At 41.7% G+C, this 144,179-nt stretch overlaps 5 protein-coding genes across 5 annotated transcripts in view; 3 read left to right on the top strand and 2 right to left on the bottom strand.

The window, feature by feature from the left end:
- The window catches only part of u2af1 (U2 small nuclear RNA auxiliary factor 1), a 41,681-nt gene extending 28,900 nt beyond the window's left edge, over window positions 1-12,781 (top strand). Inside the window, exons 6-8 of the mRNA XM_060898755.1 lie at window positions 10,022-10,155; window positions 12,020-12,112; window positions 12,257-12,781. Coding sequence (XP_060754738.1) covers window positions 10,022-10,155; window positions 12,020-12,112; window positions 12,257-12,368 — 339 coding nt within the window. The 3' untranslated portion in view covers window positions 12,369-12,781. The remainder of the gene's footprint in view (window positions 1-10,021; window positions 10,156-12,019; window positions 12,113-12,256) is intronic.
- A 13,289-nt stretch (window positions 12,782-26,070) lies between these two features.
- On the top strand, window positions 26,071-70,194 carry cbsa (cystathionine beta-synthase a). The gene is made up of 15 exons (XM_060898754.1): window positions 26,071-26,194; window positions 39,982-40,217; window positions 42,151-42,257; window positions 42,354-42,488; window positions 42,595-42,674; window positions 42,756-42,960; window positions 43,091-43,182; window positions 44,682-44,807; window positions 48,413-48,497; window positions 48,634-48,739; window positions 61,688-61,765; window positions 63,877-64,011; window positions 64,481-64,589; window positions 64,680-64,764; window positions 69,622-70,194. The coding sequence occupies exons 2-15, from the start codon at window positions 39,988-39,990 to the stop codon at window positions 69,750-69,752; spliced, it is 1,704 nt and encodes a 567-aa protein (XP_060754737.1). The 5' UTR covers window positions 26,071-26,194; window positions 39,982-39,987; the 3' UTR covers window positions 69,753-70,194.
- Window positions 70,195-76,483: 6,289 nt separating this feature from the next.
- Window positions 76,484-82,369, top strand: cryaa (crystallin, alpha A). Its single transcript, XM_060899506.1, has 3 exons — window positions 76,484-76,796; window positions 77,427-77,549; window positions 81,785-82,369. Exons 1-3 carry the CDS (start codon window positions 76,605-76,607, stop codon window positions 81,989-81,991), a joined length of 522 nt encoding a protein of 173 aa, XP_060755489.1. The 5' UTR covers window positions 76,484-76,604; the 3' UTR covers window positions 81,992-82,369.
- Window positions 82,370-83,621: 1,252 nt separating this feature from the next.
- LOC132866725 (serine/threonine-protein kinase SIK2-like) lies at window positions 83,622-108,035 on the bottom strand. Its single transcript, XM_060899505.1, has 12 exons — window positions 107,827-108,035; window positions 101,018-101,179; window positions 100,770-100,886; window positions 100,241-100,304; window positions 98,330-98,491; window positions 96,457-96,581; window positions 93,918-94,041; window positions 93,588-93,811; window positions 92,969-93,311; window positions 89,101-89,364; window positions 87,410-87,593; window positions 83,622-85,316 (listed from the first exon to the last, which is right to left on the bottom strand). The coding sequence occupies exons 2-12, from the start codon at window positions 101,162-101,164 to the stop codon at window positions 84,974-84,976; spliced, it is 2,097 nt and encodes a 698-aa protein (XP_060755488.1). The 5' UTR covers window positions 101,165-101,179; window positions 107,827-108,035; the 3' UTR covers window positions 83,622-84,973.
- Window positions 108,036-112,867: 4,832 nt separating this feature from the next.
- hsf2bp (heat shock transcription factor 2 binding protein) lies at window positions 112,868-143,516 on the bottom strand. Its single transcript, XM_060898753.1, has 8 exons — window positions 143,455-143,516; window positions 140,931-141,078; window positions 135,141-135,244; window positions 131,252-131,401; window positions 119,821-119,965; window positions 119,631-119,748; window positions 117,050-117,153; window positions 112,868-113,446 (listed from the first exon to the last, which is right to left on the bottom strand). Exons 1-8 carry the CDS (start codon window positions 143,500-143,502, stop codon window positions 113,214-113,216), a joined length of 1,050 nt encoding a protein of 349 aa, XP_060754736.1. The 5' UTR covers window positions 143,503-143,516; the 3' UTR covers window positions 112,868-113,213.
- Between the last annotated feature and the right edge of the window lie 663 nt (window positions 143,517-144,179).

Below are 144,179 nucleotides of genomic sequence, written 5' to 3'. Positions count from 1 at the left end.
CAAGAAGCAAAATGCTCTTTCAAAATGACAGTTTACCAGGATGCTATTTGAAATCCCTGGGGAGAGACACTGCTCTTTACTTGCTTGTTTCAGGGTTATTTGTTGAAGTCAGGATTCATAATAAGCATCCTGTTCCTTCGACTGCTTGCTTTCTGATATAAGCGAGAGCGAGGGGATACATAAGTGAGCAGTAATCTGGTTTTAAACACAGGAAGAGAAGGAGCTGTTCTGACATTTAAAGGGAGGTCCTTCCAGAACCCAGGAGCGACTACACTAAAAGCCTGATCCCCCTCCATCTTTTCTGCACAACTAAGAGAACGTAGGGGATGAGCAGTTCTGACAAGTAACTAGGTGCTTGATCATAAAAGGATTTAAAAACCAAAAATAAGACCTTAAAATTTAATTGCCAGCCAGTCACGATGCGAGTACTGGAGTAATAGCCTTGTACTTGTGAGTACCTGGAATAGGGATGTTAACCGATGACCGTTTGACCGGTGGTTGACCGAATCAACGTCAACCGGTTAATTTTTTTTTTTGGTTGTCGGTTAAAAAAAAAAAATCAATCATTTTGAAGCTGCCGATTTTGGAGCGGAGGACTTGGAATTCTGTGTTGTAAACGCTTGGGGCGTGCCATGCGGTGTAAGGACGACAGCTGACGAATCAGAAACACCCATTTAGTCATGTCCTGCCCTCCTGCCCCAGTTAAAGACAGCTGACAAATCAGAAACACCCATTCAGTCATGTCCCGCCCCAGTTGAACACAGCTGCCACTCGGCGAAAGAAAAAAAGTGTAGACACAGGCTTTTTAGCTTACAAATTACTATTGTTTTTTTTTTTATTATTATTATTAAAAGGCACATGGAGTTTAGTCCTGCCTTGGCCAGTGCATTCTGAAAGTATGTTTCGGTCTGTAGCCAACAATGCATGTTATTGCAGATCATATCTCTCCACACAAACTAAAGGCGCAGATGCCGACTTTTTCACGGCTGAATTGTGCAGATCCGATTGCTTTCCTTTGAGCATACAGAATTTACTCTGATGAAATTATTCAGACACTCCAACGCCCCCCCCCCCCCCCCCCCCCCCCCAAAAATCGGATTTTGCACGATTCAGCCGTGAAAAAGGTGGCATCCGCTAAAAGGCGCGCCGTTTGCATCCCTGTTTAAACTCATAGGTTAACCGACTTTAACCGGCTAATGAGGCTCGGTGGTCGGTCAAGATTTTTTTTAGTTTTCACCATCCCTGACCTGGAACAAATCTGGCTGCTGTATTCTGAACAAGCTGCAACTTCAAGAAGTTGTGCTAATCCTCGCATATAAAGAGTTACGATAATCAAGTCTCAAAAAAATGAAGGCGTGTGTCACTCTACTTAAAAAGGGCTTTACTTTTGCCAAAACACTGAGTTGTTAAAAGCTTTTTTACGACCTGGCTTACTCGTTTATCAAATTTCCATCAATCGCCACTCCTAGGTCTTTTATTAGGGGTTTGCAGCGATGGATGGGTGGCACGGTGGTGTAGTGGTTCGCACTGTCGCCTCACAGCAAGAAGGTTCTGGGTTCAAGCCCAGTGGCCGTTGAGGGCCTTTCTGTGTGGAGTCTGCATGTTCTCCCCATGTTTGCGTGGGTTTCCTCCGGGTGCTCCGGTTTCCCCCACAGTCCAAAGACATGCGGTTAGGTTAATATGGGACGGCCTTGGGCTGAGGTGCCCTTGAGCGAGGCACCTAACTCCCAACTGCTCCCCGGGCGCTGTTAGCATGGCTGCCCACTGCTCTGGGTATATGTGTGTGCTCATTGCTCACGTGTGTGTTCACACTGCTACAGATGGGTTAAATGCAGAGAGGAATTTCACAAGTGTGTGATGAATAAAGTTGTACTTCCTTCCTTCCTTAACTAACCAAGTAATGCACTAGAGCTGTTAGATGAACCAGGACCAATATAAATTATCTCAGTTTTGTGCTGGTTAAAGTCTTAAACATCTTCAGGCATCCAATGTTTAACAGGGTTCCCGCGGGTCTTTAAAAAGTCTTAAATACCACTTTCTGTTTTCAAGGCCTAAAAACGTCTTAAATTGTTTGGAATGACTGGAATTTTCAAAAGGGAGGTATTAAATTTAATATTGGACCGAATGAGTGAAATGTCTCCATCCGGTTTGGGGTATTTTTTTTAACTGTAATTTTAAACGTGAGCAGCGTACCTTTTGGGGGCAGCATTGGTTCTGTGCGTTCCGTAGATCAAGAGCTAACGTTAGGAGGCTACTGGAGGCGGTGTGGTGTGGTGTGGTGCGGTGGCTGTGAAGAGTGAGAGATGCGCAGGTAGCTTACGTGGGCGCTAGAAAGCGTTGATAATTATGGGAAGATGTCTGTTTAACGATAAGTGGTTGGGGGATGATAGATACCTCCAAAATAAGGAGAAGACTCGTTTGCGATTTTAAAAAAAAGCGCTGGATCGCACAAATGTGTTTAAAGACAGTACCGCAGCGCTGGGGACACGGCGGACTGGGAAACTGGTTTTTCACCGACACGAGGCACACGTGCGTGTTAGAGGTCAAGCGCTCCGGAGTGAAACGCAGGGGGGTTCGCGCATGCACACAAAAGTCAGGTGGAAAATGGGACTTATAGGAAATACTACTACTAATAATAATAATGATTAGCATCATTTTTTTTACATAATTAACATTGTTTATTGTACTAAGTTTAATATAAATATATAAACAACCTTTATTTCAAAACTCAATGAAAAAGAACTCCAGAAAATACAATAATTCTAAATATAGTACAATATAAATAATTTGTACAAAAAGTTTGTTTTATTACTTATCGCCTACAAGTGTTTTTAATATAATAATAAGAATATTAACAACCACTAATAATAATTAGTAATAGTAATTATTGATTATTAATCATTACTACTTATGAATTAGTGATTAATATGAATTAGTGATTAATAAGTACTAGGGATTATTAAATGTTATAAAATTAAGTTATTAAATTATTGCAAATAATTATTAAAAAGTAGTAATTGGTAGAATACAAACAAATACTCATGGATTATAGATAATTTTTTTAAATAGTGAACATTGATATAAAATAACTGTACTACTACTACTACTACTACTAATAATAATAATAATAATAATAAACAAATACTACTAGTAGTACTTGTTAATGTTATTATCAGTTCAGTTATCAATGTTCACTATTAAAAACAAGTTATCTATAATCCATGAATAATTTTGTATCACTACTACTACTAATAATAATAATAATAACTACTTTTTTAATAATAATTTTAACTAATCTTATGACTCAATTTTATAGCATTTTAATAATCACTACTTATTATTTATTAGTATAATTTAGTAGTTGATGATAATTACTACTTATTACATTTTGATAATCACTGCTTATTAATTAAGTAGTAATAATACTGAATTATAATAATTGCTACGCTATTCATTATTAATATAGCTAATAAGTGCTGATTATTAAAATGTTATAAAATTGAGTTACTTTTTTTTAATTATTATTAAAAAAGTAGTTATTAGTAGCAGTAGTAGTAATACAAACAATTATTCATGGGTTATAGATAATTAATGATTATTTTTGAATAATGAACATTGATATAACAATTGCACTGATAATTAGTTTAGTTATTAGGCCAAAAAAAAGTGTGTTTCCGGTAACCCGACCGATCGAGAATTTCCGCGTTGAAATTGCCGACCGTAAAGTTTTTATTACAAATTTCCCTCGATATTTTAGTGTAAGCGGTGTTAGTTTGTCAATTTTTTGTTTCAACGCATTCAAGTTGTGAAAGAAACGATAAAAAGTAAAATGTTTCGCCACTTCTATCAGCCCTCCTGCATAAACATGGAAGCGCACTTGTATACTGAAGGAGGAAGGGAAAACTGAGCCGAGCCACCATTTTGAATCCTCGTTCAAGGCTGTAATGCAAATTGCTTCCTCTTCAGTATACAAGTGCACCACAGGTGGCTTCTCCAGTGAGGAGAGGGAGGAAGATCCTCCTTAAAAATTCTAAGAATAAAAAGTTGAAATTGTCTTGACCAATTTAATGAATTGCTGTCCTTGAATATTTCTATTTTACTGCCAAATACGACATGTACATTATATTCGTTTCTCTGGGTGAAATTACATTAGCACCCCCTATCGCTCGCTATTAGAAATTACTGCACGGAGGCTCTTCCTCCCTTCGGCTCCCATTCACTCCGATTCAAACAGTCTCCGGCACTGGCGGCTCGTGGTTAACATAGACTTCAATGAGAGAGAGGAGGAAAATCCTCCTCTAAGAGGGTGGGACTAGCTAAGAGATCTGACAAGTGCTACAAAATATCAACCAATAGGCTGCAGCCCTAGTTGCGCAATGAACCAATAAGTAGAGGCCTTAGCTGCCTGGGGGGAGGGGTTATCTTATCAAACTTAACTTCTAGATCCGGTGACTCGGGCACTTCGGCAGTCAGAGTGAGAACGGCGAGGTGGAAGTGGATTGACTATGTTATAGATATTCTACGAATAAAGTAATGGAAACGCAGGACGTGGTGAATGTTTTGCTTGCAAAACCCTTCCATGGGCTGAGCTACAGTGAAAAATTAGCCATCAAAGCAGCAGGTAGACCAACCCCTAAAATCGAAATCACAAAACCCAATGGCAAAGGCAGTACAGTGAATGCTACATGGTTTGCTAGGTACACATGGCTCACTGGTAGCGTTACCACCCATCGATTATATTGCTGGCCCTGTTTGCTAATGAACAATGCCAAATCACAAGCGTGGAGTGTTCATGGTTTCAATGATTTAAAAAATCTAGATAGGGCAACCAAACGCCATGAGAAGTGTCAAGACCACGTTGGTGCTGCTATCCGACTGTCCTTACTAGGCACCATGCCAATAGATAGGGTGGTAGACGAGGGTGTGCGGCTGCAAATCCAGCAGCACAATGCTAAAGTGAGTCGCAATAGAGAGGTATTAAAACGTCTGATAGATGCAACAGCCTACCTAGGCATGCAAGAGTTGTCACTGAGGGGACATGAAGAAGGGGGGAATTCGGACAATAAGGGCAATTACAGGGAGCTAGCGGAGGTTATTGCTCGCTATGATCGTGTTCTGGCAGAGCATCTGGAAAGTTCGACTGTCTTCACAGGCATGTCAAAAACAATCCAGAATGATCTAATATCCGCTATAGCTGGTTCAATTAATTCAGAAATCCAAAAGCAACTTAACACGGCACCCTTCTTTTCGTGGCAAATCAACGAGACCACAGACGTAAGCTGTCATTCACAGCTGTCTGTCATCTTGCGCTATGTCGATAATCAAGGTACAATTCAGGAACGCTTTCTAGGATTTTTTGATGTGTCCAGTGGTCGCAGTGCACAATCCTTGTTCAATTTCGTGCAGACTGAGTTGTCAGGTTTCAATTTCAAGGATAAACTTGTCGCTCAGACTTACGATGGTGCCGCGGTCATGGCCTCGGACTTGAATGGCCTTCAGGCTAAAGTGAGAGAATTGGCTCCCTGTGCAACATGTGTCCACTGCTATGCACATCGCTTAAACCTAGTTTTAAGTCAGGGTGTTAAGACCATTCCCCAAACAAAATACTACTTTGCTCACTTGGGTGGCTTCACGTCTTTTTTCTCCAAGTCCAGCAAGAGGGTTTCTTTACTCGAGGAGTTCAGTTGCGCCCACATTCCCCGGAGCGCTCCCACTCGCTGGAACTTTTCCTCTAGGGTCGTGAACACGGTTGCTTCAAATTATGACGAACTACTTCAGATTTTCGAGAACATTACTGAGCGCCCAATGATGGATGATGAGACAATACGTTTAGCTGATGGTTTGAGGTCGAAAATGCAAGAGTTTGAATTTGCGTTTTTACTCTTCACTTTTGAGCAGTTTTCGCACACTGACGTGGTGTTTGACATCTTGCAGCACAAATCCATGGATGTCGCCTTTTGCAAACGGCGAATAGAGAATCTCCTGCAAATATTGGATGAGCTAAAAGTACAGAGCGCCTTTGACAAAATCTACGCCAGGGCTGCCTCTCTAACAGAAGACCCTGACTTGTTTCACAGGGTCAAAAGAAGGCTGCTTAATCCCCGTCAGTCCTACAGAGCACTTTATGATTCCATCCATGACAACTTGCGCACTCAAATAACTCAGCGCTTTCAACACCTCGACCGCTTGCGCTTCATGGAGCTTTTGGATGCGGCGAAATTCGACTCGTTCAAAATATCATTTCCTACGCAGCTACTGTCAAATTTGATGGAGACATATGGCCACCTTTTTGATCAAGAAAAGCTGAGAATCGAACTGCAGCATTTTTATCACAATGCAGAAATAAATTCATCAAGAAAACTTTGCGATGCCCTTGGCTTCATGAAGTCCAGCGGTCTTGATGGGGCGATGCCACAGTTGTACAGGCTCATGTCCCTGATTGGAACAATTGGCGCAACCTCTGCAGGGGTTGAAAGGAGTTTTTCGTGCCTCAAGAGAATTAAAACGTACACACGCAACGCAATGGGGCAGGAGAGATTAAAACATCTGGCCATTATTTCAATTGAAAAAAAGATTCTCAAGACACTCCAAAAAGATCCAGCGTGGTACGATCAGGTCACAGATAGATTTGCAAATCAGACAGCACGGAGAATTGACTTGATATATAAATAGGGAGCCTCAATCAGTTGGCCTGAATCATTCCTTAACATCAATGTTTGTCTTAAACACGGCTATATCCCATGTAAATAGTTGTGAAATAATGTTATTGTTGTTCTTTTACTTGTTGACTGTTGCCAGTTGTTTGACACCGTGGAAAGGATGTTAATGAATTATTCAGGAAAAACTATTATCAACTCAACCCGTGCGTGTGACTATAGCCGGTCCAGCAGGTGCGGTCGCATTGGGGCCCGTGACCTTCAACCAAGCATTCCTTCCTCCCTCACTTTTACAAAAGCCAGCCGCCACTGAAGTGCACTTCCATGGCAGGGAAAAACACTACATTTTGCCACCTATGTAGTCCCCTATTTATACAAATAGGGGTCATTCAGGATTCAGCCATGTTTTTGCTCGGTGTTTTTGCTCTACCCAAGTTCTACAGTGGGCTGGGCTAGGCCGTCTGCTTTTAATGGAAGTAGCCTAGCCTAGGACGTTAAACCATACTTTCACGTTATTTCTTGATAAGGTGTTTTCACGTTATTACATGAAAATATCATGAAATAACGTGATAAGTTCGTATCATGAAATTGTGATGTTATGTTATTACATGATAAATATATTGTAAAAACGTGATAACTTTAACAATATCTTTTCACGTAATTACTTGATTCTAAGCCAATTTTTTGAGTGTGGCAGCAATACGCTTCCGTAGATCATAACTCGAACTCTCGCTATGTATATATATATATATATATATATATATATATATATATATATATATATATATATATATATATATATATATATACATTTTTTTTTTTTTTTATTCGTTTAAAGATTTAAAACACTTTTTTTTATGATGTGTGGTATAAAGGATTCTGTGCCAAAATACTATTTTGTAAGATGTTTACTTGTGTTAATTTTTTCGAACAAAATAAAAAAAATTAAGAAAAAAAACCTTTTTCCTACCTACCGACCTTATTTTAGTATTTCATGTTACCTGAAAAACAATTTTTTTTTTTTTTGGCCTTACAACACATTGATAATGGTTATGAAAGGTGACAGTTGTTTTTCTGTGTTTAATGTAACGCTCTGATTGTATGACTGCATAAACAGGTTTATGCTGTTACCTGCTATAATGCAGAAGATACTCGAGAACTTCCTCAGCCAGCTGTGTACTGTACGACACTCAGACTGATTTTGCTGTCGGACACAAAATCACACATAATCAAAGATAATCTTTGGGGATTGAAATAATGCCGGCTAAGGTTGTTCAGCTGGTTCTACTTGCCGTTTATTGTTTTCGTTTTTGAAATGATTCATGGTGTTTTCTCCAGTAAACACCAGTCTTCTCCTTGCTGCTACAGTAGTTCTGCAGGCCCAGAACACACGACTTTGCTTCAGCTGTTTGCATATCTAACAGTTGGTATTGATGCACCCTGTTGTTCACCAATTGTGTGCATTCTTCTTAAGGTTCGTAAAAAAACTATTGCAGAAAAGTTTTAAGTTGTCGTATTTATCATTTTCTTTGTCATGGTACAGTCTTAATTTTTCCATTTAGAGGTCTTGAAAAGGTCTTAAGTCTTTTTTAAATTTGTACTTGAAAAATGTACAGCTACCCTGTTTAAGGTCAGTAATACAATTTAATAATGCATCAACAGATTTATTGCTGACGGGTAACTAAATATGGGCGTCATTAGCATAACTATGGAAAGATGATATTCTTCCTGAAAATTTAACCTAATGGAGGCAATGAAAAAAGAGGACCCAGAATAGACCCCTGTGGGACCCCACAGTTTATGTTGGCTCTTGAAGACATCACAAGATCATTCCCAATACAAAGTCCTGTCACTAAGATAAGACTTGATCCAGTCCAATACCTTCTTTAGTCGGGACAAAAGAATTTCGTGATTAACAGCATCAAAGGCTGCAGTTAAATCAAGCAACACAAGAACTGATTGTGTGCCAAAGTCAATGATCCACAAGATGTCATTTATAACACTCACAGCACTTTGTTTTGTGATGTTAATTAAAACCAGACTGAAATACCTGCCGAATATTATTTATCTGTAGAAAGTTCTGAACCTCATCCAGAACAAACTTTACCCAGATTTTAGATAAAAATGGTAGTTACAAAAAGGGTCTAAAGTTTAAGTTCTCCGGGTCCATATTAGTTTTATCTGAAAAGAGATTGTAGTGGTTAGCACGGTCGCATGCTTCAAGTATGCATGAACAACCCTATTTAATAAGGAAGTGTTTACAAATCTCAAAGGACCAAAAGTGTCAAGTGAATCCCTGAATAAGCGGGGAGGAATAATGTCAACAGGTAAATTTTTATCTGGCCATCGCATCCATTATAGTTTGCATGGACACCGTATCAAAATGATCCAGTACTGCCCAGTAATATGGCGATTCATGTGAGTCACACCAACCAGAAATGGGCAGTACCATATTCTAATAACACTAATTTTTTCAACAAAACGTAAAAATGTATTGCACCAATTTTAAGTAACTTCAAGTGTGATGAACTGCTCAAATTTATAGAACGATCAATGATTGATTGAAAACGGAGCCTTAGAGCTATGAGCGTTCTTTACAGTCAGAGTCCTAGCTGCCAACTATTACGGTTTGCCTGTAACCATTACGGTTTTCACAGTCTCGCTACAGATTTTCATAAATTTGTTAGTTTTGTGTAATTTTATGTAGGTTTTTTTTGTTGTTGTTGTTTGGTTTTGTGTCAAAATAAAATAAACAAACCTTTTATAATATTTACTTCATTAACATTGAAGATAAAAACCTGAAAACTTTGCTGTTAAACTCAGCTACTGTTTTGACATTCTGCCATCTTACTTCCTTGTACAGTGCATACTGGTTTGCGGAATACTGGCATACTAAGAAATTTTGAGAAATTTTAATTCTTCATGTTTCCATGGAAACAATTTCAGACTTAGTCTCTCAAGTTAGTCTTAAGGATGGGTTTTGTTTCCGGAGCAGAACTTGAAAACTGAGAGTGGTATGGTCTTGAAAGTTGGTATACATGTTGATTTAAGTAATGTATATGCGCCTTTTTGATACTAAGAAATGTGAGAGATTTTAATTTTTAGCTCCCCTGGACCAAAGGTCTGGTGGGTTTATGCCCTGGGCTGCTGAGGTCAGTGTAAAGAGGTAGGGTTGATTTTCCTGCAGCAGAACTTGAAAAATGTGACTAATAATATCTTGAAACTTGGGTATATAGTTGGTATATAGGGCGGGGGATATAGATGACTGTCTGTCTCTTTTCTCGTTTATTAGTTTTTACTACATTCTCAAAACAGCTTCAGTATTTGTATTTAAAAGCTGTATTTTCACCCATGTCTTTGAGCAGTTCCGGCGTGAGGAGGATGCTGAGAAAGCTGTGATGGACCTGAATAACCGCTGGTTCAACAGCCAGCCCATCCATGCTGAACTCTCGCCCGTTACTGACTTCAGAGAAGCCTGCTGCAGGCAGTATGAAATGGGGTCAGTATAACAAGCTTGAAATAATAATATTGTACTGTTGACACTGAAAAAGGAAATCTCCGTCATTTCATACAGGATACCTGAAGTATGATGTTCATTAAGTAATTAATGTAGGTATGCTTTCTAAATAGGATTAGATTATGATGTGACGGTGATCTCCGTTCATGCTCACTGCAAGCCGCATCAGTGAAGTACAGCTGGAGGGCAGAAAGCTCTTCACACAGCGATGATCATTTCATACCATCTTCGCAGGTAGCAGGTGGACTCCTCCAGTCATTTAAGTGCTTTTGTCCACTTTACAATAGGGAGTGTGTTTAGATCAGGTATATAGTTTGTATATAAGGCAGGGGATATAGATGACTGTCTGTCTGTCTGCGCTACAGCGCTATTGAGCTGCCATTGCTAAATAGTGCTGTGTAAGTAATTATTATTATTAGATTACATCAGTCATGGAAGATGTGTCTCATTTCTCTAATAGTTTTGCTGAAACCAGAAGACAAGTTTAGTATAATAGAATGAATAAATAAACTGGTTATGTAAACACTGTGATTGTGTTCACACTGCAGAATACAAATAATTAGAGATGTCCGATATTATCGGCGGACAGATATTATCGGCCCGATATTAACATAAAAATGTAATATCTGTTAATATCGTTATCGGATTTTTTTTGCCTCAAAACCGATAAAATAATGCTTGCGTTACACCCAAATAGTGCCTATGCGCTCCTGAAGCGTTTACCGGCGCAAAGATGATGACCTCATCAAGCTGCGTCTTGAAGCGTACAAACAAGCGTCGGGACACAGGCTGCTTACACCTTAAAATGTTTCATTTTTTGTACTTCACCTCAAGCCTGAAGTATTTTTTGTAGCTCAAACAAATGTGCAGTTTTCAAAATTGTGCAGTATAGTTGCCACATTGTAATTGACTCATATTTGTGCATTCATTCAAATAAGGTGATTGAGTTTTAGTTAAAGAAACAGTTCATGAGGCATCCTACAAACGCAGGCTCATTTAACACAGAAAAAAGAGTAGCCTGTCATACACTATGCCTGTTATTTTAGTTGACTTTAGATGCTGCTATGTTGCACATAGTTGTTCAGGTACAATGTTTTATCATTTGTGAAGAAGTCAAATTTGCCCTATTTGTTGTGGGCATTGTCAAGATTATCTCAGGGAGAGTGTAATCCAAACTGTTGTTTGAGACAATTTAAAAAAAAAAATAAACATGGCACTTTTTCCCTAAATTAAGTTGAAGTATTTTTCTTATTTTGCACAGACAATGTTAACATTTGGAAAGCCTTGTTGCATTCAAGAATGCATCCAGTGGGGCATCACAATAACATTAAGCATGTTGTGTTAATTCCACAACAGGAGATATGTGATGTTACCTAAATTAGTTCTGAGGAAAAATAACCCACATATCGACATCGGTATCGGCTGATATCGGAATCGAAAATTGAGAGTTGGACAATATTGGCATATCGGATATCGGCAAAAAAGCCAATATCGGACATCCCTACAAATAATCAGATCTGAATTGTTTGTCGTTGGTGTGCACTAAATACTGTATGAAAAGGTGTATGCAATATTTGTGACTGCTGTTACCTCCGATACTACGTTCGGGTGACTTTCTTCCTCACGTGCCTTTGTGATGGTTATATATAGTTTTTCAAATAGTTTAACGAGGATTGTCCAAAAGTCTGTGCAACTACATAAATCTGTGGCTTGATTTTGATTTGATTCGATTCAAGTTCTTTTCATTCTTTTATTTGTATTGTTTGAGTGTACAATCGACTCCCGAACTATCAGGGCACAGTAGCTTTTTCAGCAATGCCTGTTGTCATGGTGTCTGTCTCTACAGGGAGTGCACTCGAGGTGGATTCTGTAACTTCATGCATCTAAAGCCGATCTCTCGCGAACTGAGGAGGGAACTATACGGGCGCCGTAGAAAAAGGTATGCAAAAAAATGGTGGCAAATTTTTGCAAATACAAACACTGCACAAGATGGAGCGTTAGTCTGTTCTTCATACTGAATGCCTTTTTGAAATTTTATTCAGTTTGTGTAAGACTTGATGTGCTGATTTGTCTAATCCTCTAGGCACCGCTCTCGTTCTCGCTCCCGTGACCGTCGCTCTCGCTCCCGGGACCGTGGCCGTCGCGACCGGGAGAGGAGGAGATCAAGGGATCGTGAACGCTCCGGAAGGTTTTGAGTCATCATGTGAATTCTTTTTGGTTTTTACCCTTCGGTGTAGTGTTCTCCCTACCCCCAAACGACCAACATTTGATTGGAACATTGGACTTTGTTCTGTACCTTCTTTTTTTTTTTTTTTTTTTTTTAAGATCTTACAAATATGAAATCTCAGTTTCTCAATAAAAGTACATTGTTATTAATTCTGTCCTTGCATTTGGTTTTGTCTGTAATCGTAGGCGTGATTATGACTGCTTTTTATAACTTGTAGGACAGCTGTGAGCAATTTAAAAAAAAAAAGGGGGCATGTTTCAGTTTGTCCTGCACAGTATCAGTGTGTGTGAGAGAGAGATATAATGTACAGAAAAGGTTACATCTTGCAGATTGTGTTTTGTGATCCCTGACCTGGAAATTAAAACTGTTTTTCAGACATAACTTTAAATGCATTTCATATGTTGGGTTTCAGGTTTGTTCATGCACTCATCTGGTCAGACAAAATATAGAAGACTCTTCTGTCTTGTTTTCTGGCTTGGAAGAAGAAAAACTTCACCAAAAGTCTGTTATTGAACAGTGGATTTGGGAAGAAAATGTCAAGAGACCTTGTAATTACAAATAATGTCTGAGATGCATGCTATACATTATTAGATTTTGTGATCTTCCCAAAATTAGTAATGTAATGGCACACAACAGTGTGAAAACAGTGTGGGCTTTATAGATAATTGGGCTAATTTTGAGGGCACTGCTGGCCTGTTAGGGCGGGACGGTATCCATCCCATTCGGGAAGGTGCTGCTCTCATTTCCTGCAGCATAGGTCATAGTCTCAGAACAGGCCTAGTTAATTTCTGACAATCCAGAGCCAAGGCCAGGGAGCAGACGAACAGGCTAAACCGACTGTCTGCTAGCTGCACAGAGTCGTCACTCAGGGCCCACTACATCGAGACTGTGTCTGTTCCCCGAGCTCAACAAAAAGGTAGAAATTTTCAGAGAGTTTGTTCCAGTAACCTAATCAATATAAAATTAGATCATGCTGACTGTACAGCTGCTGCCAGATCTAAAGGTGGGGCTATTTAAATATTAGATCTCTTGCATCTAAAGCGCTAATGGTTAATGAACTCATTACTGATCAGGAGTTTAATGTACTTTGTTTAACTGAAACATGGATTAAGCCAAATGAATATACAGCATTAAATGAAGCTAGTCCTCCTGGATACAGTTATATACACCAGCCTCGTCTAACTGGCAGAGGAGGAGGTGTCGCGGTTATTTATAATGGTTATCTAGGTGTAACACAAAAACCTGGTTATAAATTTAATACATTTGAGCTTCTTCATACTCATATAATGCATGTAGTCTCGAAAAATAAGTCTACCCAGTTAATTCCGTTACTTATTATTTACAGGCCCCCGGAGCCATATTCTGAGTTTCTTTCTGAATTTGCAGATTTTATCTCGGATCTGGTTATTTCCTTAGGCAAAGCTTCAGTTGTCGGCGATTTTAATATTCACTTCGATAACCCAGAAGATCCTTTAAAAACAGCATTTGTGTCCATTTTAGATTCAGTCGGGATTAATCAGAATGTCATAGGACCAACCCATAGTGGTGGTCACACTCTCGATCTAATACTAACATTCGGGTTAAACGTAGACAATATAGTCATACTTCCACAGTCTGAAGTTATCTCAGATCATTATCTCATCGCATTCAAAATATGTCTGAGTAATAATATATGCACCTCACCACGCTACTGTATTAAACGTACATTCACGTCAACTACTGCACAGAGCTTTATAAATGATCTCCCAGAGTTATCAACTTTGATTGGGTCACTGTCAGCCCCTGCAGAACTTGATCAGGCAACTGAATGCTTAGAGTCAACATTCCGCCATACTTTAGATAATGTAGCTCCTCTTAAAAGGAAAATGGTCAGAGACAAAAAATTAACACCCTGGTATGACACTCGCACATTAAAACAGACCACTTGAAAATTGGAATGTAAATGGCGTCAAACAAAATTGGTAGTGTTCAAATTGGCATGGAAGGAGAGCTTCCTGAAGTATAGAAAAGCTCTTAGTGCTGCTAGATCAACATACGTATCTCTCCTCCCTAATAGAAGATAAAAATAATCCTAGATTCCTATTTAATACTGTAGCAAAATTAGCCAGGAATAAGTCCACCGTAGACACATGCACACCTGTAGTATGTAATAGCAACGACTTCATGAATTTTTTTAATGACAAAATTGAAAATATCCGACAAAAAATTCAAACTACTAATTTAAGGTCAGACAATGTAAGTGACCCTGTAGTTAACAATATAACTGCATCAGATCATCAATTAGAATGTTTTACTCCCCTAAAAGAAACTGAATTACTTTCATTAATCTCGGCATCAAAAGCCTCAACTTGTGTACTAGATCCCTTACCTACACATCTATTCAAACAGATAATACCTGAAGTAATTGAACCACTTCTAAAAATAATAAATTATTCTCTTAGGATTGGCTATGCACCCAAATCCTTTAAACGAGCAGTTATCAAACCCCTGATTAAAAAACCTGACCTCGATCCCTGTCAGCTGTCCAATTATCGGCCAATATCAAACCTCCCCTTTATCTCCAAGATCCTTGAAAAAGCTGTGGCACAGCAGTTATGCTCATATTTACATAGGGATAACATCCACGAAATGTATCAGTCAGGATTTAGACCTCATCATAGCACAGAGACAGCTCTGGTTAAAGTAGTAAATGACCTGCTGTTGGCGTCTGATCAGGGCTGTGTCTCGCTACTTGTGTTGCTTGACCTTAGTGCAGCATTTGATACCATCAGGGCCGTGCAAAGACCTTTGGAGGGGCAGGGGCTCAACATTCAAAAAAGGGCACTTGGAACAAATTTTTCACACAAGTTAACTTTATTCAAAACTAAATTTCAATTGCAACTGAACATTCTGTGTGTCTTGATAGAATATGTTGTGGACGTCGTCATTCAGCCTTAAGTTTTCGAAGCTGCTAGAATATGTTATTAACGCCGTCGTTCAAACTAAAGTTTCCGAATCTGCCACGTTAATGAAATGGATGGAGCAAACGGTTTAAATATAGCCTAGGTGGCTTCATTAAATGATAAACAACCCTACGCATTTACTGTTGTGTTCTAAGCTGCACAATATTGCATGTTCAGATAAGAAATGAAAGGAGACTTTCAGTGTGACCTTACCATGCCGTTCCTCGCACTGTCTCCCACTGCCAACCGCCTGCATGCGCTTTCTGCACGGAGGTTCACTGAATGCATGACGTCATGGATTGATGCCCGCATTTACATAGAAAAATGTTATTTTATAAATCTATAATTTCATGTATTATTGTCAAATTGTAGAGAATATTGATGTTGGAGCTAACTTATCTTTTACAAATATAAAAAAAAAAACCAGTCCCTATGAAAAGGGCACTTTGGACAGCAAACAGAAAAGGGGCAGGGGCTAGAGCACCTTTAGCACCGGTTCATTGCACATGGGTGGATACCATAGATCATTCCATTCTTCTGGATAGACTAGAAAATGTTGTGGGAGTTAAGGGAACGGCCCTCTCCTGGCTCAGCTCTTATTTAACTGATGGTTATCAGTATGTTGATGTAAATGGTGATATTTCTAGACCAGTGTTTCTCAAACTTTTTCAGACCAAGGACCACTTTGTCCCCCAAAAAAAATTTCAGGGACCACCTGTCAACACCCCCGCCCCACACAACACACACACACACGCGAGCTAGTTAGGATTAGCCTATTATATGTTCAGAATTTTCGTTTTCTTGTTTTCAGGTCTGCCTGCCTGTTTGCCTGTGAGGCAGAGATTTGTGAGGTGACTGTTGCCTAGAGACGAGAGGCGGAATAAGAGCACGTGCACACTACAAGTTTTATGTGGTGCAAATTCAGATGCAGAACTCTTTTTAAATAATAATGATGAAATTACAGGCCCGTTTGATTGCCGTTAAAAACAAGATTGGATAAATTTAACTTTCTAATAATGTTACAAAGCATATGCTAGCTTATCTTGAAAACGCTGACTACATTTGTAGATCACCTCGCGGACCACTTGAGGTCTCTTGTGGACCACACTTTGCGAAACACTGTTCTAGACGTACTGAGGTAAAGTTTGGTGTTCCACAAGGTTCTGTCTTGGGTCCACTGCTTTTTTCTTTATATATGTTACCTCTGGGTGATATTATTCGTAAACATTGTATTAGTTTCCACTGTTATGCTGGTGACACACAGTTGTATGTTTCTGCAAAACCTGATAAGACACACCGGCTTAATAGAATTGAGGAATGTGTTAAGGACATTAGACACTGGATGCTTATTAACTTCCTTCTGCTTATAGGCTAGTGACAAACTGCCAAAAAGTGCTTTAGTTTTCGAGACACCCCTACCGGAGGTAGAACTAAACCCAACAATGTTTTTCTTCATCTTTAAGGTCTCCCATATATGAAATGGATTCTTGGATAAAAATATTTTGCTGCAAAGACTGTTAAATTGATAGATGTTGTTATACACCCCAAAACTAAAAAAGACCTAAAATATGGCCTGGCCGTATGGGACTTAAGACACACAAACTGCTGTAGAGAAGTAACACAAGCTCAGAGAGCTTTAAAATTTGCCATGATTATAGTCAGGATGTTTCTTGACTTACTAGAAAAACTTGGATGTGAATATCTTGAAGTATGTGGCATTTAGAGACCTCGGGACACATACCTAAAATAGGCGGACATGAAAAAATTTTATATCAATGCAGAATGCTCTCATTTACTTTGTAGTTGCTTTGTCAGTGATGGTCATAGAAACATGTATGATGGCTTGTTGGAAAGATGGGGTTATGCTGAATCCAACAATATCAAACATGCCAATATAGCGTGCATAGTCTGGGCGCTGTATCCCTAAATGTATGAGGTGTCCCTAATGAAAGAAACACAAACACTGACATAATCAAGTCTCCAGTCCAAAGCCCATTATCAGTGGTAAGAATAATGTTGACCAATTCAATGATACTGCAAAGTAAGTTACATAAGGTAAGTACTGCTCTATATTCATGATATATTTAATAATAGTACATTTCATATGATGCATTTTGTTAAAATTCACATAGAAACACAGATTGAAATTGAAAGATTTGGCAATAACACACACAATAGACGAGTAGACAGGATTGTTGTTTGGCCTTGAGCCTTTTAATAAAACTATTATATCCAGTGGCCACTGCAAAACTTTAATGTCACTCATTGTCATCAACAACAAAGTGGATCATATTTGGGCACTCTGGGAATGGGCAAGAACAAAATTCAGTGCAGGTCAAGCCAACTGGCATTTGCTGGCATCAATGCAGTTCCTGTCTTTACAGTACAGGTGGGTGATGTCTCGAACTTCTTTAGGTGCTGGTGCCTTTAGGAACATCACAGGTTCAACGGACCCATTTTCTCTGAGCCTCCATCCTCTACCAACTGGGTTCCAGAGCTGAGGCTTAGCCAGGCGGCTATGACGCCACACTGCTGTTTGATACAAGGCTCTCAACACGTGTTGCTGGAAAGCATCTTCTGTCGGGAGTAGACTTGTTGCTGATAAATCTGTGGTAGATGCTAGTGTGTACCTCAGTTCATCCAGGTTGGAACAAGGATGTCCATTCTCCTTTTCCTTTTTGCCATACAGGAGGAATGCATACTTTCTTGCCACATGCACTTTCCAATTCTGTACAGGCTGCTTGTCGTGTCGCAACCTGTGAGAGCATGGCATGCAGGTAAACACTCACAAATGTCTACTCCAAGATTCTGAGCAATCAAACAGACTGGGACGAATCTTTCTTTTAGGCCATATCCAGAGTGCATGAATACTGCAGAGGATCCAAACATCCCTTTGCTTGAATAGTACACAAGCAAAACCAGTACATCTGTATCATCACATTTCACAATGAGCTGAGAGTATGACTGTGCAAGGTGTATTGCATGTAGCACCAGTCTAGTGTCTGCCTCCTCTTGGTCACTGTAATGATCTGTCAAGCAGTTAATGTCTGACTTGCTGACCCTCTTGACCTCCTCACCATTTTTCAAAGCCACCTGCTAAGATGACTGTATTCTCTGAAGAGATTCTCTTTGGCCCAGCACTGACGATATAGTTGCTGAAAAAGCCACATAGAGCAGCCTTGTTCCCACTTATCCTCAGGTATTTCTTGTAGTTTGGTACCCTTGCTTGTCCGGTTATGATATGTGTTAGTTTGCTGGTTTGAATGGTCCCTCTTCTTTGCCTTTCAAAATCTTTGATTGAGTGTTGATGGTCATATCTTTCAAACCCTATAACCACACAGCTGATGCCTTCCTTTCCCATTAACGTTGCAATCCTTTGCCAGACACACTCGCCTAGGTCATTGAAGGTCTGAAAGGCTTATTCATGGAGACTCTGTAAAAGAGCCATGCCATCGATGATATATGCTGATGGTTCTTTATTGGGCAGCAGCTGCTGTATCTCTGCTGTATCAATGACAGACTCCAGCTGCTTGGCAAGGTCAGCCTTTGCTGTTTTTCTCATTGTGCCATCATCATGAAACAAAGAAGGTGGGACAACAGCAAGTTCATGAGACATCACACTCTCCATGGACACCACTCTTTGCTTGGACACAGCAAGTAACCTTCAAAAGAGGACATCTGAGTCCATGTGAACCTGTCTAGATGCACTGACTCCAACAGATGTTTTCATGTCTTTGAAGGTTGTACACTGGTTTCTTTTCTCAGGCTCCCAGAAGCTCTTTGTTCTTTTTGATTTTGCCAGATGTTGTTCAATAAAGATGGTATTCTGCTTTGCACCATCTTGGAGGAAGCTTGAGAGCTCTTTTGCAACTTTCTCAGACGCAACCTGACCACTAGCAATGTTAATCAGTTCCTCTGGAATGCAATCAAGGTCAAAGGGATTCTGCCTCTGCTCCACAGCCTCCATTATCTTCTGTATGTCTCTCTCATCTCTGTCCATTCTGGATGCTCCAGACTCCTGGTGTGCTTTCGGGCTCTTTGAATCAGTGTCACAAAGCTCTTTCATGGCATCCACATATGCTGTGGTCACGTGTCTTCTCATCTTGTTTTCACATGAACTGTATAGTAAAATATTATGAAAAGCTGTATAGTAAACTGTAATCATATCAAATGTACTACATACATATACAATATAGAGCGGTACTTCTCATCTCATCTCATTATCTCTAGCTGCTTTATCCTGTTCTACAGGGTCGCAGGCAAGCTGGAGCCTATCCCAGCTGACTACGGGCGAAAGGCGGGGTACACCCTGGACAAGTCACCAGGTCATCACAGGGCTGACACAGACACAGACAACCATTCACACCTACGGTCAATTTAGAGTCACCAGTTAACCTAACCTGCATGTCTTTGGACTGTGGGGGAAACCGGAGCACCCGGAGGAAACCCACGTGGACACGGGGAGAACATGCAAACTCCACACAGAAAGGCCCTTGCTGGCCACGGGGCTCGAACCCGGACCTTCTTGCTGTGAGGCGACAGCGCTAACCACTGCACCACTGTGCCGCCTAGAGCGGTACTTACCTTATGTAACTTACTTTGCAGTATCATTGAATTGGTCAACATTATTCTTACCACTGATAATGGGCTTTGGACTGGAGACTTGATTATGTCAGTGTTTGTGTTTCACCTCATACATTTAGGGACACCTCATACATTTAGGGATACAGCGCCCAGATTATGCATGCTATATTGGCAAGTTTGGTATTGCTGGATTCAGCACAACCCCGCCTTTCCAACAAGCCATCATACATGTTTCTATGACCATCACTGACAAAGCAACTACAAAGTAAATGAGAGCATTCTGCATTGATATTAATTTTTTGCATGTCCGCCTATTTTAGGTATGTGTTCCTAGGTCTCTAAATGCCACATACTTTAAGATATTCACATCCAAGTTTTTCTAGTAAGTAAAGCAACATCCTGACTATAATCATGGCAAATTTTAAAGCTCTCTGATCTTGTGTTACTTCTCTACAGCAGTTTATGTGTCTTAAATCCCATACGGCCAGGCCATATTTTAGGTCTTTTTAGTTTTGGGGTGTATAACAACATCTATCAATTTAACAGTCTTTGCAGCAAAATATTTTTATCCAAGAATCCATTTCATATATGGGAAACCTTAAAGATGAAGAAAAACATTGTTGGGTTTAGTTCTACCTCTGGTAGGGGTGTCTCAAAATTTTGGGGCCATTGTCACTAGCCTATTAACTCTGACAAGACTGAAGTACTTGTACTAGGACCACATGCAGCTAGAAGTAAGTTTTCTGATTACACAGTGACTCTGGATGGCCTTTCTGTTTCTTCACATGCAGCAGTAAAAGACCTCGGAGTGATTATTGACCCCAGTCTTTCATTCGAAACTCACATTGATAACATTACCCGGATAGCTTTCTTTCATCTCAGAAATATTGCTAAGATAAGAAATTTAATGTCACTACATGACGCAGGAAAACTAGTTCATGCTTTCGTTACCTCCAGGTTGGATTATTGTAATGCCTTACTGTCTGGATGTTCCAATAAGTGCATAAACAAGCTCCAGTTAGTTCAAAATGCAGCAGCAAGAGTCCTTACTAGAACTAGAAAATATGACCACATCACCCCTGTCTTATCCACACTGCATTGGCTCCCAATCAAATTTCGTATTGATTATAAAATACTACTATTGACCTTTAAAGCACTGAATGTTCTCACACCACAGTACCTGAGTGAACGTCTGTTCCTCTATGACCCACCACGCCTACTTAGATCAAAAGGTGCAGGCTATCTGCTGGTACCTCGTATAGTGAAGGCTACATCAGGGGGCAGAGCCTTTTCTTACAAAGCCCCACAGTTATGGAACAGCCTTCCAAGTAGTGTTCGGGAATCAGACACAGTCTCAGCGTTTAAGTCGAGGCTGAAAACATATCTGTTTAGTCAAGCCTTGTGTTAATGGTGTTTATGAGGTAAAGGTGTCGATCTGGAGGGTTCTCAGACATAGAGTGTTTTGGTAAACTGGGATGTATGGATGCTGTCAGTCCCCACTCGCTTGCTCACTTGAGTTTGTTGACGGTGTAGTGGCTGGCTGCTTTATGTCCCGGGGCTCCCTCATGCCTGTGTTACCTTCTGGCTCTCTCCTTTTAGTTATGCAGTCATAGTTAGTTGCCGGAGTCCCTGCTTGTACTCAGTGCAATATGTATACTGTTCCTACTTATTCAGGAGACATTGGGCATACCTAACAACCTGTGTTTTCTCTTTCTCTCTCTCTCTCTCTCTCTCTCTCTCTCCCCCTCCCCCCAAATCTGTCCCTCTGAGTTACATGTCGGTCCTGGGATCGAGATGCTGAACTCTTCTGCTCCCCGGACCTGCCTGATCCGTCCTGGTTCCCTGTGACTGGTTGGAGTCTCATCACATCGTTCCTGTGGAGGACAGCCCCATGTGGACAGTTGAAAGTCACATCTGGAGGATGCTCTGGACACTTACAGTAATGCTTTTATGGCTGAGGACTACAGTTGACTTGCTAACTTTAGGACTGCAGTTGTCATGAGCAGTTTTGCACTCAAGTTTCCATCAGTGAAGAGTTTATAACATCAGTGAAACTGAATTAATGTTAAAACTGTTAATATTATAGTCATGCTGTCTGTTGTTGCCGAAATGAGGATGGGTTCCCTTTTGAGTCTGGTTCCTCTCAAGGTTTCTTCCTCATGTCGTCTGAGGGGTTTTTTCCTTGCCACCATCGCCACAGGCGTGCTCATTGGGGATAGATTAGGGACAAAATTAGCTCGTGTTTTAAGTCGTTCAAATTCTGTAAAGCTGTTTTGCGACAATGTTTATTGTTAAAAGCGCTATACAAATAAACTTGACTTGACAACAGTTTACAAGAAACAGACAATTTTGCTTTAGCTTGGTTAATTACATTATGTTGCTAAGGTTTATACACAGCTTGTTGTCAGTACTAGGTCTACCAACCAGATGTATCCAGCTAGCAGCAGTCCTGTACTCTGAAATATTTACCATTTAATGAATGGGGATGAAAAATAGTGTTTTGCAAAATGTGCTACACTGGCAATTGTATACCTACACTGTGCAACTCACATGTATTTGTACAAGTTTCTTTTTAGGTAAATGGTTATTTCTGCACATGAAACATGTACAAACCCCAGTTCCAAAAAAATTGGGATGCTGTGTAAACTAAATAAAAACAAAATGCGATAATTTGCAAATCATGGAAACCCTATATTTCATTGAAAATGGTACAAAGACTATATAAAATGTTGAAACAGAAATTGTTTTTTGAAAAATATGCTCATTTTGAATTTGATGTCAGCAGCATGTTTCGAAATGGTTGGGACGGGCATATTTACCACTGTGTTGCATCACGTCTATTTCACAACTCTGTAAATGTTTGGGATGTGAGGAGACCAATTGTTGTAGTTTTGAAGGAGAAATGTTGTCCCATTCTTGCCTGATATATAATTTCAGTTGCTCAACAGTTCAGGGTTTCCACTGTTATCTTTTGCGTTTCGTAATGTGCCAAATGTTTTGAATGGGAGACAGGTCTGGAGGCAGGCAGGCAGGCCAGTTTAGCACCCAGACACTCTTACTACAGAGCCATGCAGTTTTAATATGTACAGAAAGCGGTTTGGCATTGTCTTGCTGAAAGGAGGAAGGCCTTCCCTGAAAAAGATTTTGTCTGGATGGCAGCATATTGCTCTGAAACGTGTAAATATCACTCAGCAATAATGATGCCTTCCCATATGTACAAGCTACCCATGTCATGTGCACTAATGCATCCTTACACGATCACAGATGCCGGCTTTTGAACTGTACACTGATAACAAGACGGATGGTCCCTCTCTTCCTTAGCCTGGAGGATGTGGTGTCCATGATTTCTAAAAAGAAGTTTTACTTTTGATTCATCAGACCTCGGGACAATTTTCCACTTCGCCTAAGTCCATCATAAAAGAGCTCAGGCCCAGAGAAGGTGGCGGTGTTTCTGGATATTGTTTATATTTGGTTTTAACTTGCATTTGGGGCGGCATGGTGGTGTAGTGGTTAGCGCTGTCGCCTCACAGCAAGAAGGTCCGGGTTCGAGCCCCGGGGCCGGCGAGGGCCTTTCTGTGCGGAGTTTGCATGTTCTCCCCGTGTCCGCGTGGGTTTCCTCCGGGTGCTCCGGTTTCCCCCACAGTCCAAAGACATGCAGGTTAGGTTAACTGGTGACTCTAAATTGACCGTAGGTGTGAATGTGAGTGTGAATGGTTGTCTGTGTCTATGTGTCAGCCCTGTGATGACCTGGCGACTTGTCCAGGGTGTACCCCGCCTTTCGCCCGTAGTCAGCTGGGATAGGCTCCAGCTTGCCTGCAACCCTGTAGAAGGATAAAGCGGCTAGAGATGATGAGATGAGATGAGAACTTGCATTTGTGGGTGCAGTAATGAACTGTTTTCACAGACGATGGTTTTCTGAAGTGTTCCTGAGCCCATACAGTGATTTCCACTACAGACACGTGTCTGCTTTTCATGCAGTATCTCCTGAGGACCTGAAGATCACAGGCATCAAATGTCAGTTTTCAGCCTTGTCTCTTGCGTACAGAGATTTCTCCAGATTCTCTGAACCTTTTAATGATATTATGGACAATAGATGATGTGATCCCCAAATTCTTTGCAATTTAAAATTGAGGAACATGATTCTTAAATTGTTATGCTGTTTGCCCACACAATCTTTCACAGAGTGGTGAACCCCTCTGCATTGTTACTTCTGAGAGACTCCACCTCTCTGGGATGCTCTTTTTATACCCAAATCATGTTACTGACCTGTTGCCAATTAACCAAATCAGGTGGGTTTTTTTTTTAGCATTACACAACTTTTTCAGTCTTTTATTGCCTCTGTCCCAACTTTTCTGAAACATGTTGCTGACATCAAATCCAAAATGAGCATATCTTTTTTTTTAAAAACGATAAAGTTTCAGTTGCAACATTTGATATGTTGTCTTTGTACTATTTTCAGTGAAGTATAGGGTTTCCATGATTTGCAAATTATCACATAGTGGTTTTATTTACAGTTTACACAGCATCCCAACTTCTTTGGAACTGGGGTTGGACCATTCAATCAAATATTCAACTTCCAAAATTTCTGAATTCAAGAAATATGGTTCATAAAGACATGTCAGTTTGTATGAAAATGAGACAAGCTTCTGGGTTGCAGAATGTGTAAGGGATAATGTACAGTCAGCTGAACATTATTGTGAAATAAACCTCAATTGGGTGTGGTGCAGGATCACAACGTGACTGGATATGTGCTACAGATATCTGTAATTCAATTCTTAGTCAGAATGAACATTTCCACAATTATACCAACAAGGATATCCTTAATTGTAATTTCAGAGACCCACAGTGTCATTCTTCTAGGACAAACGGTGTCACTTTTGCCAGTCCTGTGTACTGGGCTTTCAATTTCAGAGACTCGGAACCGCATTTTTGCAGATATCCAGAATGTTAATTCAAGATATTAAAAATGTCATTGGGGCGGCACGGTGGTGTAGTGGTTAGCACTGTCGCCTCACAGCAAGAAGGTCCGGGTTCAAGCCCAGCAGCCGACGAGGGCCTTTCTATGTGGATGTTGAGTTTGCATGTTCTCCCCGTGTCTGCGTGGGTTTCCTCCGGGTGCTCCGGTTTCCCCCACAGTCCAAAGACATGCAGGTTAGGTTAAGTGGTGACTCTAAATTGGCCGTGAGTGTGAATGGTTGTCATGTGTCAGCCCTGTGATGACCTGGCGACTTGTCCAGGGTGTACCCCGCCTTTTGCCCATAGTCAGCTGGGATAGGCTCCAGCTTGCCTGCGACCCTGTAGGACAGGATAAAGCGGCTAGAGATAATGGATGGGGGCGGCACGGTGGTGTAGTGGTTAACACTGTCGCCTCACAGCAAGAAGGTCCGGGTTCGAGCCCCGTGGCTGGCGAAGGCCTTTCTGTGCGGAGTTTGCGTGTTCTCCCCGTGTCCGCATGGGTTTCCTCCGGGTGCTCCGGTTTCCCCCACAGTCCAAAGACATGCAGGTTAGGTTAACTGGTGACTCTAAATTGACCGTAGGTGTGAATGTGAGTGTGAATGGTTGTCTGTGTCTATGTGTCAGCCCTGTGATGACCTGGCGACTTGTCCAGGGTGTACCCCGCCTTTCGCCCGTAGTCAGCTGGGATAGGCTCCAGCTTGCCTGCGACCCTGTAGAACAGGATAAAGCGGCTACAGATAATGGTGGATGGATGGAAAAATGTTGTTGTGGATCTCTGGAACACATGAATGGCAAAAGTTGTCCTAGGAAGAAATGGATGTCTGTAATGTTCATTTTGAATCACAGATATCTGCAGTACATATACAATCCAGCTATTAAACGTTCAAACGGCTTGCCATGCTCGGTTCTATTAGTGGGGTTCTCATCTGTTTTTAGCTCCATGACTATGTGGGCGTGGCCTGGTCGTAATGTTACACGCCTTCATTTCAGCGAATCACAGCACAGCTAGAATGTTTTGCTGGAAAACAGTCAGGAAAAATTCATAAATTTAAAACTGACGCGGTTTGAATAGGCGGCGACAAAGATTTTAATTTACTACAAATATTTTTTTCTGGGTATTGTTTATAAAATGGCCAAAGTATTTTTTCTGGAACTTTGCTTCCGGTTTGAGCGCGTGACGTCACTGCCCGGCCCCCTTCCCTTTAAAAGTGAAGCCTGGTTTACTTTGTTCATTTGTGCTGAAACCTGAGCGACTGGTTTAATTTACAGTTTATTTTAATTCATAATCTGATTCTGAGCTCCGTCTGTAAAGGTAAAGCAGCTTCTTCTTCACTGATGGATTGAGAAAAATTAAATATGCAAAACATTACTGGAAATGAGATATTCAATATCATTGAATAAGAAAAGAAAAACATTTTAAGCTTAATATAATATATTGGCTGCATGTAATATTAATAACGATTTATTCCCTCGTGTTTTTGTTGCTATCCGGTTTGTTTTTTGTCATGGGTTGTATAAAATATTTCTAATACCAGGATGTACATCACAGACAATTTATATATAAATATAGTTTGTTGGTTATGCTGTAAGGGGAAAATTAGAGTATTGAAGCCTTTTAGCATGAGAGGTTAATTAGATTTTTGCTCTCGGGTCATAATGATGATGATGATGATGATGATAATAATAATAATAATAATAATAATAATAATAATAATAATAATAAATGTTCATTTATTGCACGTATCTGCGATCACTGAGCTGGTCTCATCTATATTCCCGGAAAAAAAAATCCTTTTATGAACTTATTTTGTTAGTTTGCCTTAATTAAACAGCGACAGTGTCAAAGGATTTACATATTTTAACGATTTCGTTGTTTCCTTGGAAGCAACATGGTGATTTTCCTTTTATTCCCGGGTCCTAAAGCCCTCCATTTATAGGCTGTAGGAATGTGCTTTGGTTATATGACCCCTGGGGGAGGGGGTTTGGGGGAATGGGGTTTGGGGGGCCCGAGTGCACGCAAACAGAGCTCCCGTGTTTGGCTCGTCCTAAGTATAGCGCAGCAGTTCGTCCATTTTGTTGTGAGAGGTGTTCAGCAAGATATAAAGTCTTGTTTCACTGAAACCCGGCGTGGTACATCTTTACATCCTGCCTCAAGTCTGTATGAGGGACACTCTTCAACACCTGAGCAACCAAATTAACTACATAGAGCAGAATCTGGCGGCACGGTGGTGTAGTGGTTAGCGCTGTTGCCTCACAGCAAGAAGGTCTGGGTTTGAGCCCCGTGGCCAGCAAGGGCCTTTCTGTGTGGAGTTTGCATGTTGTCCCCGTGTCCGCGTGGGTTTCCTCTGGGTGCTCCGGTTTCCCCCACAGTCCAAAGACATGCAGGTTAGGTTAACTGGTGACTCTAAATTGACCGTAGGTGTGAATGTGAGTGTGAATGGTTGTCTGTGTCTATGTGTCAGCCCTGTGATGACCTGGCGACTTGTCCAGGGTGTACCCTGCCTTTCGCCCGTAGTCAGCTGGGATAGGCTCCAGCTTGCCTGCGACCCTGTAGAACAGGATAAAGCGGCTACAGATAATGAGATGAGATGAGCAGAATCCCCTACTTTTATTATCCATCCATCCATTATCTCTAGCCGCTTATCCTGTTCTACAGGGTTGCAGGCAAGCTGGAGCCTATCCCAGCTGACTATGGGTGAGAGGTAGGGTACACCCTGGACAAGTCACCAGGTTATTGCAGGGCTGACACGTAGACACAAACAACCATTCACATTCACACCTACGGTCAATTTAGAGCCACCAATTAGCCTAACCTGCATGTCTTTGGACTGTGGGGGAAACCGGAGCACCCGGAGGAAACCTACACGGACACGGGGAAAACATGCAAACTCCACACAGAAAGGGCTAGGCTCGAACCCAGGACTTTCTTGCTATGAGGCAACAGTGCTAACCACTACATCACCGTGCTGCCTACTTTATTAAGTCACAAGCTTCCTAAATACAGACAACATATCAAGTGTCCCAGTAGGGGAAGAAACAATCTCCACCACTACTGTACTAAGAGATGCATACCGCTCTGTTTATCCCCCAAGCAACTTCCTACATGCTTCTCACTTACAACCAGGAACTACAATCTGCTAAGCTGGTAGATATAGAAATTGAGTAGTACGGCAAAGCTGGAGCTACAGGACTGATTTGACCACACTGACTGGAGTGACTTCAGCTCCTAGACACCGTATAGAATAGAATGCCTTTATTGTCACTATACACATGCACAATGAGATTAAAGCATCTCCAATAACAGTGCAAAACTGCGTGTAGAGTGAGAGAGAGGAAGGAGTGTGTCAGGGGGGTAAGGTGCACAGTCCTGAGGTGTATGTGTTGTGTTACACATTATGGAGTGAGGTATTAATCATTGCACATATATAAATTATTGCACAAAGAGAGTCACATTATAAATTATTGCACTAGATTTAGTCAAGTCAACTTTATTGTCAAATATGCTATACATGCTCGACATACAGCACAGATGAAATATCAGTCCTCTCTGACCCACGGTGCAAACAGGCAATGCAATAAATAAAAATAGAATACTTGGGAAAAAAAAACAATATAAACAGTATAAACACTCTAGATAGGAACTAGACATAGACTAAACACTCAAACAATATAAATAAACAGTATAAACACTAGATAAGAACAAGACATAGACTAAACATTCAGACAATATAAACAGTATAAACACACTAGATATGAACTAGACGTAGACTAAACACTCATACACACACACGCGCACACACAAATTGGTTCAAATAACCAAACAGTCAAGGGCACTTGAGGTATAGCAGGTAAACATGAAACAAGCAGTATAAGTATTTACATTATAAAATAAAATATTTCACATTTATGAAGTATTGTAAGGTAGGTGCACAGTCCTGAGGTGTTGTGTGTAAGGTGCACAGTCCTGAGGTGAATGTGTTGCGTTTCACATTATGGAGTGAGGTATTGCACAGAGAGAGTCACCTTATAAAGTACTGCACATTATAAATTATTGCATGAGGAGAGTCACATAGTAAAAATAAATAGACTATAAAGTCAGAGCATATCCAAGTTCAGGGCTGTTATGGCTTTTGGAAAGAAGCTGTTTTTGAATCGGTTTGTCTTTGTCCTGATGCACCTGTAGCGCCTCCCTGAGGGCAACAGGTTGAACAGATCAAAGCAAGGGAGTAATTTTGAATTTGACATTGGTGGGGGGGGCGGCACGGTGGTGTAGTGGTTAGCGCTGTCGCCTCACAGCAAGAAGGTCCTGGGTTCGAGCCCCGGGGCCGGCGAGGGCCCTTCTGTGTGGAGTTTGCATGTTCTCCCCGTGTCCGCGTGGGTTTCCTCTGGGTGCTCCGGTTTCCCCCACAGTCCAAAGACATGCAGGTTAGGTTAACTGGTGACTCTAAATTGACCGTAGGTGTGAACGTGAGTGTGAATGGTTGTCTGTGTCAGCCCTGTGATGACCTGGCGACTTGTCCAGGGTGTACCCCGCCTTTCGCCCGTAGTCAGCTGGGATAGGCTCCAGCTTGCCTGCGACCCTGTAGAAGGATAAAGCGGCTAGAGATGAATGAGATGAGATGTCTCTTTGTTGCCTGTTTCTGTGTTCGTAACGTGTTATGATTTTCACTGCAGATGTGCTTGTGACTTCTATGTTCATGCTGCAGTTACCAATATTTGTCTGTAGGTGGCAGTAAAGGACCATGGATTTGTTGTATCTAGCCTAGCCTAGTAGTAGTAGAAAGAGTTCTCTGTAAAACGGTGAACGCAGCAGACTCAGCAGCTGTCACGCTGTTGATTCTGAAATGCAAGTCGCACATCTGCATGGCCATGCAGTAGCCTACATCTGACTACTTACATTATGTAAAACCATTAGGTCTATAAATTTAACATTCATTCATTGAGGATATTATCTAAAACCAAGTTACATTGCTCCAGCATTCCTTTTCTCTGCAGCTATGCAGTAGCCTAGCTCTGATGCGTCCTGTCACGTTGCTAAACTTGCCAAAGGAGCTGCAGCAATACTTTTATGAAGGGTTTCCATACATCAAAAGGATTTTGTTGAGTTTTTAAAGCTCGACGGAAACCCTGCACTTACATTCTTGACTTTGAAGAAGAATGAACGAATGTCTCGTTTGTTGGGAGGGGGCCGTCATCCATGATACTCAAGTCAGCATGCGAGTCGTAGGGCAAGCATGCATGGACATCGAAGTCCAGCTTAATTTGTAGGCTGATGAAGAGTGGGGGGTGCATGGGGTAGGTCAGGTGTGTATGTGTGAGATACGGGGGGTTGATGGGCGGGTAGTCACGGTTGCTGTGGGAAGTGTGCTGCTTTTACAGCAGATGGAGTGACAGCTGGGATAGCCAACCATGTAAGTTAGCGAGAAACAGGTAGCTAATCAGAGAATGTATATCTACGTTAGAGGGGGGATTATTAGCAGTGTCATACATTTTAACCCTTTGTGTGCCATATAATCATTGCTCAGGTTAGGACATCGGTTTTATTGATCGTGATTACACAGTAGCAGCTGAATATTGGTAGGGACACGTCCCTAGCGTCCCTAACCAAAATTACGCCCTAGGATCAAAGCCAGGGTGGGAGCTGTCCTTGATAATGTTTTTAGCTCTGCTAAGGCAGCGGGAGGTGTAAATGTCCATCAGGGAGAGGAGAGGGCAGCCAATTATCTTCTGTGCTGCCTTAACTACCCTCTGGAGTCTCTCCCTGTCTACAGCAGTGCAGCTGCCATACCATACTGTAATACAGTACGTCAGCAGGCTCTCGATGGATGAGTGGTAGAAGGTCAGCAGCAGGTTGGAGTTTAGGTTGTACTTCCTGAGGACTCTCAGGAAGTGTAGCTGCTGCTGAGCCTTCTTAATAACTGCTGTGATGTTTACTGACCAGGAAATGTCGGTGGAGATGAGGACGCCGAGAAACCGGAAGGTGTGGACCCCCTCCACATACACATTGTTGATGTAGAGGGGGGCTAGGTCGGTACTGTGCTTCCTGAAGTCAACAATGAGCTCTTTGGTTTTCTTGGTGTTCAGAGCGAGGTTATTTTCTGAACACCAGGCTGCCAACTTCAGGACTTCCTCTCTGTAGGCTGCCTCGTCTCCCTTTTGAGATGAGTCCGACCACTGTGGTGTCGTCATCAAACTTGACGACGAGGTTGTTGTTGTGGGTCGAACTACAGTCGTGGGTGTAGAGGCAGTACAGGAGGGGGCTCAGCACACAACCCTGTGGAGAGCCGGTGTTCAATGTGCGGGTGGAGGAGAAGTGGGGGCCAAGTCTCACAGTCTGGGGCCGGTTAGTAAGAAAGTCCTTTAACCAGGCACATGTGAGAGGGGGGAGGCCGAGAGTGTCCAGTTTTCTAATAAGGATGTCCGGGATTATTGTATTAAAAGCTGAACTGTAATCCACAAAGAGTATGCGGACATAGCTCTGCTGCTGCTCCAGGTGATTTAGCGCAGAGTGGAGAGCTACGGTGATGGCGTCCTCTGTGGATCTGTTTGTGCGATATGCGAACTGGTAGGGGTCGAAGTCTGGGGGGAGGTGGTCCTTGATGTGCTGAAGAACTAGTCTCTCAAAGCACTTCATAATTACCGGGGTGAGGGCCACAGGACGGTAATCATTCAGGCTGGTGACAGGAGACTTCTTCGGTACTGGGATTATTGTTGCAGATTTTAGGCAGGGTGGGATGACTGCCTGAGCCAGGGAGAGGTTAAAGATCCTGGTGAAGGTAGGGGTGAGCTGGTGGGCGCACGCTCTGAGCACCTTACCAGGTACACCATCTGGGCCGGCAGCTTTCTTGGGGTTCGCTGCCAGGAGCACCCGTCTGACATCGTGCTCCTGTACAGTGAAAGGAGTGGTGTGGGAACTGTGTGGTGGTGGGGGCAGGGCAGGAGCAGATGAGTGCTGCCGAGATGTTTCAAAGTGAGCAAAGAAGCGATTTAGCTCCTCTGCTAGCGGCGCTCTCCTGTTGGCGCATCACAGTCTCTGAAGTTTATGTCTTGAATGCCCTGCCACACCTCCCGTGTGTTGTTGCTGGACAGGTCGGATTCTATGCGCAGCCTGTGGTCCGCCTTGGCTTTAATTATTCCTCTTTTCAGATCAGCTCGAGCAGCTCTGTACAGAGCTCTATCACCTGACCTGAAGGCAGCATCGCGAGCCCTGAGGAGTGAGCGGACCTGGCTGGTCATCCAGGGTTTCTGGTTTGGGAAGACCCAGATGTTTTTATCCACCGTCACATTCCCGATGCAGAACTTGATATAGTCCAGCACCGTTCCTGTGAATGTCTCCAGCTCCTGGTGTTCAAATAAGTCCCAATCTGTCTGTTTAAAGCAGTCCTGTAGTTTGGAGAGTGCATTGTCAGGCCAGGTTGTGATAGTCCTTGTGGTGGGCCTGGCTCTGCGTCTGAGGGGGGGTGTAGGCTGGGGAGAGCAGGAGGGAAAGATGGTCTGACTGGCCGATGTGGGGGAGGGGTATGGCTTTGTACACATGCTTGATGTTGGAGTAAACATGATCCAGAGTGTTCTCCCCTCTAGTAGAACACTTAACATGTTGGTAAAACTTCAGCAGTACAGTCTTCAAGTTGGCCTTATTAAAGTCTCCTGCTATTATGTGAACACCGTCAGGGTGGGCCCGTTGCTGTTTGTTAACGGTGTTCAGCAGGAGAGAGAGCGCTGTGTTTACACTGGCATCAGATGGAATGTACACAGCTGTGACAATCACCACAGTTAGCTCTCTCGGTAGAAAAAAAGGCCAGCATCTTACAGACATGTACTCGAGGTCTGGGGAGCAGTGTTTATCTATAATTGTTCCGTTGTTACACCAATTGTCATGCACGTAAATACAGAGCCCCCCTCCTCTACTCTTACCGGAGTTCTCATTTCTATCCCAGCGGAGCAGAGTGCGGCCTGCTAGCTGCAAGCTAGCGTCGGGTATTTCCAGATGAAGCCAGGTTTCTGTGATAAGTAAACACAGCAGTCCCGAACATAGCAATTTCCAGCGAGTTGTAATTCCAGATCATCCGTTTTATGTACCAGGGATCTAGCATTGGAGAGATACAGGCTCGGTAGAGGTGGCTTGTGTGGTTGTTTTCTTAGCCTTAGCATAGCACCGGACCTGCGGCCCCGCTTCTGCTTCCTCTCCGTCCTCATCAATTAATTTTTGAGGATATGTGTGTCCAGTAGGTCATGCAAGAAATTCAACAAGTGATGGCTCACTGCAAAGCTGAATGAGGCAGAAATGTAGATCCTGTCGAGGAACAGCTTGGGCCCTGTCCACACGGCAACAGATTCAGGTGAATCCGATACAATTGTTTATCGTTTAGGCCTGGCATCCACACGGCACCGGCGTTTTGGGGCACCCAAAACGCAATCTTTTGAGAACGGGTTCCAGAGTGGAAAGATTTGGCAATGTTGCCGTTGCGAAGTCGTCTGGATGAGTAGAATGGATTTGTTTACGATGACATCACAACCACATGACTGTCAGTGCTTCACCAGGTAGAAGTGTAACGAAATCGATGCGAGTTGTCAACAAATCCTATAACTTGGTTCATGAAACGCGCTTACAAAATATTTTCACTGTGAATATTTATTGTGTAATGGTGCAAAGTGAGAGAGAGAGAGAGAAAATAGCCCTTAGGGCAGAGTCAATCCCGCCAGCAAAAATAGGGAAAAAAGGAGCGATCTCACCTCTTCAGATATTGGTTTAAGTCCTACAATACATTCCTCAAAAAGGGCGTAGAAGAACAAATTAATCCATCAACGTGTAGCATTCAATTTATTCCGGACCATTAAAGACGCCGCCTTCCGCGTAGAATCATACGTCATCCTTGCCGCCATATTGGATAGGTCAAAGCGGAGAATAAAGATGCCTCATTCATGTGCTGCGTTTAACTGTACCAACAGGTTTACCGTCCAAACGAGATCACATGGGATTACCTTTCACAGGTGAGACTGGAAAAATACTTTTTCATTGTATTTGTTCATTATAATGTAATTTTACGCGCAGATTTTTCTGACTTTGTGGCTAATATGAAGTCTCGCACATAATAGTTTATGCGCATGCGTCCTTACTACTTCTATTGTTCTGGTGTCTCCGAAGGGACCGTCTTACAGCGCCCCTAGAGGTGTGGCATGTGTATTGCATCGTTTTCAGCAAGCGTTGCGTTGCCATATGTACCTGATATTTTACTGATTGTTGCCCATGTGGACGCGATATATATAATTTTTTTTTTTTTTTTTTTTTAAATAACATCTCGTTGTCGTGTGGATGTAGCCTTAGTAGCTAAAAAGAACAAATCCAAAGTTACAAAGCCATTTATCATCCAATGGCTATGAGGCCATTTGGAAAGTCCTTCAAGATGTAAGCGGTGTTGCTCACTCTTTTCAGGGGAAAGTAGCTAAAGCAAGCTCAAGATGCCACTAGGTGAGGTCACAGATTAATTTGCATTTTAAATATCCATCATTATCAATGGCATATTGCAAATAAGGTTACATGAAGAAGGAATGTTCTCTTTTGAATATAATGGAACTTTCGCAAAATATAAAATATATTATTTATTTCTTAAATAATTTTATTTAATATAGAAAGGAGTCATGTTTGGGCGGCACGGTGGTGTAGTGGTTAGCGCTGTCACCTCACAGCAAGAAGGTCCTGGGTTCGAGCCCCGGGGCCGGCGAGGGCCTTTCTGTGTGGAGTTTGCATGTTCTCCCCGTGTCCGCGTGGGTTTCCTCCGGGTGCTCCGGTTTCCCCCACAGTCCAAAGACATGCAGGTTAGGTTAACTGGTGACTCTAAATTGAGCGTAGGTGTGAATGTGAGTGTGAATGGTTGTCTGTGTCTATGTGTCAGCCCTGTGATGACCTGGCGACTTGTCCAGGGTGTACCCCGCCTTTCGCCCGTAGTCAGCTGGGATAGGCTCCAGCTTGCCTGCGACCCTGTAGAAGGATAAAGCGGCTAGAGATAATGAGATGAGATGAGGAGTCATGTTTGGTCATGGCACCATGAACAAAACTTTTACAGGATACCAAACGTTCTCTCAAAAATGTTGATAAAAAGAAGCAGTGATGGTAACCAGCCATGAAAGAAAATATTTACTCACTTTTTTTTCATAGTTCCAGCCATCCATCTGTTATCTATACTACTTATTTGTCAGGTTGGCAGGGGAAGCTGGAGCCAATCCCAGCTGATTTCAGGTGAGTGGTGTAGTTCACCCTGGGCAGGTTGCCAGCCTATCAAGTTTAACACGGAGGTAAAACTGTGGGCAATTTAGAGTAGTCAGTTGATCTAATTCACTTGTCTTTGGACTGTGGGAGGAAACTGGAGCACCTGGAGGAAACCCCTGCAGGTACGAGGAGAACGTGTAAACTCCACACAGAAAGGCCCCAATCAGCTGTGAGATTTAAACTCAGAACCTGCTTGCTGTGAGGTGACTGTGCCAAGTACAGTACTGCACCACTGTGGTGCTTTTAGTACATTTAAAATGTAGTAATAATAATAATATTATCTCATCTCTAGCCGCTTTATCATTATTATTATTATTATTATTATTATTATTATTATTATTAATAATAATAAATTTAAAAAAAAGCGAGAGGGAGAGATGAGGGTGGGGAAAACATTGATCAGTGATTGGTCGTGGGGTGACCGTGGTTATCAGTGATTGGTTGGAAGCACAACACAGTCAGGTGTTACACGCTGATGGTGAGTCGGCTGAACCTGCTTTCTAAACTTGTATAACAGTGGCTGTGATGTGGGCTGGAGAGTGGTATCGAATTCAAGATGGTCACCAATGTGTGCTGAAAATGTCGATAGACTTGTTGCAAGGCTCTTTTTTTTTTTTTTTTAATTAACGTTGCTAAAGGGGTCTAAAGTCACCAAACACAGAAATGAAGTCTCTAAGTTGGCAACACTGCACCAAAAGAGACTTAACACTCCGTTGGACATGAACAACTAGGGTTGCCACCCGTCCTGTAAAATACGGAATCGTCCTGTATTTGGCAATTAAATCTTGTGTCCCGTATTGAACCGATACGGGACGCGATTTGTTCCGTATTTTCATAAATGTCCAATACACATGTCTGTCTCACACATATCAACACTAAATCTAACAATAATGAATAAAATAAAACAGGAAATACTCCGTTGCGGGATCTACCCAGGACACAAACCCCTTCCCTCTGTGTCACACTCTGTGCGTCTGTGCCTGGCTGCCTGCGTCACTGCGTGTGGCGCTGTCACGGTTGCCTAGAGACAGACAACACACACCGGCGCTGCTCAAAAAACCCGGGCCTTTTAAAAATGTCTGCTGCACCCGGGACTCCATCACGTCCTCGAAAGCGTAAACGCTTACAAAAATACAGACGTGAGTGGGAAGAGGCACATCCTCGGCTGGTCAGCATGAGTGGAGACGACTACAGAGCAAACTGTAAAGTCTGTTGGCGAGTGTTTTCAGTGGCATACGGTATATTATAATAGTAACAAATACATACATTTCCTAGATTAAAAATTTTATTTTATTAGTGTGTTATATTAGCTTTCTTGATCACCCCTTTACTAAAAACACCTACAAAATAAAACATACCACTGCTGCGGGCACCCCACCCCATGGAAGTCGTGCCCGTGGTGGTCATGGCCCCAAGGAGCCATGGTGGGCATCCCTTATTTTCATTTCTGAATGGTGGCAACCCTATGAACAACTGAACGATGACCTAAATGAGTTACACTGTAGCTATATATTAAAAATTCAGGTATGCTCATCTGGTTCTCTCTCATTTAACAGAGCCACTATCATGCCAACAAGGGTGTTGAGGGTGCTGTTAATCATTAATCAACACCTTCCGAGTCGATCATTTCAGTGCTGTGGTGTGTCTATATTACTGTGATCAACACTCATTCTCTGTAAAAACAAAAATGATTTGGGTGCAGTGTCATGGTGTATGCCCCATATATGCTGGTTAAAATTACAACCCCAATATAAAACGCCTTCCCATGTCTTTGTATACCAACACCAAAAAGGAAAAAAAAAAAAACTTCCCTTACAGGATTAAACACTACAGACCTGTCACTTTGACATCTGTAGTGATAAAGTCCTCTGAGAGACTGGTGTTGGTCCAACTGAAGGACATCACAGGCTCTCTCCATTTCATTGACCGAGCAAACAGGTCAATGGACAATGCAGTCAACATGAAGGTGCAATTCACGCTGCAACACCGTGACCACCCGAAGAGCCGATGCTAGGGTCCTGTGTTCAACACTATCATCTCTGACTTCCTCCCCTGTAAACTCGCTCAGATCAGAGTTCCAGTCTCCTCCACTTGCCAGTGGATCACCAACTTCCTGACTGGAAAAATTAACGTCCAGCATCCACACACTCGGCACTAATGCGCCAATTCTTTGGAAGAGTCTCAGAAATTTAGCTGTTATGGGATGTCCTAAAAAAGACTTAAGATTCTGTTAGCTGGTTAAATTCTAGAGTATAAAATGTCATTTTATTTTCTCAGGTAATTGAGCAGATCACTCATGGTGATCCTGAAAGTACAGATACGAAGGACGTTATAGCAAATCTTTCGGTTCTATTGCATTCAGGTTAACTACATGTCACCCAGTTTCAAAATGTTGTTAATAGTTTTATTAGCATGCACTTGGTATCGCTGCTTGCACTGTCCTTCAGCCTGCGTATTTGCTTTGGGTCTCGATCAAGGCCAGCAGTGACGTATCTGTCAATCCACAGTGTAAACCTTTTAAAGCTTCTGTTTTGAAAGACTAGGTTATGCAAGGTGTTTTTGCCATGACGCTACCCACAAATGTACACGGCATGTCAGTAACTGGATGAATATTCTGACACTTTGCCTTGAAATTTCATTATGTTTGCGATGTCTTTTGGTGTATATTGAGTTAGAGATACCATGAAGTGCGACAATACTTGGTTTTTCAAGATAGTCACTCAATGATGGCAGACAAAAAAAAAAAGCATTAGCTGTGCTTTTAACCTTAAAGGAAACGGGCATTCTGAAACATATGAAAGTATCCATGTTGAAATAAATATGATGTGCTAAGTGATCCTGGATCATTGTTTGTGCTGTATTTTCATTATTCCTGTCAGAAATTAGTAATTATCTGTCACAGGGCTACTTTACTAGCACATTAACAATAGGAGGAGGGGGACATTAACCATTTTAGCAGAAATAATGGACAGGTTTGCTGTTAACTCCTAAAAAGAAAATGGCAAGAGCGTCCTTTCTCGCTCATCATTTTCAAGGTGATATTCAGTACCATATTAACGTGAAATCCAATGCTACAGCAAACCCTGAACTCCAAGTTACCAAAAAAAAAAAAAAACACTGAAATTATACATAGCAGCTGCACTTCAGTTTAAAACTTTTTTTTTTTTTTAAATAATCCAAACATAAACACTCGTACTTAAGGATTAGAGCTACATTCATACTGCCCCACTGACTCTGAAAATGGGCCCTGGTGTGTGTTATTTCTAAGAAGATGGAGGCATGCTGGACAAAGTGAGATGTTTTCTCAAGGTTGTCTAAACAATATCTGTGTGCTGCTCGCAACACATTACTTCTGGCTCACTTCCAGTGCGGTCACAAGCCAATGAAGATACAACAAAATTAAGCACATACAGCATTATCATGGATGATTTAAATATAACATCCGTTCCCCTCGGTTTAATGCGGAAAGTAATGGATTGATTCGGTAGCCAGAGACACTGATGTGTTGAGCTTGCCTTCTGGTCAGTTCATGTCAGGGCAGTCAAGTGAGAGGTGTTTTCTCAGAGCTGGGTTCAGGGAGTTAAGTTTGCACAGCTGTAACTGTGCATTAAGTACAGATCATTTCCATTCACCCAGTTTCCATTCAGTACCTTTTATCCCAGCCAAAGCAAGGATTAAGAAGTTTCACCAGTCACTGATTTAATTCTCTGCCTGTCGAGTAGATTTGTGCCAAGGTGTATGGTTAAGTAAAAATTCATAATACTAAAATTCTCTCCTTGTTGGATTTAATTGATTATCCAGTCTGGTAAAAAGTTAAAACACACTCATTTAAAAAAAGTTAATAATTAATGGAAAAGAGGAAAAAAATAAATCTCATCTCATTATCTCTAGCTGCTTTATCCTGTTCTACAGGGTTGCAGGCAAGCTGGAGCCTATCCCAGCTGACTATGGGCGAAAGGCGGGGTACACCCTGGACAAGTCGCCAGGTCATCACAGGGCTGACACATAGACGCAGACAACCATTCACACTCACACCTACGGTCAATTTAGAGTCACCGGTTAACCTAACCTGCATGTCTTTTGGACTGTGGGGGAAACCGGAGCACCCAGAGGAAACGGGGAGAACATACAAACTCCGCACAGAAAGGCCCTCGCCGGCTACGGGGCTCGAACCCGGACCTTCTTGCTGTGAGGCGACAGCGCTAACCACTACACCACCGTGCTGCCCGAAAAAATAAATCATGTAAGCAAAATGTTAAAATGTTATTGCTAATTTTTATTTATTTTTATCAGAGGCGTCCTCTAAGAGTGACCAGTTTTTCCACTCTAAACCTGGTTGCACAAGTCAATATACTGTGACTTAAAACTGGGGAAAGGACGCGATGTAAAATTATGCTGAAGTATTGGAAGGACATGAGTTGGTGTCTGGCGGCACGGTGGTGTAGTGGTTAGCGCTGTCGCCTCACAGCAAGAAGGTCCGGGTTCGAGCCCCGTGGCCGGCAAGGGCCTTTCTGTGCGGAGTTTGCATGTTCTCCCCGTGTCCACGTGGGTTTCCTCCGGGTGCTCCGGTTTCCCCCACAGTCCAAAGACATGCAGGTAGAACAGGATAAAGCGGCTAGAGATAATGAGATGAGTTGGTGTCTCCATTGTTTCCAAGCTTAGAGTGCAATATTTCTGAGGCCAGAGTGACTAATGTAATTAGTAATCACAGGCTGGCCCATGTTGTTGTTGTTTGTTTTTTTTTGTTTTTTTTTAAACAAAGTTCAGTTTTCTGTAGCATCTTTTGGTCTATAGATTCAGAGGACCTGACTTCACCTTCTTGTCTTCTGCAGTGAATCATGCCCTCAGTGCCTTCCACTCAAGAGAATGAGATCTCCAGTCCTGCCTGCCCCTTTGCTGGAAAAAAGACCAACAGCAACTCCACTATTAGTGATGTACTGTTCCAGACAAATGGGAGCGAAAGCCCTGAGAATGACATTGAGAAATGGATCCGTCCTGACCTTCCCAGCAAGTGCACGTGGAGGCTAGGAGCACCACGTACTGATTCCCCACACGTTCATTCACACAGGTGAGCAACGTTTCAGATTCCTACCTCAGTTCAGTAGCTAACAGCTGTAGAGTTGTAAGGAAGTTTGTAAGAAGCCAACTGAAGAGGTTTGAACTGTATAAATGAATTTGATGCAATGATTCATAAAAGGAAAATTAACCCTTTTTTGTTTTGTTAAAGATGTGTTTAAAAAAAAACAGGGGGGTTGATGTGGACTCACCAGTAGTGGCTTTGCACCAAAGTACTAGTATGAGGTTTTTTTTTTTTTTTTTTTTTTTTGGGGGGGGTTCACAAAGTCCAACAATAGTGTGTGTAATTTTAAATTGGATACGTGCACTGGAAATATATTTAAAATAACTAAACCAAGTGTCTGAATAGTTGGCTCCTCTTCTTGTAATTGATTTAATATAGTGGTTATTAATCAACTAGCTTATTTTTTTTCATTTCTCAGAACTCTTGCACAACATGTATCAAAAGGCTGCAGGTCAACTACATTTGTAAATCTCATCTCATTATCTCTATCTGCTTTATCCTTCTACAGGGTCGCAGGCAAGCTGGAGCCTATCCCAGCTGACTACGGGCGAAAGGCGGGGTACACCCTGGACAAGTCGCCAGGTCATCACAGGGCTGACACATAGACACAGACAACCATTCACACTCACATTCACACCTACGGTCAATTTAGAGTCACCAGTTAACCTAACCTGCATGTCTTTGGACTGTGGGGGAAACCGGAGCACCCGGAGGAAACCCACGTGGACACGGGGAGAACATGCAAACTCCACACAGAAAGGCCCTCGCCGGCCACAGGGCTCAAACCCGGACCTTCTTGCTGTGAGGCGACAGCGCTAACCACTACACCACCGTGCTGCCCCATTTTAAATCTGTAGTTTGTAATTTCTTAGACGCTACCTAGGTGGAGAGTCTGTAAGGCTTCCCTTTAACTTCCCTTTTTATGCCTCCGCCACCGTAAGGTGCAGGAGGCATTATGTTTTCGGGTTGTCCGTGCGTCTATCCGTCCCGCAACCTTGTGAACGCGATATCTCAAAGGCTAATGAAAGGAATTTTACCAAACTTTCACCATTTATGCGCTTTGGGACAAACATGAACTGATTAGATTTTGAGATCAAAAGGTCAAGGTCACTGTGAGGTCAAGTGTCTGTCCGAAAACCTTGTGAACACAGTGTCTCCAAGGCTAATACAAGTAATTTCACCAGGTCAAGATTACTGTGAGGTCAAATGTCCATCCCCAAATCACAACTTACTAAGGCGTGTAGTCTACCGAGCGGAGGCATCCCCATCGACGCCGTTGGCGTCGAGTTCTATCTAGTTTTTTCCTTTTTTCTTTTTTTTTCTTTCTATAACTCATGAGTCAACAGCACCTTCAATTTCGTTGTACCTTTGGAAAAGTGACAATGACAGACTTGTCTTGTCTCCCAACTCGACTCACGCTTTTCTGTTCAAAATACAAGTATTTTTCTTTAGCTGGAAAAAAATGGAAAGCTGAACAGCGGGAACACTGCATCCTGTTGCCTGCCTATTTTGCAAATCAGTTTTTCCTCAAGCAGCTTGCATTAGGTGGTTTTAGACACAATAAACCAGTTTTTATAAATTACAAATCATACCTTTTTTTTTTTTTTTTTTTTTTAATATTCTGTTATTGCTTTCCCATTACTGTTTCCATTTATGTTGACTTGGTCGAACTTATTGAACCAGATGGAAAAATCTCCGGCTTGGTTTTCATTGTTATTTAGCTATGAATTAACTTAAGTTTCTGCATGTTTCAACTAGCCAGTTGTTTGGCTTGAAGACTCTCAGACTAAAATGTATGATTGTTTTTGTTTGACGTCATAGTGTACCAGTAAGGTCCTTATTTTTGTTTTGCCATAATATGCCTTTACGCAATACAGTTATTTATTTATTTTATCAACTTTATTTTTTTAACCATTTAAAGGAAAGCTTCTCCGAGCATCTTACCCAACATCCTCACAAAAATTGGGGACACACCAATGGTGCACATCAACAAGATCAACAAGACCTTTGGACTCAAGTGTGAGCTGTGTGAGTAGGAAGTCAAGATGACCTGCTGTAAAATGACCCATTTTAACGTTTAATCAGTTCAGATTTTTTTAGATGCGTGTTTGTGTGTGCATGTAGTGGCAAAGTGTGAGTTTTTCAATGCCGGCGGCAGTGTTAAGGACCGGATCAGTCTGCGCATGGTTGAGGATGCAGAGAGCGCAGGCATCCTCAAACCTGGAGATACGATCATAGAGCCTACTTCTGGAAACACTGGTAATCACTGCATGCACGTGTAGATCTGGTAACTGCTGAAATTATAAAATGCAGGACCGTTTCATTATTTTGGTAATTTGACTCGTGCACCCTGTGTCTGTGTCAGGTATTGGCCTTGCTCTGGCTGCTGCTGTAAAGGGCTACCGCTGCATCATCGTCATGCCTGAAAAAATGAGTATGGAAAAGGTACAGCTGTCTACAGATGTCTAATAGTTTGATATGAAGTGTTGAAGACACACATAAGAAAAATGAACGTTTTGTGTTTAGGTGGACGTGTTGAGAGCTCTGGGTGCAGAGATAGTCCGCACACCTACCAGCGCCCGTTTTGATTCCCCAGAGTCCCATGTGGGTGTGGCTTGGCGTCTGAAGAACGAAATCCCCAATTCTCACATTCTGGACCAGTACCGCAATCCCAGCAACCCCCTGGCTCACTATGACACCACAGCTGAGGAAATCCTAGAGCAGTGTGATGGTCTGTGTCACTTTCCTATACCAAGCCATGTTTGCATTTATGCTGACCTGTAGCCATGGCAACTTGAATAGCTTAAATGCTGATTACCTTGTGTTAAATGCGCTTCTAAGATCTCTGTCTCTTTGCGTAGGAAAAGTGGACATGCTAGTAGCAGGAGCTGGCACTGGGGGCACCATCACTGGTGTAGCTCGCAAGCTGAAGGAGAAATGCCCCAACGTTAAGGTGAATCTGGTGACTCAAGGTTTTAGGAGTGTTGTAGAACGCTTCCTTTTTTCTTTTTTTTTTTAATGTTTGCAATTATATAATGCATACGGTCAGATGTGGTGTGTGGGTTGTTTTGTTTAAAAGACATTTTTATTATTAGCTCACCAGCCATAGGCGATGAACTATTGCCATCACACGCTGTCCAGCGTCCATCTGTCCACAATTCACAAAAATTGCTGCTTCTCCCTGACTTTTCAATGGATTTTGATTCTGATCGGATCTTCCAAACAAAACAATCAGTCTGCACAAAATTAATAAAAAAAAATCACAAAAACCAGGGAGTAACAAGTTGCTAACGAACGCTCAGGAAAATCACTATGCCTCCCTGAGTTTTCAATGGATTTTGATTGGTTTTGTTTTGAGGATCAAATTGTTCCAGTTTGTCTCATGAGAGCAACTTGGCTAATTATAAAGAAGTCTGGTTTCTCATGGTACGGCCGTGTGAGCTACTGCATCGTTGATGCTCTGGGTTCAAATTTATACGTTGTTTCTACATAAGCTGTACATAGCTGTTAAGATTTCTGTTCAAACAACTGGTATTTAGTTTTTTGTTTAAGATTTTTTGGGGGGGCTTTTTTCCACCTTTATTATTGGATAGGACAGTGTAGAGACAGGAAATGAGTGGGGGAGGGATCGGGAAACGACTTCGGGCCGGAATCGAACCTGGGTTGCCCGGATTTATGGTATGGCGCCTTATCCACCTGAGCCACGACGCCCCCACAACTGGTATTAGTTATACCACAGCAGTTTTGACTTATGATTGCACAAAAGGCGTTGATCTTTTTTTAATAACGGCATGACTCTGCTGTAATTCCCAGGTTACAAATTCAGATCACAGGTTTATATCGAGGTGATCATTCTACTGTCATTGTTTCTATAGGAACAACTAATTTTCACGGACTTGCATGGTGGATACTCCACGTAATCAATATCTAATAAACGTTTTTAAAATGTGCAGTTGTTTTAATAAAAGCATGTATGATCAGCGATATGGAAAAGTTGCCAGTTAAGGGTTTCTTTGTAAATTGTGGTGGGGGGAGAGAGATATGCGAGGGTGGTGAGAAGATAACTGTTTATAGCAGTTTTATATAAGAAGTGATCACATGAAATGGTATGTTTTGAGGATACTGCACAAGATATAAATGTTAAAACGTGCATCAGGCTGCATCACACCACCCTGTCATGAATTACTTACAGCACACCTTGAAGTTTTTTTTTTTTTTTTTCCCCCCCTCAATATATAACTGGCAAATTACCAACAATAGACTGTACCTGTCTATATACAGTATATTACATAAATGCTGACTGTTGTATATTACATGTTCACTATAGATGGAAAGCATAGCACTGCAAATACTATAGTATACAGCCTCTCAGTCTCTAAAGGAATAACATGTTAAAGAATGGTGATGAAATTATTTAAATATAAATATTATAAAATCCTATTACTCTGTCAGATTATTGCTGTGGACCCGGAGGGATCCATTCTGGCTGAACCAGATGAGCTAAACCAGACGGATAAGACTCAGTATGAGGTGGAGGGCATTGGATATGACTTCATTCCTACTGTACTTGACAGATCTGTAAGTGAATGCTTCCATAAACATGCGTGTGCACACACCCATATGCAAACACGCACTCATAGTCCAAACTACGTCTCTGGGAACAATATTTGGTACGATCCCAAAGGTAGGATGACTTTACAAACAGCGTGGGACTGACTCACGCTAGATGGTAGAAAGTATGAACATGTTCCAATTTAACAAGAAAGGGAGTGACAAAGAGCGGCAGGTTGGAGCAGTTAGAGTGAGGATGAGGTGGTGCAAAATCTTATTAAAGGAAATGCAAGCTGCTTTCCAAGTGCCTGTTTTTGTGCGTTTACTAGATAATTCTAGAATAACGCTTGGGTGTCACTTTGTTGTTGTCGAGCCTTGCATTAGATATAGTCTATACAGCAGATTGAACTAGCATCTGTTTCATTCCAGTTGCACAGCAAAAAACCCTGAATTTGAGGAGAAAATTACTTAATATGAGTGAAATGATCTTGCTGCATGGACAGATATTTTTACCTGATAAGACATCTTAGAATAAGTTGGTTGCAATCTAGAACTAAATTTAATAATCTCAGAATTGGTGTCTTTTCTTCTAAGAGGAAATGCTAGATCGATTCAACTACATTGGTGTGAAAGTGTTTACCCCCTTCCTGATTTTTTTTTTTTTTTTTTTTTTTTTTTTTTTGCATGTTTGTCACGTTTAAATGTTTCAGATCATCAGACAAATTTAAATATTAGACAAAGATAACACAAGTAAACACAAAATGCAGTTTTTATTAAGGGAAAAAAAAATCCAAACCTCCATGACCCTGTGTGAAAGTGTTGCCCCCCCATTAAAACATAAATTAACTGTGGTTTATCACATCTTTGGAAAGCGTAGTTCAATTTCTCTAGCCACACCCAGGCCTGATTACTGCCACACCTATTCTCAATCAAGAAATCACTTAAATAGGACCTGCCTGACAAGGTGAAGTAGATGAAAAGATCCTCAAAAACTAGACATCATGCTGCGATCCAAAGAAATTCAGGAACAAATGAGAAACAAAGTAATTAAGATCCATCAGTCTGGAAAAGGTTATAAAGTCATTTCTAAAGCTTTGGGACTCCAGCAAACCAGTGAGAGCCATTATCCACAAATGGTGACAACATGGAACAGTGGTGAACCTTCCCGGGAGTGGCCTGCTGACCAAAATTACCCCAAGAGTGCAGCGACTACTCATCCAAGAGGTCACAAAAGATCCCACAACAGCATCCAAAGAACTGCAGGCCCCACTTGCCTCAGTTAAGGTCAGTGTTCATGACTACCACCATAAGAGAGAGACTGGGCAAAAATGGCCTGCATGGCAGAGTTCCAAGACAAAAAACACTGCTGAGCAAAAAGAACATAAAGGCTTGCCTCAGTTTTGCCAGAAAACATCTTGATGATCCCCAAGACTTTTGGGAAAATACTCTGTGGACTGACGAGACGAAAGTTGAACTTTTTTGGAAGGTGTATGTCCATTACATCTGGTGTAAAAGTAACAGTATTTCAGAAAAGGAACATCATACCAACAGTAAAATATGGTGGTGGTAGTGTGATGGTCTGGGGCTGTTTTGCTGCTTCAGGACCTGGAAGACTTGCTGTGGTAAATGGAACCATGAATTCTGCTGTCTACCAAAAAGTCCTGAAGGAGAATGTCCGGCCATCTGTTCGTGACCTCAAGCTGAAGCGCATTTGGGTTCTGCAGCAGGACAATGATCCAAAACACACCAGCAAGTCCACTTCTGAATGGCTTAAGCAAAACAAAATGAAGACTTTAGAGTGGCCTAGTCAAAGTCCTGACTTGAATCCAATTGAGATGCTGTGGTATGACCTTAAAAAGGCGGTTCATGCTCAAACTCTCCAACGTGGCTGAGTTAAAACAATTCTGCAAAGATGAGTGGGCCAAAATTCCTCCACAGCACAGTAAAGGACTCATTGCCAGTTATCGCAAACACTTGATTGCAGTTATTGCTGCTAACGGTGGCCCAACCACTTATTAGGTTTAGGGGGCAATCACTTTTTCACACAGGGTCATGTAGGTTTGGATTCCCCCCCCCCCCCCCCCCCCCCAATAATAAAAACCTTCATTTAAAAAAAACTGCATTTTGTGTTTATCTTTGTCTAATATTTAAATTTGTTTGATCTGAAACATTTAAGTGTGACACACATGCAAAAAATAAGAACTCAGGAAGGGGGCAAACTTTTTTTTTTCCCCCCCACACTACTGTATATTCAAGATATTTTCACTTGCTTAAGAGAGAATTTTTTGCAATGTGTGCTTGGCATACTGGGTATTTTAGCCTTTTTAGTTCATCCATTATCTGTAGCCGCTTTATCCTGTCCTACAGGGTCGCAGGCAAGCTGGAGCCTATCCCAGCTGACTATGGGCGAGAGGCAGGGTACACCCTGGACAAGTCGCCAGGTCATCACAGGGCTGACACACAGACACAGACAACCATTCACACCCGCCAGTTAACCTAACCTGCATGTCTTTGGACTGTGGGGGAAACCGGAGCACCCGGAGGAAACCCATGCAAACATGGGGAGAACATGCAGACTCCACACAGAAAGGCCCTCGCTGGCCGCTGGGGTCGAACCCAGGACCTTCTTGCTGTGAGGTGACAGTGCGAACCACTACACCACCGTGTTGCCCCCTTTTAGTTCATTTCTTATGTTAATTAACTTCTAGTATTTTTGCTATTTAATCTCTTAGCCAGACTAAGGATTCAAACCTGTGGAGGTGATTTTCCTCATACAGACTTCCTTGAAATGTCTGTTTGTTTTGGTTTCAGTCCTATCATTGGTTTGTTGTCCTATTGTGTTCACCCGTTTTGTTAGTTCTTAATTGATTTGTCTTTTTCGATGTTCTTGAGCTCAATGAGACACAGTTTGAAAGTTAAACCAGGATAATTCATCAGCTGTCAGTAGATCACGGTGTTGCTGTAAATCTGTTCTCTAGTTTTTCACTGCACTTTAATTTACTTTTTACACAAATGAAGAAGAAAAATCTAAATTTGTAAGCGCCTCCAGGAACTTGTCTGCTAACTTTAAGCCAAGAGTCTTTCAGGAGGTACTTGTAGATTATTTATAGTACAAACTGCAATACTACGGTTTGCGTATTTAGAAGTTTTTATGATTCACAATTAGGGAGATGGGCGGCACGGTGGCGTAGTGGTTAGCGCTGTCGCCTCACAGCAAGAAGGTCCGGGTTCGAGCCCCGTGGCCGGCGAGGGCCTTTCTGTGCGGAGTTTGCATGTTCTCCCCGTGTCCACGTGGGTTTCCTCCGGGTGCTCCAGTTTCCCCCACAGTCCAAAGACATGCAGGTTAGGTTAACTGGTGACTCTAAATTGACTGTAGGTGTGAGTGTGAATGGTTGTCTGTGTCTATGTGTCAGCCCTGTGATGACCTGGCGACTTGTCCAGGGTGTACCCCGCCTTTCGCCCGTAGTCAGCTGGGATAGGCTCCAGCTTGCCTGCGACCCTGTAGAACAGGATAAAGCGGCTAGAGATAATGAGATGAGGCAATTAGGGAGACATCAAGTACTATTTTGCTGTGCATCACTTAATTTTATATTGCACCCAGGATTACTAGTGTTTGTGTGTTTCTTTCTAAGGTGGTGGACAGATGGTACAAGTGTAATGATGAAGAGTCCTTCGCTATGGCTCGTATGCTTATAAGAGATGAGGGCCTGCTTTGTGGTACAGTACACACTAAATTTGTTTCCCTGAAAAAAAGAGACTTTTGATGCTTTTAACATTTTTACACATAAGGCACTAAAATCAATTCCACTTCAACGTCCTGCTTTATTCGTAATTTCACACTTGATGTCTTTAGGTGGCAGTTCAGGCACAGCCATGGCAGCAGCAGTGAAGATGGCTAAAGAGCTGAAGGAAGGGCAGCGCTGTGTGGTCATCCTTCCTGACTCCATCCGCAATTACATGTGAGTAGAGAAAATGAGGAGTGATTGAGGATTATTTACGAGGGATTAAAGTGCATATCACAGGTAAATTCAGGAGCAAGATCAATTTAATTCTCCTATTTTTATATTAAACTTGGGTCAAATATCTGTTGCATTTTGTGCAATTATTATTATTATTATTTTTTTACCTTGCATAATACCAGAAAAATTCAGTTGAAATCAAGCCATTTGAGGCGAATTGGTCCGCCTCTGAAAAAACTTGGCATTTGGATTTCCCGGCAAATGTTGATTTTTGTGACGCATCCCTCTGAATCCTACGTCAGCGCTGGTTTGTTTATGAGAAAACGACCTGGTGGTTTTCTGCAAATTTCTTCAATGTTATCATGCAATTATTAAAATGGTTAACAGATGTATCGTAGGAGGGTGTAGCAACACCAATCTTGATGGGATTAGTACTCCTTGTTTTCCAAAAGACCCGACAATGAGAGAGAGAAATGGGGGCGCTTCGTGCGAGGCACCCGGAAGCCGAGGACAAGACCAAGAAAATAGCCGATTCATGAGTTAACTGTAAGAACTAAGAGACTATACTCTAAATTAGGTGTTCCTGTGTTTGTGTGGTACACGGATAATGTTATTTATTGACACAAAAGTAAACAACATGAAAGCGCTGGGCGATTAATACACTTACTTAGACTAGATTGGATTAGATAGAACTTTATTAATCCCTATGGGAGGGTTCCCTCAGGGAAATTAAAAAGATACAGTCCACAGCCTGGTAAAAAGCAGCCAAAGTATCTGTGGCAGCGGGGGCGTGGTCAAGCGCCAGTCTGTGACAGGAGGGCGGAGCCAGGGAAGGTGAGTGGCAGAATCACTACACCTGACGGTAATTAACCTGTGTTTGTGTGTCTTCCTAGTAACCGCGCCCTATTTAAGGAGACCGAGGGAGAGCAGAGAAAACGCTCTTCCCCGGACGAGAACACGGAGTGTCTGTGTCTCTCTCTCTCTAGTAGTTATTGTTAGACTGAAAAGTGTGGCAATAAAGCCTTCTATTCACCAGAATCTCTGTCCTGCCGTCCTCTGTGCTCCACCCACACCTAAGGGACTTTCTACAGTGGTGCCGAAACCCAGGAGAAAGGTGGAGCACCAACCCAGCAGCCCCATGGAATCCTCACCGTTCGCCGACATGGTCCACGCCCTCGCCACGGCTCAGCAAAGCCAGCACCAGGCGCTCGTCACGCTCCGAAAGGAACAAGAGCGGCGCTTCGAAGCCCTGGTGCTGGCCCAGCAGGAAGATCGCGAGGCGTTCCGGCATCTCCTCGCGTCGGCGGGGTCCACCAGCGCCCCGGCCACGGGCCCGTTTCCCCTCACTGTCACCAAGATGGGCCCGCAGGACGACCCCGAGGCGTTCCTCACATTGTTTGAACAGGTCGCCGAAGCCTCGGGGTGGCCGATGGAGCAGTGCACGGCGCGCCTCCTCCCCCTCCTGACGGGAGAGGCGCAGCTGGCCGCGCTGCAGCTGGCCGCACTACAGCTCCCCGCCGACCGCCGGCTGGCCTATGCGGACCTCCGCCGGGCCATCCTCCAGCGCGTGGGGCGCACACCAGAACAACAGTGCCAGCGCTTCCGCGCGCTGCGATTGGAGGAAGTAGGCCGGCCGTTCGCGTTCGGCCAGCAGCTCCGGGACGCCTGCTGGCGGTGGCTGAGGGCCGACGATCGCGATGCCGAGGGAATCGTCGATCAGGTGGTGCTGGAACAGTTCATCGCCCGCTTACCAGCAGGAACCGTGGAGTGGGTCCAGTGCCACCGCCCGGCGTCGCTGGATCAGGCAGTCGGACTGGCGGAGGATCATTTGGCGGCTGTTCCGGCGGCAGGACAGCTGACGACGTCTTCTCTTCTCTCTCTCTTTCTCCCCTCCCTTCTGTGTCCCGTCCTCGCCCCATTCCCCCACCATGGAGACGGGGGCCGGCTCCACCCCAGCCGGCCCGCCGCACCCGTGGTGCCCTCCCGTTTCTCCCTTCTGTGTCTGTCCCCCCGCCCCCAGGTGGGTGAGCCCCAGAGCACCGGTGCAGAGGGAAAGCCCCGGCCGGTTTGCTGGCGCTGCGGGGAGCCGGGCCACCTGCAACAACAGTGCACAGCAATGGAGGTGTGCGCGGTGGTACGGATCCCCGACGCGCCAGAGGCCGCCCTCGATCGGGCCGGAGCGTATCGCATACCGGTGCGTGTCCAAGGGGCTACATATCAGGCGTTGGTGGATTCTGGTTGCAATCAGACCTCGATCCGCCAAAGCCTGGTGCAAGACGAGGCATTGGGGGGAGCACAGGGGGTGAAGGTGTGTGTGTGTGTGTGTGTGTGTGTGTGTGTGCACGGGGATGTTCACAGCTACCCTTTGGTGTCGGTCTACATATTTTTCAGAGGGGAAAAATCTATAGTGAAGGCGGCAGTTAATCCTCGCCTTACCCACTCCTTTAATTTTGGGGACTGATTGGCTGGGATTTCGGGGTTTAATGACGCGCCTAGTAAAGAGTGGGTCCTGCCATTTGACAGGGGGAGGTCCCGGTGTCGCTTTGGTTGGAGCTGCTGTCGCAGAGCCGTCTACGTCATCTCCGCGACAGAGTGAGGAGCCGCCGGCTCCTCCTCTTTCTGTTGGGGAATCCCTCGCAGATTTCCCATTAGAACAATCGCGAGACGAGACTCTGCGGCATGCGTTTGACCAAGTGAGAGTAATCGATGGTCAAACGCTCCAGCCGAACGCCACCCCGTCCTTCCCCTGTTTCTTGATTATGAAGGATAGATTATACCGAGTGACACAGGACACTCAGACGAAAGAGCGAGTCACGCAACTTTTAATTCCAAAGAGCCGCCGGGAATTGGTATTCCAGGCGGCTCACTTTAATCCCATGGCTGGACACCTAGGGCAGGATAAGACACTAGCCCGAATAATGGCCCGATTCTATTGGCCGGGGATTCGCGGCGATGTCCGTAGGTGGTGTACGGCATGCCACGAATGCCAATTAGTAAATCCAGCAGCCATTCCAAAAGCACCTTTGCGCCCTCTACCTCTAATCGAGACCCCGTTCGAAAGAATTGGGATGGATCTCGTCGGGCCATTAGATCGGTCAGCACCGCTTTATATTAGTCCTGGTGGACTATGCAACGCGATACCCGGAAGCAGTGCCTCTGCGCAATATCTCCGCACGCAGTATTGCAGAGGCACTCTTCCGCGTCATCTCCCGAGTTGGAATCCCGAAGGAGATTCTGACTGATCAAGGCACTACATTTATGTCACGGACACTGCGCGAACTGTATGGGTTATTGGGGATTAAGCCGATCCGCACCAGTGTGTATCACCCACAAATGGACGGTTTAGTAGAACGGTTCAACCGCACCCTCAAGAATATTATTAAAAAATTCGTAAGTGAGGACGCACGTAATTGGGATAAGTGGCTGCGGGCCGGATGGCCGCCCAGCCTGAGTCGGGTGGTGGGGGTATGTGGCAGCAGGGGCATGGTCAAGCGCCGGTCTGTGACAGGAGGGTGGAGCCAGGGAAGGTGAGTAGCAGAATCACTACACCTGACGGTAATTAACCTGTTTGTGTGTCTTCCCAGTAACCGTGCCCTATTTAAGGAGCCAGAGGGAGAGCAGAGAAAACGCTCTTCCCCGGACGAGAACAGTGTGTGTGTGTTTCTCTCCAGTAGTTATTGTTAGACTGAAAAGTGTGGCAATAAAGCCTTCTATTCACCAGAATCTCTGTCCTGCCATCCTCTGTGCTCCACCCACACCTAAGGGACTTTCTACAGTATCTAATGCCCCTTTTCCACCAAATCAGTTCCAGGGCTGGTTCGGGGCCAGTGATTAGTTTGGAACCGGGTTTTCTGCTTCCACTGACAAAGAACTGGCTCTGGGCCAGAAAAACCGGTTCTAGGGTAGCACCAGCTCTTTGCTGGGCTAGAGGAAAGAACTGCTTACGTCAGCGGGGGGGCGGAGTTGTTAAGACCAACAACAATAGCAAGACCACGAGAGGGCACCATTTTGAATGAAGCACCGTAAAGCCAGAAGCAGCAGCTGTACAAACGCGAAGTCATCCATTATTGTTGTTGGTTCTTCTCCATGTTGTTGCTTCGATGTTCGCGCCAAGGTTTATGCAAAGGCAGTGACGTAACTGACGTATACAGTGACGTAATGACGTGGCTCCCCTTAGCACCCCAAGCTATGGAAAAGCAAACTGGTTCTCAGCTGGTTCACAAGTTGAACGAGTTGTGAACCAGCCCTGGAACTGATTTGGTGGAAAAGGGGTAAGAGCGAATCCCCTCACATGCAGCAGCTGCGTCTGCCCTCGGAGGGATGTAAACAGATGGTGATGCTAGCAGCTCCAAGTCTGGGCAACATAAGACTGTCTGTCTTTACAGAGAAATGTCCCAGGTTACACCGGAGGTTGTTCATGTAAATAAGTCCCCCCACCTTTGCCTTTCCCGCATGCTTTAGTGCCTCTGTTGGCTCTCACAGCAGTGAATCCCCACAGGTCCACGTTAGCATCTGGTACAAGGTGTGTTAGCCATGTCTTTGTAAAAATAAATAAACTGCCCTCCCGGTAAATCCACTGGTTGTTCAGTGCGGCTAGCTCATCGACCTTATTTGGCACCGAGTTCACATTCCCCATGATAACGGAGGGAATGGATGGTTTGTAGCGCCGCTGGTTGTCTGCTAGCCTAGCCTTTAGCTTAGCCCCGGCTTTGCAGCCCCTGGGTTTCCTCCTCAGTTCGGCCAGGATGGGGTGTCGTATCCCGGCTCGTCCCATTGTTTTCAGGGCCAGCAGCTCCTCTCTCAAATAAGCGAGAAAACTGGTTGTGTTAAAGTTAAAAATATCCATGGGATATGAAGAAAAAAACACTATGTCTTCGTAAGAAGAGCAGAAAAGTAAGGTGGAAAAAAAAGGGGGTTAAAGAGCTAAAAACTACAGAGCTACTGGAGAGGTAGCCGTCTCACACAGCGCCCAAGGTCACATTTTCTTTACATTTTACTAGGTCTTCCAACCAGATGTATCCAGCTAGCAGCAGTCCTGTACTCTGAAATATTTACTATTTAATGAATGGGGATGAAAAATAGTGTTTTGCAAAATGTCCTACACTGGCAATTGTGGGGGCGGCACGGTGGTGTAGTGGTTAGTGCTGTCGCCTCACAGCAAGAAGGTCCGGGTTCGAGCCCTGGGGCCGGCAAGGGCCTTTCTGTGCGGAGTTTGCATGTTCTCCCCGTGTCCGCGTTGGTTTCCTCCGGGTGCTCCGGTTTCCCTCACAGTCCAAAGACATGCAGGTTAGGTTAACTGGTGACTCTCTAAATTGACCGTAGGTGTGAATGTGAGTGTGAATGGTTGTCTGTGTCTATGTGTCAGCCCTGTGATGACCTGGCAACTTGTCCAGGGTGTACCCCGCCTTTCGCCCGTAGTCAGCTGGGATAGGCTCCAGCTTGCCTGCGACCCTGTAGAAGGATAAAGTGGCTAGAGATAATGAGATGAGACTGGCAATTGTATACCTACACTGTGCAACTCGCATGTATTTGTACAAGTTTCTTTTTAGGTACATGGTTATTTCTGCACATGAAACATGTACAAACCCCAGTTCCAAAAAAATTGGGATGCTGTGTAAACTAAATAAAAACAAAATGTGATAATTTGCAAATCATGGAAACCCTATATTTCATTGAAAATGGTACAAAGACTATATAAAATGTAGAAACAGAAATTGTTTTTTGAAAAATATGCTCATTTTGAATTTGATGTCAGCAGCACGTTTCAAAATGGTTGGGACGGGCATATTTACCACTGTGTTGCGTCACATCTATTTTAACAACTCTGTAAATGTTTGGGATGTGAGGAGACCAATTGCTGTAGTTTTGAAGGAGAAATGTTGTCCCATTCTTGCCTGATATACAATTTCAGCTGCTCAACAGTTCAGGGTTTCCATTGTTGTCTTTTGCGTTTCGTAATGTGCCAAATATTTTAAATGGGACACAGGTCTGGAATGCAAGCAGGCCAGTTTAGCACCCAGACACTCTTACTACAGAGCCATGCAGTTTTAATATGTACAGAAAGCGGTTTGGCATTGTCTTGCTGAAAGGAGGAAGGCCTTCCCTGAAAAAGATTTTGTCTGGATGGCAGCATATTGCTCTGAAATGTGTAAATATCATTCAGCATTAATGATGCCTTCCCAGATGTACAAGCTACCCATGTCATGTGCACTAATGCATCCTTACACGATCACAGATGCCAGCTTTTGAACTGTGCACTGATAACAAGCCGGATGGTCCCTCTCCTCTTTAGCCTGGAAGATGTGATGTCCATGATTTCTAAAAAGAATTTCTACTTTTGATTCATCAGACCTCGGGACAATTTTCCACTTCGCCTCAGTCCATTGTAAAAGGGCTCGGGCCCAGAGAAGGTGGCGGTGTTTATGGATATTGTTTATATCTGGTTTTAACTTGCATTTGTGGATGCAGTAATGAACTGTTTTCACAGACGATGGTTTTCTGAAGTGTTCCTGAGTCCATACAGTGATTTCCACTACAGACACGTGTCTGCTTTTAATGCAGTGTCTCCTGAGGACCTGAAGATCACAGGCATCCAGTGGCAGTTTTCAGTCTTGTCTCTTGTGTACAGAGATTTCTCCAGATTCTCTGAACTTTTTAATGATATTATGGACAATACATGATGTGATCCCCAAATTCTTTGCAATTTAAAATTGAGGAACATGATTCTTAAATTGTTATACTGTTTGCCCACACAGTCTTTCACAGAGCGGTGAACCCCTCTGCATCGTTACTTCTGAGAGACTCCACCTCTCTGGGATGCTCCTTTTTATACCCAAATCATGTTACTGACCTGTTGCCAATTAACCAAATCGGGTGTTTTTTTTTTTTTTTTTTTTTTTTTTTAAGCATTACACAACTTTCAGTCTTTTGTTGCCCCTGTCCCAACTTTTCTGAATCATGTTGCTGACATCAAATTCAAAATGAGCATATATATATATATATATATATATATATATATATATATATATATATATATATATATATATATATATATATATATATATATATATATATATATATATATATATATATAATTTTTTTTTTTTAAAGATAAAGTTTCAGTTGCAACATTTGATATGTTGTCTCTGTACTATTTTCAATGAAATATAGGGTTTCCATGATTGGCAAATTATCACATAGTGGTTTTATTTACAGTTTACACAGCATCCCAACTTCTTTGGAACTGGGGTTGGACCATCCAAACAAATATTCACTTCCAAAATTTCTGAATTCAAGAAATATGGTTCATAAAGACATGTCAGTTTGTATGAAAATGAGAAGCTTCTGGGTTGCAGAATGTGTAAGGGATAATGTACAGTGAGCTGAACATTATTGTGAAATAAACCTCAATTGGGTGTGGTGCAGGATCACAACGTGACTGGATATGTGCTGCAGATATCTGTAATTCAATTCTTAGTCAGAATGAATATTTCCACAATTATACCAACAAAGATATCCTTAATTGTAATTTCAGAGACCCACAGTGTCATTCTTCTAGGACAAACGGTGTCACTTTTTTGCCAGTCCTGTGTACTGGGCTTTCAATTTCAGAGACCCGGAACCGCATTTTTGCAGATATCCAGAATGTTAATTCAAGATATTAAAAATGTCATTGGGGCGGCATGGTGGTGTAGTGGTTAGCACTGTCGCCTCACAGCAAGAAGGTCCATTTTCGAGTCCAGCAGCCAACGAGGGCCTTTCTATGTGGATTTTGAGTTTGCATGTTCTCCCCGTGTCCGCGTGGGTTTCCTCCGGGTGCTCCAGTTTTCTCCACAGTCCAAAGACATGCAGGTTAGGTTAATTTGGTGATTCTAAATTGACTGTAGGTGTGAGTGTGAATGGTTGTCTGTGTCAGCCCTGCGATGACTTGGTGACTTGTCCAGGGTGTACCCCGCCTTTCGCCCATAGTCAGCTGGGATAGACTCCAGCTTGCCTGCGACCCTGTAGAGCAGAATGGATGGAAAAACGGGCGGACTGGCAATCTGTGTGTTCTGGAAAAGTCCAGAACGGCTGTCCCGTCTAGGCCGTCGGCCCTGTTCAATAACCAAAATTTTCAGTCTATCAACTAACAGGTGGCGCTAAGACAATAATTTATCCGTCAATCATTATTCCATAGGCCTAAAAGCCAACAAAGAAGAGTAACGTTAGTGTCTGTCAACAGAAAGATGGCAAGCAGAAAACGTAAGGAGAAAGGTGGATAGGAAAAGTTAAAACAAAAAGTGAAGTCACTTGAAAAAGATGCTTCAAAAGAGCTCCTCGCAGAGCTTTTTTGCAGCAGTGCAACTGCAAGCAGCAGCAGTAACGTTCATGTCACGTTATCACCGAGCGAGACTGAGAACCAGGTGGACATCCAACCTGACCAACCAAATGCTGATGATGATGGTCATGATGAGGGGCAGGCAGCTGAGGGAATTTCACCGGAGGAGGAGGTACCGGTAAGTGACAACGACATAAAACCATAGCATAAAACAGGTTACGTAAAGGCCACTCGTAGACCCCTCTCATAGTAGGCCAATCTTCTATTGACTGGATTTGCGGTGTGATGATGAGAAATATGTGGTTTATTGCTGTCAAAACAAACGTGTAACTACCAAGCAAGCCAATTATAAATAGATAGGCAAGCACAAATGGCCACGATTTCATATGTTCACCTCTACATAATTCATGCAGATTAGGCTCTTTACGTTCAAGGGAACCAAAGCGCTAGCCTATCATTAACCAAAAGTTTGAGGGGGAGAAGTGTTTTCCATTTTGGCACTATTTATCTTCTTTTTCGTGGTGCGTGGTGGAATGTCTGTGGAATAGGCTACAAATGTTGTTTGAAGGATGATTGGTTGAATGGTATCATAACTAATCACCGCAGCATTGCATTGTGCAATTTGTTAATAGCCTAATTTTAGATCTGTTTGTCAGGCTTACCTACCAAAAAATCAGCATAATATTAAAACTATAAAATGTGTCAAGCAGGCTAATTCTGACACAGAATAGACCTGAAAGGCTAAAATTGTAATTGGGATTTAGGAAAAACCTCCAAATCTGTTTTATTCTTCTTGTCTGTAGCCTAGGTATCAAATGCTATGTTTATCCAAAGTTTTGGCTGGTTTTTAAAAATAGAATTTTGAGGTATAAGTACAGGTTTAAAGGCCGTCATTCCAAATAATACTATTAAACAAATGTTAATCAAGCATATGTCAGTGCACAGTGTGAAGGGTTTTCCTAGATGCCATTGCATAGTTTAGATATAATCAACAATAGCAGCATCCAACTTCATCTTTTTAATTGTTCGTTTATTCAGGTTGAAGATAGTGGCAGCTCAAAAGATGACAGGGAGAGTGCAGGAAAGTGCCAGAATGAGGGATCAGTGCCACAATATTTCAGCCGCCTCAGTTCAGACAGTTACAGCCTGGAGCAGTTTTTCAGTTACCACTCCCAGCAAAAGCCCAAAAACCTGTTCATCTGTAAATGGGTTTTGTTATGACAAAAAAAAAAAGTTATGAAAATAGTTCATCTGTGTTGGTTTTGTTATGACAGACAATATACCACTATAGCACTTGTACTATAGTGCTATAGTAAGTATACAATAGTATCGTGCGCCTATTTGGGGGGGAAAGTCCAGGGCCGTTTTTTGGTCCCAGTCCGTCCCTGATTTTACTTCACATGTATCAAGGGATATGCGTGTCAGGGCTTGAGATCTTGGGACCTGTCAAACACATTAAATGTATATACAACCCTCTTAGCCGATTCCATGTTTGTAGCTTATGAAATCTTTCTCCTACAGTAGCCAGTACTCTTCTAAATGAAGAAATATATAAATACATAATAGTAATTAGAAAAAATATGATTTGTGTAACAATAGATAGATGAGCATTGATGCATGAATCCATGGGTTTAGAAGCTCGGGTGACAATTCCATATTTCAATGCAAAATCGCTAGCTGCTAAACTTGGTCTACACAGGCTGTGCACTGAATCCGTGCAAGCTATCGCAGCCTGCTGGCGCGTCCTCAGGTGACGTCACGAATCTGGCTCCAGACTCCCTTGGGATTTTTCCAGACTTTTTTTTTTTTTTTTTTTTTTTCTGCTGTAGATAGATGGCCTTGTGCAAAATTACCCTTCTGGATGAGTGTGTAAAGGGACATACTTTCATATTTAAAAAAAAACAACACGAAATTGGTCCAGGATGTGCACTTTAAGGCTAAAGGGGCAAAAGTCTGTCAAGGCAAAAGGTACAGTTTTTCTTAATTGCTGGTGGGGGGAATTGTGCTTTTCTTTCTTTTTCCCTGTCGTTTCACTTCGATTTGGTCATCTACCAACTCCAACACGCCAGCTAACTATCCCCTACTGCAAAAGGCTGCAGAACACACTGAGGAAAACAGTATCTGCCCACTTCTACATATGAGCTTACAGATGTTTTTGATGACTAGTGTTTGAGAGAGAGAGAGAGAGAGAGAGAGAGAGCATATACTCGCTGGCCACTTTAATGGTCTCCTGCTGTTGCATGCTGAGATGTTTTTCTGCTCACCATGGTTGTAGAGAGTTGCTATATTATAACTGGCAGCTCGAACCAATCTAGCCATTTTCCTCTGAGCTCTCTTATCAGAAAGGTGTTTCCACCCACAGAACTGTCGCTCATTCAGTGTCTTTTGCACCATCCTGTGTGAACAGACGCACAGCTTGTGAACTGGCAAGGCAGGCAACTGCTTGGGGCCCCCTGGCCCAGGGGCCCCCCCGAGAGTCAGGGCCCGAGGGCTTATTTATTTTGTTTTTTATTGTTCTTTACCATTTGTATTTTCACATTTGGAATTTAAAAAACTTTGGTTTCATACATTTTTTGTTGGTGTCAGATTATTTATAACATATATTGGTGATGAACACTGGTCAGAAGGGCCCCCTGGAAATTTTTGCTTGGGGTCACAATCGCCTCTGTGTGAAAACCCCAGAAGATCAGCAGTTTCTGAAATACTCAAACCAACACCCATGCCACAGTGAAGGTCACACTTTGATGTCACATTTTTTTTTTTTTTTCCCCATTCTGATGTTTGACATGAACATTAACTGAAGCTCTTGATTTGTATCTGCATGATTTATATGCTTTTGTGCTGCTGTCAAGGGATCGGCTGACTTAGATAACCGCATAAAACAGCAGGTGGATGGGTATTCCTAATAAAGTGGCCGGTGAATGCATGTTATCACGCCCACCCAGAGAACATGGCCAGTTTTGCCTCGACTCCTGGCCATGGATGGCTGTGATTATTGTCAGGATTCAAACTTGGGATCTCCTGACAATAGCTTTTTAATTTTAGGATCCCCGATAAAACCCTGAGGATTGGTTCAAAAGTTTATATGTTGCTCTGGATCTGTATAATATATGAAAAGCCATCAGTTGTTGTGGTTTGTAATGATAGTTCAAAGGAATGTGTTGTTCCTAATGGATCCTGAAGACGTATCAAGTTGTATTCTGATGGTGGTCATGTACACATGAAAGAAGGCTCTATCTGGGTTCTTATTGTCTCTTAATGGTATCCAGAAAATCCCTAACAGAAACCTTCAGAAATCTGATGGAAGCCATTTGCCCAATGGAAAAGTTTATTGATGTTCAACTATGTGTATATGGCTATTTCTGGTTTGACATGTAGATGAATTGTGTCTAGAATACATAGTTTTCACTGACGTCACGGCATTCCGGGGAACGCCCTCCAGCCGCCATCTTGTGGGTCAAACAAAACGGACCATCGCCATTACCGGCTACGTTATCTCGGACGAATTTATGAAGTTGTATAGTCAGCTTTCTAAAATAAAGATCAATGTCGGCAAAATCAAGCAAACAGAAGTATATAGATACATTAGACAGCATCTCACGACAACAGTATGCAGCCAAACTGGCCTTGATTGGGGGAATTGACCCCTACGAAGTGGACAAAGATGCATTTTCAAGTGACTATGCAGGGCTGCCAAAGCCTGAAACTGCCAAAGCCTGCTCCAAAGCCTGAAACTGACTTCATCAAACTTTAAAGGCTGTCTGATTATATACAACTTTATATATTCTAGCATTAAATACTGTTGAATGTTATGCAACCGTAATAAGTTGATTAAACTCAAATCATACAGAATAGACCTAAAATGTTTTTCAAAAATGACCCTTGCGTGAGTGACGTGACAAGTGTCAAATAGAAACGTGACAAACGAGCGATATTAAGTGTACATTACAATGTAAACATACACTCAGCAGTTCCAGTTAGGCATTCTCCAGAGATTGTTTACACAATGTTTTGGTTTCCAGAAACAAACTTAAACACAATTGATTGTTTATTTAAACAACTTACCACTTATAAAATGATCGGAGCAGACTTTGCTGTGTTTGGAAGGCTGATAATCCTTGTGGTTGATTCTCGCAAGCCATAGATTTCTCCTTTGTATGCTGAGTTTCTTTCTTTGTTTGCTCGCCTTCGTGCTCCCGTACAGTGGGAATTCCATAAAAGCTCCGCTTGACGTCGTCATCTGACCTATTACGACAGCCGTGAATACAACAGGTGTGCACCATTGCTAGCTTTAAATAGCCTGCTTGGGTTCTTTTGAAGACTTTGTACTCACGCGTTACAATGTGTGCTCAGTGACCCGTACGGTAAGCTTGACCCACAAGATGGCCGCCACTAGGGAATCCCCGACTCTGTGACGTCATGTGCAAACTATGTATATACTAATCCTGGGACAAGGAATTTGGCTTTGAATTTGATGATGGTTTGTAAATATAACAAGTTGTCAGATGGAAGCATTTACCATAGTTACTCATGCCAACAATTAATGTAATGCTTTAAATAGTGTTTGAGAGATTTAGTTTTCCAATCACTTGTGTGTCCATAGTAAGAGAATAATTCGTCTTTTTATTTAGGACCAAGTTCCTAAATGACAACTGGATGTTCCAAAAAGGCTTCCTCACTGCAGAAGACCTCATGGTTCGGAAGCCCTGGTAAGGACTGCATGCCTTATGTTGCACATACAGTGTCTTGCGAAAGTGTTTGTCCTGTTTTGTCGCATTACAAGTTGGAATTAAAATGGATTTTTGGAGGGTTAGCACCATTTGATTTCCACAACATGCCTACCACTTTTAAAGGTGCAAATTGTTGTTTTTCTTGTGACACAAGCAATAATTAAGATGAAAAAACAGAAATCGGGAGTGTGCATAGGTGTTCACCCCCTTTCGTATGAAACCCCGAAATAAGATCTGGTCCAATCAATTCACTTCATAAGTCACATAATTAGTTGATTAAGCTCCACCTGTGTGCAATCAGTGTCGCATGACGTCTGGTATAAATCAACCTGTTCTGGAAGGATCCTGACTCTGCAACACTACTAAGCAAGCAACATGAAAACCAAGGAGCCTCCAAACAGGTCCGAGACAAAGTTGTGGAGAAGTATAGATCAGGGTTCCATCCATTTTGGCATATCACTACAGTGACGTGGCCGCTCTGACGCCTTCAGCCATCAAAGTTTCTAGGGAACATTACGGTAGTGGTTTCCCATTGCCTTCTATTGGATTGTGTTAGAGGTTTTCTCCTCTCAACCATTCACACTCATGCCTATGGACAATTTAGAGCCACCGATTAGCCTAACCTGTGTCTTTGGACTGTGGGGGAAACCGGAATACCTGGGGAAACCCATGCAGACACGGGGAGAACATGCAAACTTCACACAGAAAGGCCCCTGGGCTTGAACCCAGAACCATTTTGCTGTGAGGCGACAGTGCTAGCCACTTGTGCCACAAGATCAGGGTTGGGTTATAAAAAATATCCCAAACTTTGTTTATCCCAGGGACCACCATTAAATCCGTTATAGCAAAATGGAAAGAATATGGCACCACTACAAACCTGACAAGAAGGCCGCCCACCGAAACTCACAGACCAGGCAAGGAGGGCATTAATCAGAGATGCAACAAAGGCACCAAAGATAACACTGAAGGACCTGCAAAGATCCACAGCAGAGATGGGAGTATCTGTCCATAGGACCACTTTAAGCCATACATTCCACAGAGCGAGGTTTTATGGAAGAGTGGCCAGAAAAGTCATTGCTTAAGAAAACACGTTTGGAGTTTGCCCAACAGCATGTGGCAGACTCCCCAAACACATGGAAGATGATTCTCTGGTCAAATGAGACTAAAATGTATCTTTTTGGCCATCATGGGAAATGCCATGTGTGGCACAAACCCAATACTCTGAGAACACCATTCCTACAGTGAAGCATGGTGGTGGCAGCAGCATCATGCTGTGGGGATATTTTTTTCATCTGCAGGGATGGGAAAGCTGGTCAGGACTGAAGGAAAGATGGATGGCACTAAATACAGGGCAATTCTGGAGGAAAACCTGTTTGAGTCGGCCAGAGGTTTGAGACTGGGATGAAGGTTAACGTTCCTATATGACCATGACCTTAAACAGGCTGCTAAAGCTACACTGGAGTGGTTTAAAGGGAAACATTTTAAATGTCTTGGAATGGCCTAATCAAAGCCCAGACCTCAATCCAATTGAGAATCTGTGGCATAACTTGAAGATTGCTGTACACCAACACAACCCATCTAACTTGAAGGAGTTGGAGCAGTTTTGCCTTGAGGAATGGGCAAACATCCTAGTGGCTAGATGTGCTAAGCTAATAGAGACGTACCCCAAGAGACTTGCAGCTGTAATTGCGGCAAAAGGTGGCTCTACAAAGTATTGACTTTTTTTTGGGGGGTGACTATCTGTGCACACTCCAGATTTCTGTTTTTTCCATCTTTAATTTTGGTTTGTTTGTGTCACAATAAAACAACAAATTTCACCTTTGAAGTGGTAGGCATGTTGTGTAAATCAAATGGTGCTAAGCCCCCCAAAAATCCATTTTAATTCCAGTTTGTAATGTGACAAAATGGGACAAACACAAAGGAGGATGAGTACTTTTGCGAGATACTGTAAGTGATATTGTATGGATGTTTTACTTTAGAACATTACAGCTGCTGCTATTAAACAAAAAGCACTTTGAACAAGGGGTGCTCTCTCTCTCTCTCTCTCTCTCTCTCTCTCTCTCTCTCTCTCTCTCTCTCTCTCTCTCTAGGTGGTGGAATCTCAGGTTACAGAGTTTAAACCTTTCAGCTCCTCTCACTGTGTTGCCCACAGTCAACTGTCAAAAAACAATCAAGATTCTGAAAGAAAACGCGTTTGACCAAGCGCCAGTTGTAGATGAGGCTGGGTGGGTGTCTTACTTCCTCATACACACACACACACACACACACACACACACACACACACACACACACACACACACACACACACATTCATGCCAGGAGTGCAAAATGTTATTGTAAATAGTGCATTTTTATGGTAATTACTTAAAAGGCTTGGAAAAAATGTTAAACATTGTAGTTCATTCTGATAAGTACTACATTTACCAGAACTTATTAGTTCATTCTGATAAGTACATGCTACAACACATACAATTATACGCTGCCACAAAGAGTAGAATCTTCTATTGTAGCATTGCCTTTGGTCAGTGACAATGTTCCTGTAAAAATTACTGATCTGTTTTTTGCATGCTACAACACTTGTTTGGATCATTTTAATAGAAAGGGAAAGGTGGTGTAAGCACAAACATTTTTTTCTTGGGTGTGTAGAGTTGGCACCTGTTGGTTCACGGAGTGTTTTTCCTCTCTGTGGATTAGGGTCATTCTTGGTATGGTCACCCTGGGGAATATGTTAGCCTCTCTGCTAGCTGGGAAGATCAAACCATCCGATCCCGTCAGCAAAGTGCTCTACAAACAGTTCAAACAGGTTTATCACACAACCATCTTTATTGGGCTAGTAGCCAGTGCTATGCTGTGTGAAAAAACAAATTACTAACACACAACCATATTCTCTCAGATTTGTCTAACTGATAACCTTGGAAAACTCTCTCGCATTCTGGAGATGGATCACTTTGCCCTGGTGGTGCATGAGCAGATTCAGTGTAAGTGCCCAGTCTTTTGTCATGACCTCCCCATTTCCAGTCCTTCAGTGCAATAGGGTAGTTTAATTTTCCCCAGATAAGGACATTCATGGGTAAGAGGAGTTCACTGTTTGTGTCTTGCCCAATAAGCTGATTTGGAAAACGGTTCATTGTGGTATATCGCTGCAAGCCATCATGATGCCAATTTCTCAGTGCAACACTGTTCTTATGCCAGTTTTTTGGTCATGGATGAAGTCGATGTGTCCTCCAGATGTATCAGCCAAAATAAGTGGGCTCTGTTCCCTGGCTCACAAATTTGTACTGGTACTAAAAATGGGAAGGTAGCTACTACTGAGATTTCTGTATTCAGTTTGATGCTGAATAATCTATTTAGCACTCTTAACACGACATGTAAAAATGTTTTGATGACACTGAATGATCACAATGTTTCAAAATCCCAAATATTCTCTCTCACACACACACACACACACACACACACACACACACACACACACACACACACACACACACACACATTTGTTGAGCCATCTAAAACCTCCGTGAATATTGTGTATTGCAGTTGAAACCCCAGTCAGAGCGTCTACCTATAAATTATACTTCCCAAGCTCCCGAAAGCTGACTGGGAACAATATCTTTTGTCACACACCATATTGGATTTCCTTCTTGAAGGGTTTTTTTGTTTTGTTCTTAAAACCATCATCCTTTCCATTGTTTCAATTGACAACTCTCTTGTTGTGGCCATGTTTCTTTTCAATTGGCCAAATCCAACAGCTCTTTAAGGTCTGTAAGCACTCTTTTACAGTGCCTTGAAAAAGTATTCAGAACTTTTTTCACATTTTTCCACCTTACAATTACGAACTTAAATTTTTTTTTTTAATTGAGATTTTATGTGATAGACCAACACAGAGTAGCAGATAATTGTGAAGTGAAATGAAAACGATAAATGGTCTTCAAAATTTTAAACAAATAAAAATCTGAAAAATGTGGTGTGCATTAGTATTCAGCCCCCCTGTCCTCTGATACCTCTAAATACAATCCAGTGCAATCAATTGCCTTCAGAAGTCATCTAATTAGTTAATAGAGTCCTACTGTGTGCAATTTACTCTCAGCATAAATACACTTGTTCTGTGAAGGCCTCAGTGGTTTGTTAGAGAACACTGAAGAACAAACAGCATCATGAAGACCAAAGAACTCACCAGACAGGTCAGGGATAAAGTTCTGGAGAAGTTTAAAGCAGGATTAGGTTATAAAAAAAAAAATATCCCAAGCTCTGAACATCTCAAGAAGCACTGTTCAATCCATCATTCAAAAATGGAAAAAGTATGGCACAACTGCAAACCTACCAAGACGTGGCCATCCACCTAAACTGACAGAGCAAGCAAGGAGAGCACTGGTCAGAGAAGCAGCCAAGAGGCCCATGATCACTCTGGAGGAGCTGCAGAAATCCACAGCTCAGGTGGAAGAATCTGTGCACAGGACAACTATAAGTCATACACTCCACAAATCTGGCCTTTTTGGAAGAGTGGCAAGAAGAAAGCCATTGTTGAAAGACCGGCATAAGAAGTCCCGTTTGCAGTTTGCCAGAAGGCATGTAGGGGACACAGCAAACATGTAGAAGAAGGTGCTTTGGTCAGATGAGACCAAAGTTGAACTTTTTGGCCTAAATGCAAAGTGCTATGTGTGGTGGAAAACTAACACTGCTCATCACCCTGCACACACCATCCCCACTGTGAAACATGGTGGTGGCAGCATCATGCTATGGGGATGCTTTTCTTCAGCAGGGACAGGGAAGCTGGTCAGAGTTTATGGGAAGATGGATGGAGCTAAATACAGGGCAATCCTGGAAGAAAACCTGTTGGAGGCTGCAAAAGACTTGAGACTGGGAAGGAGATTCACCTTCCAGCAAGACAATGACCCTAAACATACAGTCAGAGCTACAATGGGATGGTTTAGATCAAAGAATATTCGTGTTAGAATGGCCCAGTCAAAGTCCAGACCTAAATCCCATTGAGCATCTGTGGCAAGACTTAAATTTGCTGTTCACAGACGCTCTCCATCCAATCTGGCTGAGCTTGAGCCATTTTGCAAAGAAGAATGGGCAAAAATTTCAGTGTCTAGATGTGCAAAGCTGGTAGAGACATACCACAAAAGACTTGTAGCTGTAACTGCAGCAAAAGGTGGCTCTACAAAGTATTGACGCAGGGGGGCTGAATACAACCCGAGTCCAAAAAAGTTGGGACAAAGTACAAATTGCATTCCGTTTTTATTTACAATGATGTGGAAGTTTCAAAATTCCATATTTTATTCAGAATAGAACATAGATGACGTATATCAAATGTTTAAACTGAGAAAATGTATCATTTAAAGAGAAAAATTAGGATTTTTTTTTTTAAGTTTCATGATAACACCACATCTCAAAGTTGGGACAAGGCCATGTTTACCACTGTGAGACATCCCCTTTTCTCTTTACAACAGTCTGTAAACGTCTGGGGACTGAGGAGACAAGTTGCTCAAGTTTAGGGATAGGAATGTTAACCCATTCTTGTCTAATGTAGGATTCTAGTTGCTCAACTGTCTTGGGTCTTTTTTTGTCATATCTTCCGTTTTATGATGCGCCAAATGTTTTCTATGGGTGAAAGATCTGGACTGCAGGCTGGCCAGTTCAGTACCCGGACCCTTCTTCTACGCAGCCATGATGCTGTAATTGATGCAGTATGTGGTTTGGCATCGTCATGTTGGAAAATGCAAGGTCTTCCCTGAAAGAGACGTCGTCTGGATGGGAGCATATGTTGCTCTAGAACCTGGATATACCTTTCAGCATTGATGGTGTCTTTCCAGATGTGTAAGCTGCCCATGCCACATGCACTAATGCAACCCCATACCATCAGAGATGCAGGCTTCTGAACTGAGCGCTGATAACAACTTGGGTCGTCCTTCTCCTCTTTAGTCCGAATGACACGGCGTCCCTGATTTCCATAAAGAACTTCAAATTTTGATTCGTCTGACCACAGAACAGTTTTCCACTTTGCCACAGTCCATTTTAAATGAACCTTGGCCCAGAGAAGACGTCTGCGCTTCTGGATTATGTTTAGATACGGCTTCTTCTTTGAACTATAGAGTTTTAACTGGCAACGGCGGATGGCACGGTGAATTGTGTTCACAGATAATGTTCTCTGGAAATATTCCTGAGCCCATTTTGTGATTTCCAATACAGAAGCATGCCTGTATGTGACACAGTGCTGTCTAAGGGCCCTAAGATCACGGGCACCCAGTATGGTTTTCCGGCCTTGACCCTTACACACAGATTCTTCCAGATTCTCTGAATCTTTTGATATTATGCACTGTCGATGATATGTTCAAACTCTGCAATTTTACACTGTCGAACTCCTTTCTGATATTGCTCCACTATTTGTCGGCGCAGAATTAGGGGGATTGGTGATCCTCTTCCCATCTTTACTTCTGAGAGCCGCTGCCACTCCAAGATGCTCTTTTTATACCCAGTCATGTTAATGACCTATTGCCAATTGACCTAATGAGTTGCACTTTGGTCCTCCAGCTGTTCCTTTTTTATACCTTTTAACTTTTCCAGCCTCTTATTGCCCCTGTCCCAACTTTTTTGAGATGTGTTGCTGTCATGAAATTTTAAATGAGCCAATATTTGGCATGAAATTTCAAAATGTCTCACTTTCGACATTTGATATGTTGTCTATGTTCTATTGTGAATACAATATCAGTGTAGCAGTTCGGATGGGTGGGTGGAGCACCGAAGGACGGCAGGCCAGAACGGAGTTCACAAAACCCGTTTGTTATAGCTTTTCAGCTTGCTTTTCAGCTTTCTTTCTCTCTCACACACACACACACACACACACACACACCTCTGTTGTGGTCAGGTTGGGGAGAGAGACCGCTCTGCTCTCGCGCGCTTCCTTAAATAGGGCGTGGTCACTGGGGAAGGCACACAAACACATTAATCAACCTCAGGTGCAGTGATTCTGCCTAATGAGCAGAACCTTCCCTGACTCCGCCCTCCGGTCACAGACCGACGCTTGACCACTGCCACAATCAGTTTTTGAGATTTGTAAATTATTGCATTCCGTTTTTATTTACAATTTGTACTTTGTCCCAACTTTTTTGGAATCGGCGATGTACTAATGCACATCAGATTTTTATTTGTTTAAAATTTTGAAGACCATTTATCATTTTCGTTTCACTTCACAATTATGTGCTACTCTGTGTTGGTCTATCACATAAAATCTCAATAAAAAACTTTTAAGTTCTTGGTTGTAAGGTGGAAAAATGTGAAAAAGTTCAAGGGGTATGGAAACTTTTTTTTTTTTTTTTTTTTCAAGGCACTGTAACTGCAGACTAATTTGCATTTTTAGACATGTGCCTGTATTTGTTTTAGAAATGCTAGTTGCAAGGTGAGTTCCATATTTTTCTTCCTCTTCTACTCCCCCCCCCCCCCCCCCCCCCCCCCGCCAATCTCTGCAATATATCTTACGATACAAATGATTCTATACATCATACCTTGGCTCTTTTTTTTCATAAAAATGTATTAGATTTAATCCTGGTTATTTGCTATAAAACAAGATTTAGTGGCTGTAAAAGAACAACTTGTATTTGTCAAATAACAAGAGGAGGTTTAGTCATTAATATTTCATCAGAATTTAAAATGTATGGCATTGTGAATGAGGCCTTCATAAAGATTAACTTTTGTTGAATTGCTGAGATGTATGGTGGAGCTCTGATAATCTTGCAAAACTCTTATTTTTGGGTAATATGTTTATTTAAATATGCAAAGTCCTGCTTTGTTCTCTGTAACCAATAATGTGGCCTTACCTTGTGTTTTCCTTTCAGATTTGACAGATGGGTCTGCCACAATGAAGCACATGGTGTTTGGAGTAGTGACAGCCGTTGACCTGCTGAACTTTGTTACAGTTCGTGAAAAACGTGAACGGTCCATGTCTGAATGCACAGATGAGCAGTGAGAAATGAGCGTCTTCGTCTGGCCATAGCTCACTTCTATGAGTCTTGGGGCATTATTGGAAAATGTTTTACGAACGGATGATGTTCAAACATTGTACAGCGAAGGTTTTGTTTTTTTGTGTAATTTGACAGTTTTGATCTACCAAAAGATTTCAAAGAATTAAGAAACTGCAGTCAAGCTAAATTTCAATTTTGATTAAGTAGTGATTTGATTTATTGCTCATATGTACAATTAAATAGAATGAAAACATGTAATGGAACTTTTTTTTTTTAGAAAAACTAAATTGAATACGTTGTCATGCTGCTTTCTTTTTCCAGAAAGATTTTTTTTTTTTTTGCATTTGAATATTATTAAATGTTACTGTTTGTACAATTGTACAATGTTGCATTAGAGAATCAGGGCTCTTAAACACTTTTTTGCTCTCAATAAGTGCTTTCATACGATATCTTATTTTGTCTCATCTCAATAAAATATCTTGATTTTCCAGCTAATGTTTTTTTTTATTTTTTTTTGGGTTTGTTTATCTCTGGAAAGAAAAATAAATTTCCATTCATCAGTTACCACTAGAGGGCGATGTGCTTAATATTTGATTATTATTATTATTATTATTATTACCATCTCGCCTGCTATGGGGTAAGTGGGGTGAGGTATTGTTTTCAGTTGGGGTTGTTTTTTTTTTTTTTAACGATATTACGGGGAAACATCTGGATCAATTTTCATGAAACTTTCAGGATAGATGGGCATTGGTCTCAAATAGAACGGCCAACATTTTGAGGGTCATCTGGTCAAGGTCACCAAAAGTCAATTTTTTTTAGCTATTGCTTCACATAGAGGCACTAGCCACCATGTCATTGTGCTGTAAGAGTCTAATGATCATGCACGGCGCATAATATTTAATACTGTAGCAAAATTAACCAGGAGTAAATCCACTATAGACGCATGCACACCTGTAGTATGTAGTAGCAACGATTTCATTATTATTTTTTTTAAATGACAAAATTGAGAATATCTGACAAATTCAAACTACTAATTTGTCAGACAATGTAAATGACCCTGTAGTTAACAATATAACTGTATCAGATCATCAATTAGAATGTTTTACTCCCCTAAAAGAAACTGAATTACTTTCATTAATCCTGGCATCAAAAGCCTCAACTTGTGTACTAGATCCCTTACCTACATGCCTATTCAAACAGATACCTGAAGTAATTGAACCGCTTCTAAAAATAAATTCTTCTCTTAGGATTGGCTATGTACCCAAATCCTTTAAACTAGCAGTTATCAAACCCCTGATTAAAAAACCTGACCTCGATCCCTGTCAGCTGTCCAATTATCGGCCAATATCAAACCTCCCCTTTATCTCCAAGATCCTTGAAATAGTTGTGGCACAGCAGTTATATTTACATAGGAATAACATCCATGAAATGTATCAGTCAGGATTTAGACCTAATCATAGCACAGAGACAGCTCTGGTTAAAGTAGTAAATGACCTGCTGTTGGCTAGGGTGCATCAGTTGCCCCCTAAAAATGAAAAGTTCCTCTGATTATGATGCATTTTTGTTTTTATGTTCCTTTTGGTAAGAAAACACACTGGGTGAAATATTTTGACAAAATTCAAAAGTTTAATGGTGGCACCAGGAGCTCAAAGTTATGGAAAAAGCTGCTATTTTATGACAAAATTTCAATCACTTTTCATGAAACATTATGGCACCTTATAGAGTATACCAAATATCTTAGATACACATTTTTAGTACATATTCTAAATATATTATCAAGCACAGTTTGAGTTTTAGCTGTTCATTGAATCATTGTTCAACTACTTTTAAACAATACAAATGTATTATGAATCACATTAATGCTTCTCAATCCCTTGCAAAGGTTCTTAACATGATCTCTGGGTCACAAGAAATCAATAAATGGAGTCCAACATTGTGATTCAAACCTTACGCAAAAACATAAAATAAGCGTTTTTTGGCAAAAAATGAACCTCATGGTGCCACCATTAGACTTTTGAATATGGTCAAAAAATTTTACAGGATGTCTTTATTGGTGAAAAGGAACACCCAAACAAAAATGCATCAGATTTTATGAAAGTGAGGGCAACTGATGCAGCCTAATGTATACTCCTCTCATCTCATTATCTCTAGCCACTTTATCCTGTTCTACAGGGTCGCAGGCAAGCTAGAGCCTATCCCAGCTGACTACGGGCGAAAGGCGGGGTACACCCTGGACAAGTCGCCAGGTCATCACAGGGCCGACACATAGACACAGACAACCATTCATGCTCACATTCACACCTACGGTCAATTTAGAGTCACCAGTTAACCTAACCTGCATGTCTTTGGACTGTGGAGGAAACCAGAGCACCCGGAGGAAACCCACGTGGACACGGGGAGAACATGCAAACTCCGCACAGAAAGGCCCTCGCCGGCCCCGGGGCTCGAACCCAGACCTTCTTGCTGTGAGGCGACAGCGCTAACCACTACACCACCGTGCCGCCCCCTAATGTATACTGTTCCTACTTATTCAGGTGACATTGGGCATACCTAACAACCTGTGTCCCCCCCCCCAAAAAAAAAAAATCTGTCCCTCTGAGTTACATGTCGGTCCTGGGATTGAGATGCTGACCTCTTCTGCTCCTCGGACCTGCCTGATCCATCCTGGTGCCCTGTGTCTGGTTGGAGTCTCATCGCATCGCTCCTGTGGAGGGCGCCCCCATATGGACAGTTGGGGGTCACGCCTGGAGGATGCTCTGGACTCTTGCAGTGGTGCTTTGTGGCTGGGGACTGCAGTTGACTTGCTGACTTTGGGTCTACGGTTGTCGTGAATCATTTTGCACTCGGGTTTCCTTCAGTGGGGGGTTTATAACAGACTTTATGTTAGGACTGTTAATATTATAGTCATGTTATCTGTTGTTGCCCGGATGAGGATGGGTTCCCTTTTGAGTCTGGTTCCTCTTGAGGTTTCTTCCTCATGTCATCTGATGGAGTTTTTCCTTGCCACCATCGCCACAGGCTTGCTCATTGGGGATAGATTAGGGAAAAAATTAGCTCATATTTTAAGTCATTCAAATTCTGTAAAGCTGCTTTGCGACAATGTTTATTGTTAAAAGCGCTATACAAATAAATTTAACTTGACATACACATGTTCTGATTAAAATGGCCACTGAGTGTATACAATTTGGTTCACCATTCGAAATAAATGGACTAGACCAGGGCTTTTCAAAGTGTGGGGCGCGCCTCCCCTAGGGGGCGCCAGAGTTCTTCAGGGGGGGCGTAACGTGAGGAAAAATAAACCAGAATAAGTTACTATTGCGGACATTTAGCGAACTTCAGCTAGCCTTTGCCAGAGACAAAATGGATCTATTTTTAGTACCCAAAGGTACAGTGAGTGAGGAGACAGAGTCTGGGCCAAGCAAAAAAAAAAGAAGGAAGTATGACCACGATTATTTAAAGTTTGGATTTTCATGGACTGGATCTGCAGGTGCTCCACTGCCACAGTGTGTTGTCTGCCAAGAGGTGCTAGCTAACGATGCTATGAGATGTTTAAAATGTGTAAAACAAGATGTTGTTTTTTTTTTTAAAAAAAGCACAGATGTTTAAAATGTGTAAAAAAAAAAAAAGATGTTTAAAAAAACACACGTTTAAAATGTGTAAAAAAAAGGTTTTAAAAAAGCACAGATGTTTAAAATGTGTAAAAAAAAGGTGTTTAAAAAAACACAGATGTTTAAAATGTGTAAAAAAAGAGGTTTTAAAAAAAGCACAGATGTTTAAAATGTGTAAAAAAGAGGTTTTAAAAAAGCACAGATGTTTAAAATGTGTAAAAAAAAGAGGTTTTAAAAAGCACAGATGTTTAAAATGTGTAAAAAAGAGGTTTTAAAAAGCACAGATGTTTAAAATGTGTAAAAAAAGAGGTTTTAAAAAAGCACAGATGTTTAAAATGTGTAAAAAAGAGGTTTTAAAAAGCACAGATGTTTAAAATGTGTAAAAAAAGATGTTTTAATAAAGCTCATATGGTTTCAATGTGTAAAAAATATGTTTTCAAAAAGCACAGATGTTTAAAATGTGTAAAAGAAAAAAATAATGTGTACAACAACCATTTTTAAAAATACGAATGGAACATTAAGTACAGCGACAACAAAAATTGTAGGGGGGGGGGGGGCTGACTCTCCCACACTTTGAAAACCCCTGGACTAGACTAAAGAAATCGCTTTCAGACATGTTTATGCTTATTACAGAGGGAAAGTGCGTTCCACTGAGCTCTAGCTCCGGGCCATTTCTGGGAAATAAGAGTTTGGGTCATGGCGACAGCGTGTGTATGTCAACCTCGGTTCGGAGGTTTCAGTTTTGAAAACTGTAAGAGGTAAAAGTAGAATAATTATAAAGTACAGACACTTGGTATATTTCTGTGATTTTTAAATTGTTCATTTTTGGATTACGCTTCATTTTTGTGGCTACTGCCTCATAGAGTAAATATATATGCTATATTTACTGTATGGACATGGTATCAGAAAACAATTTTATTTATAAGCAGTAGCCACATGTACTCATAGGATGCCTATTTTTTTCGTGATATCTTCCTTCATATTTATCATAAGTGCTACCAGGCAAGGTTTGTTTTGCCTGGCAACACTTATTATTTTAATAAATGCTTTAAGATGTTTGTGGCTGTCCAGAGTCAAATGGCTTGGTTGACACAGCAGTACATTTCAATGGAGGTAACTGTAAGAAAATGTAATGCGCTAATAAAAGGGCAAATATAAAATACTGGAAGTCATTATGATTGCATGTACTATGTTGTGCTGTTGCTAGTAGCAACAGGTGTGAGTGGTTCATTCAGTTATTTTCAGTAACTGCTTTAACCTGGTCAGGGTGGATCTGTAACCTATCTCAGGAACACTGGGTGTGCGGTGGCAATACACCTTGGATGACACTTCTGCTCATCAGAGAGCGCTATGTACACACTGTTCACACACTCATTCATACCTAAGGTATGAATGGTTTTGGGTAGTGAGAGGAAACCCATGGGAAAATCCACACAGGCAATAAACCGGTTTAACAATTTGCTTTTATTTACTAATGAAGACCAATTAAAACTGAGGTCAGTGATATCACCTAGACTGTGTAATACATTCTAAAGTGGATTATAAACTTATTTCAAAAGTACTTTTGATTTCATATCAAGTTATGTCCATAAAATGAAAGCCTTACAGTAGGCCAAGTTTCATACTGGTATGGTGAATTTCTATTAGATTTAGCTAAGATTGGTGTTATTCATTTCAAAGTTCTGCATTTTTAGCCCTTGGGCTTTTAGATAAACATAAATGTGCATGACCTAGGCCAGTACTAAGCCTTTTTAATGATTAAACATTAGGTCTGTGGAGGCCGACTGTCCTAATTTGCACCAGGTTGGAGTGGCATTCTTATCACTGTTGTGGTTCATCCTCTCACTGTTCAGGCCATTGAGAAAAAGCCATGAGCAAGAAAAAGCTGCTGAGCAAGATGAAAATGTGTCCAGGGCTTAAATGGCAGTAATATCCATCCACTGACTGCCCTGACCGAAAACACCCAAGCGGTCCAGCTGACTTCTGTTTCCTGTAGCCATAGGGCTTTGTTAGCTGGGGGAAAAAAACCTCACTGGAGCATTTTGGTTAAGCCTTCACATATGTGAAGCAAATGCCCCCAGGATTACCTAAATGCTACAATCAGATCTGGGATCAGGGCAAAAGTTTAGGTCAGTCCTGATCTGGCTGTAGCCACCTAAATCATAGACACATTGAATGTGTTTTTAAGGTCAGTCACAGCCAGTTATTTAACTAAACTTATTTAATATAACTTGGGCCTCACTGATAATGACGCACTGCTCCCTTTCATTTGTGTAGGCATCAACTTTGGATTGTGTTTAATGAAACAGAGACTTATATGGCCTAATTGGCTTTAGTTCTTTTTGCAGAATGCAGTTAAAATGTTTGTTGTTCGTTCTTCGGTTTCCAAAGATGACCGTGCCCACTGGTTAGGTTGAAGTCGATCTGCTGTGGACCCAAAAATGGCTGATAAGACCAATCTGAGCGAAGAACCCTGGGACACCAGTGGGTGGGTGGAGCGGGGGGGGGGGGGGGGGGGGGGGGGGGGGGGTTGGATGCTCTCACATTTCTCGGTTACCTGGCACCCTATACCCCCGCAACTAAAATATAAATAGCATGATGTATGATGGATAATCCTTGGTGGATCCAGAGACTATTCCAGACACAGTGGATGCAAGGCAGTAATATACTCTGGATGACACATTGGTCCAACCCTAGTCCATCACATATTTACCTTTACCAAGGGTGAATTTACTATGGTCAGTCTATCCACTGCTAGTTTTTTTTTTTTTTAGAACTGGAGAACTCTGATGAAACCCACACACACATGGAAAGCACATGCAACAGGGCACAGTAACTAAGTAAGTGGCCCAAGATGCTTCACTTGCCAAATCATGACCTATTCCAAATTTCCCCAGCCATTCAACTTCCATCCCTCTGCTCTAGTTTGTTTTGGCAGCTAGGACCAGATTGTCATCAGTGCCATTCTGCTGACACTACCATTCCCACCATGAGCTCATGCCATTCCAGACGGATCCAATTGTAAGCCCCCTTTTCTGGCTCTTTCTGTATATAAAGGCAGGTTGTGGCCACATTCAAGGGTAGTACAGACCCTTTGACAGCTCCTGTCTACACTTGGATCCTTGCACAGCCTTCTCTTGACTCTCTCCACGGCACTTATTCTCCTCAAGCACACTCTTTCACAGGGTGTCCAAAGCAAAGGCTCAAAATTGGACCAAGATTGACCAAGCATCAGCAAGCTGAGAAGATATGGATATTGCCATCCAGTACCCGTGGTTCAGACGTGCCCTGAGCTACCCCTCTCGCCTCTTTGACCAGTTCTTTGGAGAAGGTCTGTTTGATCATGACCTCTTCCCCTTCACTGCTTCCACCATCAGCCCTTACTACCGCCACTCCCTCTTCCGCAGTTTCCTGGACTCCTCCAACTCTGGCATCTCTGAGGTAAGTGGCTGGTTGGCTGTGGATTTGAGAGTAGAGGTCTCAGAGATGTCTCAGGGATCCATACTTCCAGTCCTGGAGGATTTCACTGCTTCCAACATGCCTGATCCATCTTATGAAGGGCTTGATAATTAGCTCATGAGCTGTATCGGGTGTTTGGAGCAGGAAAAAGTTGAAACTATGCAAAGCATTGGGCTTTCATACAGAGGTTTGGTCAGGTGATAAAGTATTGATCAGGAGGTTTGAATTAGTGCAACGTCCACAATGGAAAATAACCAACAAATGAAGCTACTGATGTTGCTTTTTGAGTTTTTTTCTACAAGTTGTTATGTAGAAGACCTTATGTGCCTTGTATAAGAGAACGTGCACTACGACATGAAGTGATGATTAAAAACTAGCCAAAAAGAAGAATTATTTGCATAATCTTACCAGGATGTAGAACTGGCCTATTATCTAAAATTTAAAGATGGTAGAAGTTGAATTGATTGTGTAAGACTCGTTTTAATGTAATCTTAAGTGTTACTTTTCACTCAGGCCACTGATCTGCATGAGACCCACATCAGTGGATTTGTTCTAATGACGTACAACACTACAGTCATCATTAATGCATAGTATCATTTCTTTCTTCCCCAGGTGAGGTCTGACAGGGACAGGTTCATGGTTTACTTGGATGTGAAGCACTTCTCCCCTGAGGAGCTCAGTGTAAAGGTGGCAGATGACTATGTGGACATTCAGGGCAAGCATGGAGAAAGACAGGTAAGCTGACTTCTGAGCTGTGCTTCAAGTGCCCATGTTAGTATACAGTATGTTCTCCTTTTATTTATAGAACACTGTTTGTCCTAATTATTACCAAGTTATCTTGCATCAATTATCTGGCTTTTTGAGCAGGGTACCTTTAGTGGTGTGTCCAGATTTTGGACATGGATATCAAAAGAAAACTAAGGGATGGCACCACTTACTTTTTATGTAAATAGCCAAGAATCTAACTGATTCCTTGGTGTATTATGAACAGCCAGTGTATTGGCTTACTCATACTCAGTGGATTTGTTCTAATGACGTACAACACTACAATCATCATTAATTAGATGTGATTCACAAGTCTATATGAATTGCATACTAATGGACCTCTCGTGGAAGTGATTTAAAGGCATAGTTGGATTGAAAATTGGGGTGACAAGGTTTAGTGTGGGTGGCACGGTGGTGTAGTGGTTAGCACTGTCGCCTCACAGCAAGAAGTTCCGGTTCGAGCCCCGGGGCCGACGAGGGCCTTTCTGTGCGGGGTTTGCATGTTCTCCCCGTGTCCGCGTGGGTTTCCTCCGGGTGCTCCGGTTTCCCCCACAGTCCAAAGACATGCAGGTTAGGTTAACTGGTGACTCTAAATTGACCGTAGGTGTGAATGTGAGTGTGAATGGTTGTCTGTGTCTATGTATCAGCCCTGTGATGAGCTGGCGACTTGTCCAGGGTGTACCCCGCCTTTCGCCCGTAGTCAGCTGGGATAGGCTCCAGCTTGCCTGCGACCCTGCAGAACAGGATAAAGTGGCTACAGATAATGAGATGAGATGAGAAGGTTTAGTGTGCTATCCATATGGCCCTGTATTTGATCACTGTGGAATGCCGCTCAGGTTATTTGTGCACACTGGCTTTTTATGATGAGTTGTTTGGGCAAAATTTACATGTGTGAATAAAAATAGAGGGTTTGTTCGAATGATTCTACAACAGTAACAGCTTAACTATTTAAATTCATCAACCATAATTCTCTTTTGGGGTGGCATGGTAGTATAGTGATTAGCACTTTCACCTCACAGCAAGAAGCTTCTGGGTTCAAGCCCAGTGGCTGATGGGAGCCTTTCTTTGAGGAGTTTGCATGTTCTCCCTATGTCTGTGTGGGTTTCCTTCGGGTGCTCCGGTTTCCCCCACAGTCCAAAGACTTGCAGGTTAGGTTAATTGGTGGCTCTAAATTTACCGTAGGTGTGAATGTGAGTGTGAATGGTTGTTTGTCTCTATGTGTCAGCCCTGTGATGATCTGGTGACTTGTCCAGGGTGTACCCCGCCTTTTGCCCCATAGTCAGCTGGGATAGGCTCTAGCTTGCCTGCAACCCTGCACAGGATAAGCGGTTATGGATAATGGATGAATAATTCTCTTTCTCTAAGTAGGATGCCTAGGCATCAATATGCAACTTCTTAGACTCTCAAAAAATAAAGTATATTATGGTTAGGGTGCATCAGTTGCCCTCACTTTCATAAAATCTGATGCATTTTTGTTTGGGTGTTCCTTTTCACCAATAAAGACATCCTGTAAAATTTTTTGACCATATTCAAAAGTCTAATGGTGGCACCATGAGGTTCATTTTTTGCCAAAAAATGTTTATTTTATGTTTTATGCTATCCGGGTAATGTTATCGATGTGAGTTTCGAATGAAAGACTGGGGTCAATAATCACTCTGAGGTCTTTTACTGCTGCACGTGAAGAAACAGAAAGGCAATCCAGAGTTACTGTGTAATCAGAAAACTTACTTCTAGCTGCATGTGGTCCTAGTACAAGTACTTCATCCTTGTCAGAGTTAAGCAGAAGGAAATTAATAAGCATCCAGTGTCTAATGTCCTTTACACATTCCTCAATTCTATTAAGTTGGTGTCTCTCATCAGGTTTTGCAGAAACATACAACTGTGTGTCATCAACATAACAGTGGAAACTTATACAATGTTTATGAATAATATCACCCAAAGGGAACATACTGTATATAAAGAAAAAAGCAGTGGACCCAAGACAGAACCTTGTGGAACACCAAACTTTACCTCAGTACATCTAGAAATATCACTATTTATATGAACATACGGATAGTGATCAGTTATATAAGACCTGAGCCAGGAGAGGGCCATTCCCTTAACTCCCACAACATTTTCTGGTCTATCCAGAAGAATGGAATGATCAATGGTATCAAATGCTGCACTAAGGTCAAGCAACACAAGCAGCGAGACACAGCCCTGATCAGATGCCAACAGTAGGGTGCATCAGTTGCCCTCACTTTCATAAAATCTGATGCATTTTTGTTTGGGTGTTCCTTTTCACCAATAAAGACATCCTGTAAAATTTTTTGACCATATTCAAAAGTCTAATGGTGGCACCATGAGGTTCATTTTTTGCCAAAAAACGCTTATTTTATGTTTTTGCGTAAGGTTTGAATCACAATGTTGGACTCCATTTATTGATTTCTTGTGACCCAGAGATCATGTTAAGAACCTTTGCAAGGGATTGAGAAGCATTAATGTGATTCATAATACATTTGTATTGTTTAAAAGTAGTTGAACAATGATTCACTGAACAGCTAAAACTCAAACTGTGCTTGATAATATATTTAGAATATGTACTAAAAATGTGTATCTAAGATATTTGGTATACTCTATAAGGTGCCATAATGTTTCATGAAAAGTGATTGAAATTTTGTCATAAAAGTCATAAAATAGCAGCTTTTTCCATAACTTTGAGCTCCTGGTGCCACCATTAAACTTTTGAATTTTGTCAAAATATTTCACCCAGTGTGTTTTCTTACCAAAAGGAACATAAAAACAAAAATGCATCATGATCGGAGGAACTTTTCATTTTTAGGGGGCAACTGATGCACCCTAATTATGGTACCTTTAGGGGTACAATGGCTTGTCACTGGGGCAATACCCTTGAAGGTACTTATTTGTACCCTTTATATACTGCTTGGGAACATATATGTAACTTTTTGGCCCTAAAAATGTACACATAGTTACCTCGAGGTCTAATAATGAGCTGTAGGGGGTACATTAGTGTAGACAGTACCATGGGGGACAGTATTGGATTCCTACTATACCCCTATGTCTAACAGTGTAAGGTCAGACATACCAACTGATGAGAGTGAAAAATAGTATTGCGATGACTGTGTCCCATTCCTGTGGCCTAAGAACCACTCTTAACACACTGATTTGGTGGGGTGAGATATGGTGTAGTTGGTATAGTGTTGATACCACAGTCTTAGCAGATGTATGTTCATTAAAACAAAGCAAATGAACATAAGGAATAACACACAATTGTAGTCATGATATAATCATTCCTGGATAAAGGCTTTGCAAAAACTCGGTTGCAGTATGTGTGCAGGATTTATGCTGTGCACATTTCTAGAATCTGAAAACAGATTCGAATATGGCTTAAGTTTTCTCCAGCATGTGAAAGGCAGAGGTCAGTGGGACTACAGAACGCATCATCCCATTACTTCTTTTCCTGCTCTGTTTTCTACATTATTCCTTTTCTAATTTTTCTCACCCTTTCAACTCATCCCATCCCCATGTTATGTATGTCTTAAGGAGTGAACAGATTATGGGAAACAGCTTGGAATGCTTTCACCAGATTGACGTTGTCTTTGCGTCATGGGTGAATGTCCCTGTGGGAATTGGTGAAGCTTTGCGGGTAATATTTTACTGGTTAAATGTTTACTGTAAATCTGGTTCAGTGCGCATATTTGTGTATGTGCTGTTTGGCCTGCAATTGTGATAAACATTTTTAAGGGACTGTGCTTTATTTATTAAATTGTCCTCAGCTAGGATTATGGTATGGTAAAACAATATTGTAGAGATATCATTTATACAACTGACAAACCCTACAAATACACCTAATGTCTAAATGACCTGATTATTATGTTTGTATCACTGCCTCACATGCCAATACATTATGCCTGCAATGTTCTATTGTGTAAACCGATGATGTTTCCTCTTAAATATTTGTGATCCTTTTACAAAAACAACAACAACAACAACAACAACAACAACCAGTCTTTCCTGATCTTAAACTTCACAAGGAAATACGAGGTCCTGAGTTCATGCTTCTCAGTATTATTATCTTTTAATGCTTTCTCCAAATATCCCATGAATTTTATTATTTTCCAACGCCATCCTTGAAATCCATCCATCCTCTGCCATTAATTCCTCCTCATGCTCATCCACCTCTCCTCTCCTTTCTTCTCCCACAGGATGACCATGGCTGCATCTCACGGGAGTTCCACCGCCGCTACCGTCTACCCTCCAGTGTTGATCAGTCAGCCATCACCTGTACGCTTTCAGGTGATGGCCTGCTCACCATCTGCGGCCCAAAAACAGGTGGATCAGAATATGGGCGTGGAGATCGCACCATTCCTGTCACCCACGATGACAAACCCAATGCTGCCCCTTCCTCTTAGATAAGTGGATGACGGGGCATGAGCATGACTCAGCAGGGGCTTTAATTGTTGAGATTATTATAATCTAGTATAATGGGAAGAAACAGGTTAAGAGGAATGGATGGTCATTATTTGGAAAGTTCTTTGAAATCCGGCCACTCCAGAATAAAATCAAGTTTAGGAAGCTGATTTACTCGTCTTTGAAGAAGCCGAATAAGAACAAACAAGTTTGGTTTCAAAATTAGTTTCTGCTAAGTAGGGCCGTGAATTGCAAGAGGCTCTATATACAAGCATCCAGCCTCCTAACTGTTCTTCCTGTGTCTGATTTTTTTCTCTTTTAACTTGTATGTCACTTGCTTTTTTCTCTGCCCTCTCTCCTCTAACCTTGTTGTACTGAAACGCCCCTCACCTGAGTCATGTACTAAATACATTATCTCAATAAAGTTGTATTATTAACCAAAGAAAAAAACATGTTGCCTGATATTTTTGCCAATTTTCAGCTGCCCAGTTTGGGTGAGCCTGTGCTCACTGTAGCCTCAGATTCCTGTTCTTGGCTGAGGGGAGTGAAACCCAATGTGGTCTTCTGCTATTGTAGCCCATCTGCCTCAAGTGTGTTTCTGCTCACCAAAGTTGTAAAGAGTGGTTATTTTAGTTAATGTAGACTTCCTGATAACTGGAACCAGTCTGGCCATTCTCCTCTGACCTCAGCATTTTATGAAATCCTCAAACCAAAATCCTCATCTGACAACAACCATGTCACAGTCCAGGTTACTGAGGTCACTTTTTTTTTTTACCCATTTCTGATGTATGATGAGACCATTACTTGAAATTCTTGATATGTACACTACCGTTCAAAAGCTTGGGGTCACTTTGAAATGTCCTTATTTTTGAAAGAAAAGCACTGTTCTTTTCAATGAAGATCACTTTAAACTAATCAGAAATCCACTCTATACATTGCTAATGTGGTAAATGACTATTCTAGCTGCAAATGTCTGGTTTTTGGTGCAATATCTCCATAGGTGTATAGAGGCCCATTTCCAGCAACTCTCACTCCAGTGTTCTAATGGTACAATGTGTTTGCTCATTGCCTCAGAAGGCTAATGGATGATTAGAAAACCCTTGTACAATCATGTTAGCACAGCTGAAAACAGTTGAGCTCTTTAGAGAAGCTATAAAACTGACCTTCCTTTGAGCAGATTGAGTTTCTGGAGCATCACATTTGTGGGGTCGATTAAATGCTCAAAATGGCCAGAAAAACGTCTCGACTATATTTTCTATTCATTTTACAACTTATGGTGGTAAATAAAAGTGTGACTTTTCATGGAAAACACAAAATTGTCTGGGTGACCCCAAACTTTTGAACGGTAGTGTATCTACATGATTTTAGGCACTGTGCTGCTGCCACATGATCGGCTGACCGGATAATTGCATGAATGAGGTCTACACATGTTCCTAATCAAGTGATCTGTTCAGCATGGCACTTACTGATATCTGAGGACCACTGAAAGCTAGTGCATTTAAAATTCATTTGAGGGCTAAGAAAGAAATTTGCTAACAATGAGGAAATGCACATCATCAATCATTTTTTATTTACAGTAAATGAATAAATAAATACTTCTTTGGTTTGGCATAAAATATCGATATTGGCATGCACAGGGTGAATAAATACAGATTATACGTACACAATACAAGACACACACTGTGATCACTGACGACTCTGATAAATTGTCTATTATCATCAATCCACTCCAACTGCAGTCAGATTGTATTGTATATATCAAACAAAACAAGGAGCATATAAAGAATCCATCCATTATCTGTAGCCGCTTATACTGTACAGGGTCGCAGGCAAGCTGGAGCCTATCCCAGCTGACTATGGGCGAGAGGCGGGGTACACCCTGGACAAGTCTCCAGGTTATCAGAGGGCTAATACATAGAGACAACCATTCACACTCACATTCACACCTACGGTCAATTTAGAGCCACCAGTTAACCTAACCTGCATGTCTTTGGACTGTGGGGGAAACCGGAGCAACCGGAGGAAACCCACGCGGACACGGGGAGAACATGCAAACTCCGCACAGAAAGGCCCTCGTCGGCTACTGGGCTCAAACCCAGGACCTTCTTGCTGTGAGGCGACAGTGCTAACCACTACACCACCGTGCCACCCTCATATAAAGAATCATCACTGCTTATTTAAATACATGAGAAAAAACACTCAATAAGGTCCTTAAGCAAGCACAACTTTATTCATCACACACTTGTGAAATTTCCTCTCTGCATTTTAACCCATCTGAAGCAGTGAACACACACATGCACACACACGTGAGCAATGAGCGCACACACATACCCAGAGCAGTGGGCAGCCACGCTAACAGTGCCCAAGGAGCAGTTGGGAGTTAGGTGCCTCGCTCAAGGGCACCTCAGCCCAAGGCCGTCCCATATTAACCTAACCTGCATGTCTTTTGGATTGTGGGGGAAAACGGAGCACCCGGAGGAAACCCACGCAGACATGGGGAGAACATGCAAACTCCACACAGAAAGGCCCTGGCCAGCCGCTGGGTTCGAACTCGGAACCTTCTTGCTGTGAGGTGACCGTGCTAACCACTACACCACCGTGCCGCCCAAAATTGGATAATGAATAAAAAATAGGGCATTGTTGTTCCTCCATTAGTATTTTTTTGCATGCTTAACAACAGACAATAACATTTTAAACAGTAGCTCAGAGATATATGTATCCTCTAGTTAGATCTCATTAATTATATACAGTATAGTGCAGTCTTTTTTCCCCATTATTTTGGGAGAATAAAAGTGAATCAACAGTAAATGGATTTTCCATTTACGTGTAGTCATTTTGCAGATGCTCTCATTCAGAGTGACTTAAATGACAGATTTGGCATTTCTACTGTAACTGGAACAGCTCTAGAAAATTTGTTGCTACATTACTACAAAATCAAAAGAGATGACCAGGTACAATAGAACCTCTCTTGCTACTAATGAACATCAGCGCGAGCTTGGTTTTATCTGCAGCTGTTCCTCCAGGAGCAGTGTGGTGGAATCGACCATGTTGGAGGAAGAACAGCTGGAAGTGGAGCACAAATATGGTGCTGGCAGATAGGAAGTATGAGATGGTGGATCTTGTTGAGAACAGAGCAGACTCTGAGGTGTGTAAAGGAGGGATGAAGGGTTGCAGTGAACTTTGCGGTAACCTGAAGTGGATAAAGAAGTTAAGTGACACTCAAAGTGTGGTGGTGGACAGATGGAGTGATTCTGGATAGGCGTAGTAGAAGGAGGAGGAGAAGGCTTTTGTGGCAGATGGGGATGATGACGACGAATATTAGATGTCCTGCAAGAAGACAAGACAAGAAAAATTGCACTCAGAACATTAAAAATCTAAGTATGTAAAACCAGTAAAAGTTTGTGAACCCTGTAGAATTTTCTATATTTCTGCATAAATATGACCTAAAACATTATCAGATTTTCACACCAGTCCTAAAAGTAGATAAAGAGAACCCAGTTAAACAAACGAAACAAAAATATTATACTTGGTCATTTGTTTATTGAGGAAAATGATCCAATATTACATATCTGTGAGTGGCAAAAGTATGTGAACCTTTGCTTTCAGTATCTGGTGTGACCCCCTTGTGCAGCAATAACTGCAACTAAATGTTTCCGGTAACTGTTGATCAGTCCTGCACACCGGCTTGGAGGAATTTTAGCCCATTCCTCCGTACAGAACAGCTTCAACTCTGGGATGTTGATGGGTTTCATCACATGAACTGCTCACTTCAGGTCCTTCCACAACATTTCGATTGGATTAAGGTCAGGACTTTGACTTGGCCATTCCAAAACATTAACTTTATTCTTCTTTAACCATTCTTTGGTAGAACGACTTGTGTGCTTAGGGTCGTTGTCTTGCTGCATGACCCACCTTCTCTTAAGATTCAGTTCATGGACAGATGTCCTGACATTTTCCTTTAGAATTTGCTGGTATAATTCAGAAGTCATTGTTCCATCAATGATGGCAAGCCGTCCTAGCCCAGATGCAGCAAAGCAGGCCCAAACCATGATACTACCACCACCATGTTTCACAAATGGGATAAGGTTCTTATGCTGGAATGCAGTGTTTTCCTTTCTCCAAACATAACGCTTCTCATTTAAACCAAAAAGTTCTATTTTGGTCTCATCTGTCCACAAAACATTTTTCCAACAGCCTTCTGGCTTGTCCATGTGATCTTTAGCAAACTGCAGATGAGCAGCAATGTTCTTTTTGGAGAGCAGTGGCTTTCTCCTTGCAACCCTACCATGCACACCACTGTTGTTCAGTGTTCTCCTGATGGTGGACTCATGAACATTAACATTAGCCAATGTGAGAGAGGCCTTCAGTTGCTTAGAAGTTCCCCTGGGGTCCTTTGTGACCTCGCCAACTATTACATGCCTTGCTCTTGGAGTGATCTTTGTTGGTCGACCACTCCTGGGGAGGGTAACAATGGTCTTGAATTTCCTCCATTTGTACACAATCTGTCTGACTGTGGATTGGTGGAGTCCAAACTCTTTAGAGATGGTTTTGTAACCTTTTCCAGCCTGATGAGCATCAACAACGCTTTTTCTGAGGTCCTCAGAAATCTCCTTTGCTTGTGCCACGATACACTTCCACAAACATGTGTTGTGAAGATCAGACTTTGATAGATCCCTGTTCTTTAAATAAAACAGGGTGCCCACTCACACCTGATTGCCATCCCATTGATTGAAAACACCTGACTCTAATTTCACCTTCAAATTAACTGCTAATCCTAGAGGTTCACATACTTTTGCCACTCACAGATATGTAATATTGGGTCATTTTCCTCAATAAATAAATGACCAAGTATAATATTTTTGTCTCATTTGTTTAACTGGGTTCTCTTTATCTACTTTTAGGACTTGTGTGAAAATCTGATGATGTTTTAGGTCATATTTATGCAGGAATATAGAACATTCTAAAGGGTTCACAAACTTTCAAGCACCACTGTACCTAAACATAATATTTTCATATCCTTTCTGGTTACATATCAAACCAAAATCATCTGACTTTTTTTTTTTTACATAACTCACTGACTGAAATGTAACATAAAATTCGTATTTTCGTAAACTAATGACAGCATGGACCACCAGCGCACTAATGTATTAGAAAGTCCATAAATACAGTCTGTGAAAATATGCTGTATAAACAAAGTAGGTTTTATTGTGCAGGAAAGATAGAAGATGTAAACTGTAAAAATATGTAAAAGTGACAGGCCAATAAGACCAATTTTTGTATGTCTGGAAGTGCTCAAACTCAACTATAAGTTTTACTTTAGAAATACAATTTTACAAACTTCAAGTTTTACAAACAAAAAAAAAACCTTTTTTATTCCATGGCATGTTAGTTGACCAAATGAACTGTGTCTAGACTCTTACCACTGATGGTGCTGGAGGCCCTCAGGCTGGCTATGGAGATGCTCCCATGAGTGTGTTGGAGGTTTATTAGTGTGTTCTGGGTTGGGTACTGGGGGCCATGTGCACTGCACAGGAACTTTGTTCAAACCAAACTGGCCTGTTATGTGAACATTCTTGCTCAAATGCTCACGAAAAGCCCACAGACCTGTAAGTGTTAATGTAGAGCACAGAATTTTTAACAAGACATATATTATGAAGTAAGTGACTAAAATGATAGCTACAATTTCAAAGTAACCTTATAGAAAATAATGGCCAGTGTAACATGTGTAACATGTTAAGATACACATCACACTACACCGTCATTAATTATTTTCCTTTAACAGGAACCTAAATATTACTTTTATTAATAATTAAATGATTGACAAGTGGCTACAGATAATGGATGGATGGATACTAAGTGGATAGTTGTTTCTTCTTTTTAATTTTTTTAAAATTTTATCTCATCTCATTATCTCTAGCCGCTTTATCCTGTTCTACAGGGTCGCAGGCAAGCTGGAGCCTATCCCAGCTGACTACGGGCGAAAGGCGGGGTACACCCTGGACAAGTCGCCAGGTCATCACAGGGCTGACACATAGACACAGACAACCATTCACACTCACATTCACACCTACGGTCAATTTAGAGTCACCAGTTAACCTAACCTGCATGTCTTTGGACTGTGGGGGAAACCGGAGCACCCGGAGGAAACCCACGCGGACACGGGGAGAACATGCAAACTCCGCACAGAAAGGCCCTCGCCGACCACGGGGCTCGAACCCAGACCTTCTTGCTGTGAGGCGACAGCGCTAACCACTACACCACCATGCCGCCCTTTTTTAATTTTATTTTTTCCCGAAATCATTTCCATTTGTTCTTCATTTAAATTTTATTGGTTACTGTATCACATTAAAATTTAAATGAAGAACAAATGGAAATGATTTCAGGAAAAAATTAAATTAAAAAAGGGCGGCACGGTGGTGTAGTGGTTAGCGCTGTCGCCTCACAGCAAGAAGGTCTGGGTTCGAGCCCCGTGGTCGGCGAGGGCCTTTCTGTGCGGAGTTTGCATGTTCTCCCCGTGTCCGCGTGGGTTTCCTCCAGGTGCTCCGGTTTCCCCCACAGTCCAAAGACATGCAGGTTAGGTTAACTGGTGACTCTAAATTGAGCGTAGGTGTGAATGTGAGTGTGAATGGTTGTCTGTGTCTATGTGTCAGCCCTGTGATGACCTGGCGACTTGTCCAGGGTGTACCCCGCCTTTCGCCCGTAGTCAGCTCGGATAGGCTCCAGCTTGCCTGCGACCCTGTAGAAGGATAAAAGCGGCTAGAGATAATGAGATGAGATGAGATGAGACTGTATCACATTAAAGGTAGGAAAATACAGTATATAACATGATTTACCTTCAGTTACTTTTTTACATTGCAAACACCTGCAATTTTGCATATGCAAGGGTGTGTAAACATTATTCATAACATTAAATGACATGTAGCACATGCATTTCTGCTGCATTATTGTCTGGAGAGGGAAAACAGAATTTGTTGAAATAGACTTGTTTAACAGAATTTGAGAGAGAATATTAATGGTATATAACTATTTCAGATTCCTTTTTCATGAGTAGGCTATACATCGAACTCCTTCTATCTCCAAACTCTAGTACAAGAACCCACTCTGATCTTACCTTGGGGCAGTGAGGTGTCTGAGGCTCTTCTGCCCTCCTGGAAATTGGGAACTTGCAGACTTTTCTGGAACCTCACGACAGATGAATGAGTGTGTGGGCTTCTTTCTGATTTCAGTGAAACTGGATACTGTCCCTGAACTTGGTTCATAGAGAGTTGTGGGTCTAAAAGAGCACCAGGGGAAGTGAAAGAGGTGCTGGAGACAGTGAAGGAAGAATTGGGAGAGTTGTCTGCACTGGCACTGTCCACTAGATCCACCACAATATCTGCAGATATTGACAGAGAAATGCGGAGTTTAAAAAAGTGAAAAAAATACTGTGCCAAGGAGTGTAATAAATTGTTTTTCAGTAGCTGAAGACACATATTACACAAAAGACAAATAAAATGTTTATATATATATATATATATATATATATATATATATATATATATAATCCACATTCACTGGATATGAGCAATCACGCTTTCTGATTGGCTACTATACTACTAGGATATCAGCTCATATACTGTGAGTAGAGAAAAACAAAATGGCGGAGCGTGTTGCTGAACCAACCGAGGACAAAATAAAAACTCTATTAAAAATAAAGCCCCCCCCAAAAAAGCAACAAAATATAGAAGAAAAATATTTGACAGTAAGAATGTATCTTTTTTAATTTTTCAAGAATTATTATGAGAGCATTTTTCACAAATTGCTACTGTCATTTCGCTGGTTTGTTTACATTCTAAGCAGAAATTATTTTGTCAATAAATAAATTTAAATTCAATAAATAAATTATTATTTATTGAATTTAAATATAAAACAAGAAAAAAATGTGTCTTTTACTGTGTGTTAATGTTGACAGAAAATGCTTTATTTCCATTTATTTCCAAATTTATTTCCAAATTAATTTATAGCTGTCTAAGAAATCCTCATATTTTCCTCACCAGCCCTTATCAAAAAGAAGTATACTTCAAGTTCATTTTATTAAGTATACTTAAGTAAAGTTAAAGTATATTTCCTTAAGTATACTTTTGTGTACCAAGTATACTGATACGGTATCAATGTACTTACAGTATACTTGTAAGTAAATTAATCCAATACTTCTTGGGACTAAATTGGCCCACTTTTAGTTTATAACTAGAAAAGCACTTGGAGAGTGCAGACCTCCGCCAAGAATCCTTTAAAAAAATCCAGGATCCAGAAGGGGATCCGGCTCACCACCAAAATTTAATGGATTGTTACTTGTGCCCAGTCACACCTCTGGAAAAAATTTCATAGCAATCCGTTCATAACTTTTTCCGTAATGTTGCTAACAGACAAACCAACCAACAAACAAACCAACACTACCGAAAACATAACCTCCTTGGCGGAGGTAATAATAATAACTAGAATGCATTTCCGGAGAAAATGCGAAAGTGTGCTTGCTCAGGTGCACCACCATGGCGACCCGGCAAGAGAGGCGACCGCACGCCCACACGACAAGTTTTGTGTCAACACGCGAAAGTTTGGCCAAGACACAAGGCAGATTCTCATACGGAGATGACAGGCTGGCAAGGTTCTTTACAGGGACATCCCAGAGCATCACTAACATGAAAATTTAGATGTAATTCTAAATCTGTAAAGAGATATGACCCAAAACACCTTTTTGCTCATTGTGGCGCCCCCTAGTGGCCAAATGACACCAAATTTGATGAGGATACATGAACTGGTGCCGAAAGTCATCTCAACAAATATGGTCTTGATACGTCAAAGCGTTTCTGAGATATGAGCCAAAATACGGTTTTGCTAATTGTGACGCCCCCTACTGGCCAAATGACACCAAATTTGATGAGGGTAGTTGGGATGGTGTCCAAAGTCATGCCACTAAATATGGTCTTGATATGTCAAAGCATTTCCGTGATATGAGCTCACTTCCTGTTTGGTGGCTTTGCCATCAATTTTGATTGGCTGCCACGGGCGAACGCTTCGACATATGAGAGCAAAACGAATAACATTCATTAGGCATGGACTGGAGATCATGTGTGCTAAGTTTTGTGATGATCGGACAAAACATGCGGCCAGGGTCACTCTACCTTCACTTTGGACAAAATTCAAAATGGCGGAAAATCTAATTAGGCGGAGAATGACATCATAGGTGCGTTGGAATCGTCTAGCTCCAAGGATTCCAATGGCACCAGACTTATGAAAGTCGGACATACGGATCAAAAGTTACGTGCATGAACGCATGTAAAACTATGATCAGTTGGTGGCGCTACAGTGTGAGACGTACCAACATGAAACTTGATGAAATCAATCAGGGTCCACTCCTCTATCAGTGTACCAAGTTTTATGACTTTACACCTTGCGGTTTGGCCTCCAGAAGGAAAAATCTGTTTTTTGCGTCGCGCGCCCATTCATTTCAATGGGGAAAAAATTAATCCTTTAAAAAAATCTGGGATCCAGAAGGTGATCCGGATCACCGCCAAAATTTAATGGATTGTTACTTGTGCCCAGTCACACCTCTGGAAAAAATTTCAGAGCAATCCGTTCATTACTTTTCCCGTAATGTTGCTAACAGACAAACCAACAAACAAACAAACCAACGCTACCGAAAACATACAGTAACCTCCTTGGCGGAGGTAAAAAGTAAACTTTGAGTGTACAACTAGTATTTTTTATTTTGTACTACAAGTATACCACATATACTTACATACTAATAGTTTACTAGTTCTACTCTTGTAGTCCACTCTTTAGTTTACAAAAGCATACTTCATAGTATACTGGAAATATACTATGAGTTTACTTGTTTTATACTTCTCGTTCACTTTTTAGTTTACTGTAATATACTAGAAATATACTACTGGTTTACTCGTTACACACTTCTAGTCCACTTTTTAGTTTATAAAAGTATACTTTATAGCATATTGGAAATATACTATTAGTTACTGGTTATATAAATCTAGTCCACTTTTTAGTTTTGAAGTATACTGCAATTACCCTTCTAGGTATACTATTAGTTTTCTAGCCCTAACCCTTACCTCATGCACACTACCAGTAGACAAGTTAAGTGTTTTGTACCTTAAGGTACAATGAAGTTATAAAGGTAAGAATTCACAAAATAATAACAGATACTCAGGATTAAGAACATATTCATTTTCTTTAAAAATCAGAATTTTACTACAGGGCAAATACACTTAAACATAAGGCACAAATATTTAAATACTTTATTACACTTTTGTTAAGTATATCTTGATCAAAAGTTTAAGTATAAGTATACTTAGACTTTTCTATATACTTTTCAGAATAAGTTTACTTATGTATAACTTTATTAAGTATATCTCTGATAAGTAAATAAAAAGTAAACTGAAAGCATACTCTCTTATTTTTAGTTCAAAAGAAGTATACTAGAAGCACACTTGATTAAACTTCTTTTTTGTAAAGGAGGTATTGACTCAGCTCAGCCACAACTGCTCTCAGTCAATAAGAACACATTCATTTGCCTTATATTAGTGATGTCCACTCTGAACAATTTGGCGAAATTCAGTTAACTTTTAATTACTGCTGAATTAAAAGCACTGAGATAGACCGGTGTCCCGTCCAAGGATGTCCCTTTCCCCTTCCCAATGATCCCAAGATAAGCTCTTGATATGCACTGAATAGGGACTAGGAGGATGAATGAATGGATGGAGGATGAAAACAATTTTAATTGTTGAAATTTGGCCTATGCATCCTGAAATAGTGTTTAATAAACAGTGGTGGGTTTCCCAAAAGCCTCTTAATGTTAAGAGCGTCTTAACTAGGAGAGAGAGTTCATTGTGCTACTCGCTCTACCATTTAATGATGATCTTTGTGCTACGATGCTATTGGAAAACTCGGCACAGCTCAGTATCACACAATAACAGTGTACTTACTTGGTGGGTAACACCAGGACGACCCCTCAGAGCCAGTGTGTCTGTGTATCGTGCTCCTGTTTTCAGTTGTATATTCAAAAGGTAACTGCTTCTCCTCTTCATCCATGTTTTTAACTTGTACCGCTCTGCTTAATCCAGGATCGTGTAACTTGCTGGGAGAGGGAACGTTTCTGTACTGTAACATGGGTGGACTTGCATCTAATGAATTTCCCAGCACTGGTATGGTGTAACAAGGCTTTTTAGACCAAACTGGAGCTTTTCTGATTTGCTCTTGTCCATTCTGTCTCTCCAGCAAGAGCCAGTAAATGGCAGAGAAGTGGTTGTAACTGTCATTTTGTAAAGACTAGAGAAATAAATACAGATGTTAATTGGTATAGTGGGGAAAAAAAATCACAATGGCAGTCCAACTTTTTGATGTTGAAGTTTTAAGTAAGAACATTCTGAATAAATATATTTTTTAAATATAATTTATTTTTACACAGTATATGTACGGTAACAATAAACTGAGGCTATTTTAAGATGACCAAATATTAAATTTCTTGGTACGGTTTTGTTACAGTTGTTACACTGACATGTTAGATATTGGAAGCACATACAAAACGACCCAAGCTCAGCTTACTTCAATGGTTCTCCGCTTGTCAATGCCCAGTGTCTGCATGAGACCAAGCACTTGTTCGTTGTAACTCTTTGCCTGGCAGGGCCGCTCAGACTCAGAAGGGTTAAATAAAGCCTGGCACAATGCTATCGGCTCAGCTTTCATCCAGCAGTGCTGCTTGATTTGTGCCAGACTGATACGTTTGGCCGGATCCACCACCAGCATCTTCCGTATCAAATTCTCACACTCTGGATCAGAGCAGATCAGAGCAAGAGGAAAAATGCTGAAGTCTGACTAGTTTAACATGACACACATATCAATTAGTCATGGTTTGAGAGTGTGTAAACTTGGTACCCTGTGACATGAAGTAAGGGATTCTAAAGTGTCCCTCTACGACACGTTGTTTCAGGGCTGGAAGTGAGGCAGCATCAAAGGGCAGAGAGCCACACACCAGCACATAGAGAACCACACCTAGACTCTGAAAACCAAAGAAGACTTAACGTCTCATAATGTTCACATCAAACATCAGAATGGAGGAAAAATATAATGTCAGTAACTTTGAATGTGACATGTTTATTGGTGCAAGATGACCTGGTTTGAGTATTTAAGAAACTGCTGATCTCCTGGGATTTTCAAAAAAAAAAACAACAGTTTCTAGGGTTTACCCAAAAACGCCCAGTGATCTTTTACAGTGTCTTGCAAAAGTATTCATCCCCCTTGGTGTTTGTCCTGTTTTGTTGCATTACAAGCTGGAATTAAAATGGATTTTTGGAGGGTTAGCACCATTTGATTTACACAACATGCCTACCACTTAAAGGTGAAAATTGTTGTTTTATTGTGACACAAAAAATAATTAAGATGAAAACACAGAAATCTGGAGTGTACATAGGTATTCACCCCCAAAGCCAATACTTTGTAGAGCCACCTTTTGCTGCAATTACAGCTGCAAGTCTCTTGGGGTATGTCTCTATTAGCTTAGCATATCTAGTCACTGGGATTTTTGCCCATTCCTCAAGGTAAAACTGCTCCAACTCCTTCAAGTTAGATGGGTTGTGTTGGTGTACAAAATCTTCAAGTTATGCCACAGATTCTCAATTGGATTGAGGTCTGGGCTTTGACTAGGCCATTCCAAAACATTTAAGTGTTTCCCTTTAAACCACTCCAGTATAGCTTTAGCAGTCTGTTTAGGGTCATTGTCCTGCTGGAATGTGAACCTTCATCCCAGTCTCAAACCTCTGGCCGACTCAAACAGGTTTTCCTCCAGAATTGCCCTGTATTTAGTGCCATCCATCTTTCCTTCAGTCCTGATCAGCTTTCCTGTCCCTGCAGATGAAAAATATCCCCACAGCATGATGCTGCCACCACCATGCTTCACTGTAGGAATGGTGTTCTCAGGGTGTTGGGTTTGTGCCACACATGGCATTTCCCATGATGGCCAAAAAGATCAATTTTAGTCTCGTCTGACCAAAAAATCTTCTTCCATGTGTTTGGGGAGTCTGCTACGTGCTGTTGGGCAAACTCCAAATGTGTTTTCTTAAGCAATTACTTTTTCTGGCCACTGCCATAAAGCCCCGCTCTGTGGAGTGTACAGCTTAAAGTGGTCTGATGGACAGATACTTCCATCTCTGCTGTGGATCTTTGTGGCTCCTTCAGTGTTATCTTTGGCGTCTTTGTTGCATCTCTGATTAATGCCCTCCTTGCCCGGTCTGTGAGTTTTGGTGGGCGACCTTCTCTTGTCAGGTTTGTAGTGGTACCATATTCTTTCCATTTTGCTATAATGGATTTAATGGTGCTCCCTGGGATATTCAAAGTTTGTGACAGATCATGTGACACTTTGATTACACACAGGTGGATCTTAATCAACCAATTATGTGACTTATGAAGTGAATTGGTTGGACCAGCTCTTATTTAGGGGTTTCATACGAAAGGGAGTGAACACCTATGCACACTCCAGATTTCTGTTTTTTCATCTTAATTATTGTTTGTGTCACAATAAAACAACAATTTGCACCTTTAAAGTAGTAGGCATGTTGTGTAAATCAAATGGTGCTAACCCTCCAAAAATCCATTTTAATTCCATCTTCCAACATGGTTTCCGTTTCCAGTTGAGAATACACTGTACGCGTTTTGCTGCCGCTTCTCATGAGAGCTTACATTTTTCTTTTCTTCCCTTTTGTTTTTCTTTTTTCTTTTTTGTGTTTGTGTAGTTTGATGTTTGTTTGTTTTTTTGTTTAAGTGTTTTGTCCGCCGGTTGTGGTGTAGCTCCGGACCCAGTTTTGGGCGTCGGTTTCCTTTAGGCCTTGGTGCGCCATCGGTGACGCCTGTGCTCCTCCCTATGGACTGCAGTGAGCTTGTTGCTCTTTTAACATAGGGGTTGTCCAGTACTCTGTGCGGTGGTGCTTTTGTGCTTGGCACGGTCTTCCAAGCGATGTTGCCCGGTGGCGTCACGTTGGCTGTGCAGGTGGTTTAGGACATACCAGTGCTCTGTGCGGTGATGCTTCTGTGCTCGCTTTGTAGATCCATGGTGCGGTGTTCTAAGCAATGTTGCCTAGCAGGACGTTGCGGCGGCTGTGCAGGTGATGTGGGATTTATCTTCGTGCGCCTGGTGGGACTGTTGTAGCTATGCTATTGGAATTACATCCTGACCCTCTTTTGGTGGACTTTTTTTTTTCTTTCCCTAATTGTAAAGCGACCTTGGGTGTAAGAAAGGCACTATATAAACTGAACTGGTTATTTTATTATTATTATCTTGTAATGCAACAAAACAGGATGAACACTAAGGGGGATGAATACTTTTGCAAGACACTGTATGGGACCAAACTAAAAAGGCACATTTTTCATCCCAACTATCTAGTTATGGATGGTAGGACTGAAATTTATCTAAGAAATTTACCCAGATGTCAAGCTGCGGTCCCTCATATTCCTTTCCCTTGAAGATCTCTGGTGCTGCATAAGGTGGACTTCCACACCAGGTATTCAGAGGCTTTCCAGGTATGAAGAAATTTCCAAAACCAAAGTCTGAGGAACACAGTAAGAAAAATATGACATCATGGTGTATGTAAAGCTTCTGTGATTCCTGCCACACACATAACCATGGCCCCTAAAAAACAAATAATATCACCATTTGTGATGTCACCGATGAACTCCTGCCTGTGGGACTAACACTGACATATTTAAATCGATCACTAGCAAAACACTCCTTGAGAAGTATTACTATGACATATTATTTAACATTAGATACCACATATTGGTCGAGAAGATTAGAGAATATGTAGAACATACACAGATCAGCCAAAATAATCTGACAGTTGAAGTGAATAACATTGATTATCTCATTACAATGGCACCTGTCAAGGGGTGGGATATATTAAGCAGCAAGACAACAGTCAGTTCTCAAAGTTGATGTGTTGGAAGCAGGAAAAGTGGGCAAGTGTGGGGATCTGAGTGACTTTGACAAGGGCCAAGTTGTGATGGCTAGATGACTGGATCAGAGCATCTCCAAGATGGCACATCTTGTGGGGTGTTCCCCGTATACAATGGATAGTATGTACCAAAAGTGGTCCAAGGAAGAACAGCCGGTGACCCAGCAACAGGGTCATGAGCACCTAATGCTCCTTGATGCATGTAGGGAATGAAGGCTAGCCCATCAGGTCCGATCCCACAGAAGAGCTACTGGAGCACAAATTGCTGAAAAAAGTGAATGCTGGCTATGATAGAAAGGTGACAGAATATGCAGTACATTGCAGCTTGCTGTGTATGGTGCTGCGTAGCGATAGACCGGTCAGAGTGTCCATGCTGACTCCTGTCTACTGCTGAAAGTGGCTATAATGGGCTCAGGAGCATCAGAACTGGACCAAGGAGCAGTGGAAGAAGGATGCCTGGTCTGATGAATCTTGTTTTCTTTTGCATCATGTGGACGGGCGGGTACATGTGCATTGCTTACCTGGGGAACAGCTGGCACCAGGATGCACTTTGGGTAGAAGACAAGCCGGCAGAGGCAGTGTGATGCTCTGGGCAATGTTCTGCTGGGAAACATTTGGTCCTGGCATTCATGTGGATATTACTTTAGCACATACCACCTACCTAAACATTACTGCAAACCAAGTATACCTCTTCATGACAACGGTATTCCCTAATGGCAGTGGCCTCTTTCAGCAGGATAATGCACCCTGCCACACGGCAAAAATAGTTCAGGAATGGCAAAGAGTTCAAGGCATTCACATTGCCTCCAAATTGTTCAAATCTCAATCCAATCAAACATCTGTAGGATGTGTTGGACAAACAAGTTCAATCCATGGAGGCCCCACCTCAAAACTTACAGGACTTAAAGGATCTGCTGCTAATGTCTTGGTGCCAAATACAACAGCACACCTTCAGAGGTCTTGTGGAGTCCATACCTCAATGGGTCAGAACTCTTTTGGTAGGACAAGGGGGACCGACACAAGATCAGGCAGGTGGTTTTAATGTTATAGCTGATCGGTGTACTTTTTAATATACAACCCCGATTCCAAATAGTTGTGACTCTGTGTGAAACGTAAATAAAAACAGAATACAATAATTTTCAAATATGTTTTGATCTATATTCAACTGAATACTATACAAATACAAGATATTTAATGTGTAAACTGATGAACTTTATTATTTTTTGCAAATATACACTCATTCTGAATTTGATGCCTGTAATGTGTATATATCTATATGTGTGTGTATGTGTGTATTCTACTTCACTTTTATTAATAAATCAGCTTACATGAGCTGTTCTATACCTGCCAGTTTGATGTTCATGTTGCTGTCCAGCAGTAAATTTTCAGCTTTAAGGTCTCTGTGTACAATGTGGTGTCTATGGCAATACTCTACAGCAGAGAGGATTTGCCAGAATGTCTTCCGAGCTTCTTCCTCACTCAGATGACCGTTGCATGCAAGATAATCTTCAGAAAGATGAAAAGATTCAGGTGTGCTTGTGAAGTGTTTCAAGCATTTTCCCTCACATACAGTGGTGCTTGAAAGTTTGTGAACCCTTTAGAATTTTCTATATTTCTGTATAAATATGACCCAAAACATCATCAGATTTTCACACAAGTCCTAAAAGTAGATAAAGAGAGCCCATTTAAACAAATGAGACAAAAATATTATACTTGGTCATTTATTTATTTAGGAAAATGATCCAATATTACATATCTGTGAGTGGCAAAAGTATGTTAACCTCTAGGATTAGCAGTTAATTTTAAGGTGAAATTAGAGTCTGGTGTTTTCAATCAATGGGATGACAATCAGGTGTGAGTGGGCACCCTGTTTTATTTAAAGAACAGGGATCTATCAAAGTCTGATCTTCACAACACATGTTTGTGGAAGTGTATCATGGCATGAACAAAGGAGATTTCTGAGGACCTCAGAAAAAGTGTTGTTGATGCTCATCAGGCTGGAAAAGGTTACAAAACCATCTCTAAAGAGTTTGGACTCCACCAATCCACAGTCAGACAGATTGTGTACAAATGGAGGAGATTAAAGACTACTGTTACCCTCCCCAGGAGTGGTCAACCAACAAAGATCACTCCAAGAGCAAGGTGTGTAATAGTTGGCGAGGTCACAAAGGACCCCAGGGTAACTTCTAAGCAACTGAAGGCCTCTCTCACATTGGCTAATGTTAATGTTCATGAGTCCATCATCAGGAGAACACTGAACAACAATGGTGTGCATGGCAGGGTTGCAAGGAGAAAGTCACTGCTCTCCAAAAGAACATTGCTGCTCATCTGCAGTTTGCTAAAGATCATGTGGACAAGCCAGAAGGCTATTAGAAAAATGTTTTGTGGATGGATGAGATCAAAATAGAAATTTTTGGTTTAAATGAGAAGCATTATATTTGGAGAAAGGAAAACACTGCATTCCAGCATAAGAACCTTATCCCATCTGTGAAACATGGTGGTGGTAGTATCATGGTTTGGGCCTGTTTTGCTGCATCTGGGCCAGGACGGCTTGCCATCATTGATGGAACAATGAATTCTGAATTATACCAGCGAATTCTAAAGGAAAATGTCAGGACATCTGTCCATGAACTGAATCTCAAGAGAAGGTGAGTCATGCAGCAAGACAACAACCCTAAGCACACAAGTCGTTCTACCAAAGAATGGTTAAAGAAGAATAAAGTTAATGTTTTGGAATGGCCAAGTCAAAGTCCTGACCTTAATCCAATTGAAATGTTGTGGAAGGACCTGAAGTGAGCAGTTCATGTGAGGAAACCCACCAACATCCCAGAGTTGAAGCTGTTCTGTACAGAGGAATGGGCTAAAATTCCTCCAAGCCGGTGTGCAGGACTGATCAACAGTTACCGGGAACGTTGAGTTGCAGTTATTGCTGCACAAGAGGGTCACACCAGACACTGAAAGCAAAGGTTCACATACTTTTGCCACTCACAGATATGTAATATTGGATCATTTTCCTCAATAAGTAAATGACCAAGTATAATATTTTTGTCTCATTTGTTTAACTGGGTTCTCTTTATCTACTTTTAGGACTTGTGTGAAAATCTGATGATGTTTTAGATCATATTTATGCAGAAATATAGAAAATTCTAAAGGGTTCACAAACTTTCAAGCACCACTGTACAATTGTTGAGAGAGATATAGCATACAACTGATGTGATGTGTAGATTTGATGAAAGAGCTCATGATCAGACTTACCGAACATCTCCCCGTTATTGGCATACTCTGTAACAATGTACAACATGTTCTTGGTTTCCATAACCTGCAAATTAGGGACAGGAATCGTTCACATTCACACAGTAGTGATAACAGTTTGAGATCCTAAATAGCAATGACTGACTGCATGTTCTGTTTGTCTTTTCATTATAAGATATAGTATTAAATACGTGTGTGTGCGCGCACACACGTGCACTGCATGTTTATTTATTTATTGAATTAATTTTTGGGTGTATGTTGGGTGGGTTGTCCTTAGCTATTAAATTAAGTTTAGTGGCTCTCTGATGCAGTGACGGCAGGAAGACTGTAGTATTGCAATTGGAGTAACTTCAGATTGCTTTCTTGTTGCTTTGGAAACCGCCCTCTTACGTCTGCGGCACACTACTAATAAAGGCTGTCACACCTTTACCAGCTTCACGCATAGACTGAATTCCATCTCACTAATAAGTCATTTTAGAGAAGTCTTCTGCAATGTGTGTTGATGAGTATAAATACTCCAAAACTCACAGACCTGGTAGAGTCTGATGATGTGTGGATGGTTCAGAAGCTTCATGATTTTAACTTCCCTGTTGAGTTTTTCCAAGTCTGATGCATCCAAACAGGTTTTGTCGATGATTTTAATGGCAACCTGTGAGACGGAATTAAGAAAATTTCAGACACTAAAAAGCCTATTACTGAAAAATCATAATTAACAAGCTATAATTTAATAAGATTAATTAACAAGAAAGGGTTATTGGTCATGACAGTAATATAGGGAACCTGTGTTTTAGTGACTTTGTGTCTTGCCAGTTTCACCACAGCAAAGTTTCCTTTCCCCAGCGTACGGATGATCTCATAGAAGCCAACCTGGAGAGGTTTACCAACCCGGTTCATTGTGTCTGGACAATCCTCCAACAGCACCACCATGGTTAGTGTCTTTAACTGCTCCACAATTAATCATAAAAGAGTTGAGGCAACATGATCAGGTGGTTGTTTTAGCAGCAAACAACGCTATCAGAAAAATAGTACTAAACTATACCTTTCCTTATCACTGGGGTGGTGCTAAGGTACAAAGTACATATATACTGTGTGTAGTCATCATATCTTTTAAAATATTTTTTTCATAACATAAAAAAGTATTTTACTGGCTGTGCATCAGTGCTTACTAGTTCAGAAAGGATGTTTTTGTGCACAAGTCAAAATTAAAAATAATAAGTCCATCGGTGCAGTATTATTGTTTTTATTCTGTAAAAGGTGTAAAATATGACATGTTGCAAACCAATGCATGATTGTACATGTGGGCTCCTATTTATTTAATGATTGGTCATGTGTAAGTCTAGTAAATCATTGCTGTTACAGTGGTACTTGAAAGTTTGTGAACCCTCTAGAATTTTCTATATTTCTGCATAAATATGACCTAAAACATCATCAGATTTTCACACAAGTCCTAAAAGTAGATAAAGAGAACCCAGTTAAACAAATGAGACAAAAATATTTTACTTGGTCATTTATTTATTGAGGAAAATGATCCAATATTACATATCTGTGAGTGGCAAAAATATGTGAACCTTTGCTTTCAGTATCTGGTGTGACCCCCTTGTGCAGCAATAACTGCAACTAAACGTTTCCGGTAACTGTTGATCAGTCCTGCACACCAGCTTGGAGGAATTTTAGCCCATTCCTCCGTACAGAACAGCTTCAACTCTGGGATGTTGGTGGGTTTCCTCACATGAACTGCTCACTTCAGGTCCTTCCACAACATTTTGATTGGATTAAGGTCAGGACTTTGACTTGGCCATTCCAAAACATTAACTTTATTCTTCTTTAACCATTCTTTGGTAGAACGACTTGTGTGCTTAGGGTCGTTTTCTTGCTGCATGACCCACCTTCTCTTGAGATTCAGTTCATGGACAGATGTCCTGACATTTTCCTTTAGAATTCGCTGGTATAATTCAGAATTCATTGTTCCATCAATGATGGCAAGCCGTCCTGGCCCAGATGCAGCAAAACAGGCGCAAACCATGATACTACCACCACCATGTTTCACAGATGGGATAAGGTTCTTGTGCTGGAATGCAATGTTTTCCTTTCTTCAAACATAACGCTTCTCATTTAAACCAAAAAGTTCTATTTTGGTCTCATCCGTCCACAAAACATTTTTCCAATAGCCTTCTGGCTTGTACACATGATCTTTAGCAAACTGCAGATGAGCAGCAATGTTCTTTTTGGAGAGCAGAGGCTTTCTCCTTGCAATCCTGCCATGCACACCATTGTTGTTCAGTGTTCTCCTGATGGTGGACTCATGAACATTAACATTAGCCAATGTGAGAGAGGCCTTCAGTTGCTTCGAAGTTACCCTGGGGTCCTTTGTGACCTCGCCGACTATTACACGCCTTGCTCTTGGAGTGATCTTTGTTGGTTGACCACTCCTGGGGAGGGTAACAATGGTCTTGAATTTCCTCCATTTGTACACAATCTGTCTGACTGTGGATTGGTGGAGTCCAAACTCTTTAGAGATGGTTTTGTAACCTTTTCCAGCCTGATGAGCATCAACAACACTTTTTCTGAGGTCCTCAGAAATCTCCTTTGTTCGTGCCACGATACACTTCCACAAACATGTGTTGTGAAGATCAGACTTTGATAGATCCCTGTTCTTTAAATAAAACAGGGTGCCCAGTCACACCTGATTGTCATCCCATTGATTGAAAACACCTGACTCTAATTTCACATTCAAGGTAACTGCTAATCCTAGAGGTTCACATACTTTTGCCACTCACAGATATGAAATATTCAATCATTTTCCTCAATAAATAAATGACCAAGTATAATATTTTTGTTTCATTTGTTTAACTGGGTTCTCTTTATTACCTCCGCCAAGGAGGTTATGTTTTCGGTAGCGTTGGTTTGTTTGTTTGTTGGTTTGTCTGCTAGCAACATTACGGAAAAAGTAATGAACGGATTGCTCTGAAATTTTTTCCAGAGGTGTGACTGGGCACAAGTAACAATCCATTAAATTTTGGCGGTGCTCTGGATCACCTTCTAGATCCCGGAATTTTTTAAAGGATTCTTGGCGGAGGTCTGCGCTCTCCGAGTGCTTTTCTAGTTTATTTTTAGGACTTTTGTGAAAATCTGAGGATGTTTTAGGTCATATTTATGCATAAATATAGACAATTCTAAAGGGTTTGCAAACTTTCAAGCACCACTGTAAGTGAAAGACTTAAAGCTAGGGTAGGCAACGTTGAAGAAACTGGCAAGAGTAAGCTAGATTTTGAAAGTATCCAACCAAAACATCCCACCCCATCCCTTTAGATCACCCTCCAAAGCTACTCCTCCAAAACACATGAACGTGCACTGCCTGACTACTGCTGGAGGAAAGAAAGAAAGCAACAAGGGATGGGGGTTGACATGGCGTAGCACATCTCTGCCATATCCAACTACCTTATGACTCATTCATATGTAAATAAGCACCTAACATTATCATAATTATTGTAAACAATGAGCTGGCTATTGTTAGTACTCACAGCTGTCAGCAATATGTCTGCCTAGTGGAAGCCTCTGGTTATACACAGTGTACGGGCAGAATGCGTGCACATTGGCAGACTGCTACAGAGAATGGATTTTTTCTTTGTATTGTCAGAGCATTTGACTTATTCATTGCTGTCAGGATGTAATGAGAATTTCAAGAAATATAACAAAAAATGCTTCTAAAATAAATTAACTAGTCTGCCTTTAAATGGTGGAGAAAGGATAATAAATTTGGTGTTACAGCACCATCCATGGGGCATCAAAACATTTTTACTTGCACCAAAAGTCCTGCACACTATTTCTGTGTGGTTTCAGAAGACAAAGATAAAGAAGAATCAGACAACATTTACATCTCGAATATTTTTGGAGTTTGATCTCCTGGGATTTTTTTTTTCTTTTTTGAGGTATAGTTGCGTGAATTACATCAGATTCCTAGGAAAGCAACTTTTATTGTTCAAAATAAGTCAAATATCCAGGACCAAAATATCAAAACAAAACAACACAAAATGTAATAAAATAAAGGTATGTGATATTTTTTGACGTATTATGGTTTGGGGCAAAAAGGTCAAGATTCTTTTTGCCAAAAGAAAAGAAAAAAAGTGTTGCAAAGTCAAGAACCACACAGCTTCTTAACAGCTTGTCTATCAGCTGTAAAAGGCCATTAAAACTGAGAGGAACAACACCGACACATCCAATAATTTTTGACAAACAAACAAACAAACAAACAAACAAACAAACAAACAAACACTTACACTATAACATATTCCATATTGCTTCAGTCATAAATTGTTTATTAATGTTGTATTCAATGTTAAATTTGAATGACTGAATTTCATGTACTTTTTTGGTAAAAAAAAAAAAAGCCTTTTTTTTTTGCCCCAGAGTGTACTGTAAGGTCCACAAATAAGCATATGCATTAATGTTTTCATAATGATGACTTAATACATGCATTGATCATTAGAGCATTAGGAAATAATTAAGCATATCTGTCAACAACATCTGACTCATATGGTATGAGTCAAAAGTTTGGACACACCTTGTAATTTTCTTTATTTTCATGAATTAAAAGACACTTCATACCTTAAAGTAATGATGGATGTTGTTTCTCTTTACTTAGTTGAGCGGCTCTTGACATAACATGGATTACTACAGTTGTGGAATAGGGCTATTTACTGTATTTTTATTATTTACTATTTGATCTCAAACACATGAAGAAGAACTTGCACTAATTAACTTTTGACAAAGCACATCTGTTAACTAAAAAGCATTCCAAGTGACGACCTCATGAAGCTGGGGAAAAGAATACCAATAGTGTGTAAAGTGCCATCAAGGTAAACACTGGCTACTCTGAAGAATCTGAAATATGTTAACCCATTTTTGTTTACCACATAATTCTATATGTTATTTCATAGTTTTAAGGTCTTCAGTATTGTTCTACAAGTAATGCTGTGAAGCAGAGATGCTTTCAAAAATAATGAAATTGCATTTCTAGATTTAAAAAAACACTACAAAGGAGCAGTAAACAGTCATTAATGAATCAAAGTCAATATTTGGGGTGATGACCCTTTGCTTAAAACACACACACACACACACACACACACACACACACACACACACACACACACACACACACACACTGCCCAATTTCATAGGAACTTGTTCTTGATTCAAAGATTTCTGTTCTTGGTTGGCAGGACTGGAACCCAATGCTGTTGCATGCTGAGATGCTTTTCTGCTCACCACGGTTGTAAAGAGTGATTATATGAGTTACTATATCCTTCCTGGCAGTTCAAACCAATCTGGCCATTTTCCTCTGACCTCTCTTATCAACAAGGCGTTTGTTTCCACTCACAGAACTGTCGCTCACTCAATGTTTTTTTTTTCACACTATTCTGTGTAAACTCTAGAGACTGTTGTGTGTGAAAACACCAGGAGATCAGCAGCTTCTGAAATACTCAAACCAGTCCATCTGGCTCAAACCAACACCCATGCCACAGTGAAAGAAAGTCACACTTTGAGATCACGATTTTTCCCATTCTGATGTTTGACGTCAACGTAAACTGAAGATCTTGATTTGTATCTGCATGATTTTATTTATGTATTGCGCTGCTGTCAAGGGATTGGCTGATTAGAGAACTGCGTCAAACAGCAGGTATTCCTAACAAAGTGGCCAGCGAGCGTATATACAGTGGTGCTTGAATGTTTGTGAACCCTTTAGAATTTTCTATATTTCTGCATAAATATGACCTAAAACATCAGATTTTCACACAAGTCCTAAAAGTAGATAAAGAGAACCCAGTTAAACAAATGGATCAAAAATATTATACTTGCTCATTTATTGATTGAGGAATATGATCCAATATTACATATCTGTGAGTGGCAAAACTATGTGAACCTCTAGGATGAGCAGTTAATTTGAAGGTGAAATTAGAGTCAGGTGTTTTCAATCAATGGGATGACAATCAGGTGTGAGTGGGCACCCTGTTTTATTTAAAGAACAGGGATCTATCAAAGTCTGATCTTCACAACACATGTTTGTGGAAGTGTATCATGGCATGAACAAAGGAGATTTCTGAGGACCTCAGAAAAAGTGTTGTTGATGCTCATCAGGCTGGAAAAGGTTACAAAACCATCTCTAAAGAGTTTGGACTCCACCAATCCACAGTCAGACAGATTGTGTACAAATGGAGGAAATTCAAGACCATTGTTACCCTCCCCAGGAGTGGTCAACCAACAAAGATCACTCCAAGAGCAAGGCGTGTAATAGTCAGGGAGGTCACAAAGGACTCCAGGGTAACTTCTAAGCAACTGAAGGCCTCTCTCACACTGGCTAATGTTAATGTTCATGAGTCCACCGTCAGGAGAACACTGAACAACAATGGTGTGTATGGCAGGGTTGCAAGGAGAAAGCCACTGCTCTCCAAAAAGAACATTGCTGCTCGTCTGCAGTTTGCTAAAGATCACGTGGACAAGCCAGAAGGCTATTGGAAAAATGTTTTGTGGATGGATGAGACCAAAATAGAACTTTTTGGTCGTTATATTTGCCGAAAAGAAAGGAAAACACTGCATTCAGCATAAGAACCTTATCCCATCTGTGAAACATGGTGGTGGTAGTATCACGGTTTGGGCCCGTTTTGCTGCATCTGGGCCAGGACGGCTTGCCATCATTGATGGAACAATGAATTCTGAATTATACCAGCGAATTCTAAAGGAAAATGTCAGGACATCTGTCCATGAACTGAATCTCAAGAGAAGGTGGGTCATGCAGCAAGACAACGACCCTAAGCACACAAGTCGTTCTACCAAAGAATGGTTAAAGAAGAATAAAGTTAATGTTTTGGAATGGCCAAGTCAAAGTCCTGACCTTAATCCAATCGAAATGTTGTGGAAGGACCTGAAGCAAGCAGTTCATGTGAGGAAACCCACCAACATCCCAGAGTTGAAGCTGTTCTGTACGGAGGAATGGGCTAAAATTCCTCCAAGCCGGTGTGCAGGACTGATCAACAGTTACCGGAAACATTTAGTTGCAGTTATTGCTGCACAAGGGGGTCACACCAGATACTGAAAGCAAAGTTTCACATACACTAGTGTGAAAATCTGATGATGTTTTAGGTCATATTTATGCAAAAATATAGAAAATTCTAAAGGGTTCACAAACTTTCAAGCACCACTGGAGTAGTCTCAGGCACAGTGAAATGAGCTGTAGGTTTTACTGAGCATCTTGCAGAACCACAGTTCTTCTGGACACTTTGACTGTCACACTCGCTTCTTAATTTCGCAGCCTTCATTCTGCTTTAAAAAAAAAAAAAATCTAAACTGTTTTTTTGTACTAACTTGATAATGAAGAAGTCATAAAATAAAAATCTAGAACAAAGCTTGTACTTCAAAAATAGGGTTCCTAAGACTTTTGCACAGTACTGGATCAATAATAATAATAATAATAATAATAATAATAATAATAATAATAATAATAATAGCTCATTGCTTTTTGGAAACATTGATTAGTTGAAGTAGGACTAATAATAATGATATTAAGTATTTTAATTGGATGTGATAGAGCTCACCGTGTGCACTGGGAAGTGTTAAAGCTCTCCATGTGTAAATATCAGCTGCTTTCCCCTGAGGTCACATTCCTGTGGTCGCTCCTTTGCTTTGCCCCTCATTCACGCCTTTTGATTTTGTTTAAAAAGAAGTAGAAATGTGTTTATTATTTCTTTAGTCACTCCTCTTGGTTTCTGCTCACTCTCTGGATCCTGCTGCACCCTCTGTGGAGACTCGGGTCAATCTTAATTCACCATAAGAGGTCCTGCACACTCACTCACTTTATTAACGTCACTCTGGCGTCAAAGCACTGAGCAGGGCGCGCGCAGGAACCCATGTTGCCAAGCAACGCAAGCCACATCCCAAACCGCTTATAACATAGGAATTGTGTTAATGGTGCACACAAATATGTCACCAAACACAAGTATGTGACCTGGTTAAACACACTGGAATATCACAAGCTCACTCGGTATAGGTCTATATACAGTAGCGAGGTATAATCTTGGTATTAGCCAAATATTAGCCTAAATCTGCTACCAGTCTGGTGCTAGTAAACTTCCTCAAATGTTGCTACTAGTTAGCATACAAATGAGAACGAGTCTCTAATCACACTACAGTGGTGCTTGAAAGTTTGTTTAGAATTTTCTATATTTCTGCATAAATTTATTTATTGAGGAAAATGATCCAATATTACATATCTGTGAGTGGTAAAAGTATGACAACCTTTGCTTTCAGTATCTGGTGTGACCCCCTTGTGCAGCAATAACTGCAACTCAACGTTTGCGGTAACTGTTGATCAGTCCTGCACACCGGCTTGGAGGAATTTTAGCCCATTCCTCCATACAGAACAGCTTCAACTCTGGGATGTTGGTGGGTTTCCTCACATGAACTGCTCGCTTCAGGTCCTTCCACAACATTTCGATTGGATTAAGGTCAGGACTTTGACTTGGCCATTCCAAAACATTCACTTTACTCTTCTTTAACCATTCTTTGGTAGAACGACTTGTGTGCTTAGGGTCGTTGTCTTGCTGCATGACCCACCTTCTCTTGAGATTCAGTTCATGGACAGATGTCCTGACATTTTCCTTTAGAATTTGCTGGTATAATTCAGAATTCATTGTTCCATCAGTGATGGCAAGCCGTCCTGGCCCAGATGCAGCAAAACAGGCCCAAACCATGATACTACCACCACCATGTTTCACAGATGGGATAAGGTTCTTATGCTGGAATGCAGTGTTTTCCTTTCTTCAAACATAACGCTTCTCATTTAACCCAAAAAGTTCTATTTTGGTCTCATCTGTCCACAAAACATTTTTCCAATAGCCTTCTGGCTTGTCCACATGATCTTTAGCAAACTGCAGATGAGCAGCAATGTTCTTTTTGGAGAGCAGAGGCTTTCTCCTTGCAACCCTGCCATGCACACCATTGTTGTTCAGTGTTTTCCTGATGGTGGACTCATGAACATTAACATTAACCAATGTGAGAGAGGCCTTCAGTTGCTTAGGAGTTACCCTGGGGTCCTTTGTGGCCTCACCGACTATTACATGCCTTGCTCTTGGAGTGATCTTTGTTGGTCGACCACTCCTGGGGAGGGTAACAATGGTCCTGAATTTCCTCCATTTGTACACAATCTGTCTGACTGTGGATTGGTGGAGTCCAAACTCTTTAGAGATGGTTTTGTAACCTTTTCCAGCCTGATGAACATCAATAATGCTTTTTCTGAGGTCCTCAGAAATCTCCTTTGTCCGTGCCACGATACACTTCCACAAACATGTGTTGTGAAGATCAGACTTTGATAGATCCCTGTTCTTTAAATAAAACAGGGTGCCCACTCACACCTGATTGTCATCCCATTGATTGAAAACACCTGACTGTAATTTCATATTCAAGTTAACTGCTAATCCTAGAGGTTCACATACTTTTGCCATTCACAGATATGTAATATTGGATCATTTTCCTCAATAAATAAATGACCAAGTATAATATTTTTGTCTCATTTGTTTAACTGGGTCCTCTTGATCTACTTTTAGGACTTGTGTGAAAATCTGATGATGTTTTAGGTCATATTTATGCAGAAATATAGAAAATTCTAAAGGGTTCACAAACTTTCAAGCACCACTGTAGTGCCAATAACTCTTGGTGAGGTTTCTGAAATGCTAGTTCTGGGTTCAGTCAACTGGGGTCTTTCTGTGTGGTGTTTGCATGTATGGGTTTCCTCTGGTTTCCTCCCACAGTCCAAAGGCATCTAGATCAGCTCAGCTTGCTACTCTCTCTGGCTTCCTGTCTCTCTGTGTTAGTCTCGGGATGGATTGTTGTCCTGCCCATGGCATACCCCACCTCTCGCCCAAACTCACCTGGGATTGCCTCCTGGTCACTCGCACCCCACAATGGATAAGCGGAATAGAAAACGAATGAATTGATTAATTTCCACCTTTCTATTTTACACCAACATACCCTCTTCCTATAACTGTTCCAGACTTTTTGAATATTTTATGGCCCTAATTTTACTTGATGGTACTACTCGACACCTAATTTTATGTGTATTTCTGGATTTGCACAGCTCAACAACCATCTGTCACTTTCCTGTTAAAAGTTTTTTGGTTTTTGGCACGGTGGTGTAGTGATTAGCACTGTCGCCTCACAGCAAGAAGGTCCTGGGTTCAAGCCCAGCGGGCCTTTCTGTGTGGAGTTTGCATGTTCTCCCCGTGTCTGCGTGGGGTTGCTCCGGTTTCCCCCACAGTCCAAAGGCATGCAGGTTAGGTTAACTGGTGGCTCTAAATTGACCGTAGGTGTGAATGTGAATGGTTGTTTGTCTCTGTGTTAGCCCTGTGATGACCTGGCGACTTGTCCAAGGTGTACCCCGCCTCTCGCCCGTAGTCAGCTGGGATAGGCTCCAGCTTGCCTGCGACCTTGTAGAACAGGATAAGCGGCTACAGATAATGGATGGATGGAAGTTTTTTGGTTTTACCTATGGTCATGAAGAAATTTTTCCCGCGTGCAACCTCATATTTATAACGCGCAGTAACAGGACATGGTCAAAGGCAACAAAAGGGTTTTTGTACACTGAGAGTGTGTTTGCAATGATGGATTACCACAGTCTTTATATATATATATATATATATATATATATATATATATATATATATATATATATATATATATATATATATATGGGTTTTAGCGTGTAGATGCAAGAGTGCAGAATGCAAGGAATGAAGTGGAGTATATGGTCAGAACCTGCAAAAAGCAAAGACAAAGCTACAAGAGGCATATGATGCAATATCTGAGGATGAGCTATCTGAGATGATACGGAAGGTGGAGGAAGCTGATGAGAGTAGTAGATACGGTCAAAGTTGAAGACTGATAAATTCAGTACCTGGAAGGAAGTCTGCTAAAAAGGGTATATTGAAAGGCACAAGCAAAGGAGGTCAACTAAAGAAACGGCAGCAATACTTCAGTGGGCTACTTGGAAGTGAACCAAAAGTAGAGGGAGATCCAAATGAAGATATACCACCTGTTCTATATGACCTTGATACCCAATCTGGTCCATTTAGCAAGCAGGAGTATGTGAAAGTGAAGAAGAATTTGACTCTTGGCAAAACAGCTGGACCCAATGACATACCACCTGAAGTACTAAAGTTATGTGATTTTGATGACATTATCCTCTCTTTTGTAAACAGGCTGTTTCAAGGTGATAAACCAGATCAATGGTCAATAGGAAATCTCATTCCAGTTCCGAAATCAGAAGACCTGAGTGAATATAGCAACTACCGAGGTATCATGGTCACAGTTATTGCTGCCAAAATCACCAACAAGATGATACTGAACAGAATTCAACCAGAAATTGACAAGCACTTGTGGCCAAACCAGAACGGGTTCCCCCCTGGATGCTCTACAACCACTCACATCCTAGCATTGCGTCGCCTCATTGAGGGTGTGTGAAGCAACAACCTAAAAGCCATCATCACCTTTGTTGACTTCCGCAAAGCCTTCGATAGCATACACAGGGGGAAGATGATGAAGATCTTGGAAGCATATGGAGTCCCTGAAGATCTGGTAGCAGTTATCAGAAAGCTCTATGAAAACACGCACGCTAGAGTACTGTCACCTGATGGGGAGACTGATCTGTTCAGCATTGTTGCTGGAGTACAAGGTGATACTTTGGCCCCATATCTTTTTGCAATTGTACTTGATTATGCCATGTGCCAAGCAATAGAGGGTAGGGAAACAGATCTTGGTTCTGAATTAGAAAGGAGAAGGAGCAAGCGTCATCCAGCAGTATCCATATGCGATCTGGACTTTGCTGATGACATAGCTTTATTGTCCGAGGAAATCCAACAGGTTCAGGAGCTACTAACGTTGAGTGGAGCATGAATCAGCGAAGGTGGGACTGCAGTTAAATGACAAGAAAACTGAGGTCATGGCATACAACCAGGAACTGCCTGTTAAAATCATCACAAGAAGCGGTAATACCTTGAAAGTAGACAGCAACTTCAAGTACCTTGGATCCTGGATGGAAAGTACAGAGAAGGATTTAGAGGTTAGGAAGGCACTAGCTTGGAGTAGCTGCCACAAATTAAAAAATATCTGGAATTCCTCACTCCCACGCAAGATCAAAATAAAGTTGTTCCTTGCTGCTGTTGAGAGTGTGCTACTGTACGGCAGTGAAACGTGGTCACTCACAAAGTCTTTGGAGAGGAAGCTAAATGGATGCTACACACGTATGTTATGAATGTCTCATGGAAACAAAAACTCACAAATGAGGAGCTCTACCAGGAATTGCCACCGGTTACAGATAAGGTAGCAGAAAGAAGGATGAAGCTTGCTGGTCACTGCATCAGCACTTGTGCTCTGGCAACCATCAAAGGGTAGGGGTAGAGGTAGACCTCCAACCAACTATATTGGCAACTTGCGTAGAGACACAGGTCTTCAGGAGATCACAGAAATAAGAGCGGCAATGCAAGAAAGGATGCAGTGGAGTAAGCAGTCAAGATTGGTTCGAGCAGGAGCTCAGACTAAGTAAGTAGTAAGTAAAAAATACTTGTAATACATAGAACAGCAAAATAGGAACACAACCAACTTTGGTTTAATCTTAATCACAACAGGTAGAATTACAGTCTGAGAAACATATATATATTATGTTAAAAAACAAACAAAAAAACCCTATCCTTAACCAATGCAAATTTTAACAGTGAGTGAGAAACATTTTCACCATTATCATTACTTCCTAGACTACCCAAGAGGTCATACCTGCAGGGAGCCATATTTCAATGGGCCCTGTGACCTCTGACCCTTTTTATGTGATTACACTAGCTACAGATAGAAGACAATGAGAGCTGAAATTGGCCCTCACAGAAAACAGAATGTCAGCGTGTATGGACTACTGCAAGGTCTGTAGATGTCCGTGTCATCATGGCTCTTTCTCTGTGGTTGTGTGATGAGTTTTGGTGAGGCAGTTGATGTCCTCCAACATCTCCTGGGCTGTCTGTCTGAGGGCTGAGTGGCGGCTTGAGGCCAACTGACGGATTCTCTCCACTGGAAGGGAACGCTGGAGGTCTGGGCTAATTTGGGCCAATACGTCACCCTCCACTAGCAGAGACTGGAGCAGCCGCAGAGCCTGCAGACATACCTCCGAGTCCCGGTCTGATGATGAGACGCATAAAAAATAAGTATAAATCACAAAACGTAATGCTAGCAACCCAAGACAAATGCAATACAGGATACCAATAGACATAAAAGAGTGAAATGAAAGGAGGGAGAACGAGAAAGAGAAAATATCCCTTCATTCTCTCATAAACGCCTCATTCTACATTTTGTAAACATCAGCTGAAAACGATGGAAATCACAACCATTGTCTCAGGACAATCCTGTTGTCAGGACGTATTTTAAAAAGCTGTCTGATCATCAGAGACAGGAATGATGCCAACACAACAATCTGTGATAGCTTCATTCTTAAGAAGATTAGATTTAGGCTGAATCCCAAATGGCTGCCCAATGCTACATAGGGTATCAAATGATTGCTTATAGCGGAGCTCCATACTTAAGAGAATATGGTAATGCATCGACTTGATTTTTCATGGCTTTGACTGTATGACGTACGTACGTACAAACAACGAACGTGTACCACCACAGGGAACCTGATCATACGGTGTAAGTGCAAGGCAACGTATCTCAAACACTTGACCACCGGACAACGAAATTCGTATCTTTATTTACATAAGATCGATGGGTTTTTATCCAGTGGTTATTTTTAATTTGCTTTTTAAAAAATAACGAGATTATTTACTAACATGTCTTACAGAAAATATTCACAACAGTTTCATATAAAACTAGTTAAAACAGTTTTATTAGTCCATTAGCTTGTTGGACAGTTGACAGTTTCTGTCTTATAAGGGTGATAGACGAATGTAAGTATAGGAAGATTTTTATTGAAAACATACTTGTAAACAGATCCAAAATGTTGACAAAGGCAGAGTCGAAAAACAGGCAGTGGTCGAGTGAGGCACTCACAGTCCAAAAACACAAACACGGTCAAAACCAGAAAAGCGATACAAAATACAAGGCTTTCGCAAAGTCTGTGTTACTGAAAGTCCTTATTTGTATGTGCTGTGATTGAGCTCTAATCAGGAACAGGTAATGGCATTTGCGCACTTTGCAGTCTGGGTGCATGCTCCAAGCTCCAACACGTGTGGACGTGAAAGATGTAACCAGACAACTGTTTGACATATCAAGTTTGATATTCGATCAAAACTATATAATAATGATGTAAAATGAAAGCGCTGGTTTATTGTTATCCACCAGACACCCAGCAGAGTCGCACCATAATAAATGTCGTGGTGTTGTTTCTGGCGCATGGCATGCGGTGTCAAAAAAAAGGAATAAATATGTATTCATAACTGTGATACATTTCTCATTATTGGTATCACTGTCACAAGACAATGCAGTAATTTGCAAATATTTTCCTCATACATTCATTAGGAGCTCCGCTTTTAGGCGATGCATAAATATCTATATTACCCCCTACATACTGCACTATATGCTCATAAGGAAAATTATATTAATTCAAGCCAGAATGCACAAACAACCAAGACAAAATGATTGTTCAATGAAGCTCACCACAGATCACGACACTGCGACACAATATTTGACAGGTCAAAATACATACAGTGTCTTGCAAAAGTATTCATCCCCCTTGGTATTAGTCCTGTTTTCTTGCATTACAAACTGGAATTAAAATGGATTTTTGGAGGGTTAACGCCATTTGATTTAAACAACATGCCGACCACTTTAAAAGTGCAAATAGTTTTTTTTTTAAATTGTGACAAAAACAATAATTAAGATGAAAAAACAGAAATCTGGAGTGTGCATAGATATTCATCCCCTTTCGTATGAAACCCTTAAATAAGAGCTGGTCCAACCAATTTACTTCATAAGTCACATAATTAGTTGATTAAGATCCACCTGTATGCAAAGTGTCACATGATGTTTGTATAAATCAACCTGTTCTGGAAGGACCCTGACTCTGCTACACTACTAAGCAAGCAACATGAAAACCAAGGAGCCTTCAAACAGGTCAGAGACAAAGTTGTCGAGAAGTATAGATCAGGGTTGGGTTCTAAAAAAAAATATCCCAAACTTGAAATATCCCACGGAGCACCATTAAATCCAGTATAGCAAAATGGAAAGAATATGGCACCACTACAAACCTGACAAGAGAAGGCCGCCCACCAAAACTCACAGACCGGGCAAGGAGGGCATTAATCAGAGATGCAACAAAGACACCAAAGATAACACTGAAGGAGCTGCAAAGATCCACAGTAGAGATGGGAGTATCTGTCCATAGGACCACTTTAAGCCATACACTCCACAGAGCGGGGCTTTATGGAAGAGTGGTCAGAAAAAAGTCGTTGCTTAAGAAAACACGTTTGGAGTTTGCCCAACAACATGTAGCAGACTCCCCAAACACATGGAAGAAGATTCTCTGGTCAAATGAGACAAAAATTGATCTTTTTGGCCATCACGGGAAATGCCATGTGTGGCGCAAACCCAACATCCTGAGAACACCATTCCTACAGTGAAGCATGGTGGTGGCAGCATCATGCTGTGGGGATGTTTGTCATCTGCAGAGACAAGAAAGCTGGTCAGGACTGAAGGAAAGATGGATGGCACTAAATACAGTGCAATTCTGAAGGAAAACCTGTTTGAGTCAGCCAGAGGTTTGAGACTGGGATGAAGGTTCACATTCCAGCAGGACAATGACCCTAAACATACTGCTAAAGCTACACTGGAGTGGTTTAAAGGGAAACATTTAAATGTCTTGGAATGGCCTAGTCAAAGCCCAGACCTCAATCCAATTGAGAATCTGTGGCAAGATTTGTACACCAACGCAACCCATCTAACTTGAAGGAGTTGGAGCAGTTTTGCCTTGAGGAATGGGCAAAAATCCCAGTGGCTAGATGTGCTAAGCTAATAGAGACATACCCCAAGAGACTTGCAGCTGTAATTGCAGCAAAAGGTGGCTCTACAACGTATTCACTTTGGGGGGTGAACACCTATGCACACTCCAGATTTCTGTTTTTTCATCTTAATTATTGTTTGTGTCACAATAAAACAACAATTTTCATCTTTAAAGTGGTAGGCATGTTGTGTAAATCAAATGGTGCTAATCCTCCAAAAATCCATTTTAATTCCAGCTTGTAATGAAATAAAGTAGGACAAACACCAAGAGGGATGAATATGTTTGCAAGACACTGTATAGTTAAACTGTTCCAGAAATTTTTCAGCAAGGGCCATGCAAGGTAAATGACTTTGATTACCAGTTTGCTGAGGATAATACATATTGGGGATTGGCAACAATGCAGAAGGTGTAATATTGAACAATGTATGGTTTGTACAAAATGATGCTTACGTAGAGCTACAAATGCGCTAGAGGTGACACTGATTATAGTAATAAATGGTCGAATCAGAAAAATATCTAAGAACAAAAGGAAAGAGTGTGTTGTAGACTATAAATGTTTATAAAGTTGGGCTAAATGTATTACCATGAGAGAGAGAGAGTGAGACAAAAGGGAGGGGGGGAGGGAAATGTGGGAGCTGTTCTTAATCCTCCCCGCCACATTTCAGTTGGCATGACGTCAAAGCTGAGATCAGATAAGGTCTGAAGCCTCAGGAGGCCTTTTTCAGCTGCACTCACTTAAGTCACACTCGCACACAGTCACAGATGTAAATCCACACACATACACACACCTTCGAGCAGGGTACATATAAGTGGCATGAGTGCAGGACTCTCGCTGATGTACGTCAGTCCATTTACGCTCAGACTGACGTTGTATAAGGCCATCAGCATCAGCCTGCACACACATACACCAATCAGTTAGAAATAGAGTGCAACCTCACTAACATCCACGAAGGCTTTGTTTAACATTTTAATAAGTTATACTGGAATTCCTATGCAGAACTCTGTGCGTGTGTGTGTACACTCGCTAGCCATTTTATTAGGAACACCTATACATCTGTATATTCATGCAATATCCAATCAGCCAATCACGTGGCGGCAGTGCAATGCATTACGTCATGCAGATACAAGTCAAAAGCTTCAGTTAATGCTCAGATCAAACAGAATGGGGAAAAACTGTGACCACAGTGACTATGACTTGACTTGATTGTTGGTGCCAGGTGGGATGGTTCGAGTAGTTTTTTAAACAGCTGATCTCCTGAGATTTTCACACACAGCAGTCTCTAGAGATTAAACACAGTATGGTGCGGAAAAACAAAAAACGTCCAGTGAGCATCAGTTCCACAATTGAAAACACCTTGTTGATGAGAGAGGACAGAGGAGAACGGACTGGTTCGAGCTGAAATAATTCAAATAAGCACTCGTTACAACTGTGATGAGCAAAAAGCATCACGGAACGTACAACATGTCGACCGTTCGGCTGTTGCAGATGGGCTATAACAGCAGAAGATCACATCACAGTCCACTCTTGTCAGCCAAGAACAGGAATCTGTGACAACAGTGGGCATGGGTTCACTAAAATCTGGACAGTACTAGACTGGAAAAAAGTCTAAAACCAGGTGATAATTTTTTTTTTCATGAATGAATGACAACCCCGATTCCAAAAAAGTTGGGACAAAGTACAAATTGTAAATAAAAACGGAATGCAATAATTTACAAATCTCAAAAACTGATATTGTATTCACAATAGAACATAGACAACATATCAAATGTCGAAAGTGAGACATTTTGAAATTTCATGCCAAATATTGGCTCATTTGAAATTTCATGACAGCAACACATCTCAAAAAAGTTGGGACGGGGCAATAAGAGGCTGGAAAAGTTAAAGGTACAAAAAAGGAACAGCTGGAGGACCAAATTGCAACTCATTAGGTCAATTGGCAATAGGTCATTAACATGACTGGGTATAAAAAGAGCATCTTGGAGTGGCAGCGGCTCTCAGAAGTAAAGATGGGAAGAGGATCACCAATCCCCCTAATTCTGCGCCGACAAATAGTGGAGCAATATCAGAAAGGAGTTCGACAGTGTAAAATTGCAAAGAGTTTGAACATATCATCATCTACAGTGCATAATATCATCAAAAGATTCAGAGAATCTGGAAGAATCTCTGTGCGTAAGGGTCAAGGCCGGAAAACCATACTGGGTGCCCGTGATCTTTGGGCCCTTAGACGGCACTGCATCACATACAGGCATGCTTCTGTATTGGAAATCACAAAATGGGCTCAGGAATATTTCCAGAGAACATTATCTGTGAACACAATTCACCGTGCCATCCGCCGTTGCCAGCTAAAACTCTATAGTTCAAAGAAGAAGCCGTATCTAAACATGATCCAGAAGCGCAGACGTCTTCTCTGGGCCAAGGCTCATTTAAAATGGACTGTGGAAAAGTGGAAAACTGTTCTGTGGTCAGACGAATCAAAATTTGAAGTTCTTTATGGAAATCAGGGACGCCGTGTCATTCGGACTAAAGAGGAGAAGGACGACCCAAGTTGTTATCGGCGCTCAGTTCAGAAGCCTGCATCTCTGATGGTATGGGGTTGCATTAGTGCGTGTGGCATGGGCAGCTTACACATCTGGAAAGACACCATCAATGCTGAAAGGTATATCCAGGTTCTAGAGCAACATATGCTCCCATCCAGACGACGTCTCTTTCAGGGAAGACCTTGCATTTTCCAACATGACAATGCCAAACCACATACTGCATCAATTACAGCATCATGGCTGCGTAGAAGAAGGGTCCGGGTACTGAACTGGCCAGCCTGCAGTCCAGATCTTTCACCCATAGAAAACATTTGGCGCATCATAAAACGGAAGATACGACAAAAAAGACCTAAGACAGTTGAGCAACTAGAATCCTACATTAGACAAGAATGGGTTAACATTCCTATCCCTAAACTTGAGCAACTTGTCTCCTCAGTCCCCAGATGTTTACAGACTGTTGTAAAGAGAAAAGGGGATGTCTCACAGTGGTAAACATGGCCTTGTCCCAACTTTTTTGAGCTGTGTTGTTGTCATGAAATTTAAAATCACCTAATTTTTCTCTTTAAATGATACATTTTCTCATTTTAAACATTTGATATGTCATCTATGTTCTATCCTGAATAAAATATGGAATTTTGAAACTTCCACATCATTGCATTCCGTTTTTATTTACAATTTGTACTTTGTCCCAACTTTTTTGGAATCGGGGTTGGAGAAGGTATACAGTTTTTTCCTAATAAGGAGGTCAGTGAGCGTATGTCTATGCATGTGTTTGGTGTGCATGTATGTATGTATGTATGTATGTATGTATGTATGTCTATGTTAACGCACACTTTAAGCTTTGGAAAGACTCCAGACTTCATTAACCCGAGCAGCTGCATCAAAGTATCCAACAAGACATGCGCAGAGCGAGAAATGAAGTCCCTCCCACAAGTCACAGCCGCCAAATCTGCGAATAAATCAATATTTTGAATCTGCTTCATATAAAGGTAAAAGAAAAGAAATGAATCTTAGCCCTTACTGGTGATGACACCAGCCAATGCTAGGACAAACTGGTGCTCGTGGGAATTGTAGTTCTGCTGCTGGGGTTTTTCCTCCTCGTCCAGAGATTTCACAAAACTCTCCAGGGTTTGACCTGCTACACTTAGGAATGGTTCCAGCTTTCCCTTCACAGAGAAGCACAGATTAAAGAGGTGAATATAATAATCATTGGCTATCACTTTTCCCACCTTGTGTTCAATGTGGCATTCGTATGTTCACCAACAGGAAAGTCATTTTCCTTTGGTAGACAGAACCAATTTAAAACAAACAAACAAACAAACAAACAAACAAACAAACAAACAAATAAAATTGCCACTGCTCAATGCTATGCATTCAGTTTTCATATAGGTGTGACCCTAAAGCCGTGGCCCAAAAACTCACACTGTTTATTCTTCATATTATGATCTCACAACAGATTTTGTTTCTACTGATACTGACATTTCATCAATGTTCATTTCTCATCTTCAGCCAGTAAATGCTTTTTCCTGCTCAGCGAAGCAAAGGCTCTGTAGCCTACCCTGGGAACAATGGGCAGGAATTGAAAAATACCCTGCATAGCACACATTCACACATGGATTCACACCTAGAAGCAATTTAGAGTAGCCAGTCTACCTACCACCAGGTTTTTAGGAGGTGGAAGGAAATTGGAGAAACCGAAAGAAACCCCTGCAAATTAGAGGGTGACACAAGAGTGGGCTTTCACTCCTGTCCCATCCCACTCCGACAAAAATACACCTGTTCCATCCCACTCCCACGACAGAATAAAAAAAATTTCCTGTCCTGTCCCAATCCTGGAAGAATGACTCCTGTCCCATCCTGTTCCTGTGCTGTGTTTTTTTTAAAGGGGTGTTTATTCATATTTAAAATAGTGTTTATTCATACCAGAACTGCATATTTATATTCAGTATAAAATACAGAGGTGATTATAAAAAAATTGCACATGCTGATTGGTTGTGAGATTCAGACTATTTCTCGATAATCACCTTGAGCAACGCGGCAAAATGGCAGCCAACTGCTTCGTCACCGTAAGTGAGAAAGGATTACAAATCATGAAAGAAAATGCTGTTCCTAAAAGCACTAAAGATACTACGAAGTTTGGTCTACAACTATTCCAAGGTAAGGTGGAATTGTGATTTATTTTATCTATTTCAAAATAAAGTATTTTATGTGGTTGGATATAGATAAATGACACAAGCCTGCACCGTGCCTTTTGAATGCCGCTTTTGAAGTTTGAAATAAATTATTTTTTAATATGATTTTTAAAAAAATAATCACGGGGGCGGCACGGTGGTGTAGTGGTTAGCGCTGTCGCCTCACAGCAAGAAGGTCCGGGTTCGAGCCCCGTGGCCGGCGAGGGCCTTTCTGTGCGGAGTTTGCATGTTCTCCCCGTGTCCGCGTGGGTTTCCTCCGGGTGCTCCGGTTTCCCCCACAGTCCAAAGACATGCAGGTTAGGTTAACTGGTGACTCTAAATTGACCGTAGGTGTGAATGTGAGTGTGAATGGTTGTCTGTGTCTATGTGTCAGCCCTGTGATGACCTGGCGACTTGTCCAGGGTGTACCCCGCCTTTCGCCCGTAGTCAGCTGGGATAGGCTCCAGCTTGCCTGCGACCCTGTAGAACAGGATAAAGCGGCTAGACATAATGAGAATGAGAAAAATAATCACCTGTGCATTTATACTAAAACAATTATCCACCCCAGGCTCAGTGAATATTGGTGAATAATAACCTCAACCTCGTCTCAGTTAATATTTAAATAATATTGCCTGGCTTTTTTCCTGGTATATCAGATATATTCCATTCAGCTAGCATGATACTGAACGAGTCAAAGACGAGTAGCTGAATGGAATATATCTGATATACCATGAAAAAAACCAGGCAATATTATTATTATTATTATTATTATTATTATTATACATGCACATTCAATAGAACAATCACAGATTTTACAAAAAGTTAAGAACAAGGGGGTAACTTACCAATATTGAATTCTGATTCTGATCAAATGTAATTCAATGTTCTGTCAATCCAATGTACATGTACAAAGTCAAAGTTCTAACAATAAAAATCGTACAAGTCCAAACAGCCTGAACAACAACCCAACTTATATACAAGCGATATCCAGGTTGACAGTTCAAGTTCAAAGTTACTTTTGGTAGTAGTTCATTGTTACATTGCAGTTGTTCAAAACAAAAGGGCTTTGCTGAGTGAAGTCCACAAGTGAAGTCCTCTTGTAAAAGTCTCCGTCACTTTTCCTCACCTCCAAGTAGAACTTTGACAATCTTTCCGCTATTTGCTCTCTTTTCCAGTTTTTCTATATCCGTTGGTATGTTTTTCTCCTGTAAATATGCATGAAGAATATCCAGTGAAGTTTTTATTAGCCTTTCGGGTGTTCAGCGCGTCTTTCTCTTTAAAACTTCTGCTTTTAATGAAGCAAACCTCACTGCCATGTTTGTGTACAAAATGTCACAGTCACTCGTTAGCACAAAAGTTTTACATCTCTGACGCGTCTCTTTTCCAGTTTTCTCCTGTAAATACAACTCTGATTCCAAAAAATTTGGGACAAAGTACAAATTGTAAATAAAAATGGAATGCAATAATTTACAAATCTCAAAAACTGATATTGTATTCACAATAGAACATAGACAACATATCAAATGTCGAAAGTGAGACATTTTGAAATTTCATGCCAAATATTGGCTCATTTGAAATTTCATGACAGCAACACATCTCAAAAAAGTTGGGACAGGGGCAATAAGAGGCTGGAAAAGTTAAAGGTACAAAAAAGGAACAGCTGGAGGACCAAATTGCAACTCATTAGGTCAATTGGCAAGAGGTCATTAACATGACTGGGTATAAAAAGAGCATCTTGGCGTGGCAGCGGCTCTCAGAAGTAAAGATGGGAAGAGGATCACCAATCCCCCTAATTCTGCGCCGACAAATAGTGGAGGAATATCAGAAAGGAGTTCGACAGTGTAAAATTGCAAAGAGTTTGAACATATCATCATCTACAGTGCATAATATCATCAAAAGATTCAGAGAATCTGGAAGAATCTCTGTGCGAAAGGGTCAAGGCCGGAAAACCATACTGGGTGCCCGTGATCTTCGGGCCCTTAGACGGCACTGCATCACATACAGGCATGCTTCTGTATTGGAAATCACAAAATGGGCTCAGGAATATTTCCAGAGAACATTATCTGTGAACACAATTCACCGTGCCATCCGCCGTTGCCAGCTAAAACTCTATAGTTCAAAGAAGAAGCCGTATCTAAACATGATCCAGAAGCGCAGACGTCTTCTCTGGGCCAAGGCTCATTTAAAATGGACTGTGGAAAAGTGGAAAACTGTTCTGTGGTCAGACGAATCAAAATTTGAAGTTCTTTATGGAAATCAGGGACGCCGTGTCATTCGGACTAAAGAGGAGAAGGACGACCCAAGTTGTTATCAGTGCTCAGTTCAGAAGCCTGCATCTCTGATGGTATGGGGTTGCATTAGTGCGTGTGGCATGGGCAGCTTACACATCTGGAAAGACACCATCAATGCTGAAAGGTATATCCAGGTTCTAGAGCAACATATGCTCCCATCCAGACGACGTCTCTTTCAGGGAAGACCTTGCATTTTCCAACATGACAATGCCAAACCACATACTGCATCAATTACAGCATCATGGCTGCGTAGAAGAAGGGTCCGGGTACTGAACTGGCCAGCCTGCAGTCCAGATCTTTCACCCATAGAAAACATTTGGTGCATCATAAAACGGAAGATACGACAAAAAAGACCTAAGACAGTTGAGCAACTAGAATCCTACATTAGACAAGAATGGGTTAACATTCCTATCCCTAAACTTGAGCAACTTGTCTCCTCAGTCCCCAGACGTTTACAGACTGTTGTAAAGAGAAAAGGGGATGTCTCACAGTGGTAAACATGGCCTTGTCCCAACTTTTTTGAGATGTGTTGTTGTCATGAAATTTAAAATCACCTAATTTTTCTCTTTAAATGATACATTTTCTCAGTTTAAACATTTGATATGCCATCTATGTTCTATTCTGAATAAAATATGGAATTTTGAAACTTCCACATCATTGCATTCTGTTTTTATTTACAATTTCTAGTTTGTCCTAACTTTTTTGGAATCGGGGTTGTATGCGTAAAGAACATATAATGAAGTTTTGGTAGCCTTTTGGATGTTCAGTGCATCTTTCACTTTCAAAATTCTCTCTAAATCTTCTGCTTTTAATGAAGCAAACCTCACGGCCATGCTTGTGTACAAACTGTCAGTCACTCGCTAGTGCAGAAGTTTTACATCTCTGACGTGTTTCTTTTCCAGTTTTTCGATGTCCGTTGGTATGTTTTTCTCACGTAAATATGCGTGAAGAATATCTAATGAAGTTTTGGTAGCCTTTTGGGTGTTTAGCGCGTCTTTAGTTTCAGTTTATTTATTTTGTGCTTAATCCGAGCACTAAATTAACCCCATCTTCTCTCTTTCCCAGCCGACAAAGAAATGAGTGTGCGCATGTGCAGCAGAAAAGTTTTGTCATTGGAGCTTCGTATGAGCTCCAAAGTGTGACGTCATGTTGCCTTGACAACGTGCAATATTATAAGAATATTGCACGCTCATTCTTCATTAGGGAGAGTGGCGTAATACATGGAGAATACGCAATATGATAACAATATTGCATGCCATTAATAAACCCACTAGAAGGGAATAGAATACATATATGTTATTTACCAGCTGGGAGGTCCGTATCGTGAAATACCATGACCGAGGTCTTGAAAGTACTGAGCGAGGCCCTCTGGGCCGAGGTCAGTATTCAAGGCCGAGGTCACGGTATTTCACCATACGGACCGACCTTAAGCTGGTAAATAATATATTTATTTTTTTCTTTACCAAATTCTAACAGAAAACGAGAGCGCCCGAAAGGGAAAACCGAGCCGAGCCAAGCTGAGCCGCCATTTTGAATCCTCATTCACGGCTGTAATGCAAATTGCTTCCTCCTCGGTATACAAGTGCACTTCCATGGCAGGAAAATAAACTACATTTTGCCGCCTATGTAGTCCCCTATTTATACAAATAGGAGTCATTCAGGATTCAGCCATGTTTTTGCTCGGCGTTAGCAACAGTTAGAGGTTTTTAGCTTTCTCCTGAAATGTTTTATTTTATTTCTTCTTCCTCAGGGTAGTAAAACTCGCTTTCGCTGTGAACACTGTCGTTATCGCTATCCATGCTGTAAAATTAATGCTATTCTCCTGAGAAATGCTGGCAAAAATTTATAAGATTTTTGATAAAAATCATAAATAAATCTTATAAAAGTTGACAAAAATTGCTACTATGTTTGTTGTTGTTGTGAACAAGCGAGTCGCCAGAGGTCCGTATCCGGGGTCCGTAACCGGGGTCTGTATCATAGGACACGGACCCGCTCGCCAGCCAATCAGAGCGCAGGATTTGATGGAAACCGGACTGCGAAAAAAATAAATGTTTTTATTCCATTGAAAAAGTGGCCTGTATGTATAATAAATCACTGATATTCACTTCATCTTCAGCGAATAACAACTGCCCTACTGTTATTATGATTTCTGTCCCGCCCACTCCCGTTGACGGTTTTCCTGCCCTGTCCCAGTCACATGATGAATACTGAAATTGAATCCCACAGAAATCCCATGACCCACAGGATTCCTGAAAAAGTTTCGGCCTCTACCACAAACAGAGAGAATATAGGAAACGCCACACAGACAGTAACTTGAGCCCAGGATTGAAGCTGAAGCAACGCTACCTACTGCACCGCTGTACCACCCTCTTCATCATTGTTATTTGTGAAACTTCAATATTATTGATCATTTAAATTGCATGTGCACTGCTAATGCGCACCTCTCTTTGACCAGACACAATATCTCTTTCTGTCAGAGGAAGCAATTAGTTAAGTACGGCAATCAATACAAATGGACCTTGTGTTACGTAAGCTAATACATCAAGGGGCATCGTGGCTCAGGTGGATAAGGTGCCATACCATAAATCCAGGGACCTGGGTTTGATTCTGACCCGAGGTCATTTCCCGATCCCTCCCTGTCTCTCTCTTGCTCATTTCCTGTCTCTACACTGTCCTATCCAATAAAGGTGGAAAAAGACCCCCCCCAAAAAAAGCTAATACATGAAGTGAAGGTTTGAAGCTTTACTGATAAGCACCTGCTGCTAATTTATTCATCCACACACGACTTTATGAAAATATATTTATGTAAATAAAAATGCAAACGCTCAAAAGAAGAGATTACTCTTCAACAGTATAGCATACTAGCTTAAACCACTGCATGCTTTATAGGTTATCATTCATTTCTCTGTATTATGTATGGCTAGAATACAGCCAAAACAACACTGAATGAATATCAATAACACAGTTCAGTATCAAACTAAAATTGGTCTCAAATGATAAATCAGCTTTGGAGTGGATGCAGTACATTAGCAGATCATAAGATACTTTATTATCTTAAAATATGCTGCTGCTGCTATGAAGCCTGTTTAACCTAACAGCGTAATAACCTAATAAGTAAACATACGCCGATCAGCCATAAAATTAAAAACACTGTGAATTACATTGATTATGTTGTTACAATGGCACCTGTTATGGGGTGGGATAAATTAGGGGCTCATTTCACCGAGTACGATCTGGAAAAATCGCACGTGACCACGCGTGACTATGATCGCAGCTATGTTTTCCCGTAGTCGCGGGCAAAATCCGTGCGATCTAAACCCATTATTTTCTGTGTACGCTCTATGTTCAATGTTATCTCGTTCGACCTTCGATGTGTACACTCTACCTGCGTCCTATACGCTCTGTAGACGCTTTACATACACTACCATTCAAAAGTTTGGGGTCACCCAGACAATTTTGTGTTTTCCATGAAAAGTCACACTTTTATTTACCACCATAAGTTGTAAAATGAATAGAAAATATAGTCAAGACATTTTTCTGGCCATTTTGAGCATTTAATCGACCCCACAAATGTGATGCTCCAGAAACTCAATCTGCTCAAAGGAAGGTCAGTTTTATAGCTTCTCTAAAGAGCTCAACTGTTTTCAGCTGTGCTAACATGATTGTACAAGGGTTTTCTAATCCTCCATTAGCCTTCTGAGGCAATGAGCAAACACATTGTACCATTAGAACACTGGAGTGAGAGTTGCTGGAAATGGGCCTCTATGGACCCTTTTCACGTGACGTCACGACAAACGCGGCCGCCATTTTGGACGTGTACTACCAGTAGTTTACCACAGCCAGCATTGAGGAACGGCAGCAAAGAAAGTGTTTATTTTCAGCAAGACTTCCATCATGCCACTATATTGTTGTGCACCTGGATGTAGTAACCATCAACAAACAAGGCAAGGGTTATCATTTTATCGGATCCCGGTAGATGCTGACCGACGGAGAAGATGGATAGCGGCATACCAACGCTTGTGTAGTGACCACTTTGTTGGAGGTAAGACGAATAAAATTAGCCAGAAAAGGCATTACATTGCTGTTAACATTCCATTCTAGTTTACTGTAATTATGATCTGGCAGCTATTTACACCGGATCCAGTGTAAATAGCCGCCGGAGCCGGCGGCCGCGGAGCCGGCGCGCGCTCGCTCGCGGCCCGGCCGGACGTTGGCTCCGGCAGCTATTTACACTGGATCCGGTGTAAATAGCTGCCAGATCATAATTACAGTAAACTAGTAAATACAGTTTTCTGCATCTCGCTCCTTTTTCTTTTATGTTTGTCGCCTTCCTCGCATTCAAACCGATTTGAGCCGAAGTCCACTACATGTCCAAAATGGCGGTCGCGTTTACGAAGGTCACGTGACTGAAAAGGGTCCATACACCCTGGGTGCGATTTGCTGGGGGGGATGGTGGGGATCATCCCCCCCTCTGGTTTTTATCTCTGCTGAAAAAAAATCCTCGGGGACAACCCCGTCAATAAAACAAACAAACCAAAAAAAAAGTTGACATGACAGGCATGTTGTGACAGTTTTCTATGGTCTACATTGCACTCACTTTCAAAATGACCCGAAGTGGCAGCTTTGATGTTCACAAACGTCCCCAGCAAATAGATACATTGTAGATAATAACAATATCTTTGCGTTCTAGCAGGGATGCAAACAGCGCGCCTTTTGGCGGATGCCGCCTTTTTCACGGCCAATTTTTTTTTTTTAGGGGGGACATTGGAGTGTCTGATTATAATTTCAAAGTAAATTCTGTATTAAAATTACTAAATAAGCAAATCCGTTACAGTCCATGAAACAGGAAGTATAAGGATGAGAAAAAAACAGTTTAAATCGGAAAGCTGGGCACAATGTGAACTGCGCCATCAGAGCAAACTGTTCATTTAGTATTCATGTATTTTAGTGATTTTCGAGTCACTGTCCATTTAATCCGGAGGGAGAGAAACATCACAGCAACGCGACAAGCAATGCGAACTTTGTTGTGTTAGTGTTCGTGTATTTAGTCAGAGAGATAGGAAGATGAATTTACTATCTCTGGTTTAGTGTTCGTTTTCATTTAGTGTTATTCATTTGATATCATCGGATGTTATTGAGCTGTTAGCCTATTGTTACCTTAATTTTGTGACGTTTCATGATTAAAAAAAAAAAACATCCCCCCTTCTGGTTTTTTGACAAATCGCACCCTGTATACACCTATGGAGATATTGCACCAAAAACCAGACATTTGCAGCTAGAATAGTCATTTACCACATTAGCAATGTATAGAGTGGATTTCTGATTAGTTTAAAGTGATCTTCATTGAAAAGAACAGTGCTTTTCTTTCAAAAATAAGGACATTTCAAAGTGACCCCAAACTTTTGAACGGTAGTGTACACGCAAAATGGTAAATATTTCCTGTGGACGGAGAATATGTGATCCACTCTCTATCGACGACTTGCCCATTTGGCAACATGCATTTGAGCTGGTCGTTTGTTAGAACACGAGTCTTGCCACCTATTCCACTGTCTCTTGCAGAGGTAGGATAACTCACCCTCCTGTTTTGAAACACTTTGACCCCTCTGTCAATGAGGGCTGCTTTAGCCCTGTCACTTTGAGTGTCCTCCCAGCAAGCTGGGTCAGTAACGGTCTCAAACCACGATGACGCCCCTTGCTCCTCTCTTGCGTTAAGACATGGTAACTGACATTCCTGTACATTGCTAGCAGAGGTAACCTGCCTTTGGTCCCCCTCTACTGTCTTCTCCTCCTTCCCTGCTTCAGCCGGCATAACACTGCTGCTGTTGCTGCTACTGCTGCTACCTGGCTGTCTCTCATCACCATGTCCTCCTGTTATCCCTCCACATGTGTGCTCATTGTCCTCCTCATTGCCCTCCTCCTCCCTCACTTCTGTTAGCATAACATCACAGCTGCTGCTGTTACCCGCCAGTCTGTCTTCATCAAATTTAGCTCTTTTCCCTCCAGTGTTTTCATCATTTATTGTAGAATTCTTAAAAAAATGTAAAATTCTAGGAACTTGATTTAAAACCTTAGCTTCTCTCAAATCTTTGTTTTTTTAACTTGCGCTTAGCTGCTCCACTTAATACCCGCTGCTCCATGATCTTGCATTGACAATCATTAGTATTGTAAATGTTCACCTGCCTGTCAAGTTTTCTAACTAGCGCCCTCTACTGACAAATCCAGTTATAGCCTACTAACTATTTTCAATAAGCTAACAGACTAGCTGTGTCCTAAACGTAAACAGAACTGAATTACTTTTACGTATTACTGTACTGAAGCAATTAAAAGTAATTCAAACAAAAGAGACTGACTTAAACATCACTATGCGTTGCGATGGCGGAAATATTTTTTTCATCTCATCTCATTATCTCTAGCCGCTTTATCCTGTTCTACAGGGTCGCAGGCAAGCTGGAGCCTATCCCAGCTGACTATGGGCGAAAGGCGGGGTACACCCTGGACAAGTCGCCAGGTCATCACAGGGCTGACACATAGACACAGACAACCATTCACACTCACATTCACACCTACGGTCAATTTAGAGTCACCAGTTAACCTAACCTGCATGTCTTTGGACTGTGGGGGAAACCGGAGCACCCGGAGGAAACCCACACGGACACGGGGAGAACATGCAAACTCCACACAGAAAGGCCCTCGCCGGCCATGGGGCTCGAACCCGGACCTTCTTGCTGTGAGGCGACAGCGCTAACCACTACACCATTAGACTATGGTGTGCAAGCCATGCACTCAGCAATACATTTAATGCAGGATCAGAGAGAAATCTTTCTTTTTCTTTTTTTCTGGGCCCCCCTCCAGACTGGGCCCAGGTGCAATCGCTCCCGTTGTTACCCCTCCAGAACCGGCCCTGGACCTGCACACTAATGAAGCAGATAGAGGGGTACATGTGACATTTAATACCCCACATTATTTGATTGAGAGGCCCCTTTTAGATATCAAGGGTGAATAACATAACCTGTGGTTCAGGGGCCCTATATGACATATCACACACCATGCTATTTGATTGAGGGGCCCCTTTCACATATCAGGGATGAATTACAAAGCCCGTGGCATATAATGGAGAAGCCCTATTAAGACATATTACATAATATAACCAGTGTTATATGGCTTCAGGGCCCCAATAGGATATCGGGATGCATAATGTTGTAAAAACAATATTGAAATGGTAGCACAGAGGCTTGGGCTTCAGGGCCCCCTTGGCCCTTGGGCCCCTGGGCCTGGTAGGCCCGTGCAGTAATCCATCCTTGCTTTACACACTCATCCAGAAGGGTAATTTTGCACAAGGCCATCTGTCTACAGCAGAAAAAAATAAAATAGCAAAACGCGTCTGGAAAAATCCCAAGGGAATCTGGAGCCAGATTCGTGACGTCACCTGCAGAAGCGCCAGCAGGCTGCGAGAGCTTTGCATGGTTTCAGTGCACAGCCTGTGTAGACCAAGCGCTCCCATTTCTCTCTCATTGTCCGGTCTTTTGGGAAACGAGGAATACTAATCCCATCAAGATTGGTGTTGCTACACCCTCCTACGATACATCTGTTAACCATTTTAATAATTATGCGATAACGTTGAAGAAATTTGCAGAAAACCACCAGGTCGTTTTCTCATGAACAAACCAGCGCTAACATAGGATTCAGAGGGAGGCGTCCCGCATGCGACGTCACGAAAATCAATGTTTGCCGGGAAATTCAAATGCCAAGTTTTTTCAGAGGCGGACCAATTCACCTCAAATGGCTTGATTTCAACTGAATTTTTCTGGTATTGCGCAAGGTAAAAAAATTGCACAAAATGCAAAATGTGACAGATATTTGACCAAAGTTTAATATAAAATAGGAGAATTACATTGATCTTGCTCCTGAATTTACCCGTGATATGCACTTTAATCTCAGTCAAGTCAGACAACTTTAGTAATTGACAGACGTCTTTATAAAGGTGACTCACATCAGCCAGTATGTCCCTTACAGCCTCTTCTCTACGGGAAGCGCTCCAGAGTACAGTGCAGGTGGCAGCGCCCAGGACTGTACAGAACTCTGCCTGCTGCTGCAGCTGCTCGCGGCTCTCCCATAACCGCTCCCTTAGAACCAGTTTCTCCTGCGGGGAAACACACACCTGTGAGTTTACAGATACAATTTCTGATGTAAAGTCTGTGCATAAGTCTGAAACATGAATGAAAATGGAGCTACAGTGGATATAAAAAGTGGACACACCCCGTTAAAATGACAGGTTTTTCTGATGTAAAAAAATGAGACCACGATAAATTATTTCAAAACTTTTCCCACCTTTAATGTGACCTATAACCTGTACAATTCAATTGAAAAACAAACAAATCTGTTCGGGGGGAAAAACATAAAAAACGTACAATAAGCTGGTTGCATAAGTGTGCACACCCTTAAACTAATACATTTAATGAAGCACCTTTTGCTTTAATTACAGCATTCAGTCTTTTTGGGTTCACACCTGCCATCAATTAAAATGACTCTGATTAACCCCAAATTAAGTTCAGACATTTACTCAGTTGCATCCTCCAGCAAAAGCCAGGGTTCACAGAGAGCTTACAAAGCGTCAAAGGGAGCTCATTGTTGAAAGGTATCAGTCAGGAGAAGGGGACAAAAACATTTCCACGGCATTAGATATACCATGGAGCACAGTGAAGACGGTCATCAAGAAGTGGAGAAAACATGGGACAACAGTGACATTAGCGAGAACTGGACGTCCCTCCAAAATTGATGAAAAGACAAGACGAAATCTGGTCAGGGAGGCTGCCGAGAGGCCGACAGCAACACTGAAGGAGCTGCAGGAATTTCTGGCAAGTACTGGTTGTGTACTACGTGTGACGATAATCTCCCGTATTCTCCATATGTCTGGACTATGAGGTAGGGTCAAAGAAAAACATCCAGGCCCGGCTAAATTTTGCAAAAAAAATAAATAAATACATCAACTCTCCCAAAAGCATGTGTTATGGTCTGATGAACCCAAGGTTGAACTTTTTGGCCCCAATTCCAAAAGTTATGTCTCATCTCATCTCATTATCTCTAGCCGCTTTATCCTTCTACAGGGTCGCAGGCGAGCTGGAGCCTATCCCAGCTGACTACGGGCGAAAGGCGGGGTACACCCTGGACAAGTCGCCAGGTCATCACAGGGCTGACACATAGACACAGACAACCATTCACACTCACATTCACACCTACGGTCAATTTAGAGTCACCAGTTAACCTAACCTGCATGTCTTTGGACTGTGGGGGAAACCGGAGCACCCGGAGGAAACCCACGCGGACACGGGGAGAACATGCAAACTCCGCACAGAAAGGCCCTCGAACCCGGACCCAGGCCCGGCGCCAGGAACAGTTTACTAAGGGGGCAATTAGAAATCGCAAGGGGGCAAATATTTTTCATATGCTGTAGTGTGTAGTAGTGATGGCGGTCTGACAACATGTTTCAAACAATTAACTGCGCCAACCACAAAACCACGGCCCCGAAGGTTGCTTTAGTACGGGAAAATCATGTGACATATTACCAGGGCAGTTGTGCTTTATCAACTCCCGTGTCCACCTATTAACCCTCCCCTCCAATTTTCTCACAGACACGCGTTACAACCGGAAAGATGCCAAACATAAAACAACACACACAAACCTACAGGCAAGTCCTTTACATTTAAAATACATACAAATAGCTCTGCGGCATGAAAACAAAACGTCAATGCAAGTCTAAGGTACTTGGCTCGGTGGCCAAAATCTCATCTCATCTCATCTCATTATCTCTAGCCGCTTTATCCTGCTCTACAGGGTCGCAGGCAAGCTGGAGCCTATCCCAGCTGACTACGGGCGAAAGGCGGGGTACACCCTGGACAAGTCGCCAGGTCATCACAGGGCTGACACATAGACACAGACAACCATTCACACTCACATTCACACCTACGCTCAATTTAGAGTCACCAGTTAACCTAACCTGCATGTCTTTGGACTGTGGGGGAAACCGGAGCACCCGGAGGAAACCCACGCGGACACAGGGAGAACATGCAAACTCCGCACAGAAAGGCCCTCGCCGGCCATGGGGCTCAAACCCGGACCTTCTTGCTGTGAGGCAACAGCGCTAACCACTACACCACCGTGCCGCCCGCGGCCAAAATCATAATTTAAAAAAAATCAACAGACCCCGCGGCTGCACCAGTAATAGCCTTCCTGACTCACACCGAGTCGACGCTAACCACTTAATCCGCGATCCCAGCTTAGGCGTGTAGGGGACAAAACACTCTGAAGTGATGAATTTTCACCCCCGCTGCATGGGGGGTGACGTCAACGACACATATTCTTATGCTATTTGCGCACAAAGCGGACCATATATGAACACATACACCAACATAAACAGAGATAAACTTAGCCTACAAAGAAAGAAAATGGATTCACAATATTGTGATTGAATTCATTTAATTCGGTGGGGGAAAGACTACTCCCGTAAACTGACTGCACATTACAGGATACTGCAGAGACAGTGCACTTGTAAGTGTACATGTAAAACCCCCGCCCGCACGACCCCTCCCCTTGTCCTCATCACAGGTCTGTGTGTGCGCGGCTGTGTCAGCATTACATATCTATGTCTAAAACAGGTGATTTATGTGAAATGTATTTTTGTGCAATGCGCAACCACTTAATATTTCGTATTTGAAAATGCAAATTATTAATACGTCTATAATATATTTTCATAAGAAAACAATTAAGTGATCTGAGTCTCCGTTGAGGGGGCGGGGCTGTAGCCACGAGGGGGCGATGCCCCCTTTCGCCCCCCCACAGCGCCGGGCCTGCCCGGACCTTCTTGCTGTGAGGCGACAGCGCTAACCACTACACCACCGTGCTGCCCCAAAAGGTATGTTTGACGCAAAAACAACATGCGCATCACCAAAAGAACCCCATGCCCACGGTGAAGCATGGTGGTGGCAGCATCATGTTTTGGGGTTGTTTTTCTTCAGCTGGAACAGGGGCTTTAGTCAAGGTGGAGGGAATTATGAACAGTTCTAAATACCAGTCAATTTTGGCCTAAAACCTTCAGGTGTCTGCTAGAAAGCTGAAGATGAAGAGGAATTCAGCACAACAATGACCCCAAAAAAGTTTTGGAACGGCCCAGCCAGAGCCCAGACCTAAATCCAATTGAAAATCTGTGGGGTGACCTGAAGAGGGCTGTGCACAAGGGATGCCCTCGCAATCTGACAGATTTGGAGCGCTTTTGCAAGGAAGAGTGGGCAAATATTGCCAAGTCTAGATGTGGCAGGCTGATAGACTCCGACCCAAAAAGACTTGAATGCTGTAATTAAGTCAAAAGGTGCTTCAACAAAGTTTTAGTTTAAGGGTGTGCACACTTATGCAACCAGCTTATCGTACGTTTTTTATTTTTTCCCCCTGAACAGATTTGTTTGTTTTTCAGTTGAATTGTACAGGTTATAGGTCACATTAAAGGTGGGAAAAGTTTTGAAATGATTTATCGTTGTCTCATTTTTTTTTTTACCTCAGAAAAACCTGTCATTACACTTTTTATATCCACTGTATGTATAGCAAAAATACAATGCAATCAAGTTAAAAAAACAAACAAAAAAAAGCATATGGAGCGCATATCTGGACATAAAATCAAGAAACTAGCAAGGCCATATTCCAAGTTGTGTTTTTTCTAAGGTATCTCTGTCACTGTATGATTATTAGAGGACCGAAACAGACATAAAATGCACCTTTAATGTGGTACATAGATATTCCAAGTATCTGTCATACATATCTGTTCCATCATGTCTGTTCCGCCCTTTCTTCACACAATCAGATCCCTCTTGTTCTCTCTCTATTTCCCTCACCTCTCTCTCTCTCTGGCACTCAGACTGTGCTGCATCGAGGCGGGAGGAAAGGTACAAACACTCCTGCTTCAGTTGCTGCTGCTGCTGCTGGCTCTGTTCTCTAACTGGAAAACAAGCAGCACATGAACGGATTTCCCACAAAGCATTCTAGCACAGCTGTGAGTCTGATGATGGTAGGGGAGAATGCTGTGTATCAAATCTCTCCGAAATGCTCATTTGGGTTGGGATCTGGTGAATGTTAAGGCCAATCGCATCATTTTCACATTCAACAAACCATTCAGGGGATACTGATCTTCCATCCTGGAAGAGACATGTTTCATGATAGAATGAAGGTGATCAGTCAGAAAAACTTTATTGATTTGCAGTGGACTTTTGCTTTCACGGGATCAGTGAAGCCGTTTGGTGAGAACATGTTTTTGAGAGGTGGGAGGAAACTCATTTGGATATGCAAAAACTGCACAGGATCGGATCAGGGACTCTAACGTGAGGCAGCAACATTACCTTCTGCACCACTGTGCAATAAAATTGTACGGATTAGAAATTATTTTCTTTCTACAGTCAACAACTAATATTTGGCAAGGCAAGTTTATTTACATAGCGCATTTCATACACAGTGGCAGTTCAATGTGCTTTACAGAGGTAAAAACAAAACAGTAAAGGGTCATTCCATGCCAAATCAACAAATATCTGACAAATTTATGCTCGACCAGCTCAGATTTCAATGAAATTTGGAGGGCTCAGAGATACTATTAAAAGAAGTTAATCCCCAAAACTTGAGCTTCCTATCTCCAACGGTTTCAGAGATACAGGCATTTGAATTTTTCAATTTTTTTGCATTTTGCTCAAAACATCTCATCTCATTATCTCTAGCCGCTTTATCCTTCTACAGGGTCGCAGGCAAGCTGGAGCCTATCCCAGCTGACTACGGGCGAAAGGCAGGGTACACCCTGGACAAGTCGCCAGGTCATCACAGGGCCGACACAGGCAACCATTCACACTCACGCCTACGGTCAATTTAGAGTCACCAGTTAACCTAACCTGCATGTCTTTGGGGGAAACCGGAGCACCCGGAGGAAACCCACGCGGACACAGGTAGAACATGCAAACTCCGCACAGAAAGGCCCTCGCCGGCCCCGGGGCTCGAACCCAGGACCTTCTTGCTGTGAGGCGACAGCGCTAACCACTACACCACCGTGCCGCCCTGCTCAAAACATACATATTTCAAAGTGTAATATAATCTTTATTATGCAAGATAGAAACCTAAAATTTTGCACAGAGAGACTCAATGTCTGGGCGGCACGGTGGTGTAGTGGTTAGCGCTGTCGCCTCACAGCAAGAAGGTCCTGGGTTCGAGCCCCGGGGCTGGCAAGGGCCTTTCTGTGTGGAGTTTGCATGTTCTCCCCGTGTCTGCGTGGGTTTCCTCCGGGTGCTCCGGTTTCCCCCACAGTCCAAAGACATGCAGGTTAGGTTAACTGGTGACTCTAAATTGACCGTAGGTGTGAATGTGAGTGTGAATGGTTGTCTGTGTCTATGTGTCAGCCCTGTGATGACCTGGCGACTTGTCCAGGGTGTACCCCGCCTTTCGCCCGTAGTCAGCTGGGATAGGCTCCAGCTTGCCTGCGACCCTGTAGAAGGATAAAGCAGCTAGAGATAATGAGATGAGATGAGATGAGACTCAATGTCTTGTACTACAAGCTTCAACTTAGAATTTCAATGGTCATTGTATATTAGATGGTGATTTTAACAAGGAAATTAAAAAGACAAATTTGCATTTTTTGCATTTTTAACTCGTTCTGGAAGCTTGCCTGTGGCAGTAATGCTTAAACTAAGAATGTTATTCAAATCTACACAGAAATATCTACCAATTTCAGTTTTACCAAGTCTCCACTATTCCTAGTTTGTCTGTAATAGGGTTTTGAAATTCGCCGATTTCTAAAACATGCCATTTTCAGTAGCATGGATTCCAATGTGGGATAGCAGTTAGGAACTTGTAAATTTTTTTCAGTAATCTCCTAGACCCATATTTTATATTTCCAAGTTTTTGTTCTGTGTCTCTCAAGTATTTCTGAGCTACAGGTGTTTAAAAAAATCCATTTTTTCCAAATTCGAATTTTTTATATTATTTCCATTTTATTGATGATTAAGGACGGATAAATACAACTAAATGATTTGTATAGATAAGGAAACATTTTACTTGTGTTCATGTCACAGAAATATGGTTTTAAAAATATTATCATTTTGAAATAAGCTAAATAATATATGAACATTTCACATTTTTCAGTAAATATATATAAAAACTAAAGAAGTCAGTCATTTTTCATATAAATCACTTAACTTACAATTTCTGTTGTATGTTAGTTTATGGCAGTCAGAATCTTTCTTTAGTCCAATTCCTATAGAACAGGGAGGAAGTTCAGCCATTTCTAGATGTCTAAGAACAAACTCATTTATACTGATCTCAAATTGAAAGCAACTACAATTAAATTACCTAGTCAACTATTCAAAATATCCAATCCTTGCAAAGAAACACATACAGTTAATAACATTGGTAAATTTTCTCAGTGCTCTGTATTACAATGTATTTAATATAATCCAAGCAATATAATGTTATCTGAACAAGTATGCAGTTTACAGACTCTAAAACTATAAGATATGAGCCACCTGTTCTGGTATCAAAGGTCACCTATTGTGCTGTGTTGATATTGATAAGGCTGGCTGTTGACTGGTACACAATAGCTGGTCATTGATTGCTAATGTTACACAGTCTTAGATTAAAATCAATTTACAAAGAATTAATACTGAGCATTAATTGAAATTGTATTTAAAATTGAGGAAGAAACATGTCTCCTAACCTACTTGAGCCTTATTGAAGCATTTATTAACCCTCAAATATCAGTTATATGAAAATATATCAAAAATTCGAATTTGGTGAAAATGGATTTTTTAAACCATAGTTTAAAAATACTTGAGAGACACAGAACAAAAATGTGGAAATATAAAACATGGGTCTTGGGGATTACTGAAAAAAATTTACAAGTTCCTAACTGCTATCCCACATTGGATTTCTTGCTACTGAAAATGGCATGTTTTAGAAATCGGCGAATTTCAAAACCCTATTACAGACAAACTAGGAATAGTGGAGACTTGGTAAAAGTGAAATTGGTAGATATTTCTGTGTAGATTTGAATAACATTCTTAGTTTAAGCATTACTGCCACAGGCAAGCTTCCAGAATGAGTTAAAAATGCAAAAAATGCAAATTTGTCTTTTTAATTTCCTTGTTAAAATCACCATCACCAATACAATGACCATTGAAATTCTAAGTTGAAGCTTGTAGTACAAGACATTGAGTCTCTCTGTGCAAAATTTTAGGTTTCTATCTTGCATAATAAAGATTATATTGCACTTTGAAATATGTATGTTTTGAGCAAAAAACAAAAAAATCGAAAAATTCAAATGCCTGTATCTCTGAAACTATTGGTGATAGGAAGCTCAAGTTTTGGGGATTAACTTCTTTTAATAGTATCTCTGAGCCCTCCAAATTTCATGGAAATCTGAGATGGTCGAGCATAACCTCTTGTTGATTTGGCATGGAATGACCCTAAACAATAAAAAATAAAACTATATAAAATAAAGGGGGAAGAAGAGAGAAAAAAAATAAGAAGAATTAAACAATTAAATTAAACAAGGATGGCCCCATGAGGACAGTTGAGGGTTATACCTGGAGGATGCTCTGGACTCTTACAGTAACGCTTTTATGGCTGAGGACTACAGTTGTCTTGCTAACTTTAGGACTGCAGTTGTCATGAACAGTTTTGCACTCAAGTTTCCATCAATGAAGAGTTATAACATCAACGAAACTGATTTCATGTTAAAACTGTTAATATTATAGTCAGGCTGTCTGTTGTTGCCCAAATGAGGATGGGTTCCCTTTTGAGTCTGGTTCCTCTCGAGGTTTCTTCCTCATGTCGTCTGAGGGAGTTTTTCCTTGCCACTGTCGCCACAGGCTTGCTCATCAGAGATAGATTAGGGATAAAATTAGCTCATGTTTTAAGTCGTTCAAATTCTGTAAAGCTGCTTTGCGGCAATGTTTATTGTTAAAAGCGCTATACAAATAAACTTGACTTGACAATAGTAGAAATACAATAATAAAATGAAGTAAAAGTTCAGTAAAAACAGCAGAATAAAATAGAATAAAAGTTAAGTAAAGTTTAAAACATGTAAAGATGATGATGTTTATCAGTTAGCAGAAAGCATCTGAGAACAGCTTGGTCTTTAGTCTAGATTTGAAGCTGCCAACAGCAGGAGCATTTTTGACGTCCTCTGGGAGTTGGTTCCATAGCTGGACTGCATAGTAGCTAAAAGCTGCTTCACCACACTTTGTTTTAACAACAGGTTTTACCAGTAAATTTTGCTGCTGCGATCTGGTAGATCTGATTGGGTTAGGCCGCTGCAACATATCAGAGAGTGTTGGGGTTCACCCAGTCGGAAACGGTCAACTTACTTCTCGGGACCCCCGCCCTCGTACCGCCCAGAGCTCTGGGGGGGTTAGTCGCAAAGAAAGACAGGAACCCCAATGTAGTTCACATCTTTATTCGCAAGTTCCCCCTCAATTAGACAGGAATACAGAGGGTTATTATATATGAGTATTATCTGTGTGTAAATGACATCACTGTTTGATATCTATGTGTGTGTGTGCATGAATGTGTGTATGTGTGTGTCTATGGGGGGATGTGAGTGAGTGACATCATTCTGATATGTGTCTATGTGTGTGTGTGTGTGTGTGTGTGTGTGTATGAGCAGGTCACATTTTAATTACATCACTGTTCTGATGGAATGTTCAGATGTATGTGTGTGTGTTTGACTTGCGTGCAAGTGAGCAGCTTGATCTTGGGGCAGGTCAAATAATCTCCATCAGTGTGTGTAAATCATAACATAATGACATATTTCTGATGATATGACATGATAGCAAGGTACAGACAGATTTTAAAGGTCTTTGCTTACATACACCCCTTTTAAACACAGATATGTTATAAGAAAGTAAACAAAAAATAAGAACAAACCTAAACAAAAACAGTCATAAGCAAAACGTCTCATATCAAGAATATGTCTTTAACAATCCTAAATTATATTCTGTAATTATAAAACTAACTTAAAACTATAAAACTAACTTAAATCACAAAATGCATCTTAGACCTAACAGAGAGGTAATTGGGCCCTGTACCATTTAGAGATTTGTACACCAGCAGCAATGCTTTAAAGTCAATTCTGTAGCTTACTGGAAGCCAGTGAAGGGACCTTAGAATTGGAGTAATGAGCTCTGTTCTTTTTGTTCGTGTGAGAACCCTAGCCGCTGCATTCTGAATCACCTGAAGTCGTTTGACGGGTTTTTTTGGCAGGCCTGTGAAAAGGCCATTGCAGTAATCAACCCTACTAGAGATGAAGGCATGTATACATTTTTCCAGATCATTTTTTTGACATAAGTCCTCTTAGTTTGTAAATTATTTTTAGGTGATAAAATGCCGATTTAGTGATTGCTTTCATGTGACTGTCAAAGTTTAGCTCGCTGTCAATGAAAACACCAAGATTTTTAACCATATCTTTTGTTTTAATCCCCTTTGTGTCAAAAATAGTGGTAATCCTGAGTCTTTCATCTTTTTCTCAAATAGAATTACTTCTGTTTTATCTGTGTATATTACTTCTCTTTTATCTGTATTTGCAAGAAACTGCCCCTTTCCTGTTTTCATAATGGAACATAAACATAATTATCCTCAATATTAATTCATCTTACGTGTGTCCAGAGAGCGGGCTTTGTGCAGGGCATCCAGAAAGTCACTGTTAATGACTTTCGGTAGAAACTCCCGTAGCTGCATGACCTCAGTGCACAGTCTCTCCAAGTCTCTCTTCTGGACTCTGACAAAACAATCTCCTCCTGGATCCTATAAGGATTAAAAAAACAAACAAACAAAAAACACCATTAATCTGTTTCTTTCTTGACACTCCCACTGCCTGAAGACATGCTGGTATTGCTGGATTTGCAACAGTAAATTGCTTCTACATGTGGATGAGTGTGTGAACGTGAGTGTTCATGGTGTGCTGCGACGAACTGGAATCCTATCCAGGGTGTATCCCGACCTCACGCCCAGTGTTCTCAGGATAAGTGACACCGATCAGAATAAAGCAGTTACTGAAGATCAGTGGATGTTTTTTCTTGATGACTCAAGGTTTCTGTTCCCTAAACAATTTATACGCTGCATATCTGTTATCGTCACTATGCCTTTGACTTTCTTGTTTGCATTCGTTTCAAGTCTTCTTCTTCTTCTTTTGGCTGCTCCCGATTAGGGGTCGCCACAGAGGATCTTTCGTCTCCATTGCTCCGTCTTCCGCATCCTTCTCTACCACACCTGCCACTTTCATGTCCTCTCTCACCACATCCATGTATCTCCTCTTTGGCCTTCCTCGTTTTCGTTTGCCTGGCAGCTCCATCCTCAACATTCTCCTTCCAACATGCTCTGCATCTCTTCTCAGGATGTGCCCATACCATCTCAGTGTCATCTCTCTTAGCTTCATTCCCAAGCTCTCCACATGTGCTGTCCCTCTGATGTGCTCGTTCCTTATCCTGTCCAACCTCCCATCGCAAACCTTAACATCCTCAACTCCGCCACTTCCAACTCCGCCTCCTGTCTCTTCGTTAAGGGTACGGTCTCCAATCCGTACATCACAGCTGGTCTCATTACTGTCTTATACATCTTACTGTACCTTTCACTTTTGCTGACACTTTCCTATCACAAATGACTCCTGAAATCCTTCTCCACCCTGCCTGCACTCTCTTTCTCACCTCACTATCGCAGCCCCCATTTTCCTGCACAGTTGACCGCAGGTACTTGAATCCATCAAACTGCTTTATGTCTACTCCTTGCATCTTCACTACACTCTCAGTTTCAAATATGAATACTAAATAAATTCACTGAAGTGAAATGAACGCACATAAATAATCAATATAATTTTAAAAAATATATTTTTCGACGGTGGTGTAGTGGTTAGCGCTGTTGCCTCACAGTAAGAAGGTCCGGGTTCGAGCCCCGTGGCCGGCGAGGGCCTTTCTGTGCGGAGTTTGCATGTTCTTCCCGTGTCCGCATGGGTTTCCTCCGGGTGCGCCGGTTTCCCCCACAGTCCAAAGACATGCAGTTTAGGTTAACTGGTGACTCTAAATTGACCGTAGGTGTGAATGCGAGTGTGAATGGTTGTCTGTGTCTATGTGTCAGCCCTGTGATGACCTGGCGACTTGTCCAGGGTGTACCCCGCCTTTCACCCGTAGTCAGCTGGGATAGACTCCAGCTTGTCTGCGACCCTGTAGAACAGGATAAAGCGGCTAGAGATAATGAGATGAATGATATTTTCTGACGGTGGTGTAGTGGTTAGCGCTGTTGCCTCACAGTAAGAAGGTCCGGGTTCGAGCCCAGTGGCCTACGAGGGCCTTTCTGTGCGGAGTTTGCATGTTCTCCCCGTGTCCGCGTGGGTTTCCTCCGGGTGCTCCGGTTTCCCCCACAGTCCAAAGACATGCAGGTTAGGTTAACTGGTGACTCTAAATTGACCGTAGGTGTGAATGTGAGTGTGAATGGTTGTCTGTGTCTATGTGTCAGCCCTGTGATGACCTGGCGACTTGTCCAGGGTGTACCCCGCCTTTCGCCCGTAGTCAGCTGGGATAGGCTCCAGCTTGCCTGCGACCCTGTAGAACAGGATAAAGCGGCTACAGATAATGGATGGATGGATGGATGGATGGATGGATATTTTTCAACCCCTTGGATTTGTACTTTCATTGCATTTGAGTACTTAAAATTAAAGTGAGACAATGCTGCCATCTTGTGGATGGCGTGTGCATCGACTGCAAAAAAGCCAAACGTGATCGACACTGACATTTAATTCCAGTTAAAATGTCATATTAAGCTAAATATTGGTCTATCATACTGAATTTGTCTCTAATATGACGTTTTGTACAAGCAAATAATTCATTTTTTAGATTCTGTCCATGCTAACCACAACCTCCTATCAGTAATGAAATGGGTTAGCTAGCTCAGTTCAGTCTGAGCTAACAAAAGTAGCTTCCTTGTCAACATTCAGAGACTGGTGTTGTTGTTTTTTCTTTAAAGACTTATATTTTTCCTCTAGTGACAGACCTGAAACCCGTTTGTACTTTAATATCTGTAAATCTCGGTTTAAGTGATGCTAGCTTGCTATAGTTACCCAAATAATCTGATATTACTTGTGGTGGCTGATAACTATTAACACACATAAACAGTGATGTGTATTGTTACCTCTCTTGAACTTAATGGTGGTACTTTAGTGAAGTCTGACGCTTGCATCTTGAGAAACCACTTCTTTCCTAACAGTTTACTAATATAAAACTTTTAAGGATTTTTTTCCCCTTCCTGAGGCAGACAAGCTGTCTAAATGGCTCCCTCTGCTGGTTCTTCTGGGTACTGGTTGAATCTTTATGGCTGAATTTCCTGCCATCTGTGCCCTGATAATGAACTCTCTTTCACCTCTTTGTATCATAATGATTCTGTAGTGGTTAGCACTGCTGCCTCACACACAGCAAGAAGGTTCTGGGTTCGACAGGAGCCTTTCTGTGTGGAGTCTGCATGTTCTCCCTGTGTCTGCGTGGGTTTCCTCCGGGTGCTCTGGTTTCCCCCGCAGTCCAAAGACGTGCAGGTTCGGCTAATTGGTGGCGCTAAATTGATCGAAAGGAGTCAGTTGAGGTGGTTCAGGCACCTTGTTAGGATGCTCCCAGACGCCTCACAAGGGAGGTTTTCTGGGCATGCTCCACCGGGAGGAGACCCCGGGGCAGACCCAGGACACGCTGGAGAGATTACGTCTCTCGGCTGGCCTGGGAACACCTCGGTATTCACCCGGTGTGGAGGTGGCTGGGGAGAGGGAAGTCTGGGATGCTCTGTTTAGGCTGCTACCCCCGTGACCAGGATCCGGATAAGCGGTAGAAGATGGATGGATAAATTGACTGTAGGTGTGAATGTGAGTGTGA

Source organism: Neoarius graeffei, chromosome 18 (assembly GCF_027579695.1).
Source record: "Neoarius graeffei isolate fNeoGra1 chromosome 18, fNeoGra1.pri, whole genome shotgun sequence".
Taxonomy (NCBI): domain Eukaryota; kingdom Metazoa; phylum Chordata; class Actinopteri; order Siluriformes; family Ariidae; genus Neoarius; species Neoarius graeffei.
The sequence above is the reverse complement of the archived record's forward strand: the minus strand, read 5'-3'. Positions and strand labels throughout refer to the sequence as shown.

Excerpts from the sequence above, each read along its gene's own strand:
- hsf2bp (XM_060898753.1), bottom strand. The coding sequence starts at position 143,502 with ATGCAAGCGTCAGACTTCACTAAAGTACCACCATTAAGTTCAAGAGAG. Across the intron at positions 119,966-131,251 it reads TAAGGGACATACTGGCTGAT|GGAAAGCTGGAACCATTCCT; the intron begins GTGAGTCACCTT and ends TTCTCTGTGAAG. Across the intron at positions 117,154-119,630 it reads GTCTTTCCAAAGCTTAAAGT|GCTGATGCTGATGGCCTTAT; the intron begins GTGCGTTAACAT and ends ATGTGTGTGCAG.
- cbsa (XM_060898754.1), top strand. The coding sequence starts at position 39,988 with ATGCCCTCAGTGCCTTCCACTCAAGAGAATGAGATCTCCAGTCCTGCC. Across the intron at positions 61,766-63,876 it reads CTCATGGTTCGGAAGCCCTG|GTGGTGGAATCTCAGGTTAC; the intron begins GTAAGGACTGCA and ends CTCTCTCTCTAG. Across the intron at positions 64,012-64,480 it reads CCAGTTGTAGATGAGGCTGG|GGTCATTCTTGGTATGGTCA; the intron begins GTGGGTGTCTTA and ends TCTGTGGATTAG.
- LOC132866725 (XM_060899505.1), bottom strand. The coding sequence starts at position 101,164 with ATGGTGGTGCTGTTGGAGGATTGTCCAGACACAATGAACCGGGTTGGT. Across the intron at positions 100,305-100,769 it reads ACATCATCAGACTCTACCAG|GTTATGGAAACCAAGAACAT; the intron begins GTCTGTGAGTTT and ends CCTAATTTGCAG. Across the intron at positions 87,594-89,100 it reads AGACACCTCACTGCCCCAAG|GTCTGTGGGCTTTTCGTGAG; the intron begins GTAAGATCAGAG and ends TAACACTTACAG.
- cryaa (XM_060899506.1), top strand. The coding sequence starts at position 76,605 with ATGGATATTGCCATCCAGTACCCGTGGTTCAGACGTGCCCTGAGCTAC. Across the intron at positions 76,797-77,426 it reads CCAACTCTGGCATCTCTGAG|GTGAGGTCTGACAGGGACAG; the intron begins GTAAGTGGCTGG and ends TTTCTTCCCCAG. Across the intron at positions 77,550-81,784 it reads GCAAGCATGGAGAAAGACAG|GATGACCATGGCTGCATCTC; the intron begins GTAAGCTGACTT and ends CTTCTCCCACAG.